The sequence below is a fragment of the Oncorhynchus mykiss genome, chromosome 17 (assembly GCF_013265735.2).
Source record: "Oncorhynchus mykiss isolate Arlee chromosome 17, USDA_OmykA_1.1, whole genome shotgun sequence".
NCBI lineage: Eukaryota > Metazoa > Chordata > Actinopteri > Salmoniformes > Salmonidae > Oncorhynchus > Oncorhynchus mykiss.
Genome location: NC_048581.1, coordinates 20,731,955 through 20,876,133, shown reverse-complemented (window position 1 = coordinate 20,876,133; position 144,179 = coordinate 20,731,955). Strand labels below are relative to the sequence as shown.

General features: G+C 44.1%; 8 protein-coding genes across 30 annotated transcripts in view; 7 read left to right on the top strand and 1 right to left on the bottom strand.

Annotated features, from left to right (window-relative positions):
- Positions 1-20,246, top strand: part of LOC118940354 (phospholipid phosphatase-related protein type 5-like) — a 52,711-nt gene extending 32,465 nt beyond the window's left edge. Inside the window, exons 2-6 of one of the 2 annotated variants that reach the window (XM_036949320.1) lie at positions 12,037-12,157; positions 12,430-12,680; positions 13,699-13,875; positions 16,854-16,981; positions 19,247-20,246. In XM_036949320.1, coding sequence (XP_036805215.1) covers positions 12,037-12,157; positions 12,430-12,680; positions 13,699-13,875; positions 16,854-16,981; positions 19,247-19,352 — 783 coding nt within the window. In that variant the 3' untranslated portion in view covers positions 19,353-20,246. Of the gene's footprint in view, positions 1-12,036; positions 12,158-12,429; positions 12,681-13,698; positions 13,876-16,853; positions 17,234-19,246 lie in introns of those variants that run through there. The other variant, XM_036949319.1, reaches the window with a different exon arrangement.
- Positions 20,247-33,687: 13,441 nt separating this feature from the next.
- Positions 33,688-43,337, bottom strand: LOC110485656 (transcription elongation factor 1 homolog). Of its 2 annotated transcripts, none has more exons than XR_005036864.1 (4): positions 43,319-43,337; positions 41,907-42,074; positions 37,516-37,586; positions 33,688-35,069 (listed from the first exon to the last, which is right to left on the bottom strand). XR_005036864.1 is itself a non-coding variant. In XM_036949318.1 (4 exons), exons 2-4 carry the CDS (start codon positions 42,020-42,022, stop codon positions 35,005-35,007), a joined length of 252 nt encoding a protein of 83 aa, XP_036805213.1. In that variant the 5' UTR covers positions 42,023-42,074; positions 42,398-42,536; the 3' UTR covers positions 33,688-35,004. The 2 variants fall into 2 exon arrangements, 1 of the variants encoding a protein (XP_036805213.1); XM_036949318.1 differs by lacking the exon at positions 43,319-43,337 and adding an exon at positions 42,398-42,536.
- Positions 43,338-43,774: 437 nt separating this feature from the next.
- Positions 43,775-50,087, top strand: LOC110487512 (mitochondrial cardiolipin hydrolase-like). 2 transcript variants are annotated; one of them, XM_036948325.1, is made up of 5 exons: positions 43,775-44,044; positions 44,333-44,410; positions 44,485-44,675; positions 45,061-45,290; positions 48,939-50,087. In XM_036948325.1, exons 3-5 carry the CDS (start codon positions 44,485-44,487, stop codon positions 49,196-49,198), a joined length of 681 nt encoding a protein of 226 aa, XP_036804220.1. In that variant the 5' UTR covers positions 43,775-44,044; positions 44,333-44,410; the 3' UTR covers positions 49,199-50,087. The 2 variants fall into 2 exon arrangements, with proteins under 2 accessions (XP_036804220.1, XP_036804219.1); XM_036948324.1 differs by lacking the exon at positions 44,333-44,410.
- Positions 50,088-50,752: 665 nt separating this feature from the next.
- LOC110485654 (ras-related protein Rab-3D-like) lies at positions 50,753-69,037 on the top strand. Its single transcript, XM_036949317.1, has 5 exons — positions 50,753-51,334; positions 58,199-58,444; positions 66,835-66,953; positions 67,234-67,358; positions 67,682-69,037. The coding sequence occupies exons 2-5, from the start codon at positions 58,199-58,201 to the stop codon at positions 67,864-67,866; spliced, it is 675 nt and encodes a 224-aa protein (XP_036805212.1). The 5' UTR covers positions 50,753-51,334; the 3' UTR covers positions 67,867-69,037.
- Positions 69,038-71,690: 2,653 nt separating this feature from the next.
- On the top strand, positions 71,691-78,789 carry LOC110485651 (tetraspanin-1). The gene is made up of 8 exons (XM_036949315.1): positions 71,691-71,841; positions 73,643-73,724; positions 76,135-76,350; positions 76,637-76,711; positions 77,249-77,356; positions 77,583-77,717; positions 77,930-78,022; positions 78,208-78,789. Exons 2-8 carry the CDS (start codon positions 73,668-73,670, stop codon positions 78,259-78,261), a joined length of 738 nt encoding a protein of 245 aa, XP_036805210.1. The 5' UTR covers positions 71,691-71,841; positions 73,643-73,667; the 3' UTR covers positions 78,262-78,789.
- Positions 78,790-81,017: 2,228 nt separating this feature from the next.
- LOC110519576 (tetraspanin-16-like) lies at positions 81,018-87,668 on the top strand. Of its 2 annotated transcripts, XM_036949314.1 has the most exons (8): positions 81,018-81,347; positions 81,695-81,803; positions 82,786-82,983; positions 84,104-84,178; positions 84,535-84,642; positions 85,310-85,465; positions 85,785-85,868; positions 87,112-87,668. In XM_036949314.1, the coding sequence occupies exons 2-8, from the start codon at positions 81,735-81,737 to the stop codon at positions 87,169-87,171; spliced, it is 750 nt and encodes a 249-aa protein (XP_036805209.1). In that variant the 5' UTR covers positions 81,018-81,347; positions 81,695-81,734; the 3' UTR covers positions 87,172-87,668. The 2 variants fall into 2 exon arrangements, with proteins under 2 accessions (XP_036805209.1, XP_036805208.1); XM_036949313.1 differs by lacking the exon at positions 81,018-81,347 and having other exon boundaries at positions 81,391-81,803.
- Positions 87,669-88,144: 476 nt separating this feature from the next.
- On the top strand, positions 88,145-89,671 carry LOC110511666 (DAN domain family member 5-like). The gene is made up of 2 exons (XM_021592482.2): positions 88,145-89,033; positions 89,232-89,671. Exons 1-2 carry the CDS (start codon positions 88,503-88,505, stop codon positions 89,523-89,525), a joined length of 825 nt encoding a protein of 274 aa, XP_021448157.2. The 5' UTR covers positions 88,145-88,502; the 3' UTR covers positions 89,526-89,671.
- Positions 89,672-144,166: 54,495 nt separating this feature from the next.
- Positions 144,167-144,179, top strand: part of LOC110485646 (nuclear factor 1 X-type-like) — a 154,315-nt gene continuing 154,302 nt past the window's right edge. For all 19 annotated transcript variants that reach the window (XM_036949312.1, XM_036949301.1, XM_036949305.1 and 16 more), the window contains exon 1: positions 144,167-144,179. This exon is cut by the window's right edge and continues 184 nt beyond it. The gene's annotated coding sequence lies outside the window, so the exon portion shown is untranslated.

Sequence of the window (144,179 nt, the reverse complement as noted above, 5' to 3'; positions counted from 1 at the left end):
ACTTGTGTCATGCACAAAGTAGATGTCCTTACCGACTTATCAAAACTATAGTTTGTTAACAAAACATTTGTGGAGTGGTTGAAAAACTAGTTTTAATTACTCCAATCTAAGTGAATGTAAACTTCTGACTTCAACTGTTATTTATTACAAACGTTTTTATATAGAATTTGTAAGGCACTAACTATATGCATCGGACCCCATCACACTCACACGCACTCACTCACTCACTCACTCACTCACTCACTCACTCACTCACTCACTCACTCACACACTCACTCACTCACACACACACACACACACACACACACACACACACACACACACACACACACACACACACACACACACACACACACACACACACACACACACACACACACACACACACATGCATGTGTATACCGTGAGATGACGATGTGTAACAAACAATAGGGAAATATCAAATCAAAGTTCATTGTTGTCACTTGCATAGGTTTGCAGATGCTAATAATAACTAGCAATACAAAACAATATGCACAGAATCCCAAAAGGTACAGGTTTGTGTCAAGAACTGCAGCGCTACTGGGTTTTTCACACTCAACAGTTTCCTGTGTGTATCAGGAAGGGTCCACCACCTAAAGGACATCCAGACAACCTGACACAACTGTGGGAAGCATTGGAGTCGACCAGCCTCCCTGTGGAACGCTTTGTTTACATTTAGTTTATTTGAGTTACTTTTGTTGTGTGGGTGTGTGTGTGGGTGTGTGTGTGGGTGTGTGTGTGGGTGTGTGTGTGGGTGTGTGTGTGGGTGTGTGTGTGGGTGTGTGCGTGGGTGTGTGTGTGGGTGTGTGCGTGGGTGTGTGCGTGGGTGTGTGTGTGGGTGTGTGTGTGGGTGTGTGTGTGGGTGTGTGTGTGGGTGTGTGTGTGGGTGTGTGCGTGGGTGTGTGTGTGGGTGTGTGCGTGGGTGTGTGCGTGGGTGTGTGTGTGGGTGTGTGCGTGGGTGTGTGTGTGGGTGTGTGTGTGGGTGTGTGCGTGGGTGTGTGTGTGGGTGTGTGCGTGGGTGTGTGCGTGGGTGTGTGTGTGGGTGTGTGTGTGGGTGTGTGTGTGGGTGTGTGCGTGTGCGTGGGTGTGTGCGTGGGTGTGTGCGTGGGTGTGTGCGTGGGTGTGTGCGTGGGTGTGTGCGTGGGTGTGTGCGTGCGTGGGTGTGTGCGTGGGTGTGTGCGTGGGTGTGTGCGTGGGTGTGTGCTATACCACTGCTTAAGTTAAGTATATCTATAAGGAAAATAAGATGTGTCAAATAAATGACATCCAGCTTTGGATTTGGTTTGCTGACTTGCTAGCTAGGTGGCTACATGTCAAGATCAAGCTTCTAGGTTACAGCAGAGACATTCAATCCCTTCCTGGATCAAGGTCCCTGTTACCTAAATTGTTTGGTGCGTCAAAAAAAACAGATATAATAATAACAATAATTTAGGTTGAAATAGCACCCCTTGTGTGCACTTCTGGTAATACCATATGCTCCGGTATAGTACAGAAACGGTACGACGGTATGAATATCTGCATACCGCCCAATCCTACCACTGCCCATCAACATTATCTTATTAAATAATTATAAAATCTCTATATCACTTATTAACCTCTCCCCTCGTCTCTCCATCATCCATTCTCCTCTTCTATTGTAAACGGCTGTGACTCCTGAACACGCTCCACTGTTGGACATGAGAAAGCTCTTCTGCTCCACTTTCCAACCGTGAGATTTGACAGATCTACCAGCAGTCACAAGCACCAACACACACACACACTCACTCACACACTGATACAGTATACACACACACACAGTTCACACATAGACTCTCTCTCTCACACACACACACACACACACACACACACAAACACATATACACACTTCAAAGGAAAACACAGCAATGTGATCCTCTCTGAAGGAGAAGACAGCCAGTATCAGTCATCGTTGGTCACCCTCATCTATCATCTTCTCTCTCTGTCTCTCTCTCCCTCCCCCCCCCCTCTCTCTCTCTCTTCATCTTTCTCTCTCTCCTCCCTCATTTTTCTTCATCTTCATCTCTCTCTCTCTCTGTTGCTCTCTCTCTCTATCTCTCTCTTTCTCCCTCTCCTTTCCTCCATCCCTTCCTGCTACTCTTGAAAGTCAGCAGGAAGGAGCAGGTCCATCTTTGGTTCATTTGATCTGTTCTAACTAGTGTTTCACATCTGTCTGTCAGTCCTCTCTTCACTTCTCATCTTCTGATCTAAAGCTCCACGTTGGAGTCCAGCAGTGTCTTCGAGTGTCACAGACAGCAGAATACCAGTATTTGTAGGTTCTACTCCTCTGTGAGTGCCAGTTATGTAAACTCATTGTCACCAGTATGTCTAACACAGTCTAAGTCTCTTTAAGAGTGTTTACCTATTGATAATATTGTGGCAGCAGCTGTTCACATGAATCCACAAAGGGCCCGACATTGCAAGCAAACCTCAGTGTGTGTGTGTCTGTGCGTATTCATGCCCATAGGCCTGTGCAGCGGTGTGTTTGTGTGTGTATGCCTGGTACTGTACGTGCGCACACGTACAGTATGTGTGTGTGTGTGTGTGTGTGTGTGTGTGTGTGTGTGTGTGTGTGTGTGTGTGTGTGTGTGTCTGTGTGTCTGTGTGTGTGTGTGTGTGTGTGTGTACTTGTGCATGTTAATAATGTAAAGGCTCCTGGTTAGAGGATGTGCCATAGCTGACTGTTTAAAATGTGTTATTATTGTTTCCCCTCCCTTCATACTGCTGTAGTAGAACACTGGTATCTCACCTGTAAAAAGACACACACTACAGACTAACACTAAACACTAACCATCACCACTAACATTAGGCCTGGAGGCTAACACTGAACCAAACGTGGTGAATGCTCAGTCACTTAACATGTGTTGTGTGTGTTAATATTGAAGTGAGGCCGGTGTGAAGTCCATTACAGTCCATTATAATATGGGTAGCGATGTTGGTTCTGTTAATTAGGGTTGCCATATTGGGTCGATTTCAAGCCTCGACTCATCTAATAGGTTTCCATTGAGTTGTATTGACGTTTGACGGTACACTAGAATCGCGCCTGTGGTGAGATCCTGAGGTTACAGGGTTTGTCCTCCAACTGTGCATCCAGTCCCTGTCGGGAATCAGAATCCATATTTGGATTAAAAGGTTCAAAGTGCAACAGAGTAGGAGCACAAGAGAGCACAATGATATTACACATAACCTCCACTCCACATCCAAACAAATAGACCCCGTGTTCACAAAAGGTTTTACACCATAACTGTTTTACACCATAGCTGTTTTACACCACAGCTGTTTTACACCATAACGGTTTTACACCACAGCTGTTTTACACCATAACGGTTTTACACCACAGCTGTTTTACACCATAACGGTTTTACACCATAGCTGTTTTACACCATAACGGTTTTACACCACAGCTGTTTTACACCATAACGGTTTTACACCACAGCTGTTTTACACCATAACGGTTTTACACCATAGCTGTTTTACACCATAACGGTTTTACACCACAGCTGTTTTACACCATAACGGTTTTACACCATAGCTGTTTTACACCATAACTGTTTTACACCATAGCTGTTTTACACCACAGCTGTTTTACACCATAACGGTTTTACACCACAGCTGTTTTACACCATAACGGTTTTACACCACAGCTGTTTTACACCATAACGGTTTTACACCATAGCTGTTTTACACCATAACTGTTTTACACCATAGCTGTTTTACACCACAGCTGTTTTACACCATAGCTGTTTTACACCATAGCTGTTTTACACCATAGCTGTTTTACACCATAACTGTTTTACACCATAGCTGTTTTACACCATAACTGTTTTACACCACAGCTGTTTTACACCATAACTGTTTTACACCATAGCTGTTTTACACCATAGCTGTTTTACACCATAGCTGTTTTACACCATAACGGTTTTACACCATAACTGTTTTACACCATAGCTGTTTTACACCATAACGGTTTTACACCATAACTGTTTTACACCATAGCTGTTTTACACCATAACGGTTTTACACCATAACTGTTTTACACCATAGCTGTTTTACACCATAACGGTTTTACACCATAACTGTTTTACACCATAGCTGTTTTACACCACAGCTGTTTTACACCATAACTGTTTTACACCATAGCTGTTTTACACCATAGCTGTTTTACACCATAACTGTTTTACACCATAGCTGTTTTACACCATAGCTGTTTTACACCATAGCTGTTTTACACCATAGCTGTTTTACACCACAGCTGTTTTAACCATAGCTGTTTTACACCATAACTGTTTTACACCACAGCTGTTTTACACCACAGCTGTTTTACACCATAACGGTTTTACACCATAACTGTTTTACACCATAACTGTTTTACACCATAACTGTTTTACACCATAACGGTTTTACACCATAGCTGTTTTACACCATAGCTGTTTTACACCATAGCTGTTTTACACCATAGCTGTTTTACACCATAGCTGTTTTACACCACAGCTGTTTTAACCATAGCTGTTTTACACCATAACGGTTTTACACCATAGCTGTTTTACACCATAGCTGTTTTACACCATAACGGTTTTACACCATAGCTGTTTTACACCATAGCTGTTTTACACCACAGCTGTTTTAACCATAGCTGTTTTACACCACAGCTGTTTTACACCATAGCTGTTTTACACCATAGCTGTTTTACACCATAGCTGTTTTACACCACAACGGTTTTACACCATAGCTGTTTTACACCATAGCTGTTTTACACCATAGCTGTTTTACACCACAGCTGTTTTACACCATAGCTGTTTTACACCATAGCTGTTTTACACCATAGCTGTTTTACACCACAGCTGTTTTACACCATAGCTGTTTTACACCATAACGGTTTTACACCATAGCTGTTTTACACCATAGCTGTTTTACACCACAGCTGTTTTACACCATAGCTGTTTTACACCATAGCTGTTTTACACCATAACTGTTTTACACCATAGCTGTTTTACACCACAGCTGTTTTACACCATAACGGTTTTACACCATAGCTGTTTTACACCATAGCTGTTTTACACCATAACTGTTTTACACCATAGCTGTTTTACACCATAGCTGTTTTACACCATAGCTGTTTTACACCATAACTGTTTTACACCATAGCTGTTTTACACCATAGCTGTTTTACACCATAGCTGTTTTACACCATAGCTGTTTTACACCATAGCTGTTTTACACCATAACGGTTTTACACCATAGCTGTTTTACACCATAACTGTTTTACACCATAGCTGTTTTACACCATAGCTGTTTTACACCATAGCTGTTTTACACCATAACTGTTTTACACCATAACTGTTTTACACCACAGCTGTTTTACACCACAGCTGTTTTACACCATAACTGTTTTACACCATAGCTGTTTTACACCATAGCTGTTTTACACCATAACTGTTTTACACCATAGCTGTTTTACACCATAGCTGTTTTACACCATAACTGTTTTACACCATAGCTGTTTTACACCATAACTGTTTTACACCATAGCTGTTTTACACCATAGCTGTTTTACACCATAGCTGTTTTACACCATAGCTGTTTTACACCACAGCTGTTTTACACCATAACTGTTTTACACCATAGCTGTTTTACACCATAGCTGTTTTACACCATAACTGTTTTACACCATAGCTGTTTTACACCACAGCTGTTTTACACCATAACTGTTTTACACCATAGCTGTTTTACACCATAGCTGTTTTACACCATAACTGTTTTACACCATAGCTGTTTTACACCATAACTGTTTTACACCACAGCTGTTTTACACCATAGCTGTTCTCCATTTACCTCTCTGTTTGAGTCCCATAGTTATACTGCTGTCCTCACATCCTCACATCCCTGCTTCACCGCTCACTTCCTCACATCCCTGCTTCATTGCTCACTTCCTCACATCCCTGCTTCCTCACATCCCTGCTTCCCCACTCACTTCCTCACATCCCTGTTTCACCGCTCACTTCCTCACATCCCTGCTTCATTGCTCACTTCCTCACATCCCTGCTTCCTCACATCCCTGCTTCACCGCTCACTTCCTCACATCCCTGCTTCCTCACATCCCTGCTTCACCACTCACTTCCTCACTTCCCTGCTTCCTCACATCCCTGCTTCACCACTCACTTCCTCACATCCCTGCTTCCACACTCACTTCCTCACATCCCTGCTTCCCCACTCACTTCCTCACATCCCTGCTTCTCCACTCACTTCCTCACATCCCTGCTTCTCCACTCACTTCCTCACATCCCTGCTTCCCCACTCACTTCCTCACATCCCTGCGTCCCCACTCACTTCCTCACATCCCTGCTTCCTCACATCCCTGCTTCTCCACTCACTTCCTCACATCCCTGATTCCCCACTCACTTCCTCACATCCCTGCTTCCTCACATCCCTGCTTCCCCACTCACTTCCTCACATCCCTGCTTCCCCACTCACTTCCTCACATCCCTGCTTCCTCACATCCCTGCTTCTCCACTCACTTCCTCACATCCCTGCTTCACCACTCACTTCCTCACATCCCTGCTTCCCCACTCACTTCCTCACATCCCTGCTTCCCCGCTCACTTCCTCACATCCCTGCTTCCCCGCTCACTTCCTCACATCCCTGCTTCACCACTCACTTCCTCACATCCCTGCTTCACCACTCACTTCCTCACATCCCTGCTTCCTCACATCCCTGCTTCCCCACTCACTTCCTAACATCCCTGCTTCCCCACTCACTTCCTCACATCCCTGCTTCCTCACATCCCTGCTTCTCCACTCACTTCCTCACATCCCTGCTTCACCACTCACTTCCTCACATCCCTGCTTCCCCACTCACTTCCTCACATCCCTGCTTCCCCGCTCACTTCCTCACATCCCTGCTTCCCCGCTCACTTCCTCACATCCCTGCTTCACCACTCACTTCCTCACATCCCTGCTTCACCACTCACTTCCTCACATCCCTGCTTCTCCACTCACTTCCTCACATCCCTGCTTCTCCACTCACTTCCTCACATCCCTGCTTCCCCACTCACTTCCTCACATCCCTGCTTCCCCACTCACTTCCTCACATCCCTGCTTCCTCACATCCCTGCTTCTCCACTCACTTCCTCACATCCCTGATTCCCCACTCACTTCCTCACATCCCTGCTTCCTCACATCCCTGCTTCCCCACTCACTTCCTCACATCCCTGCTTCCCTACTCACTTCCTCACATCCCTGCTTCCTCACATCCCTGCTTCTCCACTCACTTCCTCACATCCCTGCTTCACCACTCACTTCCTCACATCCCTGCTTCCCCACTCACTTCCTCACATCCCTGCTTCCCCGCTCACTTCCTCACATCCCTGCTTCTTCCCCGCTCACTTCCTCACATCCCTGCTTCACCACTCACTTCCTCACATCCCTGCTTCACCACTCACATCCCTGCTTCTCCACTCACTTCCTCACATCCCTGCTTCTCCACTCACTTCCTCACTTCCACACACACACACACACACACACACACACACACACACACACACACACACACACACACACACACACACACACACACTCTCTCTATTATGGTGGTCATAGTGGGAGTTAGCCCAGTGGATCACACAACCCCTGTTTCAACCTCTTCTCTTTAGATCCTCAGTAGCACACACACACACAACCACTCATCTGATCACACACACACACACACACACACACACACACACACACACACACACACACACACACAGAGAGAGAGAGAGACCTCCCCTTTGACACAGATTCACACATACTCACACACAAGCCCTTTATCTCCCTAACCCCTGTTAGATCCTCCAAACAGCTCTGATCAGAATACTGCTGAGCCCCTCCAATGATCACAAGACCCTTTGACAGAGAGAGACCGAGGATGTAGGGTACATGATCATGCAATATGCATGGTGCGGTAGGAGCGTGGGATGCTAAAACGCTACATAGCTAAATCTCACCGCATACTGAACACTATTAGAAAAAAAGGTGCAATCTAGACCCTAAAATGATTCCTCGGCTGTCCCCATAGGAGAACCCTTTGAATAACCTTTTTTGGTTCCAGGTAGAACTATTTTGGGTTCCATGTAGAACCGTCTGTGTAACATGGAAGAGTATGTGTTTAGATCAGTATGTAATAAGATTTAATTGAACTACAGCATCCATCCAGGAGTTGTGGTTCTGGTCAGGTTGTTTACTGGTTATAAAAGGATGTTTTTTTACACCCTTTTTGTTGTTGCAAACAGTAAAAAATGTCTATGTGGTTGTAATCTGGTTAGCTAATGACGTCTTCTCAGCCAGAAAAACAGTTTACAACCACGTCACATGGTAAATCTTGTCCGCTGTGTTAAGCAGCAGTATCAATGTATATAGAACTATCAATAGAACTAGATACAGTGGGGTAAAATGTATTTATTGTATTTATATGTATTTAGTCAGCCACCAATTGTGCAACGACCATTGCCAACAAAGGGTATATAACATACAGTAGTTATATTTCTATACAAGAGTTATATCTCTATGCAGTAGTTATATCTCTATACAGGAGTTATATCTCTATACAGGAGTTATATCTCTATGCAGTAGTTATATCTCTATGCAGTAGTTATATCTCTATACAGGAGTTATATCTCTATGCAGTAGTTATATCTCTATACAGGAGTTATATCTCTATGCAGTAGTTATATCTCTATAAAGTAGTTATAGTGTATCTCTCTGCAGTAGTTATATCTCTAACAGTATTTATATCTCTATACAGTAGTTATAGTGTATCTCTATGCAGTAGTTATATCTCTAACAGTAGTTATGTCTTTCACATAACTGCGTCATCTACATCTTTGTCTATGAGAGAAAAATATACCACTACCCACTCTCCCCACTATGCCAGTACCCACCTCTCCCCACTATGCCAGTACCCACTCTCCCCACTATGCCAGTACCCACCTCTCCCCACTATGCCAGTACCCACCTCTCCCCACTATGCCAGTACCCACCTCTCCCCACTATGCCAGTACCCACCTCTCCCCACTATGCCAGTACCCACCTCTACCCACTATACCAGTACCCACCTCTTCCCACTATGCCAGTACCCACCTCTCCCCACTATGCCAGTACCCACCTCTACCCACTATACCAGTACCCACCTCTCCCCACTATACCAATACCCACCTCTCCCCACTATGCCAGTACCCACCTCTCCCCACTATACCAGTACCCACCTCTACCCACAATACCAATACCCACCTCTCCCCTCTATGCCAGTACCCACTTCTCCCCACTATACCAGTACCCACCTCTCCCCACTACACCAGTACCCTCTTCTCCCCACTATACCAGTACCCACTGCTACCCACGAAACCAATACCCACCTCTCCCCACTATGTCATTACCCACCTCTCCCCACTATACCAGACCAGTACCCACCTCTTCCCACTATACCAGTACCCACTATACCAGTACCCACCTCTCTCCACTATACCAGTACCCACCTCCTCTTCACACTAAACCAGTACCCACCTCCTCTCCACACTAAACCAGTACACACCTCCTCTCCACACTAAACCAGTACCCACCTCCTCTCCACACTAAACCAGTACCCACCTCCTCTCCACACTAAACCAGTACCCACCTCCTCTTCACACTAAACCAGTACCCACCTCCTCTCCACACTAAACCAGTACCCACCTCCTCTCCACACTAAACCAGTACCCACCTCCTCTCCACACTAAACCAGTACCCACCTCCTCTCCACACTAAACCAGTCCCCACCTCCTCTCCACACTAAACCATTACCCACCTCCTCTCCACACTAAACCAGTACCCACCTCCTCTCCACACTAAACCAGTACACACCTCCTCTCCACACTAAACCAGTACCCACCTCCTCTCCACACTAAACCAGTACCCACCTCCTCTCCACACTAAACCAGTACCCACCTCCTCTCCACACTAAACCAGTACCCACCTCCTCTCCACACTAAACCAGTCCCCACCTCCTCTCCACACTAAACCAGTACCCACCTCCTCTCCACACTAAACCAGTACCCACCTCCTCTCCACACTAAACCAGTACCCACCTCCTCTCCACACTAAACCAGTACCCACCTCCTCTCCACACTAAACCAGAACCCTTCCTCTCTCCACACTAAACCATTACCCACCTCCTCTCCACACTAAACCAGTACCCACCTCCTCTCCACACTAAACCAGAACCCTTCCTCTCTCCACACTAAACTAGTACCCTCCTCCTCTCTACACTAAACCAGTACTCACCTCCTCTCCACACTAAACCAGTACCCACCTCCTCTCCACACTAAACCAGTACCCACCTCCTCTCCACACTAAACCATTACCCACCTCCTCTCCACACTAAACCAGTACCCACCTCCTCTCCACACTAAACCAGAAACCTTCCTCTCTCCACACTAAACTAGTACCCACCTCCTCTCCACACTAAACCAGTACTCACCTCCTCTCCACACTAAACCAGTACCCACCTCCTCTCCACACTAAACCAGTACCCACCTCCTCTCCACACTAAACCAGTACCCACCTCCTCTCCACACTAAACCAGTACCCACCTCCTCTCCACACTAAACCAGTACCCACCTCCTCTCTACACTAAACCAGTACCCACCTCCTCTCCACACTAAACCAGTACCCACCTCCTCTCCACACTAAACCAGTACCCACCTCCTCTCCACACTAAACCAGTCCCCACCTCCTCTCCACACTAAACCATTACCCACCTCCTCTCCACACTAAACCAGTACCCACCTCCTCTCCACACTAAACCAGTACACACCTCCTCTCCACACTAAACCAGTACCCACCTCCTCTCCACACTAAACCAGTACCCACCTCCTCTCCACACTAAACCAGTACCCACCTCCTCTCCACACTAAACCAGTACCCACCTCCTCTCCACACTAAACCAGTCCCCACCTCCTCTCCACACTAAACCAGTACCCACCTCCTCTCCACACTAAATCAGTACCCACCTCCTCTCCACACTAAACCAGTACCCACCTCCTCTCCACACTAAACCAGTACCCACCTCCTCTCCACACTAAACCAGTCCCCACCCCCTCTCCACACTAAACCATTACCCACCTCCTCTCCACACTAAACCAGTACCCACCTCCTCTCCACACTAAACCAGTACCCACCTCCTCTCCACACTAAACCAGTACCCACCTCCTCTCCACACTAAACCAGTACCCACCTCCTCTCCACACTAAACCAGGCCCCACCTCCTCTACACACTAAACCAGTACCCACCTCCTCTCCACACTAAACCAGTACCCACCTCCTCTCCACACTATACCAGTACCCACCTCCTCTCCACACTAAACCAGTCCCCACCTCCTCTCCACACTAAACCAGTACCCACCTCCTCTACACACTAAACCAGTACCCACCTCCTCTCCACACTAAACCAGTACCCACCTCCTCTCCACACTAAACCAGTACCCACCTCCTCTCCACACTAAACAAGTACCCACCTCCTCTCCACACTAAACCAGTACCCACCTCCTCTCCACACTAAACCAGTACCCACCTCCTCTCCACACTAAACCAGTCCCCACCTCCTCTCCACACTAAACCAGTACCCACCTCCTCTCTACACTAAACCAGGGTCCTGCCCTGCTGTTTCCTCCACTGAACATTGATTATTCAGCAACCATAAAAATGTAATGTACAGTCGGCGGGTTTCTTCCCCAGAGGAAAGTAACTGAATGGAATACTTCCAGTTGTTGTACTGTTAATACTGTATGACCACATAGGTTACTGTGGCTGTCTGAAACTAGCCATAAATAATGCCATATACAAGAACTGAGTATACTTTGAACAAATACAGGATACCGTTCTTTTGTAGTGGGTTTGGATTTGCTCGTAGCTCTTTCAGTGTTTTACACTAACCTCTCTGCCTTTCTCTCTGTCTGTCTGTCCATCCGTCCGTCTGTTCGTCTGTCTGTAGATTCTGATTGGAGAGGTGACAACGTTCTTTGTGAAAGCGGAGGGGGCTCAGGAGAAGACCATTGTGACGGCTGACTGCTGTTACTTCAACCCCCTCCTCCGCAGGATAGTACGCTTTCTGGGTGAGCCTCGGCTATAGGTCCCACTGTACATTAGACCATATTAAACCTGGTGTATATTGGTCCTAATATATTGTGCAATATATTGGGCATGCTGCCTCACTACTGTCATTCAGCATTGAATGAAGGGTTTTTATCTCTCTCTGCCCTCTCGTCTGTCTCTCTGTTTCTCCCTTCTCCTCTCCCTCTCTTCCTATCCCTCTCTCTCTCCTCCCCCATCCTCTCCCCTCACCCTCCACCTCCTCCACCCCCGTTCTCCTCCTCCGCCCCCTCAGGCGTCTACTCCTTTGGCCTCTTCGCCACCACCATCTTCGCCAACGCAGGCCAGGTGGTGACAGGAAACCAGACCCCTCACTTCCTGTCTGCTTGCCGCCCCAACTACACAGTCTTGGGCTGCCAGTCCCCCATGCAGTACATCACAGAGCGCCGCGCCTGCACTGGGAACCCCTACCTGGTTGCGTCTGCACGCAAGTCCTTCCCCTCCAAGGACGCGGCCCTCAGCATCTACTCTGCTGTCTACACAGTGGTAGGAACTAGGGGGAAGTTAGAGGGGAAGGAATAAAGTGTGACACCGGGAAGAATAGAGATATGTTTTCTGATATCAGTGTTTTGAAGTGTGAATGTATGTTTCTGTACATTTCTATGTGCTTAGTGGAGGAAGAGGGTATATCTAGAATTTATATCTCTGTGTGTGCTTCTGTGGAGGTACTGTATATTTAGACTTTATAACTCTGTGTGTGCTTCTGTGGCGGTGATGTATATCTAGACTCTATAGCTCTGTCTGCTTCTGTGGAGGCACTGTATATTTAGACTTTATATCTCTGTGTGTGCTTCTGTGGAGGTACGGTATATCTAGACTTCATAGCTCTCTGTGTGCTTCTGTGGAGGTACTGTATATCTAGAATGTATAGCTCTGTGTGTGCTTCTGTGGAGGTACTGTGTAAGAGTGCGTGCTGGTGGCAGGGAAGTCAGGCGCAGGAGATCGAACTTGGTATAAAACGGAGCAGTTTAAAAAGTGCTCAAAAACCAAAATATACAAAATAATACAAGTGGGTACAAAACCCGTCGCACACCAGAACATATCCTGCACATAGTTTACAAACAAACAATCACCGACAAGGACAATGAGGGGGAACAGAGGGTTAAATACACACATGTAATGAATGGGATTGGAACCAGGTGTGATACAAGACAAGACATAACCAAAGGAAAATGAAAAGAGGATCAGCGATGGCTAGAAGGTCAGTCAGCGACTTCGACCGCCGAACACCGCCCGAACAAGGAGAGGGACCAACTTCGGCGGAAGTCGTGATATCCTGTATATGTAGACTTTTATAGCTCTGTGTGTGCTTCTGTGGCGGTACTGTATATCTAGAATGTATAGCTCTGCTTGCATCTTAACCTCCACCTCTGTGTGTGCTTCTGTGGAGGTACTGTATATCTAGAACGTATAGCTCTGCTTGCATCTTAACCTCCACCCCTGTGTGTGTGTGTCTGCAGAATAACTTTTAAATGAACTATTCCTTTCTGTGTGTGTGTTTCAGATGTACGTGACGCTGGTGTTCCGTACAAAGGGCACCCGGCTGACCAAGCCCACCCTGTGTCTGACCCTCCTGTCCCTGGCTGTGCTGGTGGGGGTGGTGAGGGTCACGGAGTACAGGAACCATTGGGGTGACGTCTTGGCTGGATACCTGACCGGAGGGGCCATCGCTGCCTTCCTGGTGAGAAGACTCGGGAGTAGGGGGTGGGGAGGTGGGGGTAGGGTGGCGAACGTCCTGGTTGGATACCTGACTGGGGGGGCCATCGCTATCTTCCTTGTCTGGGGACTGGGGGAGTAGAGGTGGGGATGAGGGCTATATGGGGTAGTGATGAGGGCTAGATGGGGGTAGGGGTAGTGGTGGGTGTAGGGGTGAGGGCTAGTTGTAGGGGGGGTTGATGGGGAGATGAGGGCTAGATGGGGTTAGATGTGGGTAGGGGTAGTGATGAGGGCTAGATGGGGAGATGGGAGTAGTGATGAGGGCTAGATGGGGAGATGGGGTTAGGTGTAGTGGTGGGTGTAGGGGTGGGGATGAGGGCTAGATGTGGAGATGGGGGTAGGGGCTAGATGGGGAGATGAGGGCAGTGGTGGGAGTAGAGGTGGGGATTTTTATTTTTATTTAATTTTACCTTTATTTAACTAGGCTAGATGGGGGTAGGGGTAGTGGTGAGAGTAGAGGTGGGGTTGAGGGCTAGATGGGGGTAGGAGTAGTGGTGGGAGTAGAGGTGGGGATGAGGGCTAGATGGGGGTATTGGTGGGAGTAGAGGTGGGGATGAGGGCTAGATGGGGGTAGGGGTAGTGGTGGGAGTAGTGGTGGGGATGAGGGCTAGATGGGGGTAGGGGTAGTGGTGGGAGTAGAGGTGGGGATGAGGGCTAGATGGGGGTAGGGGTAGTGGTGGGAGTAGTGGTGGGGATGAGGGCTAGATGGGGGTAGGGGTAGTGGTGGGAGTAGTGGTGGGGATGAGGGCTAGATGGGGGTAGGGGTAGTGGTGGGAGTAGTGGTGTGGATGAGGGCTAGATGGGGGTAGGGGTAGTGGTGGGAGTAGTGGTGGGGATGAGGGCTAGATGGGGGTAGGGGTAGTGGTGGGAGTAGTGGTGGGGATGAGGGCTAGATGGGGGTAGGGGTAGTGGTGGGAGTAGAGGTAGGGATGAGGGCTAAGATGGGGGTAGGGGTAGTGGTGGGAGTAGTGGTGGGGATGAGGGCTAGATGGGGGTAGGGGTTGTGGTGGGAGTAGTGGTGGGGATGAGGGCTAGATGGGGGTAGGGGTAGTGGTGGGAGTAGTGGTGGGGATGAGGGCTAGATGGGGGTAGGGGTAGTGGTGGGAGTAGTGGTGGGGATGAGGGCTAGATGGGGGTAGGGGTAGTGGTGGGAGTAGTGGTGTGGATGAGGGCTAGATGGGGGTAGGGGTAGTGGTGGGAGTAGTGGTGGGGATGAGGGCTAGATGGGGGTAGGGGTAGTGGTGGGAGTAGTGGTGGGGATGAGGGCTAGATGGGGGTAGGGGTAGTGGTGAGAGTAGAGGTGGGGTTGAGGGCTAGATGGGGGTAGGAGTAGTGGTGGGAGTAGAGGTGGGGATGAGGGCTAGATGGGGGTATTGGTGGGAGTAGAGGTGGGGATGAGGGCTAGATGGGGGTAGGGGTAGTGGTGGGAGTAGTGGTGGGGATGAGGGCTAGATGGGGGTAGGGGTAGTGGTGGGAGTAGTGGTGGGGATGAGGGCTAGATGGGGGTAGGGGTAGTGGTGGGAGTAGTGGTGGGGATGAGGGCTAGATGGGGGTAGGGGTAGTGGTGGGAGTAGTGGTGGGGATGAGGGCTAGATGGGGGTAGGGGTAGTGGTGGGAGTAGAGGTAGGGATGAGGGCTAAGATGGGGGTAGGGGTAGTGGTGGGAGTAGTGGTGGGGATGAGGGCTAGATGGGGGTAGGGGTTGTGGTGGGAGTAGTGGTGGGGATGAGGGCTAGATGGGGGTAGGGGTAGTGGCGGGAGTAGTGGTGGGGATGAGGGCTAGATGGAGGTAGGGGTAGTGGTGGGAATAGAGGTAGGGATGAGGGCTAGATGGGGGTAGGGGTAGTGGTGGGAGTAGTGGTGGGGGTGAGGGCTAGATGGGGGTAGGGGTAGTGGTGGGAGTAGTGGTTGGGATGAGGGCTAGATGGGGGTAGGGGTAGTGGTGGGAGTAGTGGTGGGGATGAGGGCTAGATGGGGGTAGGGGTAGTGGTGGGAGTAGTGGTGGGGATGAGGGCTAGATGGGGGTAGGGGTAGTGGTGGGAGTAGTGGTGGGGATGAGGGCTAGATGGGGGTAGGGGTAGTGGTGGGAGTAGAGGTAGGGATGAGGGCTAAGATGGGGGTAGGGGTAGTGGTGGGAGTAGTGGTGGGGATGAGGGGTAGATGGGGGTAGGGGTTGTGGTGGGAGTAGTGGTGGGGATGAGGGCTAGATGGGGGTAGGGGTAGTGGTGGGAATAGAGGTAGGGATGAGGGCTAGATGGGGGTAGGGGTAGTGGTGGGAGTAGTGGTGGGGGTGAGGGCTAGATGGGGGTAGGGGTAGTGGTGGGAGTAGTGGTGGGGATGAGGGCTAGATGGAGGTAGGGGTAGTGGTGGGAGTAGAGGTAGGGATGAGGGCTAGATGGGGGTAGGGGTAGTGGCGGGAGTAGTGGTGGGGATGAGGGCTAGATGGAGGTAGGGGTAGTGGTGGGAATAGAGGTAGGGATGAGGGCTAGATGGGGGTAGGGGTAGTGGTGGGAGTAGTGGTGGGGGTGAGGGCTAGATGGGGGTAGGGGTAGTGGTGGGAGTAGTGGTGGGGATGAGGGCTAGATGGAGGTAGGGGTAGTGGTGGGAGTAGAGGTAGGGATGAGGGCTAGATGGGGGTAGGGGTAGTGGTGGGAGTAGTGGTGGGGATGAGGGCTAGATGGGGGTAGGGGTGGGGATGGGGACATTACCCATTCAGTTTCAAGTTAGAGCTGCAATGTTTCAATTTACATCACTTTAAATAACTTGTCTTCAGCAGCACATTTTTACAGTCTCTCTCTCTCTCTCTCTTTCTCTCTCTCTCTCTCTCTTTCCTTCTCTCCCTACCCCTTCTCTCCCTACCCCTTCTCTCTCCATCTATCGCTCTCATTCTCTCTCTGTGTCTCTCTTTCCATCCATCCTTTCAATCTCCACCTCTCTCTACCAGGTGACATGTGTGATCAACAATTTCCAGCAGACGGCATCAGCCCTGCCCCCGCTGCCCCCCCAGCGCCCTCAGCCCCCCCACGGCATGCTACTGTCCACCCTACCTCGCGTGGAGAGTCCACTTGAAAAGTTAAGTTGCCCTCAGGTAAGGGCTGGGGGGTCACAGGGGATAGTGTTCTCATAAAATGAGCCATCCTCACATCTCTTGTAAATATGAATGTGAATTCAATTAATTCATTTGTTCATATTCATTCTTACAAGAAGGGTATTTTTTATGGATCTCTTTAGTAGAGGTCGACCAATTAATCGGAATGGCCGATTAATTAGGGCAGATATCAAGTTTTCATAACAATTGGAAATCGGTATTTTTGGGCGCCTATTTTGCCGATAATTTTTTTTATATATATTTTTTTATACCTTTATTTAACTAGGCAAGTCAGTTAAGAACACATTCTTATTTTCAATGACGGCCTAGGAACGGTGGGTTAACTGCCTTGTTCAGGGGCAGAACAACAGATTTTAACCTTGTCAGCTCAGGAGATCCAATCTTGCAACCTTACAGTTAACTAGTCCAACGCTCTAACCACCTGCCTCCCATTGCACTCCACAAGGAGCCTGCCTGTTACGCGAATGCAGTAGAAGCCAAGGTAAGTTGCTAGCTAGCATTAAACGTATCTTATAAAAAACAATCAATCAATCATAATCACTAGTTAACTACACATGGTTGATGATATTACTAGTTTATCTAGCCTGTCCTGCATTGCATATAATCGATGCAACGCTCGGGGATGATTTAACAAAAGCGCATTTGCGAAAAAAGCACAATCGTTGGGACGACTGTACCTAACCATAAACACCAATGCCTTTCTTAAAATCAATACACAGAAGTATATATTTTTAAACCTGCATATTTAGCTAAAAGAAATCCAGGTTAGCAGGCAATATTAACCAGGTGAAATTGTGTCATTTCTCTGGTGTTCATTGCATGCAGAGTCAGGGTATATGCAACAGTTTGGGCAGCCTGGCTCATTGCGAACTAATTTGCCAGAATTTTACGTAATTATGACATAACAGTGAAGGTTGTGCAATGTAACAAGAATATTTAGACTTAGGGATGCCACCCGTTAGATAAAATACCAAACGGTTCCGTATTTCACTGAAATAATAAACGTTTTGTTTTCTAAATTATAGTTTCCGGATTCGACCATATTAATGACCAAAGGCTCGTATTTCTGTGTGTTATTATGTTATAATTAAGTCTATGATTTGATAGAACAGTCTGACTGAGCGATGGTAGGCAGCAACAGGCTCGTAAGCATTCATTCAAACAGCACTTTGTGCGTTTTGCCAGCAGCCCTTCCCAAGCACAGCGCTGTTTATGACTTCAAGCCTATCGGCCTAATGGCTGGTGTAACCGATGTGAAATGGCTAGCTAGTTAGCTGGGTGTGCGCTAATAGCGTTTCAAACGTCACTTGCTCTGAGACTTAGAGTAGTTGTTCCGCTTGCTCTGCATGGGTAATGCTGCTTCGAGTGTGGCTGTTGTCGATGTGTTTCTGGTTCGAGCCCAGGTAGGGGCGAGGAGAGGGACGGAAGCTATACTGTTACACTGGCAATACTATAGTGCCTATAAGAACATCCAATAGCCAAAGGTATATGAAATACAAATGGTATAGAGAGATAGTCCTATAAATACTATATTAACTACAACCTAAAACCTCTTACCTTGGAAGTTTCATGTTAAAAGGAACCACCAACTTTCATATGTTCTCATGTTCTGAGCAAGGAACTTAAACGTTAGCTTTTTTACATGGCACATATTGCACTTTTATTTCTCCAACACTTTTTTTTTGTTTTTGCATTATTTAAACCAAATTGAACATGTTTCATTATTTATTTGAGGCTAAATACATTTTTATTGATGTATTATATTAAGTTAAAATAAGTGTTCATTCAGTATTGTTGTAATTGTCATTATTACAAATAAAGAAAATAAAAAAATCGTCAGACTAATCGGTATCGGCTTTTTGGTCCTCCAATAATCGGTATCGGCGCTGAAAAATCATAATCGGTCGACCTCTACTCTTTAGTTTATTGGTTTGGTTGCTACATGTGTTCTCTTGCCTGGTTAACCCTCATATCCCTTATGATTAACCTGGATAAATCTAATTTAAATAGATTATACTGTTCAGTAATATTATCCTCCCCTTTTCCAGCTTTATGAAACCCGATCTGTCTAAACCTTGTCCCCTCCCAACACAGACCTCTACCTCTTTAAATCTTCCAATCCCATTTGTATTATTCCCCTCAGTTACCCTGTACTTCTAATTATTTAACACATTCCTATCCTTCTTGCCTCCTAACCTTGTTCTCTCCTTCTCTCTCCCCTCCCCCAGGTTCCAAGACCGTACACTGAGATCACATGACCATCAGCCATACCTGTGTCCCGTCCCTCCCGATGTGCTCCTTCCCTCGCGGCGCTTCATCTCCAGCGAAGTCTAGACCTGCCATCCATCTCTGAGCACCACGCCCCCTGCCCCGCCCACCCTGAGGGGCGGCCCCCTCTCCGACGCTCATTCTCCACCCAGGTCTAGAACATGGAACCTAGAACCTAAATCACCCAGATCCAACCTCAAAACAACCTTACCTGGGAGGGACTACCTGGACTTGTCCAATAAGAAAGGCTTGTTTTCGTTTTCCGTTGCAAAACATTTTGCTACGGTGTGCAGTAATGAATACGACCCTGAAGTAGGTAGAAGTTTACCCTAACCATTAATACATGGTCAAATATCTTGTCATCCTTGTATGGTTAGGGTTAGGGGTAAGGGGAATCTGATCCTAGATCTGTGGTTAGCCTCCATCACCAAGGAGACGACCCAGGCCACGGCCATGGTAACCGGCTAAGTCCTCTGCGGGCTAAACGGATTTGATTGGATATGGCGTCCTTTCCCTCTGTCTGCCTCGACCTTGTTCATCAAATGTTGTTTTTTTGCCTTCTACTCTTTAGATTTTTTCCCAAGATGACCGAGTGGTGTACAAATACAAACTCACCAAAGCCAAGACTACTAAGAGCTGTGGAAGCAATTACAGTACCTTTCCCTTCGCCACAGTTCTATTGTTTTGTCTCCACTTCTCCTTTTGGGTCTCCTCTTTTTCTTCTTCTTCTACTCTACTTTAATGTACAGACAGAGAAGTCTTCTTCTACTCTACTTTCATGTACAGACAGAGAAGTCTTCTTCTACTCTACTTTCATGTACAGACAGAGAACACTAAACAGTGGTTGAACGACACAGAAAGAGGGGCATGGTGCATAAAAATAAACAAAACACAATGGAAAGATGAGATCAATATACAGTACCGGTCAAAAGTTTGTTTATTTGTACTATTTTCTACATTGTAGAATAATAGTGAAGACATCAAAACTATAAAATAACACATATGGAATCATGTAGCAACCAAAAAAGTTAATATTTTATATTTGAGATTCTTCAAAGTAGCCACCATTTACCTTGATGACAGCTTTGCACACTCTTGGCATTCTCTCAACCAGCTTCACCTGGAATGCTTTTCCAACAGTCTTGAAGGAGTTCCCACATACGCTGAACACTTGTTGGCTGCTTTTTCCTTCACTCTGCGGTCCAACTCATCCCAAACCATCTCAATTGGGCTGAGGCCAGGTGAGTGTGGAGGCCAGGTCATCTGATTTAGCCCTACACCACTCTCCTTCTTGGTCAAATAGGCCTTACACAGCCTGGAGGTGTGTTGGGTCATTGTGCTGTTGAAAATCAGCAATGCCGTATCGCTGCAGAATGCTGTGGTAGCCATGCTGGTTAAGTGTGCCTTGAATTGTAAGTAAATGACTGACAGTGTCACCAGCAAAGCAGTGTCACCCCACACCATCACACCATCTCTTCCATGCTTCACAGTGGGAACCACACATGCAGAGATCAAAAATCTCAAATTTGGACTCATCAGACCAAAGGACAAATTGGTCTAATGTCCATTGCTCATATTTCTTGGCCCAAGCAAGTCTCTTCTTCTTATTGGTGTCCTTTAGTAATGGTTTCTTTGCAGCAATTCGACCATGAAGCACTGATACACTCAGTCTCCTCTGAACAGTTGATGTTGAGATGTGTCTGTTACTTGAACTCTGTGAAGCATATATTTGGGCTACAGTTTCTGAAGCTGGTAACTCTAATTAACTTATCCTCTGCAGCAGAGGTAACTCTTGGTCTTCCTTTCCTGTGGCGGTCCTCATGAGAGCAAGTTTCATCACAGCGCTTGGTAGTTTTTGTGACTCCACTTGAAGAAACTTTCAAAGTTCTCGAAATGTTCCATATTGACTGACCTTCATGTCTTAAAGTAATGATGGACTGTCGTTTCTCTTTGCTTATTTGAGCTGTTCTTGCTATAATATGGACTTGGTCTTTTACCAAATAGGGCTATCTTCTGTATGCCACCCCTCACTTGTCACAACACAACTGATTCGCCTCAAACGCATTAAAAAGGAAATAAATTCCACAAATTAACTTTTAACAAGGCACACCTGTTAATTGAAATGCATTCCAGGTGACTACCTCATGAAGCTGGTTGAGAGAATGTCAAAAGTGTGCAAAGCTGTCATCAAGGCAAAGGGTGGCTACTTTGAATAATCTCAAATATAAAATATATTTTCATTTGTTTAAAACTTTTCTGGTTACTACATGATTCCATATTTGTTATTCCATAGTTTTGATGTCTTCACTATTATTCTACAATGTAGAAAATAGTAAAAATAAAGAAAAACCCTTGAATGAGTAGGTGTGTCCAAACTTTTGACTGGTACTGTAAGTCCTCAGTGACTGAACGATGGAATCAAAGGAGCTGTTTGTAAAACTCAGGAAAAATAACCAGGACAAAGGAATAAGAACAGTTAAGAAGATATTTTAAATATTTGTATGTGATGAAAGAAGATGCACTTTTGCAAATGATGGTGATGGCGCAGTTTAACTACCAGAGGCTTATATGCTTATATATGATTAAGTATATGTTGTGTATTTTGTGTTTTGAGGGATATTTAGTTTAGTTAAATACTAGTCTCTCCTCTGCTGTAGCTTCACACTATAGTAATGTGATGTTGTTTTCCCTCATCTGACAAGGAGTAACATTCAACTGGATATACTGTAACAACATGTGATTACATGACTGTTATTATACAGGTGGATACAAATGTTACAAAACATACATTAATAGCTCAAACAACCCTCAAGACGTCACGATGCAACAGCCCAGTTACTAACACCCAATAACTTTCCTACATTCTGGAATATACATTTGATATATTTCTTTAAATATACATTCATTATCACTACTGAAGTGGACTGGCTACCTGTCATTCATTATCACTGTTGAAGTGGACTGGCTACCTGTCATTCATTATCACTGTTGAAGTGGACTGGCTACCTGTCATTCATTATCACTGTTGAAGTGGACTGGCTACCTGTCATTCATTATCAATATTGAAGTGGACTGGCTACCTGTCATTCATTATCACTGTTGAAGTGGACTGGCTACCTGTCATTCATTATCAATATTGAAGTGAACTGGCTACCTGTCATTCATTATCAATACTGAAGTGGACTGGCTACCTGTCATTCATTATCACTGTTGAAGTGGACTGGCTACCTGTCATTCATTATCACTGTTGAAGTGGACTGGCTACCTGTCATTCATTATCACTACTGAAGTGGACTGGCTACCTGTCATTCATTATCAATATTGAAGTGGACTGGCTACCTGTCATTCATTATCAATATTGAAGTGGACTGGCTACCTGTCATTCATTATCACTGTTGAAGTGGACTGGCTACCTGTCATTCATTATCACTACTGAAGTGGACTGGCTACCTGTCATTCATTATCACTGTTGAAGTGGACTGGCTACCTGTCATTCATTATCACTACTGAAGTGGACTGGCTACCTGTCATTCATTATCACTATTGAAGTGGACTGGCTACCTGTCATTCATTATCACTGTTGAAGTGGACTGGCTACCTGTCATTCATTATCACTACTGAAGTGGACTGGCTACCTGTCATTCATTATCAATATTGAAGTGGACTGGCTACCTGTCATTCATTATCACTGTTGAAGTGGACTGGCTACCTGTCATTCATTATCACTATTGAAGTGGACTGGCTACCTGTCATTCATTATCACTATTGAAGTGGACTGGCTACCTGTCATTCATTATCACTGTTGAAGTGGACTGGCTACCTGTCATTCATTATCACTATTGAAGTGGACTGGCTACCTGTCATTCATTATCACTGTTGAAGTGGACTGGCTACCTGTCATTCATTATCACTATTGAAGTGGACTGGCTACCTGTCATTCATTATCACTGTTGAAGTGGACTGGCTACCTGTCATTCATTATCACTGTTGAAGTGGACTGGCTACCTGTCATTCATTATCACTGTTGAAGTGGACTGGCTACCTGTCATTCATTATCACTGTTGAAGTGGACTGGCTACCTGTCATTCATTATCACTGTTGAAGTGGACTGGCTACCTGTCATTCATTATCACTGTTGAAGTGGACTGGCTACCTGTCATTCATTATCACTGTTGAAGTGGACTGGCTACCTGTCATTCATTATCACTGTTGAAGTGGACTTCTGTGGTTTGTTTACCTGTTGATGTATTTCTATCGGTTTTATATTTATGAAGTGAAATGTTGCTGCGAGGTCAGTGTGGTTCTCGCTTTCACTTAGCATGGCAGTTTTGCTGCTATCCATTTACACAGACCACTTCCTCCTGCTCCTCTTCCTCTTCCTCCCCATTGTCATCACTTTTCCCTTTTCATACTTCTCCTTCTCCTTAAATAGCTTGAAATGCAACTATCGATCTGTTGTAACAAAAGTGAAATGGAACCATGTTCAGTTGGGAGTCCAGGCTTCTCTTCAACCCCGTCTTTGTCAGGTCAACATCTGTACCTCCTCTCATCCCTATTCACCACTCTATCTAGATCCCTCGTTCATTCTCTCTTTCACCTTTACCCCATTCTGTCTCCAGTCAAGTTACAACACTGGAACAAGAGTGTATCGTGTCTTAAAGGTATATAGGTTTCTCGTTGTGTTTGATTATGTTATACTGTATGTTATATCAGTCATCCTAACAAGAGCATCAAACATCCTGAAACTGTCTGTTAAGAGCAAGAGTAGCAAACATCTAACTTTAGCTGGATTGTAGCATAAAGAGAGAGAGAGATGAAGTGACATTCTATAACAGACGCATTGTTAACACACAGGCTGTACAGTCAGTGATCAACAATTAACTCAACTTGGGTGACTGACTGAAGTGTGTGTGTGTGTGTGTGTGTGTGTGTGTGTGTGTGTGTGTGTGTGTGTGTGTGTGTGTGTGTGTGTGTGTGTGTGAGAGAGAGAGAGAGAGAGAGAGAGAGAGAGAAAAAAAACACAACATCCTAACTGTTAATGTGGTGATCCAAACTTTTTTTTTTGGGGGGGGGGGTTCCCTGGCTGTCATATACTCCTACCATAACTATGCAGTCATCATAACTTAGTGGTTCTTCAGGCACTCTGAGGACTCGTTGAGAACCTCTTACAAAGCCGTCTCCATGAAGACGGTGCTCATCATAATGTTGTATTCATATTAGGATGTATCCTCTATTTTGTATAGATTTGTCAGAAAAATAAATGCCTTTTTGTTATACCAAGGTTGACAAGCTCTCGTTATTTTCACCGCGCTGTTGGAAGCTCTGGTTGGAAGAAAACGTATTCCTCTCACTAATTACATGTTTATATGATTAAGCCCTGAAGGTATAGTTTCTTTAAGGATTCCACTCTAACTCGTGGAGATTCCTAGTAGAATTCAGCAAAAAGAAATGTAAGGACACTGAGAAAAGCAATCCAGTACGGTGCAATGTTTCACCTAGTGTTCTATGAACATATTTCTCCCTGAATGAGAGGTGTATCTGCAGTTCCAACAACAACAGGCAAACTCCCCGCCAGTATTTTGGTAAATAGCGGAGGGATGTGACTGGAGAAATTAACTCACTCTCAAATTCCAATTCAAACGGATAGTTTTAAGCATGTTTTGAGGCTATTTGTTAACAATTGCATCTTCTTCTTCTTTTTTTTTTTTTTACAAATAAAGGAGACTAAAACAAGCTCATATTTTTGCTTCTGCTGGGGTTTGAAAATGTAACTAAGCTTGTGAGGCATTTATAAGTTATATTCTTCAAGAATCAATGGGTGTATATTCTTATTTTAAAAGTCAAAAAATTGATGTAGCAATCGCAGTTTGCCCCTTTAAAGAAATAAAGGCACAGTTTCTCTTGAAATAAAACATGTGAGCGAATGTTGCTGTTTATTTTGGACAAATTGGTTCCAAACAAATCATTCGAACTCATGGAACGGTCAATCTCAAACTGTGAGAGTGTTCTGTTGCCACATGGTGGCGACATTTACCTCACTTGTAATTTATTGAGAAGAAAATGCACGCATCACAGTTTGATTAAAAAAAAGCTGATGTGGGTTATTAAGCATTCCTTTTGAGGAATTTAGACTCAATTTGGAAATGTGATATTTGACAAAATGCTGAGAATGGGTGTTTGGAACAGCTGGCTGATATTATGTACAGCATTTTTCAAATAAATGAATTGATAAGCTACAATAATTATTTTAAAATATGCAGACAGATGCAAGCTGGCATATCTACACACATCTTCTCTCTCTATCACACACAAAGTCACACACACACAGACTGAGAACTCCCAGCACTCTCTCGTAGCCCCATCATCTTCTCCGGAAATTGCCTCTCAAGCACAGTCGGAGCCCCATTAGAAAAGAGGAGTGCCATGCTGTAACCTTTTTAAAAAGACATTAGTGATGCACCTGCTTCTCTCTCTCCTACACACACTCACGTACACACACTGTCTCCCTCTCTCTCCTACACACACTCACATACACACACTGTCTCCCTCTCTCTCTCTCACTCTGTCTCCCTCTCCTCCTGTCCCTCTTTCTCTCCTACACACACTCACGTACACACACTGTCTCCCTCTCGCTCCTACACACACTCACGTACACACACTGTCTCCCTCTCTCTCCTACACACACTGTCTCCCTCTTTCTCTCTGTCTCCCTCTCCTCCTGTCCCTCTCTCGCTCACTCTCACACACTCCTATCTCCCTCTTTCTCTCTCCCCCCCTCTATCCCTCTCTCGCTCTACTCCTATGTCTCTCTCCCACCCTCCTCCCTCTCGTCTCTCCCACCCTCCTCCCCCTCTTCATGAAGTTCTCTCCATCTAATTTACACTTGACACCAAATGGGCAAAAGCTGGTTGAATCAACATTGTTTCCATACCATTTCAACCAAAACAATCTATGTGATAACGTTGAATCAAAGTGGAAAACTGATTGGATTAGTAAAAAGTCATCAACTTAAAGGCATTTCCTATTTTTTTACGCAACATTCAACCTAAATCCAATGACATGGTGAAATGCTTTGATTTCATGTTGAATTCACGTTAGTTGACAACTCAACCAAATGTAAATCAAAACTAGACGTTGAACATAGTGCACTACTATATACTGTATATAGCCCATTGTGGTCAAATGTAGTGCACTGTGTAGGGAATAGGGTGCCATTTTGGAGGCAATCATAGTTATCGGGTTGGCAAAGAAAAGCAGACGTTTCTACTCATCTAGCCCGTTTTATAAATGAGAGTGTGTGTGTGTATGAGTGTGTTCCGACTCCTGGTGCTATGGTGATGTCTCCTCCCTGACTCACACTCTGTATGCCTGGCACAATGCCTATGACCCTGGAGTCACAGTCTGTCTGGAGTCTGGACCCCACACACACACACTTGACACTGTATACTATCTGGACCACCATGCAACCAGGACCATTAGTATTCCTCTGCTAATGCTGTGTGTGTGTGTGTGTGTGTGTGTGTGTGTGTGTGTGTGTGTGTGTGTGTGTGTGTGTGTGTGTGTGTGTGTGTGTGTGTGTGTGTGTGTGTGTGTGTGTGTGTGTGTGTGTGTGTGTGTGTGTGTGTGTGTGTGTGTGTGTGTGTGTGTGTGTGTGTGTTGATCAAGTCCAAATGCAAACCACCGAACCCCAGAATACAAAGAGAGTCTACTATCTGTCGTAGTAAATTACAAATATTGGTCTTTGCCTTGCTGCAGTCACCTGATTACCAAATAGTCTGCCTCGGAAGATTATGGAGCCATTAACCGTGTGTGAGAGAGAGAGAGGCAGGCAGAGAGAGCACAAGTTGGACACGCTCTGGGCCAAGGTAAGTGGCACAGCTACCATTCCCCTTAGCAACCTAGTACAATGGTCATTATATGGAGTTGTACAGTAACTTCAATCCGACTGTCATTTAGCCTCTACGCACGTCGTTGTTGGACATCATTTGACTTTCCTCACTCTTGTTCAGTGGAAATAAGCTTGAAGAAGAAGTCCACTGGGCCTTTTGGTTTTATGCATTTTCTACAGGAGCGTGTGAGCTAGGAGTGATGGAGGGCGTGCTCTTTTTTCAGGATGGGGGTCGGAGAAGTGAGAGGGTGCAGTTCAGAATCAACCGGGAGATGACTCGAGCGTTGGTTCATCCCAGAGCTTTCGGATCAGTGCTATCTGGGATCCTTGGAACGTCCCTACCGCCTAAACCATGCAAACCGCGAAAGATAAATGAATTGGGGGGCGTTTCTCGCTGATATATTTTTTATGAAAACATGGTTACTCTATGTGGTACGGACTCGAGATAACCGATCTGGGACAACGGTGGACAACGGTGGAAGTGCGATGGATGGGTGAGTTTATCACTTATTATTATGAGCTATTAAGCCTGTAATTTCGTGCCGGGTGTTGCGACATTTAGGCTACAATTCACCAGTGGCTTAGTATCGAGTTTTATTTATATTTTTGTTGGTAGGCTATTCTAAACGAAATCTATACTGAACAAAAATATAAACGCAACATGCAACAATTTCAACGATTTTACTGAGTTACAGTTCATATAAGGAAATCAGTAAATTTAAATACATTCATTAGGCCCTAATTCATGGATTTCACATGACTGGGCAGAGGTGCTGTAGAACCAGGCCCAGCCAATCAGAATTTGTTTTTCCCCACAAATGGGCATGATTACAGACAGAAATACTCCTCAATTTCATCAGCTGTCAGGGTGCCTGGTCTCAGATGATCATGCAGGTCAAGAAGCCAGATGTAGAGGTCCTGGGCTGGCGTGGTTACACGTGGTCTACGGTTGCGAGGCTGGTCGGGGGTTACTGCCAATTGATCTAAAACGACGTTGGAGGCGACTTATGGTAGAGAAATTAACATTAAATGATCTGGCAACAGCTCTGGTGGACATTCCTACAGTCAGCATGCCAATTACACGCTCCCTCAAAATGTAGACATCTGTGGCATTGTGTTGTGTGACAAAACTGCACATTTAAGAGTGGCCGAGTATTGTCCCCAGCACAAGGTGCACCTGTGTAATGATCATGCTGATTAATCAGCTTCTTGAAATGCCACACCTGTCAGGTGGATGGATTATCTTGGCAAAGGATAAATGCTCACTAACAGAGATGTAAACAAATGTGTGCACAAGATTAGAAAGAAATAAGCTTTTTTGTGGGTATGGGAAAATTCCGGGATCTTTTATTTCAGCTCATGAAACATGGGACCAACACTTTACATGTTACATTTATATTTTTGTTCAGTATAGATGAATAACACATTGTTTATTGATGGAAGGAAGCAGTAATATGTTGATGAATAGATAACCAAAGACAGGTCCCATTAAAAATAAACATGCACTGTCAAAACTGTCAACAATATCACAGAATATTATTCTACTGTGTTTAATTGGTTAGGCTATTTTGTTGTTCTTGGAATGTTATTTAATTTCTTTATTTTAGGAAGAATTAAAAGGGAAATCAGCAGTTGCTACATCAATTTATTTTACTTATAAAGTCTATATGTACCAATTGATTCTTGAAGAATATAACTTAACTTGTAAATAAATGCCTCATGAGCTTAGTTCAACTGTCGTACCCCATCAGAGCCCAAAACATGATTACAACTATCATTTTGATATCTTGCATGGTCAGTCCTTGCATCCAAAGCTAAGTCAGTGAATTTGAGAGTGGTTGCATTTCTCCAGACCCATCCCCTCAGCTTTTTACAGAAACGGACAAGGAAAGAGCTTTGTTACTGTTTCTACTGCTGATGGCTGCTTTAAGGTCTGTTACTTGAGGGGGAAATGAACAGTGTGCAGTATAAGGCTGAAAGAATCAGTTCACTGCTATTCTGAGTAGCTTACTAAATCAAATCAAATCCAATTTTATTTTGTCACATACACATGGTTAGCAGATGTTAATGCGAGTGTAGCGAAATGCTTGTGCTTCTAGTTCCGACAATGCAGTAATAACCAACAAGTAATCTAGCTAACAATTCCAAAACTACTACCTTATAGACACAAGTGTAAGGGGATAAAGAATATGTACATAAAGATATATGAATGAGTGATGGTACAGAGCGGCATAGGCAAGATACAGTAGATGGTATTGAGTACAGTATATACATATGAGATGAGTATGTAAACAAAGTGGCATAGTTAAAGTGGCTAGTGATACATGTATTACATAAAGATGCAGTAGATGATATAGAGTACAGTATATACGTATACATATGAGATGAATAATGTAGAGTATGTTCCACTTAGAGGAACTGGTCTACCGGATGTACAGTATCTACAAACAAAGAAACCCTAATACACAATCCTCTCACGTAGACGACAAAACAGGTGCTGCTATTAACAATGGTCAGAAGGTGTCTTTATGGAATAGTCATTACTGTGTATTTAGCCTCTTCTACAAAACACCTCTTTCTTTGTCACTAAGTGACGCCAAAAACTATGAGGAACAAAATGCAATACGTGTGCTACAGATTGATCACGTTGTCAATGGATCCCTGAAGTTCGAGGATAGTGACTCTGACTCCAGCATCAGTGGCTATAGGGCCTGGAGATCCCTGAAGTTCCAGGATAGTGACTCTGACTCCAGCATCAGGGGCTAGAGGGCCTGGAGGAGAGCTGATGCTGTAGACAAACAGCAGCAACATATTGACAGCAGTGCTTTTGTTCCAACAGTAATGTAGAGGAGGAATGTCCTCCTTTAATGATGAGCTTGCTGTTCTCATAGCCTACCAGTAAACACCCTCTTTGCTAGTGTCTACCACATGAGAGAGAGAGCGGAAGAGAGGGAGATAGAGAAAGAGTGCGAGCGAGAGGTAGAAAGCTATAAGCCAGGTAATGAGGGATATAGTGTCAGAATACTTGACGTGTCGGACTTGTTTTGGCACTTCCTGTCAATGACGATGAGAGGGGAAGTAGACAGACAGGAAGAAGGTTGGTGCGAGTTTTGACAGAGTGGGACTCTCTCTCATTTCCTCTATTCAAGGTGCAGGTTACACCATGTGATTGATGGGCTGGTAGAGAGAATATCAGTCAATCAAGATATAAACCTTAAATTCAACAGTAGAGGTAGAGAGAGTGTGTGTGAGAGAGAGGAGTAAACTCGATGTTTGTAAACCAGCCCCGAGTTCTCCACAGGGAGCTGTCCATGGTGCTGATACATTCAATCTCTCCCTCTCCTCTTCCCCCCTTTTTCCTCTTCTACTCCCAGCTGTTGATTGACATCCACTGCCTCTAATTAGAAAGTGAGAGTGTGGTTGAGTCATGCTGACTGCCTTATTCGCAATGGGACAGGCAGAGAGAGGAGGTAGAGAGCAGGAGGGAGGGAGGCAGGAAGAGAGGAAAATAAAATGGGGAGAGAGGACGAGAGAGAGAGAGAATGAGACAGGCAGGCAGGGAGAGAGAGAGCTACAGTAGGTTAAAAGCTTGTTTGATACTGTTTACCAGTTCACTTCAAGCACCAATTTATGTATTTCTTTGTGTACAGTGCATGTTATTGTTTGTTTTCTAATCCAACACTTTTCTTTCCAAGGCCACCATTTTCACAGATGTCTTCGGCCCCTTCCCTCCCTCCCTCTCATCTGTCATTCTACGGGTGAAGAAGAGGAGAGAATGATAGAGGGGAGAAGACAGGATGGAGGGAGGAGTTTATACCCGGTGCTCCCGTCTCGACCACGGGTATTCTTGGGTTGATAATACAGATGTCGATGTTATTGCTTGAGAATACGCGTAGCCGAGTGGAAGCTATTGCATCGACAATTGACCTATAATCATTCCAACAAAAATACTATTTTTTATGGACGAGGTATATTCCCTTTCTATTTTTTTTTCTCGCTTTATTGAAAAGATAGTGTTGGACAGACAGGAAAGATAGGGGAAGGGTCAAAGGGCAGTGGGCCGGATTCAAAGCCACGCTGTCTCTGGCATGCATGCCATGTCAGCGGCTGCTGGACGACACAGGCCACTCACTTCCTATATACATTTTTCACCTATATAGTATAGTGCCCAATCAACTCCTTGACAAGTGTGTAGGGATAAAGAGGAACCTTGTATTTTCACCTGTGCTGGTCCATGACAACACTACCACCACCCTGTGACTCCCCCCCTCTCTCTCCCATCACTATTTACATAACCACATGCTACAACTGAGTGGGACTTTGATGTCTGCAGCGACAGCTAGAGACGGTAACACATGAAGACATGTTAAGGCTTGCATCACAGTGGCTGACATACCATATCAGCACCAGATACTGTAGACTGATCTAGGACCAGCTTTCCCTCCCAAGGCTAAAACTAACCTTAGATCAGTGTCTAGGGACAACTTTAAGGACTACTTGCTGTTGGCTGACGTTTCAGCTCCAGATAGAAGTTGCCCTTAGGCACAGATTTAGGATCAATTCACCCTCCCCAAATCCTAACCTAAACCACTTCTGGTGAAAATGCCCAAATTGACCTGTGTCACTCTACTCCAACATCCATCTCACCAAGGGATCTGGGGAATATTTTGATAGCCTGGCCCCGGTTAAACTAGACTGAATTCTGCGTTCACAATGAAACACTGTGTTCAGTCTGGTCTACCCAGGCTACTACATTGTCACGGCTTGGGTGTATTCATTAGTGCACACTGTAGCAAAATGTTTTGAAACTCTAAACTTTTGTAACAAAAACAAGAGTTTCTTATTGGACAAGTTCAGGTATGTCCCTCAATGTTTCAGAGTGTTGGCTTTCGTTTGGTTCATAATAAATACACCCCCTAACTGATGAATGGTTGCAGATTGGCATTCTCTAGGTGTTGGGGGGAAAATGTATTGAAATACATTTTAGTACATTATTATTGTTAATGTATTTCCAATAAATCAACGTTAGCTTTCCTTGTATATTTAGTCATTGGCATTGTTTTGTAATAATAATTTAACTTGCAGAGCTTTTCATTACAGTTCATCTCAAAGCGCATAAAAAAGTTAAACTAAATAAAAATTCAGATGGTAGAGATGGACATCGAATGTCTCCATTGGGCTTCTGGTGAAAGGCTGGGAGTTGAGGCCGTTTGGATTGGAAAGGCAGTGTAGCTTCAGCAGACAGGGCATCGATGGTACAGCCAGAGAGAAACAAAGCGACCCGGAGCTCTTCATCGGTGCACCACATCTGCGTCTCTGATGGCCAGTTCCTCTATAGGACCCGCTCCTCCATTGCCAAGCTTGTAGCACCCACCTGGGTGATGCCACGGCAGCTGAAAAGCTCACGAAAAACCACTACATTTTGGCAGTGGTTAAGAACATTCCCAAGCCTCTTCTGCAATCTCTAGACACAGCATGCAGTACTTGTTGTCATTCTTCCTAACAGATGAAACAAAGCCGTGGCCACATTATTTTGATCCAGACAGCTATAAGCCAAAAAGGTAGACTTTTTATCCCAATTCTGCAACTCGAGTTAATACCACGACATGAAAGTGATCAAACGCCGCAAAAATATTTTAGCACAAAGCTACTGTACCTAACACCACTGTACCTAACACCACTGTACCTAACACCACTGTACCTGACACCACTGTACCTAACACCACTGTACCTAACACCACTGTACCTAACACCACTGTACCTAACACCACTGTACCTAACACCACTGTACCTAACACCACTGTACATAACACCACTGTACCTAACACCACTGTACCTAACACCACTGTACCTAACACCACTGTACCTAACACCACTGTACCTAACACCACTGTACCTAACACCACTGTACCTAACACCACTGTACATAACACCATCAACTGTTTCTATGCCCTGTAAACATTCCTTACTAATTTGCATTGTGTTTAAATGCAGCAATTACATGCACATACATTATGCAACTTGTTGACGGTGGATGTGTAAAAGTTACTAAAATGGCAAGTTGTGTGAGCACAGCTCCAGGTGTCTAGAAACAAAATACTTGTTACCTTGGAAACGGTTGCCATGGCACCGTTGTGTGGGTTATTGGCAGCCTTGACAACAAGAGACTAGAGTGACACTTGACCTCACATGCTGAATGAGAGGAGAGATTGAGATAGGGATGGAACAAACTGATAACCACTCATCATCGTGATCATAACTCATTGTCAATATCCACAGCTGAGAACCATGGGTACGCACACAATCACACAAAGGCATTGGGGCATACATACACACACGGTGCTCACGTCGGAGTTATGACGAGGAAAATGTTAAGGTTTTAGTGGTAAACTGTACAGTTTGGCGGTTTCCTCTAGCTAGCCTATTATCAGGAAATGAAACGGCATGTCTCTCCAGTAGGAACATGCTCTATATAGCTGGTTAACTCTCAGACCGTCGACACAGACACAATCATTGTGGATGTCAAAATACAACACTTTTTAATTTGTCACATTGAAAATAAAACTCATTACAATATCACAAAGGGCAACCAATTGCAAATCATTGGCAATTTTCTTATCATTTGAAAAACTAAAATAATCAGATCAATAATACTAATTTGGACCTACTGTTTATGTCCCATCCTACCTCTCCCTTTTAGTACGTTGTCTCTAACAAAGGAATGATGCAACATGTCTTCAGGGAGATACCGTAACCATTTCCACATTAAGAAAAAGGACCTGGGATATTCATAGAAAATATTTCAGAAACCACTTGAGAGTTTAGACTGTTCCAGAAAGCAGGATCATTGACTTAGCCAGCTAACAGTCCCAACAAAATCCAACTTGAAATCGTCATGGTATAATTGACTTGACAACCAACAACAACCCATATTCAAGTTTAGCTTTCTAAATATAAAATAAAGATATATTTAACTGCATATCAAAGTTAGCTGGCTAACTTAACAATCCTGCTTTCTGGAACACCCCACTAGGTTACTCTGCATAAACACACTCAGAGTCACACCGAATATACCCCAATGGAATGACCCAACACTATGGTATTGCTGTACACTGTGGTATTGTGTATCTCTGTACACAGGGGAGAGTAAAAACTAATTGTGGTAAAACCAAAACTAACCCAAGAGCAGCTACTAACTGTATAATCCTACCAGTAAGCTAGGAGCCATGACATCTGACCGCTAAAATGAAGTCTGTATGAATTAAAATGGTAATGAGTAGGGGAATAGGTTGACTTAACCAGAGTCATATATACCTTTAAGGTCACATCCCAAATGGAACCCTATTCCCTATATTGTGCACTATTTTCCACCCGAGCCCTACGGGAGCAGGTCAAAAGTAGTGCCCTACATAGGGAATGGGGTGCCATTTGGGGCGTAATCTATATAGGGCTCTGGACTGAACTATGGCTACGCAAGACAGTCTCGGTGGACGCCAGGTCACTAGTGTGGGAGATGTGCGGTGAGGTAAAGGTCAGAGGTTGCTTACCAGGCTGACTACATTGTAGGCATCTGCCAGATCTCACAACGTCTGGATAGTTGGTTCACATATCAGCTAACCACATGACACAGCAATATGATGCCCAACTGCAGTTGATGACGTGGCACGCAACTATTGGTTGATGCAATGCGACGTCTGCAATGTAGTCGGCCTGGAACGGGACCATCATCTTGAGCTGAAGACTGGCAGTGATTGGTGAGAAACAGACGAGCGCCACCTCTAAATCAGCTTCCTGTTCCAACGTGAGGTCTTCCGCCCCGGTGAGCCTGGGCTACTGATTGGCTGCTTCACAAGCGTCTATCCAATCACTGTACACATCCACAGGCTCTGACAGATCTTAGAGAGTAAGGTAAGGACATGTAACTTATATACACACTCAACCTAGAAAATGTTAGCAACAGAAGATTGGAGTAAATGTGACTTGCATGCAACTGTCTAGTCATTGGTGTATTTACATTTGAGCCATTTATCAGATGCTCTTATCCAGAGCAACTTACAGTCTAACTGTGCTGTAGGCATTCCTGATGTTAAAATACCTATAAAACAGTCTTATCATAATAGCCAATCCCGTTGGAATTGGGCATTACATCCTTAGGAAATGACCATTGCTGCAGCCTGATTGATTACGTATCAACTAGTACGGTTACATGCACACTATAATGCGATTATTGTGGATAGTCAGATTAATATAATAGTTTGAGTAAAAACTGCCTATATGCCCACACGTCTTGTCTCAAGAAAATGTCAAATGTTTCATACCCTCAAACACCAAGTTAGTCATACCTCATTTCAAAGTAGGCCATTATCACTGTCAATGGTGAATGGTAATTCTTCACGTTTTACTGGTGAAATGTTCAGACTGCCTGTCAATCATTTGATCTCAATCAGTTTCATGGGAATATGAATTGAGATCTTCTTGAATTACTGTTTTGTGACCAAATGAAAGCAGATGGTGTTAAAACATTTCTTGTTATTTTGCATCAAAGCGTTGCCTGAGGCGGGCACGCTGTTGAGTTTTACATACAGGACTACTCAGCTTCAGATAAGAAACGACAGAAGAGGTGTTTCTGGTGTAACATTACAGGCCTGGTAAAGCAGCCTATATGCCATTATATTCGGATCTGCTATGTAAAACACAAATTACACATTGCGATCCTGCGAGACAGTGACTTCGCTTTGTTCTAACGTTACTAAACGAGCACCATTGTGAGAAGTGATAATCTTCCATTTGTAATAAGTGATGAGAAGGACTATTAGTTGTCGGCTACATCTAGAGTGATTTTGAGCACTTAGAATCTTGGTGCTGAAAGGACAGTGGTCCTCGTGTCGTTCTGGGGCCCGTAGAGTTATGACCATCGTGACGGACACGCTGTGAATGTGGATCCTAGCTCTCGTTGGTGTCGTGGTAAAGGTCCATGTGGTGGATCAGTTTGTCTGCATACGCAATAGAGGGGGGCACGTTTCTGTAAGCTAAGCACTCAGTAGGTCGAGTTCAAGTGCATTGTACAAGACTGTTTTGAGGACAGCCGTTTTAGCGAACCCTGGTCAAGTTTTTGTCACGTCGGATTTGGCCTCTCAAAGTGGTCACGCCTCCGACCGACGGGCCTCTACACACACGCCTACAGTTCATCCTTCATGCCACCGTCAGAGAGAAAAACAAACACAGTAATACCACCATTTAGGCTACCTACCTATAGGCTGCTATAGACTACATATTGATTTAGTTTGTCATTCTATCGTTTATGGGACTTGTGGTCATTATAAATAAATAATATTTAGGCCTATCAGAGTTAATTTGACCATGCAGCCCCGTGTTCTCAATTTGAAAAATGTGAGGGAGATCCGCAAAAAAAGTATTAACATACTAACTTGAAATAAATAAATATTATTATTTTTGTATTATTACTTAGAATTAAATTACGAAACAAAATATGCCTTATTAGGCTATGCAATCATTCTACAGTGCCTTGGAATTCACTTGAGACATGAGAAAAGAGAAACATGAGTTTGGCTGGTCTTTGGTTTGAGGATCATGCGGTGAGCTATGAAACTCTAGTCTGTTAATTTAACTTGTACTCCCATGCCCTAATCACAGTCTACACACATCTATTTTGTAACAATATCTTGGAATAAAATAGAATATATTTGAAAATGAGTTTCCCAAATGAATAGTTTACAAATGCATATAGGCCATACTTCCGTAGTGACTAGTTCAGTTGTGCTGAATATTGACAGTTGATAGACAACTTTAGTACTGTTCCAAACTTAAACTATCCTTCTTTTTAAAATGTTTAAATAGCCTGTAGAGAAATCACGTCGTCTCCAGTGCTGCAGCATGCGCTCAGGTGTTGTCCTGCTCTGTTGTGGTGTTAACAAAAGACTCTGATCGTCTCCAGTGATGTAAAATGATGTAGAATTTCATGAAATGTTTATAAAAGCCAATTTGGTCTCATACCAAAATAAGAGATTCATGCAGTGCTTTTATTATAATGGATATCTTTTCACCCTCCTTGTCCGTGGAGGTCTGTGAATCCACCACCGTCGGGGTACTTTGTCATGTACAAAGTGAAGAAGAGTTTTTATAAAAACTGGATATGGGGCGGCGGTGGTTAAAGCGTTGGACCAGTAACTGAAAGGTTGCAAGATCGAATCCCCGAGCTGACAAGGTAAACATCTGTCGTTCTGCAGTTTAATATCAAATTATTAGTGTGCATGTAAACATACTCAATGTGATTATGAGAACAATAGCTGTTGTGTGAGTTCAATAGACTTCAAAGGATACAGGTAATGGGGGTTTGGAACTCCTCCAGGCAAACTGTGCATGATATTATCCCAGTATTTCTGGTCCTTTCCCTGTTGGCAATACAAGAAAATCAAAAGTTTAAACAAAGTATAAAAAAATAGTTGCATCATTAAAATGTCAGAGCTACAGCCTGAGGTGCAGTACCTCCTAGAGAACTACACTAACATATATAACATTACACACAAGTATGTGGATATCCCTTTGAATTAGTAGATTTGGCTATTTCAGCCACACCCGTCACTGACAGGTGTATAAAATTGAGCACACAGCCATACAATCTCCATAGACAAACAGTGGCAGTAGAATGGCCTTACAGAAGAGCTCAGTGACTTTAAAGATGGCACCGCCATAGGATTTCCAACAAGTCAGTTTGTCCAAATTCTGCCCTGCATGAACTGCCCTGGTCAACTGTCAGTGCTGTTATTGTGAAGTGAAACATCTAGGAGCAACAACAGGTCTGCCGCGAAGTGGTAGGTCACACAAGTTCACAGAACGGGACCACCGAGTGCTGAAGCGTGTAAAACCCATCTGTCCTCGGTTGCAACACTCACTACCGAGTTCCAAACTGCCTCTTGAAGCAACGTCAGCGCAATAACTGTTCGTCGGGAGCTTCATGAAATGGGTTTCCATTGCCGAGCAGCCACACAGAAGCCTAAGAGCACCATGTGCAATGCCAAGTGTCGGCTGGAGTGGTGTAAAGCACGCCGCAATTGGGACTCTGGAGCATTGGAAACACGTTCTCTGGGGTGATGAATAACACTTCACTGTCTGCAGTCCAACAGGCTAATCTGGGTTTGGTGGATGCCATGAGAACGCTACCTGCCCCAATGCATAGTGCTAACTGTAAAGTTCGGTGGAGGAGGAATAATAGTCGGGGGCTGTTTTTCCATGGTTTGTGCTAGGACCCTTAGTTCCAGTGAAGGGAAATCTTAATGCTACAGAATACAATGACAGTCTAGACGATTCTGTGCTTCCAACTTTGTGGCAACAGTTTAGGGAAGGCCCTTTCCTGTTTCAGCATGACAATGCCCCTGTGCACAAAGTGAGGTCCATACAGAAATGGTTTGTTGAGATCGATGTGGAAAAACTTGACTGGCCTGCACAAAGCCCTGACCTCAACCCCATCGAACACCTTTAGGATGATTTGGAAAGCCGATCAAGCCAGGCCCCACAGCAATGCTCTAACATCTAGTGGAAAGCCTTTTCAAAAGAGTGTAGGCTGTTATAGCAGAAAAGGAGTGGACCAACTCTATATTAATGCCCATTGATTTTGGAATGTGTTGTTCGACAAGCAGGTGTCCACATACTTATGGTCACGTAGTGTGCTTTTGACCAGGGCACATAGGGTTCTGGTCAAAGTACGTATGGAATAGGGTGCCATTTGGGAGGTAACGTCTGTGTATGCTATCCTTGATGCAGTAAAAAATGTAAAACATTGAACAATGAAGCTTTATGCAACATATTTTTGAGTGCTAACCCATTACACCTCTTCCTTCGCGGAATTTATAGGTTTTACGCACCAGTCAAACCTTTGGAAGAGCGCGATGGTTCTCTTTTGATTTGCCATTTGGGAGATAGCCATACTGTACTTTATTTCTTTTTTCTTTAGGGAACAGATCAGCTTTAATATTGCAGATAGATTGTAGCTTCCATCAATGTATACACACACACACACACACACACACTATACTATAGGTCGACCGATTAATAGGTATGGCTGATTTCAAGTTTTCATTATAAAAATGGGTAATCTGCATTTTTGGATGACGATTATGGCCGATTACATTGCACTGCACGAGGAAACGTGGCAGGCTGAACACCTGTTACGCGAGTGCAGCCAAGTAGCCAAGGTAAGTTTCTAGCTAGCATTAAACTTCTTATAAAAACAATCAATCTTCACATAACCACTAGTTAACCTAGTAATATCATCAACCATGTGTAGTTTACTAGCTTGCCCTGCGTTGCATATAATCAATGCGGTGCCTGTTAATTTATCATCGAATCACAGCCTACTTCGCCAAACGGGGGATGATTTAACAAAAGCGCACTCACGAAAAAAGCACAATCATTGCAGGAATGTACCTAACCATAAACATCAATGCCTTTCTTAAAATCAATACACAGAAGTATATATATTTTTAAACCTGCATATTTAGTTATTTTTTTATTATGTTAGCAGGTAATATTAACTAGGGAAATTGTGTCACTTCTCTTGTGTTCATTGCACTCAGAGTCAAGGTATATGCAACTGTTTGGGCCGCCTGGCTCATTGCGAACTAATTTGCAAGAATTTTATATAATTATGACATAACATTGAAGGTTGTGCAATGTAACAGCAATATTAAGACTTATGGTTGCCACCCGTCTGATAAAATACGCAACGCTTCGTATTTCACTGAAATAAACGTTTTGTTTTCGAAATTATAGTTTCCGGATTTGACCATATTAATGACCAAAGACTCGTATTTGTGTTTATTATACTATAATTAAGTTTATGATTTGATACTTGATAGAGCAGTCTGACTGAGCTGTGGTAGGCAGCATCAGGCTCGTAAGCATTCATTCAGCACTTTACTGCATTTGCCAGCAGCTCTTAGCAATACTTGAATCACAGCACTGTTTATGACATCAAGCCTATCCACTCCTGAGATTAGGATGGCAATACTAATGTGCCAATTAGAACATCCAATAGACAAAGGTATATGAAATACAAATGGTATAGAGAGAAATAGTTGACACGTTATAATTCCTAATAAACTTCTTAACTGGGAATATTGAAGAACTGGGAATATTGAACCACCAGCTTTCATAGGTTCTGAGCAACGAACTTAAACGTTAGCTTTTTACATGGCACATATTGCACTTTTACTTTCTTCTCCAACACTGTGTTTTTGTATTATTTAAACCAAATTGAGCATGTTTCATTATTTATTTGAGAATCATTTTATTTTATTTTATTTATGCATTATATTAAGTTAAAATAAAATGTTCACTGTTCATTCAGTATCGTTGTAATTGTCATTATTACAAATACATTTAAAAAATTATATTTACAAAATAATAATAAATAATATATATATATTTTTAAACGGCCGATTAATCGGTATCGGCTTTTTTGGGTCCTCCAATTATCGGTATTGAAAAATTATAAAATCGGTCGACCTCTACATGGTACCAATCAAAAGTTTGGACACCTACTCATTCCAGGGTTTTTTCTTTATTTTTCATATTTTCTACATTGTAGAATAATAGTGAAGACATCAAAACTATGAAATAACACATGGAATCATGTAGTACCCCCAAAAAAGTGTTTAAAAAATCTCATTATTTTGATTTGTTTAAGTGCCAAGAGTGTGCAACGCAAAGTGTGGCTACTTTGAAGAATCTAAAATATATTTTGATTTGTTCACTTTTTTGGCTACCACATGATTCCATGTGTTATTTCATAGTTTTGATGTCATCACTATTATTCTACAATGTAGAAAATTTAAAAAAAATAAAAAGTATGCATATATAAACTCAGCAAAAAAAAGAAACATCCCCTTTTCAGGACCCTGCCTTTCAAAGGTAATTCGTAAAAATCCAAATAACTTCACAGAACTTCATTGTAATGGGTTTGAACACTGTTTCCCATGCTTGTTCAATGAACCATAAACAATTAATGAACATGCAGCTGTGGAACGGTCATTAAGACACTAACAGCTTACAGAAGGTAGGCAATTAAGGTCATAGTTATGAAAACTTAGGACACTAAAAGAGGCCTTTCTACCGACTCTGAAAAACACCAAAAGAAAGATGCCCAGGGTCCCTGCTCATCTGCGTGAATGTGCCTTAGGCATGCTGCAAGGAGGCATGAGGACTGCAGATGTGGCCAGGGCAATAAATTGCAATGTCTGTACTGTGAGACACCTAAGACAGCGCTACAGGGAGACAGGACAGACAGCTGATCGTCCTCGCAGTGGCAGACCACGTGTAACAACACCTGCACAGGATCGGTACATCCGAACATCACACCTGCGGGACAGGTACAGGATGACAACAACAACTGCCCGAGTTACACCAGGAACGCACAATCCATCAGTGCTCAGACTGTCTGCAATAGGCTGAGAGAGGCTAACATTGGAGTGATGGTTGCTGATAATGGGCCTCTGTACACCTATGTAGATATTCTATTTTTTTTTTTTTTTTTAAATCAGACGTTTACAAAAATCAGACATTAACAATGTCTACACTGTATTTCTGATCAATTTGATGTTATTTTAAATGACAAAAAAAAATTTTCCTTAAAAAAAACAAGAAAATTTCTAAGTGACCCCAAACTTCTGAACGGGAGCATATATACACTTAATATACTGTACTTTGTTACTTACATTTTCACATCACATGACTTTTCGTGATTGCAGAACGGACAGGTGAATTGAGTGTCCAAATTTCCAGTAAGCTTCTTCTTTGGGGGGGGCTTTCTCTTGGACTTGCGGCGACCCATATTAGGTAGTCTTCACGTGTACCGTAACGTTAGCTAGATAGTTGGCTAAACTCTGTGGAGCAAATGTACATCAAAAACAAATAATGCAATTTTGTAACGGAATGGATCGCAGTCGTTCAATCAACTCAACGTTTTGTAAACAATATAATCCTGCTAGCTAGCTAGGTGCATGTAGCTAGCTAGTTTAGCTACTACAACAACAACGTGTGTTGTTGTCATAAACTCAGTCAACTCTCCAACATCTTTCCTTGCCGATTGTATAGTATCATGAAACCGAATGGTTCGTTATTAATCATGGAAAGAACAACATTATATATAATCAAGCTAGCTTCTATTATATCATTTTTCCATTAAACCATGTATTTGTTTAGCTACCTTTCCTAAGACCACACTCCGGCTTTTTAGCGAAGAAAGCAAGCAAGGAGAACCGGAAGTTCTTCTTCTTCTTTAAAGTTACGGTAAACTACACCTATTGGTGTATTGCCGCCACCTAATGTACGGAATATTGAAACAAAACACACAAACAGTCCCAGAAATCCCCAGGCACACACACAAAGATGCCTATTCTCTCCGATTTCCTCTCCGTTTGTGCTGTGTAGTTGAAAACCACAGTAATAAATGCTATAAAGTCCACCTTAGTATGCAAAATGTCATGATCCCTCTGTTAACACGGAACATATTGTTTCTACTACTACAATCACTTTTTCAACTTCACTCCTTCCACTCGTCTCAATGCCTCCAGATACATTATGGACAGCCCTTATTCTTGCCCATACGTCTCATTCACCCTAACAGGACACTTCAGAAATTCGGGTGCATGTTCACCACTACAATTGCAGCATTTAGGCTCAGCTGGCATAGAATACACCTCCCGTCCACATACACTTGGCCAAATAATTTATATTTATCACACTGCATGTGTTTGGGCATGAAGGCTCTTGCAGGAAATCCCATATAACCCAAAATACACGTGAGAAGGGAGAGACTCTTCATTTAAAAAAATTAACACAATAGAATGGCTGGATGGAGTGGGTTTCCGCACCCCATCTTTCAACGCGGGTCCGTCGTTGTGCACCAACCACTTGACCCAATTCTTCCTTTTATATCCTTTGCATTTACTTCTAGCGCCACCCCAGAGATAACACTCATCGACGCCACCTCATCCAACGCATCCACAATTTTAATAGAGACTTCAAACGGATCTCCCAGGAAACAACCTCGAGCCAAAACCCCTATTCCAACCAAAAAAATACTCAGAACTAGATTTGGATTTACTAGGTTCCACTACCACTTTACTTCTCTTATTTCCTTTTGCATTCATCACTGTAATCAAATGATTCTCCTCTCCACTCGACACGCCATCTGATTCAAACAGAACATCTGCTTCCGCCATTTTTCCTCCTGCCTTCAGAACCGGATGTTAACATGAACAACTGTCGTCATCTTCTTCTTTGTCTTCTTTAAGTTTTATTGGCGAATCGCAACCAACTGATAAGTGCATACACATACACCAACTGTACAGGTGTGTGAATCCTTTCACGACCTATCTACACCACTATATTCTCTTAACTAACCCTGCATTTCTAATACTATAAAATTATTCCCTACAAATCTCACTAATCCCATCATCCCCATCCAACCTCTCTGACCCTGTCAAACAACCCCTCTTTCTACATCATACGTGTCACCAAATAATGTAACGACCCTGGGTTTATAAGCGCGGAAATCGACTCTGCCGTTTGAGCATGCTTTTGCGTCACAGTCGATAGCGCGCCGAACCTCGGGCTAGAAGGTCGAGGGTTCGAGACTTGCTCCCTGCTGTTTCATTAAATTCATTACAATAATAATACATGTTGAACCGTTTTAACAACTGTCTACTGATTGGTGGAAACGTTGCAAATATCCCGCGAGTTTTAAATTGATTGACAGCTCTAGAGCACTGGTCGACGTTCGTCTTCGAAGTCCACTCAATTAAAAGTCCATCGTGAAAACAGATGCACGACGGCGGTGAAAAAAGTCAAGGTAGCTAAAGTGGTTTAAAATAAGAGTTCATTCTAGCACACAGCATGTATGAACTGAGAAATTATGCTTACAAAAATAGCGACTGCATGAAGGTAGCTCAGACTTGCAGAGATAAGATAGTTAGAATAAACTAATTTAGCTGGCTAACTGTCGAAGTTACTATAGCCTCTTGCCTCTGCACCGGGCTGCAGTAGTGGTCCATTATTTGCTAGCGATGTCATTGTCCTTATAAAGCTGGTGAAAACGAGCTCCGTTCACAAGTTAATGGCTGTTTTGCATATCCAACAGACCTCAACTATCATTAGCTGTCAAGACTTCACCCTAGCTAGGCTAATCCTAACCAAGAGCTGAAAGGCAGGGGAAAAGGTGGGAAGGCCTACTGTATGTAATTTAGCGCTTCCATTCAACATTTTCATGACAACTTCTCCCGCTGCCCACAGATGTCAGTGGTTCAGATGGTGAAGATCGTGGGTCTGGGGGCTGTGGCCCTCACTCTCAGTGTGGAGTGGTTGGGCTGGCTCTTCTGTCGCCTCTGGCCCCGGAAAATATCCAGAGGGCCCCTGAAAGAAGTCTTCTTTTTCCCTACAGAGGTCGCCTGCACAGAGCGTCTCTTCACTCCTAACTCACCATTGTAAGTAATAGAATGCGTTCCAAATGGCACCTTTTACCAGGGCCCTGTAGTGGCCGAGTAGTGCATACTAGTGCCCTAGGGTACCACTTGGGATGCCAGTACAGTCAACATTAACTACTCACCATCATATTCATTAATAATATATCTATCCAATGTCTCTAAGAATGTGGCTGTTTTTTGATAGACTTTCTGTTGATTTGAGATGTTTTGCTATGGGATAGGAATAATGACTCAATGAGTGACTACTATACAGTTGATACACCTTCCACAGTAACTCCTTCTCTCTCCCTTTCCTCTCCCTCTTATCCTCCTCTCCTCTGCCCCCATCATCTTCCCCTGTCCCCATCATCTTCCCCTCCTCTCGCCCTCTCCCCATCCACCCCAGCCCCTGCCCCTGTCCTTTACCCCACAACATCAATACCTCCTTCACCCGTCTCCTGGTCCACATCCTATCTGCCTCCTCCTCCTTGGACCTGTGTGTGTTCGCCTTCACCAACCTGGACCTGAGCCGGGCCATACTGGCCCTCCACACCAGGGGCATCCCCATCCGTATCCTCACTGACATGGACTACACCCTCATCACCGGCTCCCAGATAGGGGCCATCCGCAGAGCAGGTAGGCTGATGGCAGAGGCCCAATCCTAAAGCAGTTATTGGAATCTACCACCTAGCTATGTACAATCCCCCTATGCACTGACATCACTCATCTGCAAATCAGGTTGGGCCAGGGGTTCCCAAAGTTTTTCACTCAGGCCCCCCCTTCCAGCATTGGGGGACATCCCACGCGCCATGTCTATTTCTATGGGAACAAGCACTGTTCATGACACACTGTTCACACCCCTCTTGTTGACGGGGAGAAAATGTTACAGGTTTGTTTGTTTTCTGCAATTATATACATTTTGCCTTCTCTAATATGTATTCATGTAATCTTTGTGTGACTCAAACATTACAACAAAATCTATGGGCTAAAAAACCTAGCTAAAAAATAATATAATAATAATAATGCAGAGTCTGAAGTCACTTGATCTTATTGATCAATCAATTCAGTCAATAAAGTTATTGCTGGAGAGTTATAACTAGATCCCATAATGGTTCCTGGTTATAGCCTAATCATAATTCATGTGATTTACAATGTGGTTTTATCATGCTGCTCTGCACTCTACTTCTTCAGTGTAGTCAGTTACACACTGTCCATGCTCATAATGCATAGATAGATAGTGTGTGCATCTCAAATGGCACCCTATTCCCTATATAGTACACTACTTTTTGGTCGGAACTAGTGTAAGTGCAAGATGTGGGCAGAAAAGCTAATTGTGAATTAAACAGGTTTTTAACCAAATACTGTGATTGCTATTTGACATGTGATATAGATCAAACTCTTGGGCGGACTGTTGGAATCATAGAAATGGAATGATTTACATTAAGAAGAAAAGTGGAAAGCAAAATGTTCTTGTTTGGAACAATTGGTTGACTTAACAGAACAGCATGCGAACTAAGTGAATCTAATGGCGAGGAGGAGGAACTGCACCGCTTGAGTGACGGGGCGGAGCTTGGTGTGTGTGGGAAGCAGCCGCAAGAGGAGACAAATCACAGAGTAAACTATAAAAACAAACAAGGCTGAGATGCAAAAATATTGCATGCGACATGGATCTCTTGCGATATGGAAATATTTCGATGTGAATTCGATGAATTGGGCAGACCTACTATATAGAGAATAGGAACACATTCAGAATGCCATTTAGGAGAATAGGAACGCATTCAGAGGGATGACAGAATATGTTGCAAGCGTGGTCTGGCCCTAGTGGGCTTGCCAGCACAAGCACAGACGAGTCAGAAACCTGTGGATTTGCACATGGAATTTAGACTTCGGAGCACCAATGCAGCTCTGATAAATACATTGAATAGCACGTGGTTACATCTGTATTGTGGTTTCAAGTCCCGTGTACTCAGGCTGTAGTTAGGCTACATTTTAATCATTTGAGGAGCGAGCATCACAAGCAAAGTCATTTTGTATCAATTTACTTCTCCCACGAGAACCATTAGCACAGGCAAATCTGATTGGGCTAGCTGTATCAAAGCCTCTGCCATAGAAACCAATGGAGCATGGCTTTGTGTCTGTGGTTGCACAACATTCACCTACACAATGCAGAAAAATCACTTGTCTCTAGCTCAACCCGTTCAAAACTAAAGACATATATTTTACCGGAGCTACACTGAGCAAAAATAGAAACGCATCATGCAACAATTTCAAAGATTTTACTGAGTTACAGTTCATTATAAGGAAATCAGTTAACTGAAATAAATTAGGCCCTAATCTATGGATTTCTCATGACTGGGAAAACAGATCTGTTGGTCACAGGTACCTTAAAGGTAGGGGCATAGATAAAATAAAATGACAGTATCTGGTGTGACCACCATTTGCCTCATGCAGTGCGACACATCTCCTTCACATAGAGTTGATCAGTCTATTGATTGTGGCCTGTGGAATGTTGTCCCACTCCTCTTCAATGGCTGTGCGAAGTTGCTGGATATTAACGGGAACTGGAATGTCCTGTCGTACACGTCGATCCAGAGCATCCCAAACATGCTCAATACGTGACACGTCTGGTGAGTATGCAGGCCATGGAAGAACTGGGAAATTTTCCGTATCCAGGAATTGTGTACAGATCCTTGCGACATTGGGCCGTGCATTATCATGCTGAAACATGAGGTGTTGGTGGGAGATGAATGGCATGAACATATGCCTCAGTATCTCTGTGCCTTCAAAGTGCCATCAATAAAATGCAATTGTGTTCGTTGTCTGTAGCTTATGACTGCCCATACCACAACCCCAGCGCCATCATGGGACACTCTGTTCACAATGTTGACATCAGCAAACCGCTCGCCCACACGACGCCATACAGGCTTTCTGCCATCAGCCCCGTACAGTTGAAACCGGGATTCATCCGTGAATAGCACACTTCTCCAGCATGCCAGTGGCCATCGAAGGTGAGCATTTGCCCACTGAAGTTGGTTACGACGCCAAACTGCAGTCAGGTCAAGACCCTGGTGAGGACGATGAGCACACAGATGAGCTTCCCTGAAACGGTTTCTGACAATTTTTGAAGAAATTCTTCGGTTGTGCAAACCCACAGTTTCATCAGTTGTCAGGGTGACTGGTCTCAAACGATCCCACAGGTGAAGAAGCTGGATGTGGCTGGTTGGATGTACTGCCAAATTCTCTAAAACGATGTTAATGGCGGCTTATGGTAGAGAAATAAACATTACATTCTCTGGCAACAGCTCTGGTGGACATTCCTGCAGTCAGCATGCCAATTGCACGCTCCCTCAACTTGAGACATCTGTGGCATTGTGTTGTGACAAAACTGAACATTTTAGAGTGGCCTTTTATTGTTCTCAGCACAAGGTGCGCCTGTGTAATGATTATCATCTTCTTCATATGTCATGCCTGTCAGATGGATGGTTTATCTTAGCAAAGGAGAAGTGCTCACTAACAGGAATGTAAACACATTTGTGCCACATTTTTGGGAAATAAGCTTTTTGTGCCTATGAAAAATATCTAGGCTCTTTTATTTCAGCTCACGAAACATGGGACCAACACTTTACATGTTGCGTTTATATTTTTGTTTAGTATACATATTCTATTTCTAGCACGGATTTGCGGGACGCTCTTAAAGGGTTAAATACAGTGCTTGACTTGGGCAGGAGCTGAGTACTGGTACCTCAAATGTTCTACTGCTTGAGCTCACGTTCCCCTTTATAGAATATATGTTCAAAGTATTGTGGCGCTCCTCCACCTAAATAGAAACAGTACCGGCATGCAAAATGAGTACCTGAACCTATTTCAAGTCAAGCACTGGGTACACAAATAAATCATCTTTATTAAGGAACTATGAAAATAGTTCAAATAAACGCTATTTAATTAAAAAAATACAGTTTGGATCAGTTAGATTGAGTTCATTACTACTAAATACATTAACTGGGACATTTTAGATGTGCTGCAAAATTATTTATCCCATCAAGGTGTGCCACTTTTTTTTTTTTAAGAAGAAAAAAAAAGGTTGGGAACCACATCCTTAGACAGACAAATTATGAATGGCACAAGCTGTCTGTCTGTCTCTCTTTCTGCTTCTCTCTATTTGGAATCTCTGTGAGGTCCGACTCTGTGGGAGGTGTGACTCCACCACAATGCACCACAACTGTGACTGTATTCATAATATAGCATGGCCTCTCTCATCCTTTGTATTCCCCTTCCATTCCCCAGGCATCTGTGTGAGGTGTGACTCCGGCGCCGTCCACATGCACCACAAGTTCGCCGTGGTGGACGGCCGGCGCCTAATCACCGGCTCCCTGAACTGGACACTGACAGCCATCCAGAGCAACAAGGAGAACATCCTGGTCACGGAGGAACCAGATCTAGTCCTGCCCTTCATCACTGAGTTCCAGAGGCTCTGGGATGTCAATGACCCGGCTAGGAGACACCTGCCGTCCATCACAGAGAAACCTGCTAGTTTAGTACTATAGAGAGACAGAGAAACATGGCTGAAATGTTTGTATGGTGCTGGTGTATGGTGCCAGTAGCTGGTGGTTACTTTTGGTTTACCAACTGGTTTACCAACTGGTACGGTGATTATGTAGAATGTTTTATTATATTTTCCATTTGTGAGAAACCTGCTAGTTTAGTATTATGGATAGAAAGGTGTATGGTCCTTATCTGGGACAAACCTGTCCAAATAAAAACAGTATTTATATAAGTGTAGTGTGGTACATTAGGATTGGACAGTACTGGTCAAGTACATGATGTATAATTTGGGTAGTTTGCTATCTAGTAGTTTTATATTTTTTTCAATCTCAGATAAACCTGCTCATCCACATCTTATCAGAGAAACCAGCTTTCTTCGTCATGTAGATAGACTTGAAAAACATGGCTTTCATCTGTAGTTTCCTACTTCAGTAGAAGTAATATATTTTTGACAGATCAATCGCTGCTTTAGACTGGTGTGGGGATGATGTAGAATGGGTAGTTTGATATTTTGAAAGTTTTTTATAGTTTTACATTGTTTACATTGAGGTATTTTGTTATTGTACACAATGTTGTATATATTTTAATACAAAGTAATTTGAATTGTTTTTTTTGTTAAATGTTATATTGGATAACTAAAATATAGGAATTTGTTTTGTATGTTAAATGCTATATTTAAAATAAGATTTGATTACAGTATTTAGATAAAGATAGAAATAGTGAGAATACTTAATGTTAACTCAGTCCATCTTATGGTTTATCATTAAGAACCAGACCAGTATGCCTAGTCAGAACAATTGCACTGAGAGATAAGTGGTGCATTGCAGTCACGCAGAAGATATTTGTAATGCTTCTCAGAGCACACAGCTCAAATTAAAAATCCACTCTACTGCAATATGGCAGGCCTCCTGCATCTCAATCCCCCAGAATATGTGTCCCAAATGACAACGTATTCCCTATATAGTGCACTACTTTTGACCACAAGATCAAAAGTAGTGCACTAAATGAGTAGGGTGCCATTTGGCCTTGTGCCCAGGATCTATAGCGTACTTCCTTTTCTCATGCAGGAAGGAGCATTATTTATATGATCAGTCAGAGCCCTGGGTGGTACAGACCAGTCAGCTAGACCATACCTTTCATATTGCTCTGTATCAGCTAGACTGTACAGTATGCTAGACTGCCTTCATCACTTTGCTGTGAGGATGGACATTCAGAAGGCTGAATGAAGAATGATGCAGCATTCAGGTGCTAGTTGGAACTTCTCAGTAATACATAAGGCCCTATTCAATCAGAACTGTAATGTGGGTTGGGTATCCTCCATGATTAGATAGAAATACATTCCCACGGTTTAGTTAGTGGTATAAATATATCAACATGTGTCTAATACACAGGGTTGCACCATTCTGGTAACTTTCCCCAAATTCCCCGGTTTTAAGGAAATCCTGGTAGGAGTTTTCCAGGATTTCTTATTCCCTCCTAATTCCAGGAGTTTCCAACCAGGATTTGTGGAAAACCGGGGGATTTTGGTAAAGACACTGGCATTTTGAAACCCTACTCATATGTCTACATAGCACACTATCGCTGATACTAAAGCTGATTGGGTTTTTATTTTAACTACGCTGATCCTTGTATGTTTTCTCATCTATATCGATTTAATATTTAGTAATATAGGCCTGCAATATTTGAGTAACTGTTGTAGAGGAAAAGGTGGAGAATCTTGTATTTGTTTGCCTGGTTGACTATACATTCCCTCTGAACTGTAACAATGTAAACTTTGTTGAACGAGAGGGAGAGAAAATAAGAAAACTAACAATACATCAAAAAGCAACAATGTTGAAACGCACAACGCGCACCTCTGTGCGCACGGCACTCGTTAACTACCTTTGAAGTTCAGCAAACGGGCAACACTACATACAGAGGTTGCGTGAACGTGGATTCATCGCTGTTCTCTGGGTCGGTCTGTCGGTGACACTGGATTAATATAGGGAAACTTCCGCAGCCTTCCATATCGCAAAAATCTACGGAGGAACGAGCATGAGATCCGGGAGTACCGTACAGTAGGCGAGAGGAAAGAAAGACATCGAGTTGGAACGGGAGGAGGGAGTGGACGAAAAAACGATTCACACACTGGATTTGAGGTAAAGAACCCGACAGTATTTTCAGGAGCATTTCTTATGAGGTTTTGTGTTTTGGTTCTTTTCTTATTTTTCATGTTGTACAGCAATGAGATATTGGCCATATGGAAGCCCGGAGATGCATCCCTTTCATGATTGTCAAACTCAAAAGTTATGGGTGTTTTTAATATTTTTTCGCAAAAGGCTACAATCAGTTTAGACTAGGACCGCTCGTGTGGTTTTGGGACAGCTGTTGCCTTCTCTATGTTAAAAGCTTTCAACAAGTGCCTACAACCAGTATTCTCATTATTTTGTATGCCATAGGCCTACTATATCAAAGTAGAGTAGACTAGGCCTATTTGTACAGATCTATTACCGTCAACTAAATACATTTATAAAATAACGAATGCTGTTGGCCAACTTGAATTGGGAATTTATTGCCTTACTGTTTACTTTTTGAACAGTTCAACGGTTTACATTTGTATATTAGTCTTCTAGTCTATTGGCCGTACATGCATGAGATTTTAATGTTTGCGTCCCAAATGGCACTCCCTAGTGCACAACTTGAAATAGGGTGCCATTCGGGATATACATTTGGAACAGGGTGCCATTCCGCAGACAACCATAAATTGTTTGGGTCATCATATCCGGTTGGGAGGAATTAAAAGCGTCCCACCCATCACCTCAAACAAGTGACCTCCTTTACCGTTTCCATCCACATAAACAAACAAACACACCCCAGCTATGTGGTTGTGATCAGAAGTAGTGCACTCTAGACTAGGGAAAGTAGTATTTTTAGATATGCCCACTATGTACAGTGAGTGGAATGTTGCATCATGTTCTGATTCCTTCCTTCCTGCCTTCTACCACCACTGTGACTCAAGTCCCTCTTCTTCTGGGTCACATCACGTACACCTTGTCACATAGAACAATGATTCCAGCCTCAGGTTGGAACATACTGAAATAGACTTGTAATGTTCCCAACTGTTAATAGTGGAATATGTCATTTTTACTTAATATACCTCAATTTTAAAGGGAAATGTGTAGTATCTTTGCTTTTGAATGTGCCTTTTGAAGGAGGGGAATATACCTGTGTGGTTTTATGATTGATAAAAAGGCCTACATTGAAATTGAATGCGTTGATATGGGTCAATTCTCCCCGTAAAAGCTACAAACATAGATGCCAACATGACCAACATGAATGCAGTCAGAATTGAGATCTAAGTGCTATTTTGGCAACAGTAACATGCACTGGTTTCTTCTAGTCGTGTTACTGTATTCAGTGTGTGTGTCTGTTGGGTCTCTGTAATGCTTAGTTTTTGTTGGCCAGATTAGTTTTTATGGCCCTGGATGGTTTGTGCTGAGCTGGTTGCCAAGGAAACGGTCTTAATCAGGCAAAGAGCACTGCTCAGCTCAGTGTCCCTCATATGCTCCAGGCCAGGAGAGACAGAGAGATGGAGGAGAGCTAGAGAGAGAAGAAGTGGGCATTCTGGGGTCATTTCCATGTAAAAGGACCCATGAGCATCAACATGTGAAGTTTATAGGAGCATGTCAAATTGGGTTCCGAATCAGTCTATATTTTTGAGAAGTTGAGGCATATACACGGCCGCGAGGACACCGAGGTCCGGCTCTTTATGTGAAATGTTTTTTGGAATTCAGTCGGCGTCTTTACATACTGTTGAGAGTTAGAATAATAGAATACAAAAAGTGCCATTTCCAAACTTGGTTGCTGCGGATTTCCTTTTTCCCCTCACTGACAGTCACTCAATTAACTCATGTTTGTAGAACAAAATGTAGATTGGTAAATTAGTCTAGTTAGTCTAGCCAGCTATCTAAACTTGTCGTAATCATGGCCGAACTACCGACCGGGTGCGTGCCCCGGGCTCCTGACCTCCAGGGGGCAACCATTGATTTTGTTTGTCACTTTCACTACTTTCATATTAACCTTGCATAAGTCATGGCAAAAAAAGTAATGGTAGAATTGCAGACAATTTGCTTTAAAACAGTGACAATGTATCTCCACCCCAGAGCAAAAATGTTCAGAATTGCAGGAAATGTTCTGTAAAACTACACAAAAAAAGATGGTTCTGTAAAGCAAACATATTTGTTTACCTTTTGTTAACAAAATACTTCTTCTGCTAACAGATCCCTCAGTATGTAATAAATGATGTTTTTTAATCCCGGTGCTGAGTTAATGTGTAGCAGCTAATTGTATGGCTAATAGGCTGTGTTTGTAGATCGAATGCGGTGAAGGAAGCTACAGTGAAGCACGACAATGGGCCTCAGGATCTCGTCACAGTATCTCTGTGCATTCAAATTGCCATCAATAAAATGCAATTGTGTTCATTGTCCGTAGCTTATGCCTGTCCGTATCATAATGGGCGGCAGGTAGCCTAGTGGTTAGAGCATTGGACTAGTAACAGAAAGGTTGCAAGATCGAATCCCCAAGCTGACAAGGTAAAAATCTGTCGTCCTGCCCCTGAACAAGACAGTTAACCCACTGTTCCTAGGCCGTCATTGAAGTAAGAATTTGTTCTTAACTGACTTGCTTGGTAAAATAAAATGGCACTCTGTTTACAACGTTGAGATCAGCAAACTGCTCGCCCACACGACGTCATACATGTGGTTTGCGGTTGTAAGGCCGGTTGGATGTACTGACAAATTCTCAGAGTACGTTGGAGGTGGCTTATGGTAGAGAAATTAACATTCAATTCTCTGGCAACACATCTGGTGGATATTCCTGCAGTCAGCATGCCAATTGCACGCCCCCCCAACTTGAGACATCTGTGGCATTGTGTTGTGACACCACTGCACATTTTAGTGACCTTTTTATTGTCCCCAGCACAAGGTGCACCTGTGTAATGATCATGCCGTTTTAATCAGCTTTTTGATATGCCACAGCTGTCAGGTGGATGGATTATCTTGGCAAAGGAGACATGCTCACGAACAGGGATGTAAATATATTTGTGCACTACATTTGAGAGAAATAAGCTTTTTGTGTGTTTGAACAATTTTCTTGGATCATTTATTTCAGGGACCAACACTACATTTTGCGTTTAGATTTTTGTTCAGTGTATATTTAGTGAACTCTAAGTTTAAGAAACATTTCCCTTTGCCTTAATTCTTCTGTTAACAAAAACCCACATATCTTTAATATATATCTAATGTCTCTCCATTATTAGGAGGGAGGATAATGGATGTTCACAAATGTAACAAGTGAAGGTATAGCCATCAATTAGTATTTTTACTGATAGCAATTTTGTTTGTGAAACTCAATTCCATTACCAAATCTGGAATTGGCTACAATGGGGGAAATCATAGTATTCACAAACTACAGTTGGGTTCACAAGTTTGCACAGCAGAGGACAGTAAAGAAAAGTACAGTGAAGAAATAGAGTAGATCAGACTAGAGTTGAGTACACTAATGTACTGTACTCTTCTGCTGAACTCTACTCTACTCTATTCTACTGGTCTGCTGTGCTTTACTTTGATGTCCAAACTTGTGAAACATAGGCGTCTGTGATTGGTTCTGATTTGGTCCGGACCAATCAAATTTGCTGCTGTTTGGGGACAGAGCCCATTGAAATAATAGCCATGTGTGTAGAATAATACCCAAGGAGGATATTTCATATTTATACCTAAGATACATCACCATGAAGAGAATGACGTTCATATCCATGATTATCCATTTCTGTGTAGTACATATCAGAGACCCATGATGAAATTCTGTTACCGGGTAGTAAATAGACTCCACTTACTGTAGTTCAATAACCAAAATATATATATTTCTCAAGTCAATGTGTCATGTTATCGGTGACACGCCATTCTTTCTGCAGACATTGTTGAATCTTTATTTAGAGCAGATGTTTTTTAGAAAACGTGGACACAAACTATTCTTTTACCACACTTTGCATCTGCACAGTTCTTCCAGTGAATGTGTTTTTGTCTTCTATTATTGAAAGTAGTCCTTGTGCATAGAGTTGTATGGTTTGTTCAACTTTGAAATCAATGTTTTTTGTTTGGCATACATTTGACTGTGGAATTACCCTTGGCTTTTTATTCATACTGCAGGACAGGACTATAGCGACGGGGGACGGGGGGGGGGGGTACTCTGGCTTTCATTCACGATGCAGGAAAATAGAGAGGGCTAGCGAGAGTTATGGAGGGAACCTGCTGACTCACAACATTGTCATAAATTCACCCTGATGATCACATAGTCCAGTCCAATGACTGATCAAATATTGAATAGTTTTATAAAGTACAGTTGATGTCAGAAGTTTACATACACCTTAGCCAAATGCATTTAAACAGTTTTTCACAATTCCTGACATTTAATTCTAATAAAAATTATGTCTTAGGTCAGTTAGGATCACCACTTTATTTTAAGAATGTGAAATGTCAGAATAATAGGAGAGTGATTTATTTCAGCTTTTATTTCTTTCATCACATTCCCAGTGGGTCAAAAGTTGGCATACACTCAATTAGTATTTGGGTGGCATTGCCTTTAAATTGTTTAACTTGAGTCAAATGTTTCAGTTAGCATTCCACAAGCTTCCCACAATAAGTTGGGTGAATTTTGGCCCATTCCTCCTGACAGAGCTGGTGTAACTGAGTCAGGTTTGTAGGCCTCCTTGCTCGCGCACACTTTTTCAGTTCTGTCCACAAATTGTCTATAGGATTGAGGTCAGGGCTTTGTGATGGCCACTCCAATAACTTGACTTTCTTGTCCTTAAGCCATTTCACCACAACTTTGGAAGTATGCTTGGGGTCATTGTCCATTTGGAAGACCCATTTGTGACCAAGCTTTAACTTCCTGACTGATGTCTTGAGATGTTGCTTCAATATATCCACATGACTGTCTTTCCTCATGATGCCATCTATTTTATGAAGTGCACCAGTCCTTCCTGCAGCAAAGCACCCCCACAACATGATGCGGCCACCCCCGTGCTTCACGATTGGGATGGTGTTCTTCAGGTTGCAAGCCTCCCCCTTTTTCCTCCAAACATAACGATGGTCATTCTGGCCAAACAGTTCTATTTTTGTTTTATCAGACCAGAGGACATTTCTCCAAAAAGTACAATCTTTGTCCCCATAGTCTGGATTTTTATGGTGGTTTTGGAGCAGTGGCTTTTTCCTTGCTGAGTGGCCTTTCAGGTTATGTTGATATAGGACTCGATTTACTGTGCATATAGATACTTTTGTACGTGTTTCCTCCAGCATCTTCACAAGGTCCTTTGCTGTTGTTCTGAGATTGATTTGCACTTTTCGCACCAAAGTACGTTCCTCTCTAGGAGACAGAAAGCGTCTCCTTCCTGAGCGGCCTGACGGCTGCGTGGTCCCATGGTGTTTATACTTGCGTACCATTGTTTGTACAGATGAACGTGGTACCTTCAGGCATTTGGAAATTGCTCCCAAGGATGAACCAGACTTGTGGAGGCCTACAATTGTTTTCTGAGGTGTTGGCTGATTTCTTTTGATTTTCCCATGATGTCAAGCAAAGAGGCACTGAGTTTGAAGGTATGCCTTGAAATTAGAGGTCGACCGATTAATTGGGATGGCTGATTATTTAGGTCCGATTTCAAGTTTTCATAACAATCGGAAATCTGTATTTTTGGGCGCCGATTTAAAAAAATATATATATATTTTATTTATATATATATATAATCTATATATATTTTTTTTATATTTTTTATACCTTTTAACCAGGCCAGTCGGTTTAAGAACACATTCTTACTTTCAATGATGGCCTAGGAACGTGGGTTAACTGCCTCGTTCAGGGGCAGAACGACAGATTTTCTTCGAGGGTGGCTGTTGTCGTTGTGTTCCTGGTTCGAGCCCAGGGAGGAGCGAGGAGAGGGACGGAAGCTATACTGTTACACTGGCAATACTAAAGTGCCTATAAGAACATCCAATAGTCAAAGGTTAATGAAATACAAATGGTAAAGAGGGAAATGGTCCTATAATTCCTATAATAACTACAACCTAAAACTTATTTCCTGGGAATATTGAAGACTCATATTAAAAGGAACCACCAGCTTTCATATGTTCTCATGTTCTGAGCAAGGAACTGAAACGTTAGCTTTCTTACATAGCACATATTGCACTTTTACTTTCTTCTCCAACACTTTGTTTTTGCATTATTTAAACCAAATTGAACATGTTTCATTATTTACTTGAGGCTAATTTTATTTTATTTTTGTGTTATATTAAGTTGTCATTATTACAAATAAATAAATAAAAAATCAGCCGACTAATCGGTATCTGCTTTTTTGGTCCTCCAATAATCGGTATCGGCGTTGAAAAATCATAATCGGTCGACCTCTACTTGAAATGCATCCACAGGTACACCTCCAATTGACTCAAATTATGTCAATTAGCCTATTAGAAGCTTCTAAAGCCTTGACATAATTTTCTGGAATTTTCCAAGCTGTTTAAAGGCACAGTCAACTTTAGTGTATGTAAACTTCTGACCCACTGGAATTGTGATACAGTGAATGATAAATGAAATAATCTGTCTATAAACAATTGTTGGGAAAATTGCTTGTCATGCACAAAGTAGATGTCCTAACCGACTTGCCAAAACTATAGTTTGTTAACAAGAAATTTGTGGAGTGGTTGAAAAACAAGTTTTAATGACTCCAACCTAAGTGTATGTAAACTTCTGTCTTCAACTGTATGTGGGTGGGGTGAGGCCTAAACAATATGACCATTTGAAATTGCACAACTCAATTGGCCTCTGGGTCACCATAATCATAACGTTATTTAACTGGTGGTTCGTTACAGGACCGTTTCCGTGGAGCTAAACGTTATAACGGTGTGTGTCGTACTGAACGCACCCCTGGTCTAGGAGTTGCACTGCTTCAACTGTTTCCTCCTCTCCGCTCCTAGATGGCGCTGGCGAGCGACCCCGGTGCCGGCCAGCAGCAGACCCAGGCCCAGAAGGATGCCGCGGACCAGAACTTTGACTACATGTTCAAGCTGCTGATCATCGGCAACAGCAGCGTGGGGAAGACCAGCTTACTCTTCCGCTACGCTGATGACTCCTTTACCTCTGCCTTCGTCTCCACCGTGGGCATCGACTTCAAGGTTAAGACGGTCTACCGCAACGAGAAGAGGGTCAAGCTACAGATCTGGGTAAGATGGGGTTTGATTTTGATTCATTAGGATCCCCGTTAGCCGACGCCAATGGTGACAGCTAGTCTTACTGGAAAAAGACAATACTTTACAAAATATATACATTTAAAAACATGAACATGTAGTGTGTGTGCATCTGTCAGTTCCACAGACATGTCAGGACATACACACAACCAGTAGAGCACATGTCAGGACATACACACAACCAGTAGGGCACATGTCAGGACATACACACAACCAGTAGGGCACATGTCAGTATGTACGCACAACAAGTAGGTCACATGTCAGTACGTACGCACAACAAGTAGGTCACATGTCAGTACGTACGCACAACAAGTAGGTCACATGTCAGTACGTACGCACAACAAGTAGGTCACATGTCAGTACGTACGCACAACAAGTAGGTCACATGTCAGTACGTACGCACAACAAGTAGGTCACATGTCAGTACGTACGCACAACAAGTAGGTCACATGTCAGTACGTACGCACAACAAGTAGGTCACATGTCAGTACGTACGCACAACAAGTAGGTCACATGTCAGTACGTACGCACAACCAGTAGGGCACATGTCAGGACGTACGCACAACCAGTAGGGCACATGTCAGGACGTACGCACAACCAGTAGGGCACATGTCAGGACGTACGCACAACAAGTAGGGCACATGTCAGGACGTACGCACAACAAGTAGGGCACATGTCAGGACGTACGCACAACAAGTAGGTCACATGTCAGTACGTACGCACAACAAGTAGGGCACATGTCAGTACGTACGCACAACAAGTAGGTCACATGTCAGTACGTACGCACAACAAGTAGGTCACATGTCAGTACGTACGCACAACAAGTAGGTCACATGTCAGTACGTACGCACAACAAGTAGGTCACATGTCAGTACGTACGCACAACAAGTAGGTCACATGTCAGTACGTACGCACAACAAGTAGGTCACATGTCAGTACGTACGCACAACAAGTAGGTCACATGTCAGTACGTACGCACAACAAGTAGGTCACATGTCAGTACGTACGCACAACAAGTAGGTCACATGTCAGTACGTACGCACAACAAGTAGGTCACATGTCAGTACGTACGCACAACAAGTAGGTCACATGTCAGTACGTACGCACAACAAGTAGGTCACATGTCAGGACGTACGCACAACAAGTAGGTCACATGTCAGGACGTACGCACAACAAGTAGGTCACATGTCAGGACGTACGCACAACAAGTAGGTCACATGTCAGGACGTACGCACAACAAGTAGGTCACATGTCAGGACGTACGCACAACAAGTAGGTCACATGTCAGGACGTACGCACAACAAGTAGGTCACATGTCAGGACGTACGCACAACAAGTAGGTCACATGTCAGGACGTACGCACAACAAGTAGGTCACATGTCAGGACGTACGCACAACAAGTAGGTCACATGTCAGGACGTACGCACAACAAGTAGGTCACATGTCAGGACGTACGCACAACAAGTAGGTCACATGTCAGGACGTACGCACAACAAGTAGGTCACATGTCAGGACGTACGCACAACAAGTAGGTCACATGTCAGGACGTACGCACAACAAGTAGGTCACATGTCAGGACGTACGCACAACCAGTAGGTCACATGTCAGGACGTACGCACAACCAGTAGGGCACATGTCAGGACGTACGCACAACCAGTAGGGCACATGTCAGGACGTACGCACAACCAGTAGGGCACATGTCAGGACGTACGCACAACCAGTAGGGCACATGTCAGGACGTACGCACAACAAGTAGGGCACATGTCAGGACGTACGCACAACAAGTAGGGCACATGTCAGGACGTACGCACAACAAGTAGGGCACATGTCAGGACGTACGCACAACAAGTAGGTCACATGTCAGGACGTACGCACAACAAGTAGGTCACATGTCAGGACGTACGCACAACCAGTAGGGCACATGTCAGGACGTACGCACAACCAGTAGGGCACATGTCAGGACGTACGCACAACCAGTAGGGCACATGTCAGGACGTACGCACAACAAGTAGGGCACATGTCAGGACGTACGCACAACAAGTAGGGCACATGTCAGGACGTACGCACAACAAGTAGGTCACATGTCAGGACGTACGCACAACAAGTAGGTCACATGTCAGTACGTACGCACAACAAGTAGGTCACATGTCAGTACGTACGCACAACAAGTAGGTCACATGTCAGTACGTACGCACAACAAGTAGGGCACATGGGGGAGAGGCGGTTTTATTTTTTGAAACCAGGTTTGCTGTTCATTTGCGCTATATGAGAGAGGAGTTCCATGCACTCTTGGCTCTGTATAATACTGTACGTTTTCTAGAATTTATTCTGGACCTTGGGACTGTGAAAAGACCCCTGGTGGCATGTCTGCTGGGGTAAGTGTGTGTGTGTGTGTGTGTAAGCTGACTAGGCAAACTATTTGGAATTTCCATTGTTCTTATAAAAACACTAAGTGATGCAGTCAGTCTCTCCTCAACTCTTAGCCAAGAGAGACTGGCTGTATCGTATTTCTATTAGCCCTCAGACTACAATGACAAGCAAGACGTACCGCTCTGTTCTGAGCCAGCTGCAGTTTAACTAGGTCTTTCTTTGCAGGACTCGACCACACGACTGGACAATAATCAAGATAAGATAAAACTAGAGACTGCAGGACTTGCTTTGTGGAGTGTGGTGTCAAAAAAGCAGAGTGTCTCTTTATTACGGACAGACCTCTCCCCATCTTTACAACCACTGAATCTAGATGTTTTGACCATGACAGTTTACCATCTAAGGTAGCGCCAAGTAATTTTGTCTCTTCAACTTTTTCAACAGCCACACCATGCATTACCAGATTCAGCTTAGGTCTAGGACTTAGGGAAGGATTTGTACCAAATACGATGCTCTTAGTTTTAGAGATGTTTGTTGTTATTCTGTCTCTCACTGTTCAAATAAACCTACCATTAAATTTACAAACGGATAATTTTTTTGTCAGTGGGCAAACATACAAAATCAGTAGGGGTTCAAATACTTTTTCCCTCACTGTATATGGTTGAATCATCAGCATACATGGACACACAGGCTTTGTTTAGTGCCAGTACAGGTCATTATCCCCCTCACCAACTTTAAACATCTGCTATCTGAGCAGCTAACCGATCGCTGCAGCTGTACATAGTCCATCGGTAAATAGCCCACCCATTTTACCTACCTCATCCCCATACTGTTTTTATTTATTTACTTTTCTGCTCTTTTGCACACCAGTATCACTACCTGAACATGACCATCTGATCATTTATCACTCCCGTGTTGTTAATCTGCATAATTGTAATTATTCGCCTACCTCCTCATGCCTTTTGCACACAATGTATATAGACTCCTTTTTTTTCTTTTTTCTACTGTGTTATTGACTTGTTTATTGTTTACTCCAGTTGAGGTTGAAAAGCCATAGGTTTTCTCAACAACAGGTTATGGTCATTAATATCAACGGCTGCGCTGAAAACAGAACAACCACAAACTTATTTCAACCAATTATCAGTAATTTGTGTCATTGCATTGCATGTTGCCCTTCTCTATGTAAGCATGCTGAAAGTCTACAGACAACATGTTTTTTCCTAAGAGCTGGCAGCAAGGGGGTCAAAGGTTATAGGTAAGGGGTGTCAAACTTGAGGGAGGGTGTGTGCGGATCCTTGTTCACATTCTTGCTTGTTAATGTGCCTTTTTTCCTGCTATGTTCGCCTGGCTTGTTTTACCAGCCAGAACAAGGGAGGAAGGCGAGGAAGTTTTTGCTAATAACAACATTCATTCTCAGATTATTTTTTTACCCTTAAGTTCCAGCAGGCTGCTCTCTCTGATGATATGCTGAGTGAGCAGGATGTTTGTCCACTGAAATAACAGCTATACAGATCAGAGGGGCCCACAGTTGCATGAAACATGGTGCCTGTTTACTGTATTATGTACAAGTATCTGAAATGGCACCCTATTCCCTCATTCACTACTTTTGACCTGGGACCATGTAGTGCACTATATGAGGAATAGAGTGCCATTTTGGACACAGACGTTAACCACACTTGACGTTGAACATCATCCCTGGACGTCCACTTCATAAAAGATGCAGAAGGCTGTGCTGCTGTCTCTGCTTTCTAATATGCTCACAGTGCAATCTGACACCCAGTACATTTGGGTCATTTAGCAGACTCTCTTATCCAGAGCGACTTGCAGGAGGAACTAGGGATAAGTACATGTTTCACCTAGTCAGCTCAGGGATTCGAACCAGCAAGCTTTCGGTTACTGGCCCAACGTTCTTGACTGCTAGGCTACTTGCCGCCCTATACATGCCTGTTACAATATTACCGTCTGTCGGATAGGGTTCTCACAAGAAGAAGATTGGGTCTGCGCCCCAAATGGCACCCTGTTACCTATATAGTGGACTACTTTTGATAAAGAAGTGCACTATGTAGGTATAGGGAAAAGGGTGCCTAGAAGATTCTCTCACAGTAGCTTACTCACCACTACACTAAACTACTGGTCTTTTATCTTTATGACTGCTGGTGCGATGAAAGAAACATACAGGAACTCAAATCCTTCTGTTCACCTGATTTAGAATTCCTCACAATCAAATGTAGACCGCATTATCTACCAAGAGAATTCTCTTCGATTATAATCACAGCCGTATATATCCCCCCCCAAGCAGACACATCGATGGCTCTGAACGAACTTTATTTAACTCTCTGCAAACTGGAAACAATTTATCCGGAGGCTGCATTCATTGTAGCTGGGGATTTTAACAAGGCTAATCTGAAAACAAGACTCCCCAAATTTTATCAGCATATCGATTGCGCAACCAGGGGAGGAAAGACCTTGGACCATTTTTACTCTAACTTCCGCGACGCATATAAGGCCCTGCCCCGCCCCCCTTTCGGAAAAGCTGACCACGACTCCATTTTGTTGATCCCTGCCTACAGACAGAAACTAAAACAAGAGGCTCCCGCGCTGAGGTCTGTCCAACGCTGGTCCGACCAAGCTGACTCCACACTCCAAGACTGCTTCCATCACGTGGACTGGGAGATGTTTCGTATTGCGTCAGAAAACAACATTGACGAATACGCTGATTCGGTGTGCGAGTTCATTAGAACGTGCGTTGAAGATGTCGTTCCCATAGCAACGATTAAAACATTCCCTAACCAGAAACCGTGGATTGATGGCAGCATTCGTGTGAAACTGAAAGCGCGAACCACTGCTTTTAATCAGGGCAAGGTGTCTGGTAACATGACCGAATACAAACAGTGCAGCTATTCCCTCCGCAAGGCTATCAAACAAGCTAAGCGCCAGTACAGAGACAAAGTAGAATCTCAATTCAACGGCTCAGACACAAGAGGCATGTGGCAGGGTCTACAGTCAATCACGGACTACAGGAAGAAACCCAGCCCAGTCACGGACCAGGATGTCTTGCTCCCAGGCAGACTAAATAACTTTTTTGCCCGCTTTGAGGACAATACAGTGCCACTGACACGGCCTGCAACGAAAACATGCGGTCTCTCCTTCACTGCAGCCGAGGTGAGTAAGACATTTAAACGTGTTAACCCTCGCAAGGCTGCAGGCCCAGATGGCATCCCCAGCCGCGCCCTCAGAGCATGCGCAGACCAGCTGGCCGGTGTGTTTACGGACATATTCAATCAATCCCTATACCAGTCTGCTGTTCCCACATGCTTCAAGAGGGCCACCATTGTTCCTGTTCCCAAGAAAGCTAAGGTAACTGAGCTAAATGACTACCGCCCCGTAGCACTCACATCCGTCATCATGAAGTGCTTTGAGAGACTAGTCAAGGACCATATCACCTCCACCCTACCTGACACCCTAGACCCACTCCAATTTGCTTACCGCCCAAATAGGTCCACAGACGATGCAATCTCAACCACACTGCACACTGCCCTAACCCATCTGGACAAGAGGAATACCTATGTGAGAATGCTGTTCATCGACTACAGCTCGGCATTCAACACCATAGTACCCTCCAAGCTCGTCATCAAGCTCGAGACCCTGGGTCTCGACCCCGCCCTGTGCAACTGGGTACTGGACTTCCTGACGGGCCGCCCCCAGGTGGTGAGGGTAGGCAACAACATCTCCTCCCCGCTGATCCTCAACACTGGGGCCCCACAAGGTTGCGTTCTGAGCCCTCTTCTGTACTCCCTGTTCACCCACGACTGCGTGGCCACGCACGCCTCCAACTCAATCATCAAGTTTGCGGACGACACAACAGTGGTAGGCTTGATTACCAACAACGATGAGACGGCCTACAGGGAGGAGGTGAGGGCCCTCGGAGTGTGGTGTCAGGAAAACAACCTCACACTCAACGTCAACAAAACTAAGGAGATGATTGTGGACTTCAGGAAACAGCAGAGGGAACACCCCCCTATCCACATCGATGGAACAGTAGTGGAGAGGGTAGCAAGTTTTAAGTTCCTCGGCATACACATCACAGACAAACTGAATTGGTCCACTCACACAGACAGCATCGTGAAGAAGGCGCAGCAGCGCCTCTTCAACCTCAGGAGGCTGAAGAAATTCGGCTTGTCACCAAAAGCACTCACAAACTTCTACAGATGCACAATCGAGAGCATCCTGGCGGGCTGTATCACCGCCTGGTATGGCAACTGCACCGCCCTCAACCGTAAGGCTCTCCAGAGGGTAGTGAGGTCTGCACAACGCATCACCGGGGGCAAACTACCTGCCCTCCAGGACACCTACACCACCCGATGTCACAGGAAGGCCATAAAGATCATCAAGGACATCAACCACCCGAGCCACTGCCTGTTCACCCCGCTATCATCCAGAAGGCGAGGTCAGTACAGGTGCATCAAAGCTGGGACCGAGAGACTGAAAAACAGCTTCTATCTCAAGGCCATCAGACTGTTAAACAGCCACCACTAACACTGAGTGGCTGCTGCCAACACACTGACACTGACTCAACTCCAGCCACTTTAATAATGGGAATTGATGGGAAATGATGTAAATATATCACTAGCCACTTTAAACAATGCTACCTTATATAAATGTTACTTACCCTACATTATTCATCTCATATGCATACGTATATACTGTACTCTATATCATCGACTGTATCCTTATGTAATACATGTATCACTAGCCACTTTATACTATACTATGCCACTTTGTTTACATACTCATCTCATTTGTACATACTGTACCCGATACCATCTACTGTATCTTGCCTATGCTGCTCTGTACCATCACTCATTCATATATCCTTATGTACATATTCTTTATCCCCTTACACTGTGTACAAGACAGTAGTTTTGGAATTGTTAGTTAGATTACTTGTTATTACTGCATTGTCGGAACTAGAAGCACAAGCATTTCGCTACACTCGCATTAACATCTGCTAACCATGTGTATGTGACAAATAAAATTTGATTTGATTTAGTTGTAATATTGATTATTCGTTGAGGTGTTATTGCTAGTGGCCTGACAAGGAACAACTTCCAGGTCCTAGTTACAGCTACTATAACTAGGGCCCAGAGTTTTTCCTGCTCAGGATGGAATAACTCCTTGCCCTATAGTTGTGGGTTCTGTTAGTCAGACTGGGTGTACAGTATTCTGCAGTGGTGCCATTGTATCCTGGTGTACATAGAGGGTGTGGAAACATGAGGGCTGTCTTGACATGGATTTCCCTCCGCTCTGCTGTGCTTATGGGTTAATCATTGTCTTCTTTCCTTGTGCTGAGTAGGCTACAGTTAACCAGTTAACCCCTAATACTCCCCCACTACTCACATAAGGTATGGCACGGCCCTCATGGCTTTTGCTGGGCTGGGGCAATGTGAACCCCCATAGAAATACCTGAACTGGTGTCCCTGTTTTCAAGTCAATGAGGTCATAATGTGTGATTTAATTCCTTAAGTTATTCTATTTCCATCTGGAAGGTGCTTCTCCATCGCTGCAGGGCCTACGGTGTGTGGGCTGCAGGGCCTACGGCGTGTGGGCTGCAGGGCCTACGGCGTGTGGGCTGCAGGGCCTACGGCGTGTGGGCTGCAGGGCCTACGGCGTGTGGGCTGCAGGGCCTACGGCGTGTGGGCTGCAGGGCCTACGGCGCGTGGGCTGCAGGGCCTACGGCGCGTGGGCTGCAGGGCCTACGGCGCGTGGGCTGCAGGGCCTACGGCGCGTGGGCTGCAGGGCCTACGGCGTGTTGGTTGACAGTGTTTCTGTATGCTAGGTGAACCATGGCGGCTACTCAGCTGTATGTTGCTGCAGTAAGACCAGGCCTATTGTGTTTTGAAACTGGGGGTGTCCATTTTAAGCTGTGCTGTGTGTATTTATTTAAGTGGAGGGATAGACAACATGGTACTGACTCTTTAAAACAACCGTGTGTGTGACAGGACACGGCGGGCCAGGAGCGTTACAGGACCATCACCACAGCCTACTACAGAGGAGCCATGGGCTTCCTGCTCATGTATGACATCACCAACCAGGACTCCTTCTACGCTGTGCAGGACTGGTGGGTCATATCCCCTTCTGGATCAATAAAGTTTATTCAATTTGACACAGACATTCACACTAACTGTGTGTGTGTGTGTGTGTGCACAGGACTTGTGGGTACAGTACTCCCATGGGGCTCTGCTTTCTCCCTTACCTGTTGTTGTAAAATCGTGTTAAGTCATGAAACAGCTGGAATGCAAGGGTTTTCCAACACTATTTACCTCTGAGGTTATATACAGTAACAGATACATACTATTGTCATGAAAGTCGTATATTGATTGTCGTTGTCCGGTCTCCAGGGCGACCCAGATCAAGACGTACTCGTGGGACAACGCCCAGGTGATCCTGGTGGGGAACAAGGCTGACCTGGAGGACGACAGGCTGGTACCAGCAGAGGACGGACAGAGACTGGCTGATGAACTGGGTAGGAGAGAACACACACACACACACACTGTCTGCCTCTCGCTCTCTCTGAGGACGGACAGAGACTGGCTGACAAGCAGGGTGGCAGAGATGCGCACACACACACACACATGAGTGTATATACTCGTCTGTCTCCTGTCTCTCAACCTTAAAAGACAGACTAACATTGGTATATAGACAGTACACACCCAGAAAATAAACAAATACTGTATATGAATACTTCAACATATACACTCACAGAGAATACAAAACAAGTCAGTATTTTGCTGGGCTTGTTGCTTCTAGTAATCCTTTGTTTCCCTGTTCTCCTCCCTCTTTCTCCAGGGTTCCAATTCTTCGAGGCCAGTGCCAAAGACAACATCAACGTGAAGCAGGTGTTCGAGCGTCTCGTCGACGTCATCTGCGAGAAGATGAGCGAGAGCGTGAATGGGGAGCCCAGCCCATTGGCCAATCACAAGGGCCCCAGCCTGCAGGACACGCCCCCAGACAAGGGTGGCTGCTCCTGCTGATAACGCCTTAAACATACATACCGTATACATGCTCGTACACACACACTGAACAAATTAAATACACAACCACTCCCACACACGCTCATTGACTTGCCAGAAATCTAGTGTTGTGAATGTACTTTTGGTTTTGTATAACATTGTTGCTACTATCCCTATTACCGACTGGTTCCCCAGTCTCTTGCACTCACTTTGCTTCTAACAACAGATTTCACATCAGTCCTCTTGTTTAGAATGAGCTGATGGAATGTATTTTGCTATAGGATAAGCTTCTCGGAGTAGTGTGAAGTTTCCCCTAGACGCTGATCTTGGGTCAGTTTTACCTTCCCCCCACTAATGGTTAGGATTGGGGAGGGTAAGCTGATCCTAGATCTGTACCTAGGGGAGACTTCATCTGGGAACCTTCCCACAACCCAAGCCTAGCCTGAGAACCGTTGTTCAGCGCTGTAGTTCAGATATGTTTGATTGTGTCTTGATCATACTGCCCCCATGTGGATATTGAATGTTACTGCAGCAATAATGGAAGCACCCACTAATCGTGTCAATAGCTCAGGTGGGTCTGCCTAACGTCAACGACAATGTAGGGCCCTGAGTTTCTCCTGGCTGCTTGGTGGAAAAACTCAAGGCCCGATACTAAGGGAGCGTCTAGAGGGCTGGCTTATGAGGCTATTGCTTAGGAATGTTCATCTGTAGCCTATACACTGTAAAACCAAAATGTCAGGTCAACTATGACTAACCAACCAACTTGCCAAAGTTTCTTGACTCAACTAGATGTTGGGGGTCAATTCAATTTCAATGCAGTCAATTCAGAAGCTGAACTTCCATTTTCATTCTCATGGAGTAACGTTGAGGAGAATTTAGAATTTCAGGTTACTCCCTGCATTGGCTGAATTGAAAAGGAATTGACCCCCAACCGTGCTGGACCTTCCTGCCCTGCACTGTCCCACTAACTACTGGAACTGAATGAGCTATTAGATTCTACATCAGACATTGAATGGAAAAACGACTTACTATATTTGTGTCTGGTTTGGTTGTGTTTTATAGGTTCATGTCTTAGTGCTCAGGTCAAATGTGAAAGTCATAGCATGATTTCGTTTGATTAATTTCAGTCAATGACTGTCTGCTCAATCCCCTCGAATGAATGAAATAAAAAATGTAATGTCAATTGAATGAAGTCCGGTCAGGTGTATCTCTCCTTCTTTCATCCCAAAATATCTTCATTTGCCTACGATCAATTACAGTAACTGTTTAGTAACATGTGACTTCCTCATTCAATGGTTGTCGTAGAAATGGCTTCTAATTACTGTATACTGTAAGGTGAATGCTATGAACTCCCATGTCAGTCCACAGGTATGAATACAGTTTACTTGTTGCTGTTTGTGGTCATTTGACATAGACCTAGTAGGTCTGTCTACCTTAGACATCATCTAATGTTTCTAATCTCCCAGATGTTCCATTCATAAAAGGGGTAAGAGTAGAGTTGAGGGATAGGTTTGGTTGTGTCCCAAATGGCACCCTATTCCCTATAGGTCCTGGTCAAAAGTAGTGCACCACATACGGAATAGGGTGCCATTTGGGTTGTTGGCAGATATTTTTTATACAGCAGTGCTTATTGGACTTAGCGACAGGTCATAACACTTGGCTGAGTGACGTCAACGTGTGCAGGTTATGACAAACGTCTTCCTGGTCTATAAATAAACGACGAGCCAAGCAGTGAACATTGAGGGAGTGCAATACCATACCTTTGAATGAAAGGGAGTTTGAAATACCTTGTCTTCTTGAGGTTCAATAGATCCTGAAGCACAGTGTGACATAAGATCAGCATACAGTGTATTCGGAAAGTATTCAGACCCCTTGACTTTTTCCACATTTTGTTACATTAACTTATTATAAAATTTATTTAAAAAATTCCCTTCATCAATCTACACGCTACCCCATAATGACAAAGCATAAATAGGTTTAGACATTTTTGTAAATGTATTAAAAGGAACTGAAAATAATATTTACATAAATACTCAGACCCTTTACTCAGTACTTTGTTGAAGCACCTTTGGCAGCGAATACAGCCTCAAATCTTCTTGGGTATGACGCTACAAGCTTTTCACACCTGTATTTTGGGAGTTTCTCCCATTCTTCTCTGCAGATCCTCTCAAGCCCTGTCAGGTTGAATGGGGAGCGTTGCTGCATTTTTAGGTATTTTGATATTTTTTAACCTTCATTTAACTAGGCAAGTCAGCTAAGAACACATTCTTATTTACAATGATGGCCTAACCCGGACGACGCTGGATCAATTGTGCACCACCCTATGGGACTCCCGATCACGGCCGGTTGTGATACAGACCGGGATCAAACCAGGGTCTGTAGTGACACCTCTAGCACTGAGATGCAGTGCCTTAGACCACTGTGGGAAGTCAATCCAGAGATGTTTGTTCGGGTTCAAGTCCGGGCTCTGGCTGACGGACAATTCCTTCTACATCATGGTTTGGTGTTTGCTCTGACATGAACTGTCAGCTGTGGGACCTTATATAGACAGGTGTGTGCCTTTCCAAATCATGTCCAATCAATTGAATTAACCACAGTTCAACTCCAATCAAGTTGTCAAAACATCTCAAGGATGATCAGTGGAAATCGGATGCACCTGAGCTCAAGAGTCTCATAGCAAAGATGCTGAATACCTATGTAAACAAGGTATTTTTGATTTTTTTATTTGCAAGCATTTCTAAAAACCTGTTTTCGCTTTGTCATTATGGGGTATTGTGTGTAGATTGAGGGAATTGTTTTATTGAATCCATTTTAGAATAAGGCTGTAACGTCACAACATTCTGAAAAAGTAAATGGGTCTGAATACTTTCCGAATGCTCTGTATAGTTGTGTTTTCACCCTCGAGTGTGTGTGTGTGTGTTTTCACCCTCTAGAGTGTGTGTGTTTTCACCCTCTAGAGTGTGTGTGTTTTCACCTTCTAGTGTGTGTGTGTTTTCACCTTCTAGAGTGTGTGTGTGTGTGTGTGTTTTCACCCTCTAGAGTGTGTGTGTGTGTGTTTTCACCCTCTATAGTGTGTGTGTTTCACCTTCTAGAGTGTGTGTGTGTTTTCAACCTCTAGAGTGTGTGTGTGTTTTCACCCTCTAGAGTGTGTGTGTGTTTTCACCCTCTAGAGTGTGTGTGTGTTTTCACCCTCTAGAGTGTGTGTGTGTGTTTTCACCCTCTAGAGTGTGTGTGTGTTTTCACCCTCTAGAGTGTGTGTGTGTTTTCACCTTCTAGAGTGTGTGTGTGTGTTTTCACCCTCTAGAGTGTGTGTGTGTTTTCACCCTCTAGAGTGTGTGTGTGTGTGTTTTCACCCTCTAGAGTGTGTGTGTGTGTGTTTTCACCCTCTAGAGTGTGTGTGTGTTTTCACCCTCTAGAGTGTGTGTGTGTTTTCACCCTCTAGAGTGTGTGTGTGTTTTCACCCTCTAGAGTGTGTGTGTGTGTGTTTTCACCCTCTAGAGTGTGTGTGTGTTTTCACCCTCTAGAGTGTGTGTGTGTGTGTTTTCACCCTCTAGAGTGTGTGTGTGTGTGTTTTCACCCTCTAGAGTGTGTGTGTGTTTTCACCCTCTAGAGTGTGTGTGTGTGTGTTTTCACCCTCTAGAGTGTGTGTGTGTGTGTTTTCACCCTCTAGAGTGTGTGTGTGTGTGTTTTCACCCTCTAGAGTGTGTGTGTGTGTGTTTTCACCCTCTAGAGTGTGTGTGTGTTTTCACCCTCTAGAGTGTGTGTGTTTTCACCCTCTAGAGTGTGTGTGTGTTTTCACCTCCGTCATAAAGTTCCCTCTAGTAGGACTTTAGCCACCAGGAAGTTGTCCTACACTAGAAACCAATCAGTGGTGCGCTGGTCACTTCCTCCCTCCCCTCGTGTGTGTTTGTGAGACCTGTGGGGGTGGGTGAGGATAAAGGGCCAGATAGAGACGAACACTCCTCTCAAACATCAACAGTCATCACCTCAGCACAGGTAAGAGACTCAATTCTTCTACTCCATTTAAAATAACCCACAATACACAAACTTGAATGATATAATCATATTTGTCTGATGTGCTACATAAAAACCCCATGAAAACCAGTACTTTCTTCAGTAAATAAACTAATACTCAATGTAATACATTTTGTGACACAGGTCACATTTGCATCTAATTTGCAACAGAAAGTCAGATCATATACATCCAGGGAAATTGTTCTATTTAACTGATGGATTGTATAAAAAAATATTTATTTTTTTGTCTGTAAAAAGGGAGATTATTTTTGGGATTAATAAATTACTTATTAACATGAACCAGGTTACTGTTGTATGAACCTTCCTGTATCTAAGGGGAGAACTTTGCCCAATGGATGAAAGACTGGTTCACATTAAAGCTCTAACAGTCATGAGATCAAATGGCATCTTATTAATGACGTGGTAATATTTTGATGGTGCTGCTGCATTCTCATACATTAGTCATGTAACGAGAGGGAAACTGAGACTCCTGGGATGGTGTTGTTGATAAGTCACATTTAGGGCCAGTTTCATGGACACATGCTATTTAGTCCAGGACTAGACGTAAATCCTCGTCCGGGAAACTCACCCTTACCTTTGTTTTAAGAACAAGGTAACATTCTGCCTCTCAATCTTGTTATTTCCTGGTCACGGGGACGTTTATGGCCCTGTGGGTAGCAGGTTAAAGTTGTCAAAGTACACTAAAGACTGACGCATAAACAGCAATAAGGAACAACCTGGTCATTGTGGCAATTAAAACTAGGCTTGGTCTCATCCAGTGACACTTCTCCAGTTCACGGGAAGCCAGCGAGCTGCTAGAGAAGAGGGTATAAACTAATACAGGATTTGACATAACAATTCAAAACGATACGTCTGCGTGTGTTGTGGAGTCTTTCCTATGATAATAAAGTATAATAGGCTACAATAGACAACTCTGGCCAAAACAACTAGGCTTGGACTCGTCCAGAGACACTTTTCCAATTCCCACGAAAGCCAACAAGCTACTGAAAAAACAGACCATAAAGATATTATGGGGGTTGATAGCTAAGTCTCTGTATCTCATGGAGGTGTTTTCTATGCTACTGAACGTCAGTGACTGCCAGGAAGATTCTGATAAGACTCCTTGACTGTTCCAATAATACCAACGCCTGTAAAATACCTCTAGTAATAAAACATCCACTCTGAGCGTGTCCCAAATGACCAGAACCCATTAATTAACAGTTATCTGCCAAGTAGCTCCGACTTCAAGTAAAAGAGATGGACTGGTACTTGCAAGGTCTTGCAAGGTGTGAAATCCATATTACCAGTCTAAGGGTTTTTGAGGGGTGTTGGACTGACAATTGAAATGAGGAAGCAAGCGACATTGTGATTGGTAGGTCTTAGAATTTGGCTGGCAAACAACACAGCTTTACAAAATGGAAATGTTGGTTCGGTGGTTGTCTTTTCTGATTGTTCATTTCAACTCCAAACCCAGTTTATTTCTCTGTGAAAACAAATAAAATGCTAAATTTAGAGAGCATTTATTTCGCCCCATAACCGTCTCCTTCTCCCTGGTTAATGTGTAACTAAAATGGATGCCATGCCATTGTAAAATGACTCAGACAAGCCTGGTATAACATCCTGTGGTCTTGTAACCAGACAGGTTGGCTGTCTAGTTACAACTCCACAGCTTTATGTACACACACACACACACACACTGGCCTGAAACCGTAACTGACTGAATATTCTGCATGTCCAAGTCCATCTCCTAAACTCACTGTTGAAGTTTTGTTTTGTTTTTCAGGAGAAGGAAACAACAGACGGCAAAGATGTGTTGCTCCGGGTTTCTCAAGATTATGATGTTCATCTTCAATGGAGCCATCTTTGTAAGATTCAACTTCTATTCAGCTAACATTCAATTATCCCCCATCTCCTATATTCCAGAATATTCACACCAAAACAGTCTATAGAAAGCTTCTGTTTTTAGCATAATATGCTATTAAATTCACTAAGGTTTTATAGTACTGAAAGGAGTTTGATGGCTTTGAATTAAGTTGTCACTTCCCCTGTCCTCTTTAGCACTCTGGATTTGTAGATGTCCACATAAGCGCCATTTTGAACCCAAGCCTCCTGACCTGTTAGGGTCAATGACCCCTTAGATATTTTCAAGGTCATTCAGAGAGCGAACAGGATAAGAAAGTGCACTTCAGAACAGGAATGTGTCACATCCAAGTTCCACAGGGACCATAAATGACAGTCATATCTTTGTGAGGATAGATTTGTGTATTGAGGAAAACTTTACCTAAACTCAGCAAAAAAAGAAATGTCCTCTCACTGTCAACTGCATTTATTTTAAGCAAACTTAACATGTGTAAATATTTGAGTGAACATAACAAGATTCAACAACTGAGACATAAACTGAACAAGTTCCACAGACATGTGACTAACAGAAATGGAATAATGTGTCCCTGAACAAAGGGGGGGGGGGGGGGGGAGGGGGTCAAAATCAAAAGAAACAGTGAGTATCTGGTGTGGCCACCAGCTGCATTAAGTACTGCAGTGCATCTCCTCCACATGGACTGCACCAGATTTGCCAGTTCTTGCTGTGAGATGTTACCGCACTCTTCCACCAAGGCACCTGCAAGTTCCCGGACATTTCTGTGGGGAATGGCTCTAGCCCTCACCCTCCGATCCAACAGGTCCCAGACGTGCTCAATGGGATTGAGATCTGGGCTCTTCGCTGGCCATGGCAGAACACGGACATTACTATCTTGCAGGAAATCACGCACAGAACGAGCAGTATGGCATTGTCATGCTGGAGGGTAATGTCAGGATGAGCCTGCAGGAAGGGTACCACATGAGGGAGGAGGATGTCTTCCCTGTAATGCACCACATTGACATTGCCTGAGTGACAACAAGCTTAGTCCGATGATGCTGTGACACACCACCCCAGACCATGACGGACCCTCCACCTCCAAATTGATCCCGCTCCAGAGTACAGGCCTCGGTGTAACGCTCATTCCTTCTATGATAAACGTGAATCCGACCATCACCCCTGGTGAGACAAAACCGTGACTCATCAGTGAAGAGCACTTTTTGCCAGTCCTGTCTAGTCCAGCGACAGTGGGTTTGTGCCCATAGGCGACACTGTTGTCGGTGATGTCTGGTGAGGACCTGCCTTACAACAGGCCTACAAGCCCTCAGTCCAGCCTCTCTCAGCCTATTGCAGACAGTCTGAGCACTGATGGATTGTGCGTTCCTGGTGTAACTCGGGCAGTTGTTGTTGTCATCCTGTACCTGTCCTGCAGGTGTGATGTTCGGATGTACCGATCCTGTGCAGGTGTTGTTACACGTGGTCTGCCACTGGGAGGATGATCAGCTGTCCGTCCTGTCTCCCTGTAGCGCTGTCTTAGGCATCTCACAGTACGGACATTGCAATTTATTGCCCTGGCCACATCTGCAGTCCTCATGCCTCCTTGCAGCATGCCTAAGGCACGTTCACCCAGATGAGCAGGGACCCTGGGCATCTTTCTTTTGGTGTTTTTCAGGGTCAGTAGAAAGGCATCTTTAGTGTCCTAAGTTTCCATAACTGTGACCTTAATTGCCTACCGTCTGTAAGCTGTTAGTGTCTTAACAACCATTCCACAAGTGCATGTTCATTAATGGTTTATGGTTCATTGAACAAATCAAATCAAATGTATTTATATAGCCCTTCGTACATCAGCTGATATCTCAAAGTGCTGTACAGAAACCCAGCCTAAAACCCCAAACAGCAAGCAATGCAGATGTAGAAGCACGGTGGCTAGGAAAAACTCCCTAGAAAGGCCAGCATGGGAAACAGTGTTTAAACCCTTAACAAAGAAGATCTGTGAAGTTATTTGGATTTTTACGAATTATCTTTGAAAGACAAGGTCCTGAAAAAGGGACATTTCTTTTTTTGCTGAGTTTATATACTCTCTGGTTATGATATTACCCAGAACTAATATTGTAAGTCATTTTTAGTCACAGTAAGAAGATGAATTACCTGCCTTGTCATACTAGCTAATTACTGTGGGTTCGGGATTTCTTTCAAAAATTGTGAAGTTAATGGTTGCAGAGATGACCATATTGTGTATGATGACAACATTTGCCCCACTTATTCTCCACGACGCATTCTAATGATATGGTTTAGAGTTTTCAAAGAACATTCCAAGTATACTCCCTGTACTCTTCATCAACATTTTCCCAAACACTAAAACTATCCCCTCCCCTTATTTCTCCTCTTTCTCTCTCCCACCTCCCTGTTGTGTGTATCAGTTGGCAGGTGTGGCCATCCTGGCAGTGGGGGTGTGGGTGAAGGTGGACAGTGGCTCTCTACTGGGAGTACTAGACAACATTAAGGATGCCCCAGCAGAACTGGGCCAGCTGGCTAACGTGGCCTACCTGCTCATGGGGGTCGGAGGGGTCCTGCTGATCATGGGCTTCCTAGGGTGCTGTGGAGCCATGAAGGAGTCCAGGTGTATGCTGATGCTGGTGTGTCATCTTCGACCATTGAACATAAATATTCAGAAATCGATTTAATACAAATACAAACTTGACTTTTACTCTGTTTATTTTTGAATATTCGTACTGGTATGGAAAGATTAATTCATTATTTGTTACTTTAAAAAAAACGTTTTGTGCAAAATTACTTTCTTTGTTGATATACACAATTATATATTTATAGAATTTTGACCTTTGATCTAATGTGATAGTTTTGACCCTTTGTTTTTTTCCCATCAAACCCTTAACCCCTGTATGCTTGTCTGTTCCTTTCCAGTTCTTCATCATCATCCTGATCATATTCATTGCAGAGGTGGCTGGGTGCGTGGTGGTCCTCGTCTTCCAACCACTGGTAGGTAGTTATTAACACTGTATGGGCCCTGGTCTTGTGATTATTGTGACTTTGCCATTGTAATTGTTTGTAAGCTTGTGTAGTCAAATTAATCTATGATCGTATGCTATCCATTTGTTGTTTGTATGTTGTTCTTTGTATGACATTTTAATATTTGATTATTAACCAATGATATTAGGCCACTCTTGGCCACGATTACAGACACCTGTGTCTTTTGACACTATATAAACGTGTCATCCCGCAGTGTTTGTGATTATACCCTGATGATGACAGCTTGGCTGTCGAAACGTTGGTAATTACATTTTTGCATCTGAGCTCCTAGAGTGTGCGGCTCTCTTTTATTTTCAAGTTTTCTACTCCGCTAGCCAGCACCTCGTCTTAATAGGTGTGCGTTTCTTTTTCTTCTAGATGGTTTTGTTCATATTGGCAGATGAAAACAGTTTTTATACAGTAGTAAATCAAATAGCCTAATGTTGGGACAATAAAGATTTTCTGAATTTGTGGAAATGGGTTTGTGTTCTGTTTTGTATGTTTTAGGCTAAGGAAGTTCTTGAGGACCTTAGTGAGAAGGTTATTGACAGCATTCAAAAAGACTATGGGAAGGATGAGAGCCTGACTTCACTATGGAATGGTACCATGGAACAGGTATACTTCATTCATTCACACTACTATATTAAGTAGTGAATTTACTGCCACTCTGCCAGTGGATGTTATTAGCGCCCTTCTGTGTACTCAATAAATGCATATGTTCTTATGCAGATTATTTACAGGTTTCAGAGAAGGCAGTGGTGCTCGGCTACGCTAGTTGCTTACTGTGTTCTGTAGATGCTACCATGTCATAATGAGTTGTGTCTCTGTGCTTCCCTCCTAGTTCAAGTGCTGTGGATACCGCAATTACACAGACTTCGATGGATCCCCTTTCCAAGAGAACCCAACTAACCCTACGTACCCACCAACATGTTGCAGTAAAACTGAAACGTGCACAGCTGCTGCTGCTGAACACTCGGTACAGAGATCTAACAGTACAATACAGGGTCTTCCGATGTGCTGTGTTTAGACCAGCAGGGTTTCCTTACACTTTGGTTGGGTCACATAGTCATGAACATCTCCTGCCCCCGGCTAGGTTTTACATTTAATAGCCTGTGTTTGTGTGTTTATAATCATTGAATCCCCATGCAGCTATCTAATTCTAATACTGGAGTGCTGTTTCCTCCCCAGAATGTCATTGGCTGCTTTACCATGTTGCTGAACCTGATAGAGGACAACGCTGTCATCATTGGAGCTGTTGGACTGGGCATCGCTGCGCTTGAGGTACAGTACACCTGTTACAATACTATCAGCATCCCAAATAGCATCCTATTCCCTACATAGTGCACAACGTTTGACCAGAGCCCTATGGGCCCTCTTCAGGAGTAGTGCATTATAAAGGGATTAGGATGCCATTTGGAACGTAACCATTATATTCCGTTAACACTTGTGACGTGTCATCGTTTCAGATTGCTGCCATGGTGGTGTCAATGGTTCTCTACCAACAGATTGGTAACAAGTAGCACTGAGGACCCCGACATCCAGGACCACGCCTGTTTAACCATCATCATTGCCTCACCTTGACACCTTCAGTCGACATGTTTAATTTCAAACACCAAAGATTATTAAAATATTTCAATTATAAAAGAAAAACAAGAGAGGAAGGAGCGTTGTTCAAAACCCTGTTGTGACTCGATCACCTCCATGGTATATCAACAATATCTGGGCACATATACTGTATAGGGCCTACTGTATACATTCAGTACTTATTTATGTGTAAATTAGATTCCTTTATCTCTATCCTTATTTGTTTATTGCTGAAGCTGAAGACTTTACATGAAGGTATGATGTTTTGAGAAGGTAATTGCTTTACACTTGCTCTAACTGGCAATACTTTTTATTTTATTTTTTATTCTACAGTCTTGAATGGATATACAGTGTCTCATTTTGTACATATAAATATTGAAGTTTAGAAATTACCACATTCAATCTGACTTGTTTATTTCTTGTTCTATTCTTTACGAGGAAATTAAACATGTTCTTATTTGCAATAGTTTCTCAATCATATTCACCTAAAGTTGGCATCTACTAGGCTACTTTTTAGATCAGACTTGCAGATTCGGTGCCTCTTTTTAAATCCCTGCTGAAGACAAGACTTTTATGAAGATGCTTTTAATGTATGATTTTAATTAGCAATTTTTTCAATTCTCCTTCCTCCTGTCTTTGTTAGTATTTATATTTTATGATATGAAGCACTTTTACTTGTATTGACAGCCTGGTCTCAGACTAGATGTAACATAGTAAATGTAAATCTGTGAAATGCAAATTAGTATGATATGTTACTTTTGGTATGGTTACATAACAGATGGTTAATTAAATGAAAGCAGGGTGGTTGACTGGGTGGGCGTATAAGGCGAACTTCTAGCAACCCAAAGGTTGAGAGTTTGAACCTCATCACGGACAACTTTAGAAACTACTTACTACTTTTTTGCTACTTTGCAACTACTTAACATGCTAGCTAACCCTTCCCCTAACCCTTTTAGCTAACCATAACCATTTTAGCTAACCATTTCCCTGACCTTAACCCTAACCCCTAGCCTAGCTAACATTAGCCAGCTAGCTAACGTTAGCCACCTAGCTATATTTTGTTACATTGCATGTTTTATTGTAATTTGTAACATATCATACGAAATGGGTGGTGAACATCCTTAAATTAATACATACCCTACAAAATGTCACATATCATACTTTATACAGTGCCTTTCGAAAGTATTCAGACCCCTTGACTTTTTCCACATTTTGTTACGTTACTGGCTTATTCTAAAATGTATTACATTGCTTTCTCCCCCTCAATCTACACACATAATGACAAAGCAAAAATATTTATAAAAACTGATATCCAATTTACATAAGTATTCAGACCATTTACTCAGTACTTTGTTGAAGCACCTTTGGCAGCAATTACAGCATTGAGTTTTCTTGGGTATGACGCTACAAGCTTGGCACGCCTGTATTTGGGGAGTTTCTCCCATTCTTCTCTGCAGATCCTCTCAAACTCTGTCAAGTTAGATGGGGAGCATTGCTGCACAGCTATTTTCAGGTCTCTCCAGAGACTTTCGATCGGGTTCAAGTCCGGGCTCTGGCTGGGCCACTCAAGGACATTCAGAGACTTGTCCCGAAGCCACTTCTATGTTGTCTTGGTTGTGTGTTTAGGGTCGTTGTCCTGTTGGAAGGTGAACCATTGCCCCAGTCTGAGGTCCCAAACGCTCTGGAGCAGGTTTTCATCAAGGGTCTCTCTGTACTTTGCGCCGTTCATCTTTCCCTCATTCCTGACTAGTCTCCCAGTACCAGCCACTGAAAAAGATCCCCACAGCATGATGCTGTCACCACCATGCTTCACTGTTGGGATGGTGCCAGGTTTCCTCCAGATGTGAAGCTTGGCATTAAGGCCAAAGAGTTCAATCTTGGCTTCATCAGAACAGAGAATCTTGTTTCTCATGGTCTGAGAGTCCTTTAGGTGCCTTTGGGCAAACTCCAAGTGGACTGTCATGTGCCTTTTCTTGAGGAGTGGCTTCCGTCTGGCCACTCTACTATAAAGACCTGATTGGTGGAGTGCTGCAGAGATGGTTGTCCTTCTGGAAGGTTCTCCCATTTCCACATAGGAACTTTGGAGCTCTGACAGAGTGACCATCAGGTTCTTGGTCACCTCCCTGACCAAGGCCCTTCTTCCCCGATTGCTCAGTTTGGCCAGGTGGCCAACTCTAGGAAGAGTCTCTGTTGTTCCAAACTTCTTCCATTTAAGAATGATGGAGGCCACTGTGTTCTTGTGGACCTTCAAGGCTGCATATATTTTTTGATATCCTTCCCCAGATCTGTGCCTTGGCACAACCCTGTCTCGGAGCTCTACGGACAGTTCCTTCGACCTCAAGGCTTGGTTTTTGCTCTGACATGCACTGTCAACTGTGGGACCTTATATACATACACAGGTGTGTGCCTTTCCAAATCACGTACAATTAATTGAATTTACCACAGGTGGATTCCAATCAAATTGTAGAAGCATCTCAAGGATGATCAATGGAAACAGGATCAATTTCGAGTCTCATAGAAAAGATGCTGAATACTTAAGTAAATAAGGTATTTGTTTTTTATTTTAAATACACTTGCTAACATTTCTAAAAACCTGTTTTCGCTTTGTCATTATTGGATATTGTGTGTAGATTGCTGAGGGGATAAAAAATATATATTTTAGAATAAGGCTAACGTAACAAAATGTGGAAAAAGTCAAGGGGTCTGAATACTTTCCGATGGGCTGTAGCTTGTCATAGATTTACATACAGAATAATATGAAATGCTCTGATACCAGGTTCCTATTGAAAAGCACAATAGAAATAAAGTTAACATTGTATCCTCGAGCTACATCTATTGTTACAAAATGTTAATTGTGACACCTCTGATTATGACCTTATGACCCAGAACTGCGTTGCCCTGGGAAACGGGTGCGCATTGCCATGAAGAAGGTTCGTGCTCGTGCCCCTGTCAAAAGAAGATACCAATAGCAAGTTAGCTTGTCAGCTGGGCTAGCTAAATACAACTTGTAGCCTACAAAAAGGTCATTAAGAATGCAAGCGCAACTCATTAATTTGCCAATTATTGAACAGCTAATAAGGAATTTCATAACTTTTAGCTTTTGCCTTTGGCCAATTATATACACAGTAACTAGCTAGCTAACGTTATTTAATTAGCTAAAAATGCACATTTTTCAAAAGGAATATGAAATATCCAAGCCTATAGTAGCTAGTTAACTTCTAGCTAACTTTGGATAACATTATTTTTGCATGTAATGAGTGTTTGTCATTTCAATGATGGATAACAATTCAACAACAACGTTGAGTATTGAACATTTCCAGATTATTGGTCTATGTGAAAAATGTTAACCTGTATGTATGGTTTCGGTAGATTGAACCAACCGGTTCATGACATTACAGCGCTGTCACCCATGTCCAGACTACATCACCTGTATGGCCTGTTGAGGTACCTGATGATGTTACTCAGTGGCATCATATTTGTAAGTGCATCGTTTTTTGTGTGCTTTTTGGGGGGGTTATCTGTAGATTATAGCAAAAGAGGCTATTAGGCTGGACCTCAATCAAACCCACACTGCAGAACGATTACATTCACAACAACATGTAGGTTGGAGTGACAGTTCGATAGAATCATCAGACCACAGGGAATCAGAGAATCTCCTTTGAATCTCCATGGTGCTGCTTTTTAGGATGTCAATATAAATTAATGTATTTATGGTTGTTTGTAATTTTGCCTTGCCTTTTAATCATTATGTTTTATTGTTTTTACCATTGAGGACCACTTTGTAAATAAGCGTTTTAATTAACACTTTCAAGTGATATCCTCTGGGTCCATATTGTACACTTTGTTGTATATGTCTGTTACCCAAAATAAATTCAATTCAAATAGCTTTTTAGTCCAAGACTATGCTTAATCGGTTCTAGGAAACTGGCCCTATGTGTTACAGATGGTATGCTCAGGATAGTCCAACGTTTTAAATTCAATATAGTTTAGTTGAGGCCCTGCATTCATTTCAGAATCTAGTTTGATCAACTCTTAGCCCGTGTCTACAGTAATTGTTGGGGAAAACACGATAATGATGCATCAATATGATCAATCTCATGTTCTTTCACCCAATCAGTATGTCCAATGTCAATACACTCTATCAATACCCTTTACATTTTTACCTTTGTTAAGAACAAATTATTATTTTCAAAGACAACCCATTGTTCCTAGGCTAACTGCCTGTTCAGGGGCAGAACAGCAGATTTGTACCTTGTCAGCTCAGGGATTTGAACTTGCAACCTTTCGGTTACTAGTCCAACGCTCTAACAACCAGGCTACCCTCAATCTCATGGATGTGCATCTCATTCTCTACCCCAATATGGTCGCCTGACCAGTTCCCCCACGGGACACTGTCTTAAATCAGAAGGTTCTACAATCTAGTCATTCTAACTCTATGGTCCATCTCTTCCCCCATCCAGGTGAGTGGCCTTGTGCTGTTTGGCCTAGGCGTGTGGATTAGGTACGGGGCGGCCACCTTTGTCCAGGTGATGGGCTCTTTCTCGGCACAGCTGGTGACCATCAGCTATGTGTGTATGTGCCTGGGGGCCATCCTGTCTCTGCTGGGGTTCATTGGCTGCTATGGGGCCTGGAGCGAGAACCGCTGCCTCATCTTGCTGGTAAGAGACCGTGAATCCCAAACCACCCCCTCGCCCCGACCAATTCGCTCTGAGGGCCCTCTGTTGACGCGTGTTGTTGTCAAAACTCCAAGGGTGACTTCCAGAGGGTGACAAGGGGGTCAATAAACTCTAACTTCTGGACACACTCGTGACTTGATGGAGGCAATTCATGTTTCACTTTTAAATAATAAAACAAACATGAAATTCAAATGAGCAAATTCCCCCTGTCGTTTTACAAGATATAAACCTCATCGACAGTATAACATGGGGGGGACTACCATTTGGGGCTCAGTCTAGAAGAAAGGTGGGTCACTTTTGTGGAGTGTAGTCTTCATAAAGTCTTGGTAATGGTTGAGAGTCTGTTAGAAGGAGCCATTTTGGCCTACTTATTTGGTTGTTGTGTTGTGTAGTCTATACCCTTGTTTCTCAAACCTCTCCTCGGGGACCCCCAGATGTTTCACAATTTTGTTGTAGCCCTGAACTAGAACACCTGGGCCACGTTCAGTTGCCAAATGTTGTCGAACATTGCAGATAGTGAAGCCATGAGTATAGCCGACATGATTTATTTTTCCACATGTTGGAGAGGCATGTTTGTTCTACATAACATATTTCTATCTGAACGTTCCAAGATGTTGTGTCCTTCTGAACGGATTTAAGTAGTCAATCAAGGGCTTGATTATTAGTTGAATCAGATGTGCTAGGCAAGTTCCACAGAGAAATTTGATGGTTGCTCTATAGTCTTTGTGTATTCCACTTAAAGAGATTGAACGGGATCTTAAGCATTTACGAATTCGTAACATATCGTACGAATTGGAATTGCTAACATAGCATAAGAATTGCATGATTTAAAAAATGATGATTTAAAAAAAATGATTTACAAAATTGTGCACACTTTTCAGACACCTGTTTTGGCTCGTGAGCTCTACTTTCAAAACTACTGGGTGAAATTATACAAAACATCTGTAGCGTCACTTTAATTTGTACACTAGATGGAACTATATGTTGGGTCACAGGAGACCAGGAAGTGGGAATGCACAGGTATAGAGAGTGTACAGTTCTTACCCTGCTCACCTTTGGAACTATGTTGTGGTTGATTCTAACCCTCTCCTTGATCTGACAGTATTTCTTCATCGTGTCCATGATGTTTACAGCTGAGGTTACTGGGGTTATTTTCATCTTGGTGTACAAAGATCTGGTAAGCAGATTATCCACTCACCCTCACTGTTTAAACTGTAAAGAAGATGCCATACAAAGCACATACGATCCACTCACACCCTCACTGTCTAAACTGCAAAATAAAAACTGTACGAAGCACAGACAATCCACATTGACCCTATCCTCACAGTCTAAACTGCAACAAAGATACTGTACAATGCACATATGATCTATTCACTTTCACTATCTAAACTGCAACAAAGAAACTGTACAAAGCACAGATGATTCACACACAGCCTTACTGTCTGAACTGCTACAAAAATACTGTAAAGTTTTCTTGGTGGGATTAACAGTCAAGCACTGGGGTAAATGATTGGGCGACTTCCTGTGTTTCAGGTGGAGGTTATGATTCGTGGAGCCAGTAAGGACTCTTTACGGATGTCCTATATGGGACCAACGGCTTCAGACCCCATATCAACAGCCTGGAACACCATCATGGTCCATGTGAGTGGGCTATGTGAACTCTGACTTTAAAGGGGCAATCAGCAGTTGCTACATTCATTTTTTGGACTTATAAATTATTTATATATAACCATTGATTCTTGAAGTTTATAACTTATAAATGCCTCATGAGCTTAGTTCAGAACCCAAAATATACTGTAAGCTTGTTTTACTCCAATGTTTGTGAACAAAGTAAATGTAAACAAACACTATATAGCCTAAAAACATTGTTACAACTATGATGTTGATATCATGGATGATCAGTCCTTGAATCCATATCTCTGTTTATGAATTTGAGAGTGGTTATATTTCTCCAGCCTCATCCCTCAGCTTTTTACCAAAACGGGTGGGGGGGACGCTTTGTCATCATTGTTTTTACTGCTGATTGCCGCTTAATACCAGTAGGATCTACCATACCCTGGGTACCAGTCTATCATTCCACTCCTTGCCTCTCCTTGTCATGCCAAACTTTGGCATATGACACGAACTACAAGGAGTGCAATGTTTGCACTAAACAGGTCTGGTTTTCAGACTAGAGCTACCGTTCTTCACTGTATATGTGCAAAAGCTCCGGAAGAAACATGTAAGCCCATCGAAATTGTCAATGGGAACCAATAGAAGCCCACCTGTTTCACTGTCTCAACGCTCTGCCTTTCTCTACTGTGTGCAGTACAAGTGCTGTGGCTTTGACAACTCCACGGAAGACTTCAAGAACTCCGTGTTCAGTGCTAACACTGGCCTGTTGTACCCCAAGACGTGCTGTGTTGACCTGACGAGCACCGCCTGCGATGGCCTCGACACCACCCAGGGCCTGATACACCCAAAGGTAGGGTAGACTTTTCCACATGAATAAGCCGAGCCAAACCAAGCTGTACCGAGCTGGCCTGGTTACACATCCACCATAGCTGGAACGACTTTGACCCCTTTCACTCTATCGTGTTGACCCACAGCAAACTGTTCTGGTTTGGATATTTTCTTACATTTGTCTTTTTCAGCATGGTTCCAGAAACTATGGTGGATGTAGCAGTGTCAAAAGTCATTACTCCGTTGCCTATTTCTAACGGCCAAATCCTAACTTGGGTAGTGGCCATGTCTTGTGAAGGAACAGATGGTGACGTCCTCTTTATCTATCTGTCGGTCACCAGAGCTGCATTACCAAACTGATTAATGTGATCCGGGACCAGAGTGTCATCTTTGGCTCCACTGCTTCTGGGATCTGTGTCATGGAGGTAAGGGTCGTTTCAGATTAGCCCAAATGTATATGGTGAGATTTGCCCAAACTTACACTACCGTTCAAAAGTTTGAGGTCACTTAGAAATGACTTTGTTTTTGTCCATTAAAATAACATAAAATTGATCAGAAATACAGTGTAGACATTGTTAATGTTGTAAATGACTATTGTAGCTGGAAACGGCTGATTTCTTTTAATGGAATATCTACATAGGCGTACAGAGGCCCATTATCAGCAACCATCACTCCTGTGTTCCAATGGCACGTTGTGCTAGCTAATCCAAGTTGATCATTTTAAAAGGCTAATTGATCATTAGAAAACCCTTTTGCAATTATGTTTTGCACAGCTGAAAATTGTTGTTCTGATTAAAGAAGCAATAAAACTGGCCTTCTTTAGACTAGTTGAGTATCTGGTCAGAAACAAAGAACTTTCTTCTGAAACTCGTCAGTGTATTCTTGCACCATGTACAGTAGGGAATAGCGTGCTATTTGGGATGCAGACTTATGCTATTTGGGATGCAGTCTTATGCTATTTGGGATGCAGTCTTATGCTATTTGGGATGCAGACTTATGCTATTTGGGATGCAGTCTTATGCTATTTGGGATGCAGTCTTATGCTATTTGGGATGCAGACTTATGCTATTTGGGATGCAGTCTTATGCTATTTGGGATGCAGTCTTATGCTATTTGGGATGCAGTCTTATGCTATTTGGGATGCAGACTTATGCTATTTGGGATGCAGTCTTATGCTATTTGGGATGCAGTCTTATGCTATTTGGGATGCAGTCTTATGCTATTTGGGATGCAGACTTATGCTATTTGGGATGCAGACTTATGCTATTTGGGATGCAGACTTATGCTATTTGGGATGCAGATTTGCCTTTGCATCCACTATTGAAATGACTCCATTCATGACACTGTTCTCCTGAGCAACTCCAGAACCACTAACACCACCCCAACACAAATTAACCGAAACATTAACTTAGCCTCAAAGTTAGACTTTTGTGGTAAAACATAGTGTGTGTGCAGTGTGTGTGTGTGCGTGTGCGCATGCTCGACGTGAACAACCCCATTACCACATGAGTGAACTCAGCAAAGCCAGCTAAACCTATTTCAGAAGAGTCAAAGTTAGACAGAGCTATAGCTCCCTTCCGTGGCCTGTGGTGTGTGTTAATGACGCTTCAATGTGTTTCCCGTGGCCAAATACGTGTGTGTGGTTTTTGTTGTGTGTGTCTGTTTCAGTTGGCGTCCATGATGGTGTCAGTAGTGTTGTTCGTCAGACTAGGCAACACCTATTATTAGACCAGCAGCAACACAGAGAACAGAGCCTGACCCAGGCATGGTAGGTCAACCAGACCAGAGACGACACCATAATAAATGAGACTTGCAGATGAAGCCTCCTTGTCAGTAGACTGTGGTTATTGTGGTGCTTAGGGACTGCTTAGGGTTTATGGTGGATGTGGGAGGGTGGGTGTGTCTCTCTGTATGTGAATTTGTGATGATTAGCAGTCTAGTGAACAGGAAAACTCTTTGACAACTACTCCCTCTTGTGGAATATATCTGTCAGTGTCAGAGGCAGAATCACAGTATCAAGGTCAGTCACATGTCTGGGAACATTAAGTAACATTGAGTTATAATATAATAATATATGCCATTTAGCAGACACTTTAATCCAAAGGGGTTTACGGTAGTGCGTGCATACATTTTTGTTCTCCTTTACAGTTACTTCACTCAGTAACAGTTATTCTGAACTTCACTTGGTCAGGTGTCTAACAGATAGAAGCTGCCTATGGGAAAGTGGTCGAGGGGGGGTGGGGATGGGAATGTGGTCGAGGGGGGGTGGGGATGGGAAAGTTCATGTGTCAATTAACACAGAGCCCATGGGAACTCCTAGCAGGGTTCTAGAACTCCAGACAGCCAGTGACTGATCAGGTCATGGGTGAGAGAACACAGGACTCTAATGGCATTATGATGGGCCATAACAAGGGAGCTGGGCTTTATACCCACGGAACATAAACACATTATGACTTTACCACCACATGTAGTGAAAGCCCCTTGTTTGGCTAGGTATTATTCTGTTGATACAGGGTACCTCTCAAACTCACATCCTCAGAGCTTAGCAAAACTCTATAGGACTACTTCAAATGTCTTCACCACCTTTCAAACACTCACCTGTAATAAACGTAAACCCTTTGAAGTTGTCAATGTCAATGGATCTTATGACCCAGCAGGTGTAGTTCAGTCTGGGCAGTTCTTGATGTTTAAAGAAAGATGTTTTTATGGTATTATGTCATGTTTTGTGTTGATCCCAGGAAGAGTAGCTGCTGCTTCAGCAACTGCTAATGGGGATCCTAATAAAATCCTAAATGCTAGGTGTGATATACTGACCATTATCATGGGAATTATGACACCTTCCAAGAGGTGAAGGCTGGGTTGGTTGGTTATTTCTTATAAAAGGCTGCCACCAACTCCAGTGTCTAGTAGCCCAGACTGACAGCAAGGTTTTCATTTGGAACCTTGAACCACTAAAATATAGACAACCAATTGATTATTGATTTATTTGCTGCGGAATAATTAGTGTTTTCTGAATCTGGAACAAAATATCAAAGATTTTCTATTTTTGTTGGGGAAAAATGACTTTCTTCATCAACTTTGTGTTTTTGTCCACATTTTCTGCCGTGGCTTTGTCTCTTCCATTCCCTCACAACTCCATCAAGAGCGTTCCTAAGAATGGCGCGAGCCGGGACTTTGAATCATCCGGTAACGGTCCAGTCGACGAACAGGAGCCTATTCGGGGAACGGTCAAAGTAGTCAAACTCAACCCCAATAACCTGGGTCTGTCGGGTCTTTTTAGACGAGGCGGGATTTTCCCCCGTGGTGCGCCCGGTCCGAGGATGCCTTTCCCAGCCTTCTTGTCCACGGGTCGCCCTGGCCCTCTTGCGCTCCCTGACAAAGCAGCTGCGGTGCCTCTGCATCCACTGTCACATCTGCACCACGACAGTCAGGGCAATGGCGGGGTGGGTATGAAGAAGAGGCAAGGATTTGAGATGTGGCAGAGGGCCATAGATAAGAGCGCCCACAGTAAGACCATGTCCATGTCGCTGCCCCTCAGTCTCAAAGACTCTGCCAACAGACAGAGCTGCGCCGCGGTGCCTTTTACTCAGGTGAGGCAGACCTTTCAATTTTGGTTAACAATGACAAAGATGGTGTAGGACAGTAGGCCTAATGTTTAATCAAATTATTAGACTAAATTAGAAAGTTAAAAGGGATATTTTTTAATAAGTAGGGCCTAATGCTTGAAACATCAAAATACGAAATGTTTATGCGAGTCTAATTTTTTTAAATCGATCTTCCATGTACAGCGGATAACGTCCGATGGCTGCAACGCGGTGACAGTCCACAACAAACTGTGCTTCGGTCAATGCAGTTCGCTGTTCATTCCCTCTGGTTGGGAGTCTGCCAGGCTGACGGGTGCAGGGGGACACCGCCGTGCGCCCTGTTCCCGCTGCGCTCCATCCAAGGCTCACACGGTGACGGTGCCTCTGCGCTGTGGGATGGAGGTGCGGGAGAAGCGCGTGATGGTGGTGGAAGAATGCAAATGTGAGACTGGTCGTGAGGAGGGGAATATCGAGGCTGTGGCCTCCATGCACTTGTAACTGAAGATACTGTAGTTTAAGGGCGACATTTTCCAGGTGCAAAAGCTCTGTGCGAATTAGAAAACGCACACTGCGAAATTATAATGAAGTTTATAGTATTTTTTGCACATTGCAACGCAACATTCTTGCACTACGAAAATATCGCCCTAAATATCAAATTTATTCAATCAATCAATCAAATTTATTTTATATAGCCCTTCGTACATCAGCTGATATCTCAAAGTGCTGTACAGAAACCCAGCCTAAAACCCCAAACAGCAAGCAATGCAGGTGAAGAAGCACTTGTTTCCCCCCTCACAGCACCTGCTCTAGCCTATTTTGATGACTCTATTCATCGTTTTTGGACAGAAAATATTTATATTGTGATGTCAGATGTGGACATTGATTATGTGTATTGTATGTGTGAGTCTGAATTTCTAATTCAGAGAAAAACGATTTGGAGGCAAGTGCCACCAATGATTGTTGACAAGTGACTAACATTTTTAGTCATGAACATTTCTGTTCAACCCTGTGGCAGAATGAGTCATCCACTCCACAGTGTAATCATGTTGAATAACTTGTTTAGTTTCATCTGAACTGAACTGCATTTTGTTTTTGTGAAATAAAAATGTCAATCTATTTTTGGCTTGTTACTTGGTTTTACCCTTGATGTGCTTTGATTCATGCAAGAGAATCTACATAGAAAACATGTAGTATTCCAAGAGAATATACATAGAAAACATGTAGTATTCCAAGAGAATATACATAGAAAACATGTAGTATTCCAAGAGAATCTACATAGAAAACATGTAGTATTCCAAGCGAATCTACATAGAAAACATGTAGTATCCCAAGAGAATCTACATAGAAAACATGTAGTATCCCAAGAGAATCTACATAGAAAACATGTAGTATTCCAAGCGAATCTACATAGAAAACATGTAGTATCCCAAGAGAATCTACATAGAAAACATGTAGTATTCCAAGAGAATCTACATAGAAAACATGTAGTATCCCAAGAGAATCTACATAGAAAACATGTAGTATTCCAAGAGAATATACATAGAAAACATGTAGTATTCCAAGAGAATCTACATAGAAAACATGTAGTATTCCAAGAGAATCTACATAGAAAACATGTAGTATTCCAAGAGAATATACATAGAAAACATGTAGTATCCCAAGAGAATCTACATAGAAAACATGTAGTATTCCAAGAGAATCTACATAGAAAACATGTAGTATTCCAAGAGAATATACATAGAAAACATGTAGTATTCCAAGAGAATCTACATAGAAAACATGTAGTATTCCAAGAGAATCTACATAGAAAACATGTAGTATTCCAAGAGAATATACATAGAAAACATGTACTATTCCAAGAGAATCTACATAGAAAACATGTAGTATTCCAAGAGAATATACATAGAAAACATGTAGTATTCCAAGAGAATATACATAGAAAACATGTAGTATTCCAAGAGAATCTACATAGAAAACATGTAGTATTCCAAGAGAATATACATAGAAAACATGTAGTATTCCAAGAGAATCTACATAGAAAACATGTAGTATTCCAGGAGAATATACATAGAAAACATGTACTATTCCAAGAGAATCTACATAGAAAACATGTAGTATTCCAAGAGAATATACATAGAAAACATGTAGTATTCCAAGAGAATCTACATAGAAAACATGTACTATTCCAAGAGAATCTACATAGAAAACATGTAGTATTCCAAGAGAATCTACATAGAAAACATGTAGTATTCCAGGAGAATATACATAGAAAACATGTAGTATTCCAAGCACTAAAGTATTCCAGTAGGATCGGCCTCCATGTTTTATTAAAATGTTTTAGTGCAGTTTCACCACACTCCAGTTACATCTGAAAGCAGTGAACTGCCCAAATGGCACCCTATTTCTTATTTAGTGCATTATAGTCAGACGTAGTGCACTCTATAGGGGATAGGGTGCCATTTGGGATGAAGAGCTGGTGTGTACACAAGCATTGAACATGGGCACTTTAGAGGAGCAAACAGAGGGAATTGTTTCAGCATGAGACACTGCATTATGTATCAGGCATCTTGTCTCTTTCTCCCCTGGCTCTTTCACTGTGGTGGGAATTCTTCTTGACATCCTTAAAGCCACAATCTGGAGTTTGTGTTTCAGCAAAACGGTGGCCCCGCCACACTACTTGGTTTGGTATAAAACTGAGGGATAATGTGACCACTCTAAAATGAAAATCTGTTGTACCAATGATTCTTTAAGGTTATACTGAGCTTATGAGGCATTTATAAGTTCCATTCCTCAACAATCAATGGGTATATAATTAGTTGACATTACTATTGAACAGTGTCCCAGATCTCAGACTGTAGCTTTTAAACCTGCAGATGCACTTGAATGTTTTCAGTTAGGGGCCTAAAACAAGTATTATTCATTTATTTCCTGGAACCTGGACCTTTGTGCGTGTGTGTGTGTGTGTGTGTGTGTCTGGTAAAATGAACTCATCCCACACATCCATACATCCCCAGTGGAATATAAAGGAGGCTCTTCTTTACATTGTGTAGCCTGGCCTTGGCATGCTGTCAATAACACCGCTTACTTACTTACTCACAGCAATTTGCATTCAGTGTTTTATAAAGCTATGGGGGATGCTTGCATTGATTGAGGCCCATGGATTTAGGCCTACATTTGCATTTGCAAAGGGTTGACGGCTATATTTCCACAAAAGAGTTTGACGAGAATAATATTTGCTCTGGACTTAACATATAGAATAAAATAAGGGGGTCTGGTTAGTAAGGAGGGGAAGGTCTGGGCTGTTGTTATTTCTCATCTCCGTTGAGTGGGGAGGTTACGAGGGTAAACTAACACATCCAATCAGAGTTGCCTCAGCTCTGAGGCCTACATCTCCATCATCCATCTGACGTGCTAATGATCAAGATATTTAATCAACAGACTGACTGGATATTCCAAGACTGAATGTTGCATGTTTGCATGCTTAATTTACATAATGTTGAAAGGGAGGTAATCTCGGTATATAGTGAGGGGGGGGGGGGGGGGGGGTCGTGCAGTATATGCTGGGAAGTACTGAGGGATCTTGAGATTGTGATCTCATGAGCAAAAAGCTTCATATCTCTTCACCCTATATCTTCCCCTTCTCCTCACATTCCATGTGACTCATCTTCCTTCCTCTCTTCTCTGGAGAGAGAGAGAGGGAGGAGATAGAAGAGAGGTAAGGGGGAGGGTGATGGGAACACAGGAGGAACACTAGAGTATAGAGGGGGAGAGAGAGAGGGGGACAGAGAGAAGGGGAGAGTAAAAGAAAGGGTACAGGATGGAGGAGGGGGGTCGGGCGTGATTGGAACAAACAAGGAGCACTAGAGTGCGCCCACTTAGCGAGACAGATGTCAGCCCTCTTGCATTGTGGGAGCTTCGTCGAGCACTCCTGCGTTTTTAAAGATGGCCTGGTTCCCATGGCGAGGGAGGGAGGGAATAGGGGCAGAGTGACGACGATGGGGGGGCTTATTCGTTTTTTAGTGTGGGCACGGCGACGCTGCTAAGTTCAACGCCTGGGGGATCCGATCATCGTCATGGCGGATCGCTAAGTGGCCTAGTTAACGCCAAAAGACAAACAATGAGGCTCAGAGTTTACACTTTCTTCAGGGGTCCCAGAGTTTAGTGGGAAGAATTGTAGTGAAGTGATCACATTTCAAGTGCTCCGTGCAATTAGAATAGGTTAGAATAGGTTCATTGTCCCCATTTTAGAGTCAGCGATTAGAAGCCCATTCCATTTGCATTCGTAGTCATTTATACTGAACAAAAATATAAACGCAAGATGTAAAGTGTTGGTCCCATGTTTCATGAGCTGAAATTAAAAGATTGCAGACATTTTCCGTACGCACAAAAAGCTTATTTCTCAAAAATGTAATGCCCAAATTTGCTTACATCCCTACTAGTGAGCATTTCTCCTTTGCCAAGATAATCCATCCACCTGACTGGTGTGGCATATCAAAAAGCTGATGAAACAGCATGATCATTACACAGGTTCACCTTGTGCTGGGGACAATAAAAGGCCACTCTGAAATGTGCAGTTTTGTCTTACAACACAATGCCACAGAAGTCTCAAGTTTTGAGGGAGTGTGCAGTTGGCATTCTGACTGCAGGTACAGTGCCTTGCGAAAGTATTCGGCCCCCTTGAACGTTGCGACCTTTTGCCACATTTCAGGCTTCAAACATTAAGATATAAAACTGTATTTTTGTGAAGAATCAACAACAAGTGGGACACAATCATGAAGTGGAACGACATTTATTGGATATTTCAAACTTTTTTAACAAATCAAAAACTGAAAAATTGGGCGTGCAAAATTATTCAGCCCCTTTACTTTCAGTGCAGCAAACTCTCTCCAGAAGTTCAGTGAGGATCTCTGAATGATCCAATGTTGACCTAAATGACTAATGATGATAAATACAATCCACCTGTGTGTAATCAAGTCTCTGTATAAATGCACCTGCACTGTGATAGTCTCAGAGGTCCGTCAAAAGCGCAGAGAGCATCATGAAGAACAAGGAACACACCAGGCAGGTCCGAGATACTGTTGTGAAGAAGTTTAAAGCCGGATTTGGATACAAAAATATTTCCCAAGCTTTAAACATCCCAAGGAGCACTGTGCAAGCGATAATATTGAAATGGAAGGAATATCAGACCACTGCAAATCTACCAAGACCTGGCCGTCCCTCTAAACTTTCAGCTCATACAAGGAGAAGACTGATCAGAGATGCAGCCAAGAGGCCCATGATCACTCTGGATGAACTGCAGAGATCTACAGCTGAGGTGGGAGACTCTGTCCATAGGACAACAATCAGTCGTATATTGCACAAATCTGGCCTGTATGGAAGAGTGGCAAGAAGAAAGCCATTTCTTAAAGATATCCATAAAAAGTGTTGTTTAAAGTTTGCCACAAGCCACCTGGGAGACACACCAAACATGTGGAAGAAGGTGCTATGGTCAGATGAAACCAAAATTGAACTTTTTGGCAACAATGCAAAACGTTATGTTTGGCGTAAAAAGCAACACAGCTCATCACCCTGAATACACCATCCCCACTGTCAAACATGGTGGTGGCAGCATCATGGTTTGGGCCTGCTTTTCTTCAGCAGGGACAGGGAAGATGGTTAAAATTGATGGGAAGATGGATGGAGCCAAATACAGGACCATTCTGGAAGAAAACCTGATGGAGTCTGCAAAAGACCTGAGACTGGGACGGAGATTTGTCTTCCAACAAGACAATGATCCAAAACATAAAGCAAAATCTACAATGGAATGGTTAAAAAATAAACATATCCAGGTGTTAGAATGGCCAAGTCAAAGTCCAGACCTGAATCCAATCGAGAATCTGTGGAAAGAACTGAAAACTGCTGTTCACAAATGCTCTCCATCCAACCTCACTGAGCTCGAGCTGTTTTGCAAGGAGGAATGGGAAAAAATTTCAGTCTCTCGATGTGCAAAACTGATAGAGACATACCCCAAGCGACTTACAGCTGTAATCGCAGCAAAAGGTGGCGCTACAAAGTATTAACTTAAGGGGGCTGAATAATTTTGCACGCCCAATTTTTCAGTTTTTGATTTGTTAAAAAGGTTTGAAATATCCAATAAATGTCGTTCCACTTCATGATTGTGTCCCACTTGTTGTTGATTCTTCACAAAAAAATACAGTTTTATATCTTTATGTTTGAAGCCTGAAATGTGGCAAAAGGTCGCAAAGTTCAAGGGGGCCGAATACTTTCGCAAGGCACTGTATGTCCACCAGAGTTGTTGCCAGAGAATTTTATGTTAATTTCTCTACCATAAGCTGCCTCCAACTTCGTTTTAGAGAATTTACAACCGCAGACCGTGTATCCACACCAGCCTAGGACGTCCAAATCCGGCTTCTTCACCTGCGGGTCGTCTGATACCAGCTGATGAAACTGAGGAGTATTTCTGTCTGTAATAATGCTCTTTTGTGGGGAAAAACTCATTCTGACTGGCAGAGCCTGGCTCCCAAGTGGGTGGGCTTGGCTCCCCAGTGGGTGAGCCTATGCCCTCCCAGGTCCACCCTTGGCTGCTCCCCTGCCCATTTATGTGAAATCCATAGATTAGGGCCTAATGAATTTAGTTAAATGTACTGATTTCCTTATATGAACTGTAACTCAGTAAAATCATTGAAATTGTTGCATGTTGCGTTAATTATATACAGTACATCTGGAAAGTATTCAGGCCCCTTGACTTTTTCCACATTTTGTAACGTTACAGCCTTATTCTAAAAATGATTAAATATTTTTTTCCCTCATCAATTTACACACAATATTGAAATTTACACACAATACACCGCATATTGAAAAAGTAAAAACAGGTTTTTAGAAATGTTTGCAAATGTATCAATGTTTTTTTTATGGAAATATCATATTTACATAAGTATTCAAACCTACTCAGCCTGATATCCCCATGTCTTTGAGCTGTGTGGTGGGTTCTGCTCCTTGAAGCACCTTTGGCATCGTTACAGCCTCTCTCTGTACTTTGTCCTTTCATCGTTCCCTTGATCCTGACTAGTCTCCCAGTCCCTGCCACTGAAAAACATCCCCACAGCATGATGCTGCCACCACTATGCTTCACCGTAGGGATGGTGCCAGGTTTCCTCCAGATGTGACACTCAGCATTCAGGCCAAAAAGTTCAATCTTGGTTTCATCAGACCAGAGAATCTTGTTTCTCATGGTCTGAGAGTCCTTTAGGTGCCTTTGGGCAAACTCCAAGCGGCCTGTCATGTACCTTTTACTGAGGAGTGGTTTCCATCTGACCACTCTACCATAAAGGCCTGATTGGTGGAGTGCTGCAGAGATGGTTGTCCTTCTGGAAGGTTCTCCCATCTCCACATCGGAACTCTGGTGCTCTGACAGATTCACCATCAGGTTCTTGGTCACCTCCCTGACCAAGGCCCTTCTTCCCCGATTGCTCAGTTTGGCTGGGTGGCCAGCTCTAGAATGAGCCTTGGTGGTTCCAAACTTCTTCCATTTAAGAATGATGGAGGCCACTGTGTTCTTGGGGACCTTCAATGCTGCAGACATTTTTTGGTACCCTTCCCCAGATCTGTGCCTTGACACAATCCTGTCTCGGAGCTCTACGGACAATTCCTTCGACCTCGTGGCTTGGTTTTTGCTCTGACATGCACTGTCAACTGTGGGACCTTATATAGACAGGTGTGTGCTTTTCCAAATCATGTACAATCTATTGATGGTGGATTCCAATCAAGTTGTAGAAACACCTCAAGGATGATCAATGAAAAGAGGATGCACCTGAGCTCAATTTTAAGTCTCATAGCAAAGTGTCTGAAATACTTATGTAAATAATAAAAGGTATTTCTGTTATTATTTTTAATACATTTGCAAACATTTCTAAAAACCTATTTTCGCTTTCTCATTATGGGGTATTGTGTGTAGATTAATGAGGAAAAATATTATATTTATTTAATCAATTTTAGAATAAGGCTGTAACGTAACAAAATGTGGAAATAGTCAAGGGGTCTGAATACTTTCCGAATGCACTAAATTTGTTCAGGAGATTGTAAATCTCACCGTGTACCTTACTGAATATTGGTGGTTAATTAGTTCACCTCTCAGTTATCCCATAAACATGAGTTAACCAGAACCACCAAGAAAACCAGACCTGCGATCTTTGACCTGACCAGCTTGGCCCTCAGAGCCTTTTGGAGCAACCCGTTTTATTGGTAGTTAGACCTACTCAGCCTGATATCCCCATGTCTCTGAGCTGTGTGGTTGGTTCTGCTCCTTCAGACCTCCGACAGTGGGGCTAATTGAAAGGCTCCGGATGGCATGGCAGAGGACCGGACCTTCCCCAAACGCCTGAGGCTTTCCTGGGCTTTAGATGTTGAAATGCCAGGCTAGAGGAGTCAGTTGCTAGGTCCTGGGCAGTAGGCGATAGCTGGTAGAATAACTGGTCTTTACACCAATACAGTGGTAGATACATTCTATGGCACTAACGACAGGAGCAGCTGGGCAGGGAGACAGTGCCTGGGGGCTGTGCCAGCTTGCCGGGTGCTGGGGGGGGGCAGAGATGGGTGTAGCCGGGGGGGTGGGGATGGGCACAATAATGAGTAGGACTTGGAGATGTGTGCCAGTAATGGTGCCAGTCTGCCAGTCTATGAAACCTCTTTCACAATTAGTGGAGCAAAGAGACTTGCTGTGGATAGTATTATACTACATCCTCACTTATTGTCAGATGAGATCCTCGCACTCTGCTAACAGTATCAAGCTGAGACAGAAGAATCCCTCTGGTTGTTAGTGAATTGAAAGAGATGGGTTCATTCATAGATGCTATCATGGGCCAGGTTCTAGTGGGTCTTACTGTGTCCGATAACATTCTCAAACCATGGATTCATCCCAAATGCCACCCTATTTCATATGTAGTGCACTACTTTTGACCAAGGCCCATAGGGTGGGCCCTGGTCAAAAGTAGTGAAACAAATATAGTGTGGGATTTGGGCCACACCCGCCATGTTCCTGGACAGGTGACCACTCTTCCATATATCCAGTGGAACTGGAGTGTAGGATAGAATAGAATCAGTATTTTGGATGTCGTCAGTCGGCTGTTCAGGAGCTGCCATTGTCCCCCTGTCTCTCCCTCTCCTTCCTTCCCTGTGTGTGTGTGTGTGATGATAATGATGTTGTCATTGTGGTGGCAGGTGCAGGGCTGTGTGAGCTGCAGGTGACGTCTCTCGTCGTTCCCTTAATGATTCCAATTAACATAATCAAGACCTGGCAGGGCGAAGAGAATGGAGACCGCTGCACCTCCTCTCTCGTCTTGCCCTGTTTCTCCCCCTCTTCCTCCTCCTCCTCCTCCTCCTCCTCACCCTGCTGTGGGCTTTCATCACCGCACGTCGCCATGGCGCCCGCCCCATGCCATCATCCATCCATCGGGTTCCTGTCACACACGCACACACACATTTGATACACACAGACACACATGCAAATACACACACACACCACTCACCATTTCTCCTCATGGTCAGAAAAACAGGCACAGCTCTCTCCCCCCTCCCCTGCCAGTTGCCACGACGATCGCTACCCGCCACCGCTTTAAAAAAACATGCCGTCTAAAAGCTCCTAAACGGTCTACTTCAGAAGCACTTAAGAGAATCTCCACTCAACTTATTGTCTAACGACGACAGGAAGGAGAGAGGGAGGATTGCCAGGTTCTAACGAGGCGGGATAAGATCGTTGTTTTGTTCTGGTTTTTCTTTCCCCTGTTTTTTTTTTGCAGAGGGAGCTGGGTAGTGGCTCTGGGTAGTGGCTCTGGGTAGTGGCTCTGGGTAGTGGCTCTGGGGAGTGGCTCTGGGTAGTGGCTCTGGGTAGTGGCTCTGGGTAGTGGCTCTGGGTAGTGACATGTCACACATGGTTTTAGGACAGAGGCGGCGAGCGCTTGTTGGTACGGGAGCAAGGGTGGCAGGGATAAAAGGGTCCTATCGTTTTGGATACGGGTGTAGTGTGGGTGAGTCTGGGATACTGTAAAAGCCTCCAGCTGGGTCGGTGAGTGACAGACTCAGGGGATCCAGGGGCGATCTCCTTCTGCTCAGAATGTGGAGTTAACTGTTGTAAGTAAGTGCAGAGAGAAAGTAGTCTCGCTTTGCCAAACTCAAGTGTTAATGGATTGGGTGTCAGACTCAGCAGGTGGGGAGAAGAGACTACAGAAAACGTCTCTTCCACTGATCCCCTGCATCCATCTGTGTCGCTCAGATAAGAAACAGGGAGACTGTATTCATTCATTTAGAATATGCGTGACACATACCGACATGCATCATGAAGGACTAGTTCAGCCAAATGTCAAGTTCACCTTATTTTCCGTAACACTAGCAAGTATCCAATCAAGCATAGTAACGTGTAGAAGCACAACATTCCAGTCGGAACATACAGGACCATTCCAGATCCATTACAACATTTATTCTACTCTATTTCTCATGATGCATCAAAAGAATGGGTTTCACCATCCAGATTCATTCCTCCAAATCTCTCACAGAACAAAGTGAAGGACAGAGTGGGAACGACCGAACAAGGCCAAGACGGAGACATTGATCTGGCCGACTAAGGTGATCTAAATTATAGGAACATATGAAACCCTTTTGGTTTCCTGGTTTCATCTAACCAAGCCTGGTTCTAGCTGACAGCAGTGTGTGTGTGTGTGTGTGTGTGTGTGTGTGTGTGTGTGTGTGTGTGTGTGTGTGTGTGTGTGTGTGTGTGTGTGTGTGTGTGTGTGTGTGTGTGTGTGTGTGTGTGTGTGTGTGTGTGTGTGTGTGTGTGTGTGTTAGTGAGTGAGAGAGGGAGTTGGATTTGTCTATTTGTTAGTTGGCATGGGGGCACTTTCACTCGTCCAGACCTCCAGAAAATCCATCATGACGTCTGTGAGAAAACCTTTGATGAGTTTATGTCTGTGTTCCAAGTGACTCCTTATTCACTTTAAAGTGCACGTCAAAAGTAGGGAATAGGGTGCCTTTTGGGACATCTGTCTACCCGCAGCTCCATTTTCCTGCATTTCTCAGCCAATCCATTCCAATGTCTTCCTCTATCCATGGTTCAGAGATGTCCCAAGACCAGAAGCCAACAGTGGGAAGGGTTGTGAGGACCCGCCAAACATGGTAGATACGATAGGTGTAGTAATCTGACTCCAGACACTTTTAGTTCTTTTGAAGTGGGCTTTTATGTGATGGCACACACACATACACACACACACACTTTTACGACATTGTAAAATGCGTCTGATTGAAATCGAATGGAGTGGTTGAGTGGAGTAGTTTGGTGATCTGGCCACCGGCAGGGTTTGAGCGGGAGAGAAAGAAAGAGAGAGGCAGAGAGAGTGAGGGAGGAAGGCAAAGTGAGAGAGGCAGAGAGAGAGAGAGAAGCTTAGAGTGAGAGAGGGAGGGAGGAATGGAAAGAGAGAGAGAGAGGGAGAGAGAGGCTTAGAGTGAGAGAGAGAGGGAGGGAGGAACGGAAAGAGGCAGAGAGAGAGAGAGAGGGAGGGAGAGAGAAACAGAAAGAGAGAGGCAGAGAGAGAGAGGGAGTTATAATCCTGGTGGAGCGCTGATTTCGCCAGGCCAGACGAATCGCCTCCAGGATCCTGTCACCATCTCTATGAAGATAAATGGTATCATTAAACAGGCTCTGTCATCGATTAAACATCCTGTTGGAATCCTGTTTTTTTATGTGGAAATACAAAATTGCAATGGATAATGTTCAACATGATTCAACGTTTCAGGGTTTGTAACAGAGGGGCCAATAACATTCCAGAATTCAGATAAAGCTGCAGCGGTTTTAACCTTTACTTGTGTTACTGCCAAAAAACGGTGTTTCACACCAAGCAAGTTGAGTTGAATACATGTTGTTATTACTGGGACTATGTCATAATGGCTGATTATGATTGTTACAATACCCACTACTAGCAGCTACAATACTATTAGTACCAACGGCAATATGAGATCCATTCATGATAAATACACACTGAAATGCCATGGAGATGGATGTGTGTCTACAAAAGCTCACAGGCATTGTTGCGTTGGCCGTGAGGTGTGTGTGTTTGTGAGGGCCTGAGTGTGTGTGTGGTGTGGATGGGAGAGTACACAGAGAAGGAGTAAAAGTGTGTGAGTGAGTGATTAGATTAGGTCTGTCTGTCTTTGTGTGTATGCATTCATATGTGTGTATCTGTAGTGTGTGTGCTTTCTTGCCTGCATGTGTGTGTGTGTGCCACAGAGAGAGGAAGTATAAGGGGGTGCAGGTGGCATGGAGCAGGCTGGCACGGGCGGGCACGGGCCCACTGTCCCCTGGCAATGCCAACACCATCTGTCATGGAGAGGAACATCTGCAGCCCAAGGTGCCCTTGTCACCCAGCGTTAGAGTAACCAGTTTGGCGTTTCCATTGGAAGCGACCTGGCATAGCCAGAGCCACGCAATTTATGTGTGTTTGTGTCTGTATGTGTGTTTGTGTGAGGGAGGGAGGGTGTGTGTGTGTGTGTGTGTGTGTGTGTGTGTGTGTGTGTGTGTGTGTGTGTGTGTGTGTGTGTGTGTGTGTGTGTATTAGAGTACCAAAGCCAAAACAACATGGCTGTGCAAAGCGTTGACCCAGCTGGACCCCAGTTGCATGCAGAGTCATGTCCCCTCCTGATGCTAGTGTGCCACTACATCCACACCACTGCCAGACTTAGCCCTGCAAGCCCTCTCTCCTACCCTCCTGCCTCTCCTCTCCTCTGATGTCTCCTCTCCACTGGTGTCTCCTCTCCTCCGGTGTCTCTCCTCTCCTCCCGTGTCTCTCCTCTCCTGTGTCTCTCCTTTCCTGTGTCTCTCCTTTCCTGTGTCTCTCCTCTCCTCCTGTGTCTCTCCTTTCCTCCTGTGTCTCTCCTCTCCTCCTGTGTCTCTCCTCTCCTCCGGTGTCTCTCCTCTCCTCCTGTGTCTCTCCTTTCCTGTGTCTCTCCTCTCCTCCTGTGTCTCTCCTCTCCTCCTGTGTCTCTCCTCTCCTCCTGTGTCTCTCCTCTCCTCCTGTGTCTCTCCTCTCCTCCTGTGTCTCTCCTCTCCTCATGTGTCTCTCCTCTCCTCCTGTGTCTCTCCTCTCCTCCTGTGTCTCTCCTCTCCTCTGGTGTCTCTCCTCTCCTCTGGTGTCTCTCCTCTCCTCCGGTGTCTCTCCTCTCCTCATGTGTCTCTCCTCTCCTCATGTGTCTCTCCTCTCCTCATGTGTCTCTCCTCTCCTCATGTGTCTCTCCTCTCCTCCTGTGTCTCTCCTCTCCTCCTGTGTCTCTCCTCTCCTCCTGTGTCTCTCCTCTCCTCCGGTGTCTCTCCTCCTGTGTCTCTCCTCTCCTCATGTGTCTCTCCTCTCCTCCTGTGTCTCTCCTCTCCTCCTGTGTCTCTCCTCTCCTCCTGTGTCTCTCCTCTCCTCCTGTGTCTCTCCTCTCCTCATGTGTCTCTCCTCTCCTCCTGTGTCTCTCCTCTCCTCCTGTGTCTCTCCTCTGGTGTCTCTCCTCTCCTCTGGTGTCTCTCCTCTCCTCCGGTGTCTCTCCTCTCCTCATGTGTCTCTCCTCTCCTCATGTGTCTCTCCTCTCCTCATGTGTCTCTCCTCTCCTCATGTGTCTCTCCTCTCCTCCTGTGTCTCTCCTCTCCTCCTGTGTCTCTCCTCTCCTCCTGTGTCTCTCCTCTCCTCCGGTGTCTCTCCTCCTGTGTCTCTCCTCTCCTCATGTGTCTCTCCTCTCCTCCTGTGTCTCTCCTCTCCTCTGGTGTCTCTCCTCTCCTCTGGTGTCTCTCCTCTCCTCCGGTGTCTCTCCTCTCCTCATGTGTCTCTCCTCTCCTCATGTGTCTCTCCTCTCCTCCTGTGTCTCTCCTCTCCTCCTGTGTCTCTCCTCTCCTCCTGTGTCTCTCCTCTCCTCCGGTGTCTCTCCTCTCCTCCTGTGTCTCTCCTCTCCTCCTGTGTCTCTCCTCTCCTCCGGTGTCTCTCCTCCTGTGTCTCTCCTCTCCTCCTGTGTCTCTCCTCTCCTCCGGTGTCTCTCCTCTCCTCATGTGTCTCTCCTCTCCTCCTGTGTCTCTCCTCTCCTCCTGTGTCTCTCCTCTCCTCCTGTGTCTCTCCTCTCCTCCGGTGTCTCTCCTCCTGTGTCTCTCCTCTCCTCCTGTGTCTCTCCTCCCCTCCGGTGTCTCTCCTCCTGTGTCTCTCCTCTCCTCCTGTGTCTCTCCTCTCCTCCTGTGTCTCTCCTCTCCTCCGGTGTCTCTCCTCTCCTCCGGTGTCTCTCCTCTCCTCCTGTGTCTCTCCTCTCCTCCGGTGTCTCTCCTCCTGTGTCTCTCCTCTCCTCCTGTGTCTCTCCTCTCCTCCGGTGTCTCTCCTCCTGTGTCTCTCCTCTCCTCCTGTGTCTCTCTTCTCCTCCTGTGTCTCTCCTCTCCTCCTGTGTCTCTCCTCTCCTCCGGTGTCTCTCCTCTCCTCCTGTGTCTCTCCTCTCCTCCGGTGTCTCTCCTCCTGTGTCTCTCCTCTCCTCCTGTGTCTCTCCTCTCCTCCTGTGTCTCTCCTCTCCTCCTGTGTCTCTCCTCCTCTTTTTGTCTGTAATGTATTTTTCGTTATGTGTCGGACCCCCCAGGAAGACTAGCTGTCATCATTGCGTCAGCTATTGTGCATCCAAATCAATCTCCTCTCCTTTCCTCTCCTCTCATCTCCTGCGTCTCTCCTCTCTTCTCCTCTGCTATATTCTGGCACTCACCACTTCTCTCTCCAGTTCTATCTCCCTTTTTTTCGTCCCTCTGAAAAAAAAGCAGATGGTCCCTCTTTCCCCACTCCTTCTTTTCATCCCCCTCTCCATCTCATACATCTCCCCCTCTTCTCATCCTTTCATCTACATCTAGCAGGTGTATGACTGATCCTGACTGGCTGACCACCTGTCCATCCTCTTCTCTCCTTCCTCTCTCCCTCTTTCTCTCTCCTCTCTCTTATAAAATATATAGTCTAGAAGAGTGTATGTGTTTGTTAATGAGTGTGTGTGTGTTTGTTTATGTCCCTATCATGCTCAGTGCATCATACTTCAATCCTCTGTACTGTGGTTAGATGAGATCTCTACTCAACCAGAACCCACGCCCTTTCATGTTCATCCCAAATGGTTCCCTATTCCCTATGGAGGCATCCCAAATGGTTCCCTATTCCCTATGTAGTGCACTACTTTTGACCAGGGCCCATAGGGAATAGTGAGCTATTTGGGACATATCATCAGTGACTCATTCTCAGTGACTATCAGTATTCTCTGAACATTACCAACTGCTGAAGGTCCCGAAGATTCTGCACATGTTCGGAATTCTCTATTTGCAAAGTCTCTATCTACCAATAGTAGAGAACAGGCTACTCTGGCGATTGGTACTTGTTTAATTAATAAAGTTAGACCAAAGCTGAATAAATGTCTGCAAGAGCACATAACGATAGTATTGTACATAATAGAACCAAATAATAGCATAGGTTGTCACTGTAAAATAAAAAAACAGCACATAATTTCTTTTGACATTTTAGGATGATTGTGGGAACCTACTCATTTTCCTCTCATGCAGCCTCAACTCAACAGCTCGCGCCACTAGGCAAAATAAGTGGTTTGATTTGAACAAAACGCAGTTAGGCTATGTCACAGTTTAACAGCATCTGTTCTAAAATCAGCTCACTGTACATAACCAAACAATATCCAAATGCATATTCCCATGAAACTGATTGATTTCAAATGATTGGCATGAAGATGCTGCATGGGCGTTTCACCGGGAAAACTTGAACAAGTGTCGTTCACGATTGACAATGAAAAATGTGATAATAATAATAAATTCATCATCTGAAGGGAGGGTCAACAAAAATGTGTGCGTAAAGTAGAGGTAAAGAAAACACATGCGCAGAACATGATATGAATCTTTCCAGCGGGATCCTGGGGGGAAGAACGAGGCGGTGACCTACGGATCCGCAGCCTCGGACGATTAAAAATGACTCACCGGTAGTTACTCAAGGAAACCACATGGCGGCAGTATAAAACACTGCACTGTGTTCTGTTTTGACATAGATTAACAAACTTCTGGCTGTGATTGTATGGTTTAGTGGTAGTAGCAGCGTGTGTATATGTATTTGTCCGTGTTCTTTTTCACACAAGTGTGTGTTCTTGTGCATCTAAAGCACTGACTGATCCAGAATACTAAACACTGTCTCACAAAACAGGTCAAGTTTCAGAACGAGAGAGCATGTTGAATATTTACTCATACAGGCGGCTATTTTTGAGGCAGAAAAATCATTATGGAAATGTATCTCATAACATGGTTTAATAGGTAAGCCTATAGAGCCGGTGTTTGGCCTAAAGGCATGAAGGGGTGAAATAAGAGAGGTGTTCATGTTAGACTGACGCTTTGGCCTAAAGCACTTTGGCCTAAACACACACACACACATATGCACATACACACGTGCACACACACACACACACACATATGCACATACACACGCGCACAAGTAAGGAAGCAAACACACGCCCTGTCACACTTATTAATTTCAAACGCCAAGTCTCACTTAAAGCAGCGTCTTTGTTCTGTACCACTTCAAGCACACTCACTTTCTCTACAGACCAGAAGGTACGTTTTCAGTTTAACGTTTAGTTTTCTCTTCCCCAATTTTTTTTGGCTTGGCATACAAAGGTTTTGTTTTTTCTCCTCCCCCCCCCCCCCCCCCCCCCCCCCCATCGACACTTTAAAAGTGGAGCAGAGAGAGTGTGTGAGAGAGAGACATAAAGAACAGAGACAGGGAAGCGCAGTTCATTGCTAATCAATACGATTTCTCTCCTGCAACCCAAGTTTTCCCCCGTGGGCCCTCTGCATTCAAGACGAGCCAAGGCGAGCAGAGCTTGGCATTGTGCAGCACGCCTTAAAACGAAACACCTGCGAGGTGGTGGAAGAAGACGTGAAAAAAAAAATAGCCCAGTTATTTCGTAGCTCTTAAAAATGTTGGCACGTGTTCCATGAGATTTTCAGGGGAACAAAAAAAAAGCTATCAAATCCAACTGAAGACAAAAGAAGGTTGTTTTGCTCTGCAGATAGAGGTGCCTTTACACTAAACATAGTTGACAGTTGGACTTCAGTTTGTTATCATTCTCATATCGAAAAAACATATTTGTCCTGTGTCAGCCCTCATACAATGTGAAGAGATTTTGTTATTTAGGATTTGACAAATATGTACAGTGTAGATAGAGAGATTTGAGAGATGGGTATGGGGGAATTTGGGAGTGTATGAGAGGGAAATGAGATTGGGAGAGAAGGAGAGGGGAAATGAGATTGGGAGAGGAGAGGGGAAATGAGATTGGGAGAGAAGGAGAGGGAAAGAGATTGGGAGAGAAGGAGAGGGGAAATGAGATTGGGAGAGAAGGAGAGGGGAAATGAGATTGGGAGAGAAGGAGAGGGGAAATGAGATTGAGAGAGAGAAGGAGAGGGGAAATGAGATTGGGAGAGAAGGAGAGGGGAAATGAGATTGGGAGAGAAGGAGAGGGAAATGAGATTGGGAGAGAAGGAGAAGGAAAGAGATTGGGAGAGAAGGAGAAGGAAAGAGATTGGGAGAGAAGGAGAAGGAAAGAGATTGGGAGAGAAGGAGAAGGAAAGAGATTGGGAGAGAAGGAGAAGGAAAAGAGATTGGGAGAGAAGGAGAGGGAAAATAAATTGGGAGAGAAGGAGAGGGAAAAGAAATTGGGAGAGAAGGAGAGGGAAAAGAAATTGGGAGAGAAGGAGAGGGAAAAGAAATTGGGAGAGAAGGAGAGGGAAAAGAGATTGGGAGAGAAGGAGAGGGAAAGAGATTAGGAGAGAAGGAGAGGGAAAAGAGATTGGGAGAGAAGGAGAGGGAAAAGAGATTGGGAGAGAAGGAGAGGGAAAAGAGATTGGGAGAGAAGGAGAGGAAAAGAGATTGGGAGAGAAGGATGAGGTAAATAAACCAGATGGTCGTTATTGGCATGCATTTCTCTCTTAAATCTGTTTTCTGCTGTTTATCATGTAGGGAAAGTTTAACCCTCTTATAACCTCTGTCCCTATCTGACCCCCGACCTATCCCAGAACCTCCTTATTCTATCATCACTTTCTTCTCTCTCTTCTTCCCACCCATCTCTGCATTCCTCTAAAACACCATCCCTGTCTTTCCTAATCCCCTCAACCAACTGACATGATTGAATGCACACGCCCACACACACACACACCCCCCCCCCCCCCCCCCTCACACACACAGGTCCAATTCAGACACAGGAGGGTGAACAGGGTCTATTAAAGCCCCAGTCTATTGATTTACATGCCACACTGGGGGGGGGGGGGGGGGCTAGTTTAGGCAGCAGTGTGTGTGTGCGTGTGTGTACAGCCCGCTAACCAGCCAGTATGTATGTGTGAACACCCCCTGCAGCCACCACCAGTATCATACATCCCAGTCTCTACTGTATACAGACTATATGAACTGTGATCTATAGACAGACTATATGAACTGTGGTCTATACTCCAGTATCAAACATCCCAGTCTCTACTATAGACAGACTATATGAACTGTGATCTATAAACAGATTATATGAACTGTGGTCTATACACCAGTATCATACATCCCAGTCTCTACTATAGACAGACTATATGAACTGTGATCTATAGACAGATTATATGAACTGTGATCTATACACCAGTATCATACATCCCAGTCTCTACTATAGACAGACAATATGAACTGTGATCTATAGACAGACTATATGAACTGTGATCTATAGACAGACTATATGAACTGTGATCTATAGACAGACTATATGAACTGTGATCTATAGACAGACTATATGAACTGTGATCTATAGACAGACTATATGAACTGTGATCTATAGACAGATGATATGAACTGTGATCTATAGACAGACAATATGAACTGTGATCTATAGACAGACGATATCAACTGTGATCTATAGACAGACAATATGAACTGTGATCTATAGACAGACGATATGAACTGTGATCTATAGACAGACTATATGAACTGTGATCTATAGACAGACTATATGAACTGTGATCTATAGACAGACAATATGAACTGTGATCTATAGACAGACGATATCAACTGTGATCTATAGACAGACTATATGAACTGTGATCTATAGACAGACTATATGAACTGTGATCTATAGACAGATGATATGAACTGTGATCTATAGACAGATGATATGAACTGTGATCTATAGACTCCTCTGAATGAATCTCTTATAAGTGGGCTTCTGTCACTGTGGTGGCATGAGAGCTAATCTGCATAATCTCCCCCGGTTAAAGAAGGATGCCCGGGATGCTTTTACGGGGGGAGGGGTGTGACGGGGGTGTTAGGAATGGTACGGGGGGTTGTGGGGACACACAATGAGGACTTTGTGCGTCTCCACTGGTACAGGGTTAGACAGGGCCTACAGGACTACTGTGGGAGACACCTGTCAGGATAGGAGCCTGAGGGAACTGGTACTGAACCCATGAAGAGGCTTCTTTAATGAGGCGTTGTGGGGGGGGGTGGTGGGTGTATGAGTGTGCGTGTGTGCGAGAGAGAGAGAGATTGAGTGTGTTTCAGATCAAATCAAAGTTTATTGGTGGCGTACACAGTTTAGCAGATGTTATCGCAGGTGCATCGAAATGGTTATGTTTCTATCTCCAACAATGCAGCAATATCTAGCAATACAATAACAATGCACACATTATCCACAAGTAACAAGTGTGTGTGTGTGTGTGTGTGTGTGTGTGTGTGTGTGTCGGCCTTAAGAACAGTGGCATGTAAAGCAGATATTGTGTTAATGGGGTTTTTATGGCATTAAAGATATCCATTGTACTGACACAATATACAGTCCACCAAGGCGTTTCAGAACCATACACATATTTATTACAGTGATAGTTGTTAGCCAAGCATTGATGTTGTCATTCTCTCTCAGGTCCTGTCTCTTATGATCACAGTAGAGGTGCCAGCACAGTTGTAGAGCAGCAGCATAATATGATTACTTTATTGAGCATTTATTACTTTATTTTTACATTTTAAATGGACCAAACTGTCGGGCACGATTACAGACTTGGAATAATGGGCAAAATCAGATTTGGGGTGTTCGAACACACATACACACCTACAAACAAACACACACATGCAGACAAACAGAGACAGACAGACACACACACACACACACACACACACACACACACACACATACACAAACAAAGTGCCTTAAGTGCTGGTAATGTCTGTCATGCTGCTCTGACAGCAGTAGTTTAACGCAGGCAATCTGCTTAATATGCCCAATGTGAGACATTAGATTCGAACAACATTAAGGAGGTTGGGAGATTTGGACTATATTGTTTTCTCACGGCACCGTGGAGAGAGCGATAAAATTACAAGGAACTAGAAATTGTAGGTTTTAGCCCCAGCAAACATGTCCACATTGTCTCGGTGTGGGCCCAATTTGGGCTAAAATATTGGCCTCATCTAGGCTGCCCACATTGGGCCGATGCGCCTTTTCTCATTGGGTTGGGTTGGTGTAGGCTATTCTGTGTTTAGTTGGTATGGGCTAGCCCGTGTTGGACTGGTGTGGGCTATTCTGTGTTTAGTTGGTATGGGCTAGCCCGTGTTGGACTGGTGTGGGCTAGCCCGTGTTGGGTTGGTGTGGGCTACCCTGTGTTGGGTTGGTGTGGGCTAGCGTGTGTTTAGTTGGTATGTGCTAGCCTGTTTTGGGCTGGTGTGGGCTAGCCTGTGTTGGGATAGTGTGGGCTAGCCTGTGTTTAGTTGGTATGGGCTAGCCTGTGTTGGGATAGTGTGGGCTAGCCTGTGTTGGGATAGTGTGGGCTAGCCTGTGTTTAGTTGGGATGGGCTAGCCTGTGTTTGGTTGGTGTTGGCTAGCCTGTGTTGGGTTGGTGTGGCCTGGCCTGTGTTGGGTTGGTGTGGGCTACCCTGTGTTGGGTTGGTCTGGGCTAGCCTGTGTTGGGTTGGTCTGGGCAAGCCTGTGTTGGGTTGGTGTGGGCTAGCCTGTGTTGGGCTGGTGTGGGCTAGCCCATGTTAGGCTGCTGTGGGCTAGCCCATGTTGTGCTGGTGTGGGCTAGCCCATGTTAGGCTGGTGTGAGCTAGCCTGTATTGGGCTGGTGTGGGCTAGCCCGTGTTGGGTTGGTATGGACTAGCCCGTGTTGGGTTGTTGTGGTGTGGACTAGCCCGTGTTGGGCTGGTGTGGGCTAGCCCGTGTTGGGTTGGTGTGAGCTAGCCTGTGTTGGGTTGGTGTGGTCTAGCCTGTGTTTAGTTGGTATGGGCTAGCCTGTGTTGGGCTGGTGTGGGCTAGCCTGTGTTGGGATAGTGTGGGCTAGCCTGTGTTGGGCTGGTGTGGGCTAGCCTGTGTTGGGCTGGTGTGGGCTAGCCTGTGTTGCCTGTGTTGGGTTGGTGTGGGCTGGTGATGGGTTGGTGATGGCTTTCACTTCAGCAGTAATAAATTCATGAACTTCTTTGAGGAAAAGATTAGAAAGCAAATTACGGACTCCTCTTTAAATCTGCGTATTCCTTCAAAGCTCAGTTGTCCTGAGTCTGCATAACTCTGCCAGGACCTAGGATCAAGAGAGACACTCAAGTGTTTTAATACTATATCTCTTAACACAATGATGAAAATAATCATGGCCTCTAAACCTTCAAGCTGCATACTGGACCCTATTCCAACTAAACTACTGAAAGAGCTGCTTTCTGTGCTTGGCCCGCCTATGTTGAACATAATAAACGTCTCTCTATCCACCGGATGTGTACCAAACTCACTAAAAGTGGCAGTAATAAAGCCTCTCTTGAAAAAGCCAAACCGTGACCCAGAAAATATAAAAAACTATCGGCCTATATCGATTCTCGCATTCCTCTCAAACATTTAAAAAAAGGCTGTTGCACAGCCTTCCTGAAGACAAACAATGTATACGAAATGCTTCAGTCTGGTTTTAGACCCCATCATAGCTCTGAGACTGCACTTGTGAAGGTGGTAAATGGCCTTTTAATGGCATCAGACCGAGGCTCTGCATCTGTCCTCGTGCTCCTAGACCTTAGTGCTGCTTTTGATACCATCGATCACTACATTCTTTTGGAGAGATTGGAAACCCAAATTGGTCTACACGGACAAGTTCTAGCCTGGTTTAGATCTTATCTGTCGGAAAGATATCAGTTTGTCTCTGTGAATGGTTTGTCCTCTGACAAATCAACTGTAAATTTCGGTGTTCCTCAAGGTTCCGTTTTAGGACCGCTATTGTTTTCACTATATATTTTACCTCTTGGGGATGTCATTCGAAAAACATAATGTTAACTTTCACTGCTATGCGGATGACACACATCTGTACATTTCAATGAAACATGGTGAAGCCCCAAAATTGCCCTCGCTAGAAGCATGTGTGTCAGACATAAGGAAGTGGATGGCTGCAAACGTTCTACTTTTAAACTCGGACAAAACAGAGATGCTTGTTCTAGGTCCCAAGAAACAAAGAGATCTTCTGTTGAATCTGACAATCAATCTTAATGGTTGTACAGTCGTCTCAAAAAAAACTGTGAAGGACCTCAGCGTTACTCTGGACCCTGATCTCTCTTTTGAAGAACATATCAAGACTGTTTCAAGGACCGCTTTTTTCCATCTACGCAACGTTGCAAAATTCAGAAACTTTCTGTCCAAAAATGATGCAGAAAAATTAATCCATGCTTTTGTCACTTCTAGGTTAGACTACTGCAATGCTCTACTTTCCGGCTACACGGATAAAGCACTACATAAACTGTTATGGTGCGTGAATGAGGACCCAAAAGCGAATTAACAAACAGAGTACTTTAATGACGAACATACGTGGGCTCAGATGGACAGGTAGATTCCGACAGGACAGGACAAGGTTGCAGCACACACGATGATAGTCTGGTTCAGGCATGAGACACATAAACAAACAAACAAGAATCCGACAAGGACAGGAGCAGAAACAGAGACAGATATAGGGACCTAATCAGAGGGAAAAAAGGGAACAGGTGGGGAACGGGGTGAATGGGTAATTAGGAGGAGACAAGGCACAGCTGGGGAAAAGAGGGGGAGAAAAGGTAACATAACAACGACCAGCAGAGGGAGACAGGGTGAAGGGAAAGGACAGAGACAAGACAACATGACAGTACCCCCCCACTCACCGAGCGCCTCCTGGCGCACTCGAGGAGGAAGCCTGGCGGCAACGGAGGAAATCATCGATCAGCGCACGGTCCAGCACGTCCCGAGAGGGAACCCAACTCCTCTCCTCAGGACCGTACCCCTCCCAATCTACTAGGTACTGATGACCACGGCCCCGAGGACGCATGTCCAAAATCCTACGGACCCTGTAGATGGGTGCGCCCTCGACAAGGATGGGGGGGGGGGGGGGGAAGACGAGCGGGGGCGCGAAGAACGGGCTTGACACAGGAGACATGGAAGACCGGGTGGACGCGACGAAGATATCGCGGCAGAAGAAGTCGCACTGCGACAGGGTTAATGATTTGAGAGATACGGAATGGACCAATGAACCGCGGGGTCAACTTGCGAGAAGCCGTCTTAAGGGGAAGGTTCTGAGTGGAGAGCCAAACTCTCTGACCGCGACAATATCTAGGGCTCTTCGTTCTACGCTTATTAGCAGCTCTCACAGTCTGCGCCCTATAACGGCAAAGTGCAGACCTGACCCTCTTCCAGGTGCGCTCGCAACGTTGGACAAAAGCCTGAGCGGAGGGGACGCTGGACTCGGCGAACTGAGATGAGAACAACGGAGGCTGGTACCCGAGGCTACTCTGAAAAGGAGATAGCCCGGTCGCAGACGAAGGAAGCGAGTTGTGGGCGTATTCTGCCCAGGGGAGCTGTTCTGACCAAGACGCAGGGTTGCGAAAAGAAAGACTGCGTAAGATGCGACCAATAGTCTGATTGGCCCGTTCTGCTTGACCGTTAGACTGGGGGTGAAAGCCGGAAGAGAGACTGACGGAAGCCCCAATCAAACGGCAAAACTCCCTCCAAAATTGAGACGTGAATTGCGGACCTCTGTCCGAAACGACGTCTGACGGAAGGCCATGAATTCTGAAAACATTCTCGATGATGATTTGTGCCGTCTCTTTAGCAGAAGGAAGCTTAGCAAGGGGAATGAAATGAGCCGCCTTAGAGAACCTATCGACAACCGTAAGAATAACAGTCTTCCCCGCTGACGAAGGCAGTCCGGTGACAAAATCTAAGGCGATGTGAGACCACGGTCGAGAGGGAATAGGAAGCGGCCTGAGACGGCCGGCAGGAGGAGAGTTACCGGACTTAGTCTGCGCGCAGACCGAACAAGCAGCCACGAAACGACGCGTGTCATGCTCCCGGGTGGGCCACCAGAAACGCTGGCGAATGGAAGCAAGCGTACCCCGAACGCCAGGGTGACCGGCTAACTTGGCAGAGTGAGCCCACTGAAGAACGGCCAGACGAGTAGGAACGGGAACGAAAAGAAGGTTCCTAGGACAAGCGCGCGGCGACGGAGTTTGAGTGAGTGCTTGCTTTACCTGCCTCTCAATTCCCCAGACAGTCAACCCGACAACACGCCCCTCAGGGAGAATCCCCTCGGGGTCAGTGGAGGCTACTGAAGAACTGAAGAGACGAGACAAAGCATCAGGCTTGGTGTTCTTAGAGCCCGGACGATAAGAAATCACGAACTCGAAACGAGCGAAAAACAGCGCCCAACGCGCCTGACGCGCATTAAGTCGTTTGGCAGAACGGATGTACTCAAGGTTCCTATGGTCAGTCCAAACGACAAAAGGAACGGTCGCCCCCTCCAACCACTGTCGCCATTCGCCTAGGGCTAACCGGATGGCGAGCAGTTCGCGGTTACCCACATCATAGTTACGTTCCGACGGCGACAGGCGATGAGAAAAATACGCGCATGGGTGGACCTTGTCGTCAGAGAGGGAGCGCTGAGAAAGGATGGCTCCCACTCCCACCTCTGACGCGTCAACCTCGACAACGAACTGTCTAGAGACGTCAGGTGTAACAAGGATAGGAGCGGATGTAAAACGATTCTTGAGGAGATCAAAAGCTCCCTGGGCGGAAACGGACCACTTAAAGCACGTCTTGACAGAAGTAAGGGCTGTGAGAGGAGCTGCCACCTGACCGAAATTACGGATGAAACGACGATAGAAGTTCGCGAAGCCGAGAAAGCGCTGCAGCTCGACGCGTGACTTAGGGACGGGCCAATCAATGACAGCTTGGACCTTAGCGGGATCCATCTTAATGCCTTCAGCGGAAATAACAGAACCGAGAAATGTGACGGAGGAGGCATGAAAAGTGCACTTCTCAGCCTTCACGAAAAGACAATTCTCTAAAAGGCGCTGGAGGACACGTCGAACGTGCTGAACCTGAATCTGGAGTGACGGTGAAAAAATCAGGATATCGTCAAGGTAAACGAAAACAAAGATGTTCAGCATGTCTCTCAGGACATCATTGACTAATGCCTGAAAGACAGCTGGAGCGTTAGCGAGGCCGAAAGGAAGAACCCGGTATTCAAAGTGCCCTAACGGAGTGTTAAACGCCGTCTTCCACTCGTCCCCCTCCCTGATGCGCACGAGATGGTAAGCGTTACGAAGGTCCAACTTAGTGAAAAACCTGGCTCCCTGCAGGATCTCGAAGGCTGAAGACATAAGAGGAAGCGGATAACGATTCTTCACTGTTATGTCATTCAGCCCTCGATAATCTATGCAGGGGCGCAGAGACCCGTCCTTCTTCTTGACAAAAAAAAACCCCGCTCCGGCGGGAGAGGAGGAGGGGACTATGGTACCGGCGTCAAGAGCTACAGACAAATAATCTTCGAGAGCCTTACGTTCGGGAGCCGACAGAGAGTATAGTCTACCCCGGGGGGGGGTGGTTCCCGGAAGGAGATCAATACTACAATCATACGACCGGTGTGGAGGAAGAGAGGTGGCCCTGGACCGACTGAACACCGTGCGCAGATCGTGATATTCCTCCGGCACCCCTGTCAAATCACCAGGCTCCTCCTGTGAAGAAGAGACAGAGGAAACAGGAGGGATAGCAGACATTAAACATTTCACATGACAAGAGACGTTCCAGGAGAGGATAGAATTACTAGACCAATTAATGGAAGGATTATGACAAACTAGCCAGGGATGGCCCAAAACAACAGGTGTAAAAGGTGAACGAAAAATTAAAAAAGAAATGGTTTCACTATGATTACCAGAAACAGTGAGGGTTAAAGGTAGCGTCTCACGCTGAATCCTGGGGAGAGGACTACCATCCAGGGCGAACAAGGCCGTGGGCTCCTTTAACTGTCTGAGAGGAATGTCATGTTCCCGAGCCCAGGTCTCGTCCATAAAACAGCCCTCCGCCCCAGAGTCTATTAAGGCACTGCAGGAAGCTGACGAACCGGTCCAGCGTAGATGGACCGACAAGGTAGTGCAGGATCTTGAAGGAGAGACAGGAGTAGTAGCGCTCACCAGTAGCCCTCCGCTTACTGACGAGCTCTGGCCTTTTACTGGACATGAAGTGGCAAAATGACCAGCGGAACCGCAATAGAGACAGAGGCGGTTGGTGATTCTCCGTTCCCTCTCCTTAGTCGAGATGCGGATACCTCCCAGCTGCATGGGCTCAGCACCCGAGCCGGCAGAGGAAGATGGTAGTGATGCGGAGAGGGAGGCGACGGAGAGCGCGAGCTCCTTTCCACGAGCTCGGTGACGAAGATCAACCCGTCGCTCAATGCGAATAGCGAGTTCAATCAAGGAATCCACGCTGGAAGGAACCTCCCGGGAGAGAATCTCATCCTTTACCTCTGCGCGGAAACCCTCCAGAAGACGAGCGAGCAAGGCCGGCTCGTTCCAGCCACTGGAGACAGCAAGAGTGCGAAACTCAATAGAGTAGTCTGTTATGGATCGATTGCCTTGACATAGGGAAGACAGGGCCCTGGAAGCCTCCTCCCCAAAAACAGATCGATCAAAAACCCGTATCATCTCCTCCTTAAAGTCTTGATACTGGTTAATACACTCAGCCCTTGCCTCCCAGATTGCCGTGCCCCACTCACGAGCCCGTCCAATAAGGAGAGATATGACGTAGGCGACACGAGCAGTGCTCCTGGAGTAAGTGTTGGGCTGGAGAGAAAACACAATATCACACTGGGTGAGGAACGAGCGGCATTCAGTGGGCTCCCCAGAGTAACACGGCGGGTTATTGATTCTGGGCTCCGGAGATTCGAAAGCCCTGGAAGTGGCCGGTGGATCGAGGCGGAGATGGTGAACCTGTTCTGTGAGGTTGGAGACTTGGGTGGCCAGGGTCTCAACGGCATGTCGAGCAGCAGACAATTCCTGCTTGTGTCTGCCTAGCATCGCTCCCTGGATCTCGACGGCTGAGTGGAGAGGATCCGAAGTCGCTGGGTCCATTCTTGGTCGGATTCTTCTGTTATGATGCGTGAATGAGGACCCAAAAGCGAATTAACAAACAGAGTACTTTAATGACGAACATACGTGGGCTCAGATGGACAGGTAGATTCCGACAGGACAGGACAAGGTTGCAGCACACACGATGATAGTCTGGTTCAGGCATGAGACACATAAACAAACAAACAAGAATCCGACAAGGACAGGAGCAGAAACAGAGACAGATATAGGGACCTAATCAGAGGGAAAAAAGGGAACAGGTGGGGAACGGGGTGAATGGGTAATTAGGAGGAGACAAGGCACAGCTGGGGAAAAGAGGGGGAGAAAAGGTAACATAACAACGACCAGCAGAGGGAGACAGGGTGAAGGGAAAGGACAGAGACAAGACAACATGACATAAACTTCAGTTAGTGCTAAATACGGCTGCTAGAATCCTGACTAGAACCCAAAAAATTGATCATATCACTCCAGTGCTAGGCTCCCTACACTGGCTTCCTGTCAAGGCAAGGGCTGATTTAAAGGTTTTACTGCTAACCTACAAAGCATTACATGGGCTTGCTGCTACCTATCTCTCTGATTTGGTCCTGCCGTACATACCTACACGTACGCTACGGTCACAAGACGCAGGCCTCCTAATTGTCCCTAGAATTTCTAAGCAAACAGCTGGAGGCAGGGCTTTCTCCTATAGAGCTCCATTTTTATGGAAGGGTCTGTCTACCCATGTGAGAGACGCAAACTCGGTCTCAACCTTTAAGTCTTTACTGAAGACTCATCTCTTCAGTGGGTCATATGATTGAGTGTAGTCTGGCCCAGGAGTGTGAAGGTGAACGGAAAGGCTCTGGAGCAACGAACCCCCATTGCTGTCTCTGCCTGGCCGGTTTCCCTCTTTCCACTGGGATTCTTTGCCTCTAACCCTATTACAGGGGCTGAGTCACTGGCTTACTAGGGCTCTTTCATACCGTCCCTAGAAGGTGTGCGTCACTTGAGTGGGTTGAGTCACTGATGTGATCTTCCTGTCTGGGTTGGCGCCCCCCCTTGGGTTGTGCCGTGGCGGAGATCTTTGTGGGCTATACTCGGCCTTGTCTCAGGATGGTAAGTTGGTGGTTGAAGATATCCCTCTAGTGGTGTGGGGGCTGTGCTTTGGCAAAGTGGGTGGGGTTATATCATTCCTGTTTGGCCCTGTCCGGTGGTGTCATCGGATGGGGCCACAGTGTCTCCTGACCCCTCCTGTCTCAGACTCCAGTATTTATGCTGCAGTAGTTAATGTGTCGGGGGGCTAGGGTCAGTTTGTTATATCTGGAGTACTTCTCCTGTCCTATCCAGTGTCCTGTGTGAATTTAAGTATGCTCTCTCTAATTCTCTCTTTCTCTCTTTCTTTCTTTCTTTCTCTCTCTCGGAGGACCTGAGCCCTAGGACCATGCCTCAGGACTACCTAACATGATGACTCCTTGCTGTCCCCAGTCCACCTGGACGTGCTGCTGCTCCAGTTTCAACTGTTCTGCCTGTGATTATTATTATTTGACCATGCTGGTCATTTATGAACATTTGAACATCTTGGCCATGTTCTGTTATAATCTCCACCCGGCACAGCCAGAAGAGGACTGGCCACCCCACATAGCCTGGTTCCTCTCTAGGTTTCTTCCTAGGTTTTGGCCTTTCTAGGGAGTTTTTCCTAGCCACCGTGCTTCTACACCTGCATTGCTTGCTGTTTGGGGTTTTAGGCTGGGTTTCTGTACAGCACTTTGAGATATCAGCTGATGTACGAAGGGCTATATAAATAAATTTGATTTGATTTGGCTAGCCTTTGTTGGGCTGGGTGCTGATGTAGGATATCCGATGTTGGGCTGATGTGGGATTGGTGTGGGCTAGCCTGTGTTGGGCTGGCTTAGGCTAGCCCACCTTGCCCACCAAATACTCACATGGGGCCAATCGGTTCATGTTTGCTGGGGAGTCAGAGAAAGAAAAGAGAACCTTCCCTCACAGCTATCTGCCTGAAGCGTGAATACACATATTACTCAATGCAGGTTGGACTGGACTGAGCCAGCCCAGAGAACATTTTGATAAAGGGGACTTTTCTAACGCCTTCAAAGGCCTGCCTTAATGAATTGGACCCAGAGTTCCAATCAGCTCAAAACAATTTGTTTTAATGTCGTATATAGAGCTGGTCTTCATTCTATTTGAACAATCTTAAGAGCTGTCATTTTATTGTGAGGAACTGGAGTTTTATCAGACATTTTTTCAGTTTTGTCCTCTGTGTGAGTGATCCTTCAAGTTCAGTATGAGAAGCCTTAGTCAGTAGTCACAGTAACACTGTCTAACTTTTACTCGAACAGTAGTACTACTCACTTTTAATAACTAAATCCTATCTGGGCTCGGGGAGTAGCTCACTTACACTGTATGAACCTATGAGGCTGTGTGTGTGTGAACCCATGAGGCTGTGAACCCATGAGGCTGTGAGTGTGAACCCATGAGGCTGTGTGTATGTGTGCGCGCGCGTGTGAGAGAGAGAGAGAGAGAGAGAGAAAAAGAGGAAGAGAGAGAGATAGAGAGAGACTTGGCTTGACATAGAAGGGGTGTCCTCCACTGTGATCACCAGGAAAGCAATGATGCCTTGCCGGGAATGGGATTCAGGAGCGGTATCAGAGCTCAGAGGCCCTAATTCTGTACTGGGAATTTTGCCATCAACACCAGTAACAAAATAAGTCCACTTTGGCTTAGAGGGGAGAAAGGTTTTGCTTTGGCCCCTGACTATCAGTTAGTCAAACATAAACAGATTTAAAAAAACAGCAATGTTTATCATATACAGTAGCTGCAATAGGATGGTTTAATGCAGACTTTAAATTAAATAATATCAGTTTTCTTTCAACTACATTGAATGAATCAATTCCAGCCTCGTACCTGAGGTTGAATAGAAATGTAATTACATACAGTGACCAATAGAGACCACCAGAGGCCCAGAATATAGAGATGTGAGATGAGAACTCACCACACATAGTCCATGGTTGCATGGGCCCAAGACCCTCAGTCCATTGTGTGTGTGTTTGTGTCTGACAGAGGTTTGTGTGTGCGTGTGTTCAGTGGTGTCTGAGTAAAGCATTCTGGGCATAGAGGAAGAGAGCCTAAGGAGTGGGTAGTGTGGGGAAGGGGGAGCTACAGGAGATCATTGTTAGAGAAGGAGGAGTTGGCACTGAGAGAGAAAAAACTATTTTAGACACTACTTGTTAACACATAGGCCTATATCGCCCCTAACCACGACATTTTATCTTATAGAATTATCGTAGTTTAGTGTGAACGCTGTATGTGTAACCTTTCAGTTGTGTGTGTCAGAGGGAGGGAGAGTAAAGGAGAGAGAATGTGTGTGACTAGTCTGGTAAGCATGAGTTGGCCAGTATAATTGTATTCTCTCCTCCCTGGCATAGGCAGCGTTCTGCGTTTCATATGAGGAGCCTGAGCGTTTAGACCAAGCTGGCACGCCTGACACACACACACACACACACACACACACACAAACACATATACACACAAACAGCAACAATGGTGTGCTTTATAAGGTGCCCACCGATGTCATGGCAACCCCCATATCCTCAGAAAGAGGGAAGATGTTGTGTGCCAAATAAATGCCATGGTTACTTTTTTTAAGAAACCACGTTGCCCAGAAACCCTTTGAAGCTTATTAAGTGAAACCAGTGGGGAGAGAGAAATGGAGAGAATAAGAAAGAGAAGGAAAAGGAGAGGGGGGAAGGAAAGAGAGGGTTGAGCGAAGGAGAAGGGAGAAAGAGAAGCAGAGAAAGAAATAGGGAAAGAGTGACGGGGTGAGGAGGGAGAAGGGGAGAAAGAAAGTGTGAGGTGGAGATTGAGAGAAGGAGAAAGGCAGAGAGAGAAGGAGGAGAAGTGGGAGTGTATCCGGTTTCTGGGCCAAAGTGAGTCTTTGTTTTAAGGAAAGGACACTGAACCTGCCTAGAGAAGCAGGGAGGGGCAGCTAGGCTAGTTAGTGTGCTAACACTGTGAACCTGCCTAGAGCAGCAGGGAGGAGCAGCTAGGCTAGTTAGTGTGATAACACTGTGAACCTGCCTAGAGCAGCAGGGAGGGAAGCTAGGCTAGTTAGTGTGCTAACACTGTGAACCTGCCTAGAGCAACAGGGAGGGAAGCTAGGCTAGTTAGTGTGCTAACACTGTGAACCTGCCTAGAGCAGCAGGGAGGGAAGCTAGGCTAGTTAGTGTGCTAACACTGTGAACCTGCCTAGAGCAGCAGGGAGGGGCAGCTAGGCTAGTTAGTGTGCTAACACTGTGAACCTGCCTAGAGCAGCAGGGAGGGAAGCTAGGCTAGTTAGTGTGCTAACACTGTGAACCTGCCTAGAGCAGCAGGGAGGGGCAGCTAGGCTAGTTAGCGTACTAACGCTAATGCCAATCAGCTTTTCACTGATTATGCCAGTATTTTTTTTATTATATATTTTATATATTTTTATTATATATTTTTTTAAATATAATTTGAATGAACTTTTGTGGCTTTTACAGAGTAATAAAAATACACTAAATATATCATAGAAGAAAACAAGGCAAAAAAAACACTAGACACAGGAGAATGAAGAGCACAATTGACAGACAGACAGACAGACAGACAGACAGACAAGACAACGATAAAAAAAGAAATAAAATACCATTAATCAGTATACAGATCATAGACCCACAATAAGCGTCAGACTACACAATCCCAGGGGTCAAGTATGAGTACAAACCGCCTACATAAAGTAGATTTGTCCTCGAGTAGCTGAATCGCGCCAGGCCAGGCCTGACAGTCCTGAAATGAACACTTTGTTTTGACGGAGTTGGTTCACAAAGGGGTCCCACATCTTAAGAAATTGATGAGGCTTATTTAGAGTAGAGAAAGCCTCATTGGGAATTAAATCAATGACCCTTTGTTCCCATTGACTTCTTGAGGAAGCCTTATCAGATATCCACAGCAGAAGAATAAAATTTTTGTGCACAATGTAATAAAATGTGTAACATGTGCGTAAGGAAATCGTAAGAGGCAGCTCCTCTCTAGTTTCCAGTCTACAAAACGCTGCTCCCAGCTGGAGAGAGCGTTCAAAAACGTTATCTATCTCCTGTAGAACCTCCGACCAGAATGTTTTTTACGTAACAACAATCCCAGAAACAATGAATGAGGGAACCTCCTGCTTCCTGAGACTTACTGTAAAGACAAGACACATTAGGTTTCATTCAAAGGGGTCAGTAATGAGGAACAATCATTGTGCCCTTCTAACTTTCGGACCTGTCCCCAGATAGAGAGATGTTCTTCAGCATGTAATGAATTGTCTTTAGTTATTTGCCTATCTTTGTCTGCGATATGTGTAAACGTTTACGGAGTGGGATTGTCCCAATAGTAGCTGATTCACCATTAAGCCAAGAGGCTCTTGAGTTTTCAATACTCTCAATAAAGCTCAGTTTAGATGCCAGTTGATAACATTTAAGAGAAGGGGCTGCTAGACCAGCTAACCTGGTAAGTAGAGTGAGATAGCGGTACTTCAGCCTAGGTATTTTCCTTGGCCAGAAGAAAATGATGATAGCACGGTCTAACTGGGTAAAGGTTTTTCTGGGAAGTAAAAGTGGGACCATTTGAAAACGGTATAGCAGGCGAGGGAGAATATTCATTTTGATAAGGTGAGTACGGCCTAACCACGACAGAGAGGCAGGCAACACCACCTATGAAGATCATTTTGATAAGGTGAGTACGGCCTAACCACGACAGAGAGGCGGGCAACACCACCTATGAAGATCATTTTGATAAGGTGAGTACGGCCTAACCACGACAGAGAGGCAGGCAACACCACCTATCAAGATCATTTTGATAAGGTGAGTACGGCCTAACCACGACAGAGAGGCAGGCAACACCACCTATCAAGATCATTTTGATAAGGTGAGTACGGCCTAACCACGACAGAGAGGCAGGCAACACCACCTATCAAGATCATTTTGATAAGGTGAGTACGGCCTAACCACGACAGAGAGGCAGGCAACACCACCTATCAAGATCATTTTGATAAGGTGAGTACGGCCTAACCACGACAGAGAGGCGGGCAACACCACCTATGAAGATCATTTTGATAAGGTGAGTACGGCCTAACCACGACAGAGAGGCAGGCAACACCACCTATCAAGATCATTTTGATAAGGTGAGTACGGCCTAACCATGACAGAGAGTCGGGCAACACCACCTATGAAGATCATTTTGATAAGGTGAGTACGGCCTAACCACGACAGAGAGGCAGGCAACACCACCTATCAAGATCATTTTGATAAGGTGAGTACGGCCTAACCACGACAGAGAGGCAGGCAACACCACCTATCAAGATCATTTTGATAAGGTGAGTACGGCCTAACCACGACAGAGAGGCAGGCAACACCACCTATCAAGATCATTTTGAATAGAGAGCAGGAGTGGGGTCATCTATATATGCATTTTAGCACAGTAGAGATTTTAATAGTCAAGTACGTAAAAGCAGAGGGAGGCCATTGGAAAGGCTGATTGTTAAATTAACAGCCTGGGAGTCACCACGTGTCATAGCCTCAGACGTTATACCCAGAGGAAGCTCCTAAAGAGGTAATAAGGTCTACACGTTTTGGAATAGAATTTCTACACGAGCAGCGAAACATCATCCGCATATGGAGAAATGTTATTGCCTTTGGTCTCCTATTGGATCCCACCTATAGCATCCTCCAGCCTTATTGTCACAGCTAATAACAGAACGGTCATTGGACAACCCTACCTGGTTCCATGTCCTAGTGTGAAATCTGACCCCTTTGGTGAGAACAGCAGCAATAGGACAGGTGTCAAATACCCCTATCCATTTGATGAACTCATCTCCTAGTGTCATAATCAGATAGGTCCACTCGACCCTGTTAAAGGCCTTCACTGCATCAAGTGAGATCACTAAGGCCTCCGGGCTATATAGATTTGCATGTTGAATAATGTTTAGAAGTTTCCTTATATTATGCTACGAGTATCTGCCCTCGACAAGCCCCGTCTGGTCGATATTGATGAGTGAAGGGAGCAACGCTTCTAGCCTAGTGGCCAAGGTTTTGGCCAACAGCCGTACATCTAAATTCTGGATAAAAATTAGCCTGAATGAAAGAGCCAATCATCAGCTGGTTTGCCCTTCTTTAGAATGTTATGATATGGGGGGGGGGGGTTAGTGCTAGGACATAGACAAACACACTATCTAGGACACACTCCATTCATATTGAACCTTCAACACCTAGGCGCATACGCTGATTTCTCACACATTTACAAGCTTAAATCCGGTTACAGACCAGTTAACTAGGCCTGAGACCCCTAGACTTAGTGAGTGCAACAATATTAGCAGGCTAGTTAACTACAGATTGAACAAACGCTGATCATTTTATCCTCAACTGTAACTCTCATGCTGTCGTGTTATGAAGCTACTTAAAGCAGCAATCAGCAGCAGAAACAAAGCATGCTCCTGTTTCTGTAAAAAGCTGAGGGATGGTACTGGAGAAATGTAACCACTCAAATGAACAGATAAAGCTATGGATGCAAGGACTGACCCTCCATGATGTCAACATTATAGGTTTAACCATGTTTTGAGGCTATACAGTGTTTGTTTACAATTTACATTGTTTGCAAACATTGAAGTAAAACACGCTTATATTTTTGGTTCTGATGTGGTACGACAGTTGAACTAAGCTCATGAGGCATTTATACGTTGTGTTCTTCAAAAATCTATCAGTACGTATAATTAAGTCCAAAAATGGATGTAGCAACTGCTGATTGCCACTTTTAAGTTAGCTTTGGCTTTGTAGCTTAGCTTTAACACATGTCAACATCACACCAGTCAGCACCCACTCAGCTCCCCATTGTAGCCTCCTAACATGCTAACATGAACAGACTGGCTTGAAAAAAGGTGTGTGTTTATGAACTTCGTTTAAAATCTGCGCTCTTTGAGTGCGAGTCTGTGTGAAAAAAAATATGTCTGTGTGATAGCCAGCCTGTGTGTGTGTGTTTCATCTGTAATTAAATCAGTCCATTTCTCCTCCCTGGGTTAGCGAGGCGCCAGTGGATCTGCCCAGGGAGAGACACACACACACACACACACACACACAGCGAGACAGTTAGGCTCTGCCAGTTTCATTAGAGGTGATGGATGACCTCATGAGAAATTGGCCTTGTCGTCGACACTGCAGTTACACTTACCCACACTTCAAACAGAAACACAAACTTCTGTGTTTGATATAAAAAGACAGTGAAATAATGCATGCGTATGCATATGCGTGTGTGTGTGTCTGTGTGTCTGTCTCTCTCGCTCTTTGTATGAATACAACTATGCACACATTTAATTGCATGTGCAAGCATCTGCGTGTTGTGTGTGTGTGGTGGTGTGGTGTGGTGTGGTGTGTGTGTGGTGTGGTGTTGTGTGGTGTGTGTGGTGTGGTGTGGTGTGTATCTCTATGCATCTCTGAGCTTCAGTGCAGTGGGGGGATGGTATTAGGGTGTGTTCCCACTGTGTACTGACTCTACCAGAGGCAGCCTGGGCGCTTAGTTAGTGGTTTTGGTGGACATTTCCATATTGCCCAGGGTCATATGGGCACCGTGCCCACTTCTGACGCTGTGTGTGTGCGTGTGTTTGTGTGTGTGTGTGCGCGTGCTGTGGGTGCCCGCTGAGGCGTGGGGAGATTAAAGCGGGCGCGCAGTGGCACAAAGGGCCTGTCTAGTGCTTTTTAATTCCCTAAATTAGGGCTTGTTGCCAACGCAGTGCCAACCGAGGCTGATAGGAGGGCTCCTGGTAGGGCTAACACTCCAGAACTGACTGGTACTACTACTACTAACTACTAACTAGATAGGAGGGCCAACACTCCCGAACTGACTGGTACTACTAACTACTAACTAGATAGGAGGGCTAACACTCCAGAACTGACTGGTACTACTACTACTAACTACTTACTAGATATCAGGGCTAACACTCCAGAACTGACTGGTACTACTACTACTAACTACTAACTAGATAGGAGGGCTAACACTCCAGAACTGACTGGTACTACTACTACTAACTACTTACTAGATATCAGGGCTAACACTCCAGAACTGACTGGTACTACTACTACTAACTACTAACTAGATAGGAGGGCTAACACTCCAGAACTGACTGGTACTACTACTACTAACTACTAACTAGATAGGAGGGCTAACACTCCAGAACTGACTGGTACTACTAACTACTAACTAGATAGGAGGGCTAACACTTCAGAACTGACTGGTACTACTACTACTAACTACTAACTAGATAGGAGGGCTAACACTCCAGAACTGACTGGTACTACTAACTACTAACTAGATAGGAGGGCTAACACTTCAGAACTGACTGGTACTACTACTACTAACTACTAACTAGATAGGAGGGCTAACACTCCAGAACTGACTGGTACTACTACTACTAACTACTAACTAGATAGGAGGGCTAACACTCCAGAACTGACTGGTACTACTACTACTAACTACTTACTAGATATCAGGGCTAACACTCCAGAACTGACTGGTACTACTACTACTAACTACTAACTAGATAGGAGGGCTAACACTCCAGAACTGACTGGTACTACTACTACTAACTACTTACTAGATATCAGGGCTAACACTCCAGAACTGACTGGTACTACTACTACTAACTACTAACTAGATAGGAGGGCTAACACTCCAGAACTGACTGGTACTACTACTACTAACTACTAACTAGATAGGAGGGCTAACACTCCAGAACTGACTGGTACTACTAACTACTAACTAGATAGGAGGGCTAACACTTCAGAACTGACTGGTACTACTACTACTAACTACTAACTAGATAGGAGGGCTAACACTCCAGAACTGACTGGTACCACTAACTACTAACTAGATAGGAGGGCTAACACTTCAGAACTGACTGGTACTACTACTACTAACTACTAACTAGATAGGAGGGCTAACACTCCAGAACTGACTGGTGCTACTACTACTAACTACTAACTAGATAGGAGGGCTAACACTCCAGAACTAACTGGTACTACTACTACTAACTACTAACTAGATAGGAGGGCTAACACTCCAGAACTGACTGGTACTACTACTACTAACTACTAACTAGATAGGAGGGCTAACACTCCAGAACTGACTGGTACTACTACTACTAACTACTTACTAGATATCAGGGCTAACACTCCAGAACTGACTGGTACTACTACTACTAACTACTAACTAGATAGGAGGGCTAACACTCCAGAACTGACTGGTACTACTACTACTAACTACTTACTAGATATCAGGGCTAACACTCCAGAACTGACTGGTACTACTAACTACTAACTAGATAGGAGGGCTAACACTCCAGAACTGACTGGTACTACTACTACTAACTACTAACTAGATAGGAGGGCTAACACTTCAGAACTGACTGGTACTACTACTACTAACTACTAACTAGATAGAAGGGCTTACACTCCAGAACTGACTGGTACTACTAACTACTAACTAGATAGGAGGGCTAACACTCCAGAACTGACTGGTACTACTAACTACTAACTAGATAGGAGGGCTAACACTCCAGAACTGACTGGTACTACTAACTACTAACTAGATAGGAGGGATAACACTCCAAAACTGACTGGTACTACTACTACTAACTACTAACTAGATAGGAGGGCTAACACTCCAGAACTGACTGGTACTACTAGAACTAACTACTGCTCACTGACAGACAGGAGGACATACAGTGGGGCAAAAAAAGTATTTAGTCAGCCACCAATTCTGCAAGTTCTCCCACTTAAAAGATGAGAAAGGCCTGTAATTCATCATAGGTACACTTCAACTATGACAGACAAAAATGAAAAAAATAAATCCAGAAAATCACATTGTAGGATTTGTAATGAATTTATTTGCAAATTATGGTGGAAAATAAGTATTTGGTCAATAACAAAAGTTTATCTCAATACTTTGTTATATACCCTTTGTTGGCAATGACAGAGGTCAAACGTTTTCTAAGTCTTCACGAGGTTTTCACACACTGTTGCTGGTATTTTGGCCCATTCCTCCATGCAGATCTCCTCTAGAGCAGTGATGTTTTGGGGCTGTTGCTGGGCAACACGGACTTTCAACTCCCTCCAAAGATTTTCGATGGGGTTGAGATCTGGAGACTGGCTAGGCCATTCCAGGACCTTGAAATGGTTCTTATGAAGCCACTCCTTCGTTGCCCGGGCGTTGTGTTTGGGATCATTGTCATGCTGAAAGACCCAGCCACGTTTCATCTTCAATGACCTTGCTGATGGAAGGAGGTTTTCACTCAAAATCTCACGATACATGGCCCCATTCATTCTTTCCTTTATCAGTCGTCCTGGTCCCTTTTCAGAAAAGCATGATGTTTCCACCCCCATGCTTCACAGTAGGTATGGTGTTCTTTGGATGCAACTCAGCATTCTTTGTCCTCCAAACACGACGAGTTGAGTGTTTACCAAAAAGTTATATTTTGGTTTCATCTGACCATATGACATTCTCCCAATCTTCTTCTGGATCATCCAAATGCTCTCTAGCAAACTTCAGATGGGCCTGGACATGTACTGACTTAAGCAGGGGGACACGTCTGGCACTGCAGGATTTGAATCCCTGGCGGCGTAGTGTGTTACTGATGATAGGCTTTGTTACTTTGGTCCCAGCTCTCTGCAGGTCATTCACTAGGTCCCCCCGTGTGGTTCTGGGATTTTTGCTCACCGTTCTTGTGATCATTTTGACCCCACGGGGTGAGATCTTGCGTGGAGCCCCAGATCAAGGGAGATTATCAGTGGTCTTGTATGTCTTCCATTTCCTAATAATTGCTCCCACAGTTGATTTCTTCAAACCAAGCTGCTTACCTATTGCAGATTCAGTCTTCCCAGCCTGGTGCAGGTCTACAATTTTGTTTCTGGTGTCCTTTGACAGCTCTTTGGTCTTGGCCATAGTGGAGTTTGGAGTGTGACTGTTTGAGGTTGTGGACAGGTGTCTTTTATACTGATAACAAGTTCAAACAGGTGCCATTAATACAGGTACCGAGTGAAGGACAGAGGAGCCTCTTAAATGAATAAGTTACAGGTCTGTGAGAGCCAGAAATCTTGCTTGTTTGTAGGTGACCAAATACTTATTTTCCACCATAATTTGCAAATAAATAAATTAAAAATCCTAAAAGTTTTTCTCATTTTGTCTGTCATAGTTGAAGTGTACCAATGATGAAAATTACAGGCCTCTCTCATATTTTTAAGTGAGAGAACTTGCACAATTGGTGGCTGACTAAATACGTTTTTTTGCCCCACTGTACATACACAGAGAGATTGAGGCTCTTGTTAACATTTCCACTCACTCACTTGAATTAATTTGACTGTAGATGTTGTATATGGTATACAGCCTTAGCTAATTTCAGCAAGCGCATGTGCCACCCTTATTTACAATCTTGGTGTCATCACCATCTTCCCCCCTAATACTAATGTGGCTCTTCGACTGTTTCAGAACAGTTCAGCACCATCCTCTGTGTCCTGGCAGAATGATGTCACAAAGAATGCCCAGTGGAATGAGTGTCAACTGTCTCCGCATACGTATACTCCGAGGGTGTGTGGACACTGGTGTGTGTGTGCGCGTGCATGACTGCTTGTCACTGTGTATACATGCAGTGCCTTCAGAAAGTATTTGTACCCCTTGACTTATTCCACATTTTGTTGTTACAGTCTGAATTCAAAATGGATTCAATGTATATTTTCTCTCACCCATCTATCTACACACACAAATTGAAAACATGTTTTTAGAAATTTGATTATTATCCTGCTGAAAGGTGAATTTGTCTCCCAGTGTCTGTTGGAAAGCAGACTGAGCCAGGCTTTCCTCTGGGATTTTGCCTATGTTTTGCTATATTTCGTTTATTTTTATTTTTAAAAAACTCCTTAGTCCTTGCCGATGACAAGCATACCCATAACATGATGCAGCCACCACCATGCTTGAAAATATGAAGAGTGGTACTCAGTGATGTGTTGTGTTGGATTTCCCCCAACATAATGTTTTGTGTCCAGGACATAAAGTTTTTGCAGTTTTACTTTAGTGCATATTTGCAAACAGGATGCATGTTTTGGAATATATTTATTCTGTACAGGTTTCTTCTTTTCACTCTGTCATTTAGGTTAGTATTGTGTAGTAACTACAATGTTGTTGATCATTCCTCAGTTTTCTCCTATCACAGCCATTCAAATCTGTAACTGTTTTAAAGTCACCATTGGCCTCATGGTAAAACCCCTGAGCGGTTTCCTTCTTCTCCGGCAACTGAGTTAGGAATGACGCCTGTAACTTTGTAATGAATGGGTGTATTGATACACCATCCAAAGTGTAATTAATAACTTCACCATGCTCAAAGAGATATTCAATGGCTGCTTTTTTTTTATCTACCAATAGGTGCCCTTCTTTGCCTGGCATTGAAAAACCTCCCTGTTCTTTGTGGTTGAATCTTTGTTTGAAATTCACTGCTCGACTGAGGGACCTTACAGATAATTGTATGTTTGAGGTACAGAGATGAGGTAGTCATACAAAAATCACATTCAACACTATTATTGAGTCCATGCAGCTTATTATGTGAAGGGTTGAATAGTTGACTCAAGTCCTTTCAGCTTTTAATTTTTAATTAATTTGGTTTGTTACAATTTTTGAAAACATAATTCCACTTTGGCATGATGGTGTATTGTGTGTAGGCCAGTGACACAAAATCTCAATTGAATCCATTTTAAATTCAGACTGTAACACAACAAAATGTGGAAAAAGTCAAGAGGTGTGAATACTTTCTGGAGGCACTGTATGTGCCTGAATGTATAAGCGTGTTTGTCTCCAATCTCTCCATGCCCGCGGGGTATTGGCACCCAGCTAAAGGGCCAGTGTGTGGACACAGGGGTGTGTGTATGTCAGGTCTCCAAGGCCCCTCCCTCTCTCTCTCTCTCTGTGTAATCCAAATCCACTTTCAAAGGTGCTGCTCTGGCATTAATACACCATGTGACGCCATTGCCAAAGCCTTTTGACTTGCAATATATTTAAACCACTATATTCAAATGATTCATGTTCTCTCTATTGATAAGTAACTAACTTATTTGTGCAAAGTACATTACAAATGCTTTAGCAAGCTGCAGTGATACTGCACAGCAGTTGTAATACTAACATAAATGGTAGCAATAACTTACTTTCATGGATGATCGTGTGTGTGTTACGTGTTTAGCACGTGTGTGTGTTACGAACATTGGGGCAGTGACATTAGGACATCTGGGCCTTCCTCAGTACAGAGAAGTATTGTGGATGTATGGAACGTTGCGCTTAAGTGTATAAATTGTGTATTCGTATTTGAAATGTATGTAGTTCTGTCCTTGAGTTGATACCTTTATGTACTGGTATGAGTGTGAATGGTAGAGCAGGGAATTACCAGGGACCTCACGAGACCATATTATCATCAGACTTTGGTGCCGATACGATTGTCACAATTCAATGTGTATTGCGGTTCGATATTGTGATTTTTATTGTGGTTGGATGTTCCAGACATATTGCTCACCATGTCTGCTGCAGAGGGACAAGCGAGAGACATTAAATCAGGAGTTTGATCAGTCATGGAAACAAAAGGGCTGAAAACATTTGTGTCCCTATTTAAAAAAGAAGATGGAGAACAAGCTATTAAGGAAAAATACTGGAGTTCTGGTACAGGTACAGCCAACGAGCGCAAAAATAATATTGTGAAATTGTCTAAATGATACGATTTATCGTCAAAAAACGATGTCCCGATATGTAACTGTATGGATTTTCTCCCCCCATCACTAGTGACTGGTGGACACTGCTGGGTGTGAATGTGGTGTAGCGGAATTAAGATGGAAATGTACGACAAGCTGTTGAGGTGGAAACCATGAAATAGGAAGTTTAAAGGGAGGAAACTCCAACCGATTCAAGGTTGCTGCGTTCACGTCTGTTAACTCTGATCACGGTGGCTGAGGTGAAAGCCTCAGTGGGAGCCAAGGACCTTTACCCTTTATGGGTGGTAGACTGCAACCCATTACACTATCTCAGCTAACCCGTTAAGGGTGGTAGACTGCAACCCATTACACTATCTCAGCTAACCCGTTAAGGGTGGTAGACTGCAACCCATTACACTATCTCAGCTAACCCGTTAAGGGTGGTAGACTGCAACCCATTACACTATCTCAGCTAACCCGTTAAGGGTGGTAGTGTAATGGGTTGCAGTCTATCTCAGCTAACCCGTTAAGGGTGGTAGACTGCAACCCATTACACTATCTCAGCTAACCCGTTAAGGGTGGTAGACTGCAACCCATTACACTATCTCAGCTAACCCGTTAAGGGTGGTAGACTGCAACTCATTACACTATCTCAGCTAACCCGTTAAGGGTGGTAGTGTAATGGGTTGCAGTCTATCTCAGCTAACCCATTTAGGGTGGTAGACTGCAACCCATTACACTATCTCAGCTAACCCGTTAAGGGTGATAGACTGTAACACGGCTCAAGATTCAAGGCCTGGTTATTTCATGAATGTTCCATTGTACCTAAAGAATTCCATAGCGGGTGGTATCTGTAACAAAAGGCCTACAAATTTAAGAGATGACATGTACCCCAGGAAACCCATTGCGGGTGGTAACTGGAAAAAGTCTATACTTTACCCCAGGATACCCATTACGGGCGGTAACTATAGAAACAAGGTAGCTTCATTCACATCAGGGGAATTTAGCCAAAAGTGTCAGCCTATTTGCAACGCACCTCCTTGTTATTGCATTTTAATGTGTTACACTGGCATTCAGTAGCATTATGACTCACATGATTATGAAGGCAGTAATGTATGAAAGCATGTATATTTGTATTTTAAATGTATGTAGTTCTGTTCTTGTCTATTAATGTTCTGTATTATGTCATGGTTCATGTTCTGTGTTGGACCCCAGGAAGAGTAGCTGCTGCTTTCGCAACAGCTAATGGGGATCCTAATACAATATTAATGTTGGTGTGTGTGTGTGTCCACACGGATGCCTGTCCGCCTGTTCTAATCCCAGTCTCTCTCAGCATCTGGAGCATTGACACAGTTTAAAGGCCTGGCGATGCCCACATAGGGCTGGCCCATTGCGCACACACTCACACACGGCCTATCTGGGGCACCAGAAGGCCCGGGAACCGCCAAGGCAGAGGCTGCCCACGTTGGCACTGCCACTGGGGGGGGGGGGGGGGGCACTGCTGGCGCTCGGGGGAGAGAGGGAAATGGCAAGGGTGTGTGTGTGTGTGGTGGGGCTGAGGGAGTGAGGAAAGGAGAGGGGGAGGAGGGGGCACCTGGCATGGGATAATCACCCTGGGAATGGTCCCATGCCCTCTGTAGATATCAGGGAGGGAGGGATGGGGAGGTGTTGGGGTGTTAGAGAAAGAGGGATGAAGAGAGAGGGGGGAGATATAGAGATAGAGCGAGGGGGTGTGGGGAGATGAGAGAAAGACACGGAGAGAGAGAGAGAATGGATGAGGTTGTTAGTGTATGTATTGAGAGAACTCAACACTTCACATGGGACTGGGAGTATGGATGGTTTTATCATGCTAATGCTCCGCTCTGCTCTTAAAGGACAGGTGCTACTTTTCACCCATAACAAGCTGGCATGGGATGCTTGTGATGCCCTCTCTCTCCCTCTTTCTCCCAGTCTCTCTCGCTCTCTCTCTTTCCCTGTCTCTCGCTCTTTTTTCCCCTGTCTCTTTCTCCCTCTCTCTCCCTCTTTTTCCCTGTCTCTCACCCCCCCCCTCTCATTTTCAATGTCTCTGTCACTCTACCTTTTACCCATAGCTGGCATCGGATGCTTATGGCACAACTACCCCCCTCTCTTTCCATCTCTCTACTTTTCACCATACAGGCTAGAATTGGGTGATTATACCCCTCTCTCTCCCTTATCTCTCCTTCAGTCCAGGCCTCAGGTTGCATCAGGGTCATCTCCCTCTCTCCCTGCTCTCAATGTCCTGGCCCACTGATGGCCTATCTCTCCCTGCCCTGCCCTGGCCCTGGCCCACTGATGGCCTATCTCTCCCTGCCCTGCCCTGGCCCACTGATGGCCTATCTCTCCCTGCCCTTCCCTGGCCCACTGATGGCCTATCTCTCCCTGCCCTGCCCTGGCCCACTGATGGCCTATCTCTCCCTGCCCTGCCCTGGCCCAACTGATGCCACCCCACGCCTGCCTCCTTCCTCGCCTGAACTCTCTCTCTCTGTAGTGGGCACAGATGCCCATGTTGGCCTGCAACAGCTGTCTCACCATGTGGCACTACCAAGTGTTGCCACCCAATGGAGTGGGAGTGGGTGAGGGGGAGAAAGGGTGGTGGGGGAGAGGGTGTGGGGAGGGGGTCTGAGTTGAGATGTGAGGGGCTGAGTTCATGAATATTAATGTTGTGATCACAGCCGAGTTCTGCCCAGGCAGGATCAAAAATCTCTGTCTTTTTCTCCCTCCATCTTTCTTTATCTTTCTTCATTTTTCTAATGTTCTGTCTTTCTAGCTCTTTTGCACTCTTCTTCTCTCTCCCTTCTCTCTTTCTCTCTCCCCCTCTCCTTCTCTCCTTCCCTCGCTCTCCCTACCTACCCCCCCTTCCCCCCTTTCGCTCTCAGTCTCTCCCAGTAGAGTCAGTAAAGGTGATGGCCAGCGCCCATGTCTCCCCCGGTCACAGACAGGAAGCCCCTGGAAACAGAGAGAGGGAAGGAAACGTCAAACGCCTGGTTCTCATTGGTCGAAGAGTTCAAAATACACAAACCGTAACCAATAAGAAGACAAGCAGTCATCTAAGGAGTGGGACACAGAGACAGAGTAGTTTCATCCAAAATATTTTAATCCAAAAAGCTATACACGAGAAGTGCCGAAAACAGACTAGAGCCAACAAAATGGTGGCCATCGAGTGACGGGCGGCGTCCATTTTGGGGTGAGATCATTTCAGCTTCCAGAGTATCTTAAATAATCCTCCTCCTCGCCTCAAATAAAAATTATATTCAGAATTCCTGAACTAACGCTTACACTTGACTCCCCCCGACCCCCCCCCCCCCCAATCTCTGATTTTGCTGATAGGTCCTTTATTGAGGAAAAACGTACTCACTACGACTGTGATATGTGGTTGTCCCACCTAGCTATCTTAAGATGAACGCACCAACTGTAAGTCCCTCTGGATAACAGCGTCTGCTAAATGACTCAAATATAAATGTAAGTGAGTCATCCAAACAGCTAAATAAGTGGCATCATGAATTCTTATTATTTTTTAACATGACTAAATCTACCAGGTGGTCGCTAATTCTAGCTACACATTGACAGTGGATGGGGTGAGTTAGCTACCACCACACAATGTAAAGCATTATAATCTTGGTCACAGCTGAGTATATGCAATATTCAGAGACACACTTGTCTGGTTACACAAGACTAAGCACTGTGACAGCCTATGGCTTTACACAGTACATACATGCATTCTGTTGTAATAGAAAACAGATTGGAAGGAAAAGTAATCAAAAGTGAGTGATGTGATGATGGCGTCACAGTTCTATAGCTCCGGCATCAGGAGAGGAGAGGGGCTGTCAGAATGAAAAGAACACACACACACACTGGCCAAAACAGCAGGGGTAAAAGCTAAAGGGACCGCGAGAAGGATGGAGAGATGGAGGAGAGAAAGAGAGAGAGAGAGAGAGAAAGCGAGGGATGGGGCAGCAGATCAGAGAGTGTCTCTAGTGTCGTGCTCTCCCTTTAAAGAAGAGCCAGGAAAACAGATTAGGAGTCCACTCTTTTTCTCCTGGGGGAGCAGAGCACCCCCCCCGAACACACACACACACACCACACAGACAGACACACAATCTTTAACACACACACACACACACACACTGTAGACCCTCCACTGCACCAGTCCTCTTTATAAACAACTGTGTTGGCTAAGAGTAGCTGAAGCTAACTCTAACTGACCCGGCCCACTGCTTAGTTAATTAGCTTGTTTTCTCACGGCTGAACCGAAGACGGTTTGTGTGTTCCATCTCCTCCTTTGACCAACATGTGGACTTAGAGGTGTAATTACTGGTTTCTCTGCCCTGTGGCACGTTTGCAAACAGTTTATGGCTGTTTAATGGGAGGGAGTATTTACTTAGAAAGCCTACTGAGGTACACACTGCCGCTGTCGATGGCTCGGTTGCTCCATTTCAGGGGCAGGTGTCTGTGCATGAGTGCATCTTGTGGTTCTATTTCGGTGTATGAATGTTTTTATATCAAATAAAATTGTATTTGTCACATGTGCCAAATACAACAGGTGTAGTAGACCTGGCAGTGAAATGCTTACTGACAAGCCCTTAACCAACAATGCAGTTTAATAAATAGTTAATGAAACATTTACTAAATTAACGAAAGTTTAAAAAATATAATCAATCAAAAAGCAACACAATAAATAAATGTACATAACGAGTCACTGTGCAGGGGTAAAGGTTAGTCGAGGTCATTTGTAAAGTGACCATGCATAGATAATAAACAGAGAGTAGCAGCAGTGTAAAAACAAAGGGGGGGGGGGGGGGTTAATGTGAATAGTCTGGTGGATTAATTGTTCAGCAGTCTCATGGCTTGGGGGGTAGAAGCTGTTAAGGAGCCTTTTGGTCCTAGACTTGGCGCTCCGGTACCACTTGCCATGCGGTAGCAAAGAAAACAGTCTATGACTTGGGTGACTGGAGTCTTTGACAATTTGTTGGGCCTTCCTCTGACACTGCCTACTATATAGATCCTGGATGTCAGAAAGCTTGGCCCAGTGATGTACTGGTGTGTGTGCATGGCTATCATTTGTTTGTTTGTCTGTCTGTGTGTGTGTGTGTGTTGTCTGTGTCTGTTTGTGTGTGTGTCGTCTGTGTCTGTGCCTGTGTCTGTGTCTGTGTCTGTGTGTGTGTGTGTGTGTGTGTGTGTGTGTGTGTGTGTGTGTGTGTGTGTGTGTGTGTGTGTGTGTGTGTGCGTGCGCGCGCGCGCGCACGCGCCAGCCTGCGTCTCCTAATATCTATTCAGGTTTACAGAGCTGCCCATGGCAGTAGGTGATAAGCACCGGTCCAACCAGACTGTACAAGCCTGGACAGGCCTGTCATTACCAGGGTAGTGTTCCGTTTTCAACTCCTGGTCCTGTAACCAGAAATCTAGCAGCCAGGAACTCAACTCACTTTTTTTCCTTTGAGTATTAGTTGTGTATTGGGTTTAGTGGAGTTTCACAGCCACGTGGTATTGAGTCTCACAGCGATGGGGACATACTTCATACGCTCTAAACCTAACTGTATCAAGCCCAGCCAGGTCACCTGTGACACAATCCGTATTCGATGTCCATCCATGTCTGAGGAGGTCGGGAGCTGACATGTAAAAAGACCACTAGGGGTAACAGCACTGTTACCTTCAAGTAGGTTTGGGTTTTGCTAGGGCCTTGTGGACGAGGATGGGCGTAAGCATCTGCCTCTGGTGACAAAGGTTGCATGTTCGAATCCGGCGATAGAAAGTTGTTGTTGATTTTTGTGTTCAGCCTGTCCCAAACCTTAACCCTTACATGAACTATTCAGACTTAATGCCTAACCTTAAGAATTCTGAGTTAATGCCTAAACTTAACCCTAACCTGGAAAATTCTGAGTTAATGTCTAAACTTAACCCTAACCTGGAAGATTCTGAGTTAATGTCTAAACTTAACCCTAACCTGGAAGATTCTGAGTTAATGTCTAAACTTAACCCTAACCTGGAAGATTCTGAGTTAATGTCTACACTTAACCCTAACCTGGAAGATTCTGAGTTAATGTCTAAACTTAACCCTAACCTGGAAGATTCTGAGTTAATGTCTAAACTTAACCCTAACCTGGAAGATTCTGAGTTAATGTCTAAACTTAACCCTAACCTGGAAGATTCTGAGTTAATGTCTAAACTTAACCCTAACCTGGAAGATTCTGAGTTAATGTCTAAACTTAACCCTAACCTGGAAGATTCTGAGTTAATGTCTACACTTAACCCTAACCTGGAAGATTCTGAGTTAATGTCTAAACTTAACCCTAACCTGGAAGATTCTGAGTTAATGTCTAAACTTAACCCTAACCTGGAAGATTCTGAGTTAATGTCTAAACTTAACCCTAACCTGGAAGATTCTGAGTTAATGTCTAAACTTAACCCTAACCTGGAAGATTCTGAGCTAATGTCTAAACTTAACCCTAACCTGGAAGATTCTGAGTTAATGTCTAAACTTAACCCTAACCTGGAAGATTCTGAGTTAATGTCTAAACTTAACCCTAACCTGGAAGATTCTGAGTTAATGTCTAAACTTAACCCTAACCTGGAAGATTCTGAGTTAATGTCTAAACTTAACCCTAACCTGGAAGATTCTGAGTTAATGTCTAAACTTAACCCTAACCTGGAAGATTCTGAGTTAATGTCTAAACTTAACCTTTAAGACGTTTGGAACAACTTGTAAAGAGACTGTGAGAGCCTGTTGGTCAGCCAGCCAGGGGGCAGCTAGCAACCCTTGGTTGGCCAGTAGTGCCTCTGTTTCACTTTGTTTTGTTTTTTCTCTCCCTCCCTCTCTTTTCTGTTACTCTCACTGTCAGACTGTAAAGGAGATGCAGACAGAGAAAAGGAGAAATGGCCAGAAAAGCCGTCCAAACTCCATCCAGCCAGAGAGTGAGATTTGTAATGCTAGACAACACTCAGTCAGTCGCAATGCGATGCTAGAATAAACCCCTCTCCCTCTCAGCCTGCAGACAAACAGGCCCTTGTGTGTTCCAGCTCCTTGTGTACGCCCCAAATGGCACCCAAACCCTGTGTAGTGCACTACTTTTGAACACTGCCCTATGGGGGATAGTGTTCCATTTGGGACGAACGACCTTGTGTGGGATATGGCACTTCTCCCTTCTCACAGCTCTGTTGACCAGTCCCAAACAGAGGAGGAACACACAGTATAGGCCTGCTAGGCAGATCAGATTCAGGTTTGGGGTTTTAATGTTGAAGGCTGAACTCTTGTCTTTATCTTGATTTGATTGCTTGAGGGAATTTTGAGATAGGCCTGCTAACATGACTGTGTCTGTATGGATCTGTAATGTCAAGGTGGGGATTCTGTATGTCGGAGACCTCTTGTCAAGGCCACATCGGCAGTCATCATATCTCCTCATATCCGTTTGGTCTCCTGTGTGTTTTACGTTTGCTCTTAGTAGGTCCATCGATATGAAGTTCATGTTAATAATTCAACTCTAGATAGAAGATGTCCTGACCGAAGGCCCAGTTTGAGGGCTGAGTCTCAGTGTGGACACCTGGATGAGATTAGTGTGGATCTATATTGTTCAACTGCTCACCTATACTAAATGATATGATGAGCAAAGTGGTGAGCCAGTTCCTGGTGTGAGGGAATATGTAATTCCGTAATTAATACATCCACGTGGTTTAGGAAAGGTGATAGAAATAATTTCTTTCTCAACACTGACAGTTGCCCTCTATGCTGCAATAACTGGGCCCGCCTAACATGTTGTGCCTTGTTTTTTCAGAACTACAGGCCACCTATCCCATAACTTTTTCTTCCAGAACTAATTTGTCTAATCGATAAAGAGCCAGAGAAGTTGAAAGAGGGTCCCAGCTGAACGTTCCGCTCTGATCGTTCCATATACCGCCGTCACTCGAGCTTCCAGCCAGTGAGGTTTTTAAGACTCATAGCCCACATAATGACTGGTCTTAAAACAATGCGGTCGCGAGAGATGGGGGCTGCGGTAACCGCTGTGCACCGCTAACCCTTAATTACCTTTAATTAGTCCAAAGCTTCCTCTAATTGACGCGTAGAGGGCTCGCGTTAAGGCTTGCCTTTGCTCTTGCTGTGTGGAGACAATTAGGCCGTATTGCGTCGGCACGGCAACAAAAGTTCAACTGTTTGTTTTTTAACTCCCTGGAACATAGTATTATTTCGATATTTTTTAAGAGAATGGTTTGGCCCCATGTTGTCTCCGTCCAAGTGAAAACAAACTATTTGAAGCCGTTTTTACCAGCATTGAAGGCTTACAGTCTTAGTGTTGGCTAGGCGGCCTAGCCCAGGCCTATAGTGTTTGATAAACCAAATCAAGCAAATCCCAATTAGTTTATTCTGACTTTATCCCAACATCTTAAAAACATTATTTCAATGTTTTTATAAACAAATAGTTTTCATCTACCAAGTTTCAAGTAAATACTGTTAATCACATATACATAAAAATAGGGAATGATTAGTATAATACAAAGGTTATGGACCTACAGCAACAGCCACTGAACAGGGTAAAACTGGAGGGGGGCATGGAGACTTCATATTGCAGGAATAGATTATATTATGCCTAGATTAGAACATATTATAATTATTGATTCTATTGTCAAATCATGAAAATACAATTTTGAGGGCAGTTTCATCCCTGCCACACTGAGTTGTGAATATAGGACAGCCAGCTTCGCGTGTATGCATGCCATCAACAAGCCTTGGCCACTTAAAAATATATATAGTTATTAATTATTAATCTGTCAGTTGTCATATTTTTGAGAGAAATTTCACTACGTTTTTCATTGAAATTAGTGTGTTTATTTCCATATGTGACAGAGGTTTAGTATTTATTTATAAAAATATAAGCTAAGCGACAAGAGTCCGACTCATTGCAGTGCCCTCTTGCACAAAGCACTGCAGAATTTACCACCATAATAGGTTCCTATTTTAGATGCATTTCTATAGCCCCGATACTGCAGGCATATCCAGTCCTATTGGTCCAAGTTCTTGCATTCATTTATCGTCATACTGAACATTTTTCGATATAGCTCGTCATTATTCGTTTTTCTTCGTTCGTTTAGTCTTAATGCGATATAAATTTTTTAACAATATTATTTTCAACAAAGTGTTTATCTTTCAGATGGAATATTTTACGAATTGATTGGCACATTTTTTACTTTAAAATGATTTTCTTCTGAACAGTTTTATTCTACCTAGAATTGTGCATATTTGTAGTCTTTTTATTTATTTTTATTTAAATTAATACAAAGAATAGATAAGTGTTTAAAAAAAAGACCATAAGAATGAACCATGATAACACACATGACAAATTGCTTTGGAGGTAAATTCGGTTCCTCAGCTCTTAACCTTGAAATATTTTTCGAACAAAAGTCATTTTCCGTTTTTAGATTTGTCACCGTTCTTCTGAAATGTGTAACAGTAATCATTTGTTTACTAAATGAAAACTAATGTCAAACCGGTTTCTAGGGGGTTAAATTGAAAACTGGTTATGCTAAATTGATATTGTGACCATGAAGAAGTATAATTTGTAACAATTATATATATATATATATATAGTATATATTTATATATATAAAAGTAGTATATAAAAGTATTCATTCGTAGATATGCTTTACTGTGTGAACGAAGAGGCAGCTTCTCAATTAGTACCTGCGTGTGAAATATAATATGATGTCCGACATTCTGTAAAGAATGATAAAAAAAAGACTGAAATAACTTATAAAACACTATGTGCCAGTTAACGATGAAAAACCAATGCATTGAAAATGAATTACTAAAATAATCGAATGCCCTTATTGTAGGCTTTGGGAAGTATGCAAATCAATTGTTATAAAATAATACTGTATATGAATTAATAAGGACTTGCCCTAGATAATTAAATGGACAACATATTTTTAAAAGAAAATTGTGTATAGTTATTCCAAAAAAGGCTATAGCTGATAGACTATTGCAATTAACAGTTAAACTAAGTGACATTTTCATAAGTCTGATACATAAACAGTGGGTCATCTCATCTTCATAACTAAGATCCTATTGTCAATATATCATCATAGCCTACCCTGCATGCTATTTAGTGATCGAAGTTGTATTTATTAGCCTACTTGTTGTTTAATATCTGTTATTGTGGTAAGCTATATTCTATCGGTGAAATGACCTACAACAGGCGGCAAAAGAGAAACGATTGGAATTTGGAATCTCTATTCTATTTTGATTGCTTCAGAGAGAACATTTGTCTAAGGCCTGTGAAAATCAATATTACCATGGTAAAATAATGTTGCCAAAGATAGACATATTTGAGAGACATTTATCACAATGTTTTTGTTTTGTTTGTTAAAATGAGTTAGGAGAAATAACTGGCCTAACTGTGCGAGGATTAACTCTGTTTGTCTTTCGTTTCCAGGCTACACTCCTCAACACACTGCAGTCTCTTTCTTATGTTCAAAAGCAGAGCATAAACTTTGAGCGAAATGTTTTGTGGCGTCCTTGACAGACTTTCTCCCGCACCACCCTCCCCCCACACCTTTTAACCCTCTCGTGTTAAATGATAACTTAAATCATAATTCAATGAATGAATAATAGATGAGGCCAAATGCGTTGGGGGGTCAATGTTCAATAATTCATCACGCCGTTATGTTACTCCTGATGTGATGTGCTGCAGGAATGTTATTGCGCGTCTGATTGAATAGCTCCAGATTCTTTCATCTCAAACAAACCAAAAATTAGACCTCAACGTATAAAGAAAGATTTATTTAGCTTATCAAAAACAAATACACGTATTGGTCCCCACCCATGTTGATGGTTGTATTTCTTAGGCCTAGGCTATATGTGGCATGTCTGGTTGACTAGCTCCAGATTGTAGTCCGGATAGTATCAACCCCAAAATAATAACAAAATCAGTGAACATTTATCGTTAAAAGGGATTATCGTTTTTTAATCAAAAGTACATAAATATAAAATAAAATAAAAATGTGGGGAGGACTTGTTGTGGTGTGTCTTCAACCTGCGTTGCAAATTTGATTATGACTGCAAATGAGCGGCATATCAGTCCTATATAACCTTTTGAAAAACTGCACGAACTCCCGAAAAGTATAGCCATGCAGGACAGACACAGAACAATAAACCATTTATGTGTTAAAACCCAACTGAATGGGTTAAATTCCATCCCTGAATTCAGTAATGTCACATCAATTGTCCTGCACCTGTTAGCTAAATAAACTTAGGTGGATGGCCTACATTTTCCTCAGCTTGTGTCTTGATAGTCAACTTTTTTTCTGTGATACACTCTTAGAAAAAAAGGTTCTGGATAGAACCAAAAAAGGGTTATGTTGCTTGCTTCATATGGCACCCCTAAAGGTTCTATATAGAACCGTGTTGTAGGGTTCTTTGATCAGAACCCCCAGTGGTTCTTTACTGAACCAAAATTGGTTCCATATAGGGTTCTATGTGGAACCAACTTCGGTTCTAGAACCTTAAGGGGTGCCATATATGAAGTAAGCATATAACTATTTTTGGTTCTATCCATAACCTTTTTTTTAATATTCCAATGTGGGATATTCCAAATTCAATTGCTATTGCATCCATGATCCATACATATTACATATCATTTTCTATTAGGCTCGGAACTTTGAGGCGTTTTTATGAGAAGGCCTCGGAGCGCGCGCTGCCTCATCTCACCAAATGTGTGGCACTGCCAAAGGCCGCGCAAGGCCGTGCACTCTGGCCACTTTAGAAACTGTCGCTGACCCAAATGACCTAGAAATACGTCATTATTTTGAATGTTGGCATAGTTATTAGGTTTCTATCGACTGCAGTTCACGAATGTCACTATGAAACAGGGAAAAGTTTCAAGTTGAACTAACTACCTGTCCTGACCTGACCTGGACTATTCCACTAGCCTACACCTGACACCTCTATCCTTTACTCATCTCCCTCTTTCTCTCTCCGTTCCTCTGCGGCTGGTAACGGTAGCGCAAGACAGTACAGGCAGCCCGTAATCCCCGCTGCCCGTGATTTAGCCCAAGCCCGCATAATGCTCCTAAACCCCCAGCTGCTACCCTGGCCACTTGCTCCCCGCGACAGACTGCGAACAGTTCGCGTTATTAATAATTCAACCAACTCGACGCTTCCACGAGACCACGACCGGCTGATCGCTCTGACCGGCCCCGACGCTAATAAGGCTATACAACTGCCATCATTCTTATTCCATTTTAAAGGGACATTAACCTCCTTTTGTGTCGCTGATATTGGGGAATAAACCGCTATCAGTATTGATATTGGAACGTAGGCTACGGCTATCGCATCAGTAGTCAGCATTTTACACGAGGATTTCTCGACAGGTCTTTGTTGCTGCGGTGTAGGCATTTTGGTATCTCGGCAATGCAATAACGATTTTGAAGACGTCTCTTTCATCTCGTACGCTTTGAGGAGGAGGAGGCGTGGGACCAGGGGACTCTCCGATTGTGGATCAAGAGTGAGAGAGGGGGACAAGGGGAAAGCAGAACGAGAAGACAGACAGTTGGAGGAAGAGATTGGGGTGTTGGTGTTAGTTTGGATACACATTTTGGAAACGGGAGCAGAGAGCTGTTATTTTGAAGGTGGAGAAAATACACAAACAAAAACTTACTTTCTATCTTATCTCCGTCCACACAGTATTTTACCTATTTGTGAGACGTTTGTTGGTGGTTCGGTGTCTCTCTCACGTCACTGATTAGTTGCAGAACTTTCTTTCACTGCTCGGTGTTGAAGGCAGCAGGACTTGGACTCGAACGTCTCCCGAACTTCTTGGGCCGTCGACGAGCGTTGACGATGGGATGCAACTTGTGCTAACAAGTGAAAAGAAGAATCCAGAATCACTAGGGGAAGTAGGGAGTCTGCTGCTACGCTGTCCTTCCTTTCCTTTTCTCTCGCAGAAGAGAAGACTAACTTTTTCAAAGACCGTTTT

Excerpts from the sequence above, each read along its gene's own strand:
- LOC110511666 (XM_021592482.2), top strand. The coding sequence starts at position 88,503 with ATGACTTTCTTCATCAACTTTGTGTTTTTGTCCACATTTTCTGCCGTG. Across the intron at positions 89,034-89,231 it reads CCGCGGTGCCTTTTACTCAG|CGGATAACGTCCGATGGCTG; the intron begins GTGAGGCAGACC and ends TTCCATGTACAG.
- LOC110519576 (XM_036949313.1), top strand. The coding sequence starts at position 81,666 with ATGTTAACCTGTATGTATGGTTTCGGTAGATTGAACCAACCGGTTCAT. Across the intron at positions 81,804-82,785 it reads TACTCAGTGGCATCATATTT|GTGAGTGGCCTTGTGCTGTT; the intron begins GTAAGTGCATCG and ends TCCCCCATCCAG. Across the intron at positions 84,179-84,534 it reads TCTTGGTGTACAAAGATCTG|GTGGAGGTTATGATTCGTGG; the intron begins GTAAGCAGATTA and ends CCTGTGTTTCAG.
- LOC110485654 (XM_036949317.1), top strand. The coding sequence starts at position 58,199 with ATGGCGCTGGCGAGCGACCCCGGTGCCGGCCAGCAGCAGACCCAGGCC. Across the intron at positions 58,445-66,834 it reads GGGTCAAGCTACAGATCTGG|GACACGGCGGGCCAGGAGCG; the intron begins GTAAGATGGGGT and ends TGTGTGTGACAG. Across the intron at positions 66,954-67,233 it reads TTCTACGCTGTGCAGGACTG|GGCGACCCAGATCAAGACGT; the intron begins GTGGGTCATATC and ends TCCGGTCTCCAG.
- LOC110485656 (XM_036949318.1), bottom strand. The coding sequence starts at position 42,022 with ATGGGTCGCCGCAAGTCCAAGAGAAAGCCCCCCCCAAAGAAGAAGCTT. Across the intron at positions 37,587-41,906 it reads AAGTCATGTGATGTGAAAAT|GGAAAGGACCAGAAATACTG; the intron begins GTAAGTAACAAA and ends TATTGCCAACAG. Across the intron at positions 35,070-37,515 it reads GTTCCAAACCCCCATTACCT|ATCTGTCAGAGCCTGTGGAT; the intron begins GTATCCTTTGAA and ends TTACTCTCTAAG.
- LOC110487512 (XM_036948324.1), top strand. The coding sequence starts at position 44,485 with ATGTCAGTGGTTCAGATGGTGAAGATCGTGGGTCTGGGGGCTGTGGCC. Across the intron at positions 44,676-45,060 it reads TTCACTCCTAACTCACCATT|CCCCTGCCCCTGTCCTTTAC; the intron begins GTAAGTAATAGA and ends CATCCACCCCAG. Across the intron at positions 45,291-48,938 it reads AGGGGCCATCCGCAGAGCAG|GCATCTGTGTGAGGTGTGAC; the intron begins GTAGGCTGATGG and ends TCCATTCCCCAG.
- LOC110485651 (XM_036949315.1), top strand. The coding sequence starts at position 73,668 with ATGTGTTGCTCCGGGTTTCTCAAGATTATGATGTTCATCTTCAATGGA. Across the intron at positions 73,725-76,134 it reads TCTTCAATGGAGCCATCTTT|TTGGCAGGTGTGGCCATCCT; the intron begins GTAAGATTCAAC and ends TGTGTGTATCAG. Across the intron at positions 77,718-77,929 it reads CTGCTGCTGCTGAACACTCG|AATGTCATTGGCTGCTTTAC; the intron begins GTACAGAGATCT and ends TTTCCTCCCCAG.